We start from the raw sequence: 137270 nt of genomic DNA, 5'->3' as shown, positions 1-137270 counted from the left end.
TCTGTCCCCCCACCCCGTCGCTTTGCGCCACTCTCTCGCTCTGCCTCCTGTACGTGCATTCGCTGGGCTATTTTTATCCCGCGGGTCGCAGATACAGTAGGTTCCACAGCTGAGAGGAATTACTCTAATCCCCAGGAAAGAATGCAAAAATAAACTTAGGGACAGATGCCATGCAAGGCTGTGCCGGGGAGAGCTCTGGCTTCTCGTCTGCTTAACTCCGTGCGGCCTGTTCTCCTTTCCGGGGCAGCCCAGGAGAGCGACACACCAACAACACACACGCACACAGCCGAGCTCCAGCAGCGCGCACACAGACACAGTGAGTCACTGGGCACAGACACGCGTGGCCTCGCTTGACGGACTCTTTCTAAAATCGCTTGCCTTTGTCTTCAGTGCTAACACAGACCAAGAAAGGGCAAATCGCAAAACAAAATGACCGGCACACAACGTCTGATTGTGCTTTTAAAAGCAAAAAGTGAAGCAATATTTTTAATTTAAACATTTTAACGTTGATACCCTGACTTTCTTTTGAGGACATTTATCTTCTTGGCGGGACTGTGGCTGTCAGGATGCTTAGAGAACCCATGCACAACATTATTTCAGACAGGGATATCGTGCAAGATATCTAGCAGACATCACAAATAAAATAATACGCTAATTTTAGCAACTTCACATTCTTTTCTGAGAATGGCAGATGGCACAATTCCAGAAACAACTTTCTAGATTGGAAATGAACAATTTGAAATGGCCTATTACTATCATGATTCCCCCATAATAATACAATGCAAATCAGAACACTGAAATAACAAGCCTACAACAACCTTCACTGAGTATCATGATCAGATGAACCATAAAAATGCTTCTCAGTGCATCTCTCCTGGTCCTGACGGGACACTGGGTCATTTAGCTAGTGATTCACTTCAGTGCAAAGCTACTTAATTCAATCTGTTATTGACACCACAGATGTCCGCAGACATCAGTGAGGTTCAGGTCCCTGTAAAACACACCAGTGAAACCAGTCGTAGCTGATTTCAAGTCCAACAGAAAGATCGGGGCTCTGGAAAGCAGGAAGGGGCCCCCTTACCTCAACCTGCAGCCCATTGGGAATCTGACGTGAGAGTCCCGGGGCTCGGGGCAGCCTGTTATCGACAGGACAGAGCCAGTTCACTTCAGTTTATCTGTCATGTGTGCAAGTGCAATGTGTGCTCCAATACGAAGACATTAAAGGAGTCACCAAAAACATACACACAGAACGGCAGCAGCAACGACAACAAGTTACATAACATACAGCTTAACAAAAGTTAGACAAGCAGTGTGAGAAAAAAACATCAGTGTGAGATAGGGGTGGAGTTCAGTAATCGAAAGTTAGAGGGAAAAAATGGTCTCTGAATCTGGACATTCGTGCCTTTATGCTCCTATAACGCTGACCAGAGGGAAGGGGGGAGAAAAGTGAGAAACTAGGATGATTGTGTTCCTTAGTCATACTTCCAGCCTTCCTGAGACAGCGAGTTGTAAAAAAGCCCACGATAGAGGTGAGCTGCAGAGAGCCAACGGCACGGTGTGGGTCCATAGACGTGCCTTCAAATTCTGTAGAGCACAGGGAGTGGTTGATCAGGAGGGGGCAGTAGAGTCCAACAGAGGCAGGGGAGCAAAGGCCAAGACCAAAACCTCAACCCATAGTCTTCCGACAGCAGACAAAACCCAGGACTTGGCAGCAGCTCTTCTTCTGCGTGGACACAGGAGCTGGCCGGAAAGATGGGAAGATGGGGAAATACTTTGCAATAAAACGGCAAGGGTTGAGGATCTGAAGTGATCTGGGCCAACATCGCAAGCAGGTTCCCATTAGTTAAGCAACATAAACAGGGGGAAAAAGAAGACGGCAAAAGATTGAGCATTTGAGCTGAGTTCATATGAATTTCTCCGTTCTGCTACGCCCCTGCCGCATAAGTGTGGAGTGAGAGGACTGTGCTTGACGACTGCAGTGAGGATTGTTAATGGATGATGGGCCGGGGTGCTGGCCTGCTGTATGGGTACACATCCGAGTCCCTGCCCTGTAGCTATGGCCCTGCTCAACCTTTATGAGGGGCGCCTGTTTTCTAGACGAGGATGCTGTGGCTGCCCCTTGGGCAGTAGTTTTATTATAGCACAGGCTGTAGTGCGGTCACGCCGTGCGTACACTGGACAGAGCACTGGGCCTGTATATTCGAATTCACGAGGAGTAGAGGGGGTCCAGGTGTACCTCCGTGACCTGGGCCGACGTCGCTCCCCTGACGTCAATCACCGTATTGGTGCAGAATCCCGCCCCGCTGCAGGGTTAATCCGCCAGTGTGCCAGAGGAGGCCGCGACTGGAGCGGTCCGCCCGTTGACACTCACGGCCGCGGCGATTCCCCCTCGCGCACCTGACACGGGCCGCCCTGCTGGGATTTTAATTAGACCCCCTCCCTGCCCTGAGACAGCCTCCCGCTGTCGAGTGGAATCTGCCGCCCTCTGGGGCTCCTGATGAATCACTCCGAGACACGCCCCAGCCCAGCCCTCTGACAGCCACTTAGCCACATTTAAAGCAGCTGCGCTCTAACCGTTAAATAATTATCATAATAATTGCTTACACTTCTATAGCGCTTTTCTGGACACTCTACTCAAAGCGCTTTACAGGTAATGGGGCTCCCCTCCACCACCACCAATGTGCAGCATCCACCTGGATGAAAGAAAGAAGAGATAAAAACAGAGGTGTTTCCTGTACCGACTGCACCCCAAGCTCAACTTGACAACATTATGACAGCTTTCCCTTGTCACCACCCAGAACAGCTGCCAGTGCTGATATCAGAGATCGTAAGCTTTCTGTATTGGCCCTTTTCAACTGGAACAGAAGAAAGGCTTCATTCTCTTACCTCTCACTAGAGGTCAGTATTGCTCATAGAGTTTGTGCATGACTGCTCCCAGAGCTCACCCTGCTCATACACAGCTCCGGGAGCTCTTGAGCAAATAAGGTAAGAGTACTCCATTGCACTGACTTACAGCCATAAACCTAGATAGCATGTCAGGGCTGCACTTCAATATTCTCTTTTTAAATTCTTTTAATTTCATGTGAAGCTTATAAAACATAGTCACAGTGTGTCTGGAAATTTATTACAAGCCGACAAGTTCCACAAGCTCTGTGACTCAGTTTTTCTTATCCCATCGGCCACTTCACGAATAAACAAAGCTGACAATATATACTGTAGATTATCTCTGCTAACATCCCTCTGCTCGTTTTCAAAGCAGCATAGTTTTTCTCTTGGAGTTATATGGCCAACACCCCAGTTTTCCAACAGAGAAAACTCGGTGTGTACGTTGTCTGGTTTTATTTTTCTAAAATGACTGTGTTTACTACGGTATGTTTTAAAACTGGTGCGGCGCTTCGACTTGGGTTCAGCCGTTGAGATATTTAGATTTGGTGTTTTACCTGAAATCTCCCCGAGGTCTTGACACAATGGCTTGGCCACAAGTAAACCTGGTGGCACAAAAATATCTCACGGGAAAATCAAATGAAAAAAAATCTCAATCTAAAAAGAGAATTAAAGTTCGTTGTTGTTGTTGTTGTTGTGAAAAGAAACGTGGCCGAGTGTCGTCTCCGACCCCCCTGCCAGGAGAAGCTTGTACAAGCCGCGCACGCCGAAGTCTCGCCCCTGCTGGCAGGAGAGGCCAGCCGCCTGGCGAGGCTGGGTCAGCGGTCAGCCTGGGCAGAACAAGGACAACAGCGCGTGCGCAGTTTTGTCACATCTCTCGGGAAGAACCACAACGACACCAGAGGACTTTCCTTCACTCCCCCTCAGAAAGAAAAAAATGGGCCCCCACTAATTTTATGAGCGTGGAGCGTTGCAAAATACCGCCGGGGGTTGTGCCTAAATCCCCGGGCAGTCAGGGCACAAAGGAAAAGGGCAAAACTGCTCTGGGGGGGGGAGAGAAACTGAAGACGTGATGCTGAGTGCTTTTATTTGTTTTGGTTTTTCGGTGTTTTGCTGCAGCTTTTTCGTTTGGAGCAGCCCTGAGTAAACCAGGCCCGCGCGGCGCCTCGCCTCTCTGCCGACATTGGTGGGAGTGCAGCAGCGCCGGCCGCCAGGCCACGACTCGGCCTCCTGGACGCCCTGTTCCCTGTTCTGAGAAGCGGTTTTCTCTCGCGCTCGCAGGGGTTAGCTGGAGTGGTTGTCGTGACGACAGAGTGGAAATAACCGTTGCCGTGGAAACCGCTCCCCTTCTGGCCCGCTCCGCCACTCTCCCCAGCCCCAGCCCCAGCCCCAGAGCTCACGTAAGGCAGGAAGGCACCGTGCAGGGGCCACAAAGACACACTGGACCTGCTGCACTGTCAGCTCTCATCTCTTATGGATATTACCCTTGTGTGATGCTATAGGTGGCTGAAGGCATGGAAATACTCATTTTCTGCTCATTTCCCTCGGCCCTGACATTAATCATTCAGTGAACCCTTCTCCGCGCAGACATGCATTTTTTATTTTTGATTTGTTTGAATGATCGCCGCTGCACGAGAGTAATGGGACTCTCTTCCCGCACCTTCTGCAAAAGATCTGGGCTGCAATGCTACAGAGTGACAGGGGAAAAAAAGAACTGAGCAAACAGTGAGACGGTAACCCACCGTGTAGCACCACGCACACCTGTGTTTCTGCAGACGGGCCGAGCCCTCACGCTCCGCTTCTTGCGGAGAAGCTCATGTAAAAGCCCGAACGCCTTTGGTGCACGCGCCACCAACAGCTCTGCAGTGCCGTAGCGCTGTAGCACTGTTCCTCATCCCCGCCAGCTGAGCTCCAGGACAGAGGCCGCTGGGGCAGAGGGGCAGGAGACAGCCAGAGGGGCAGGAGACTGACCTCGAGGGCTCTGATGGCTTGCGTGCTGCTGGCAGTAAGAGCGACAGGTCCCCCCAGCCCAGAGGTCTGAACACAAGCCATCGTGAATCCTCAAGCTCCAGGCCCTCCCCAGTCCTGTGGTCTCTCCCCTGGGCCTGCTGCCCTGCTCTACTGGTATGCGTGCTCCCTTTGCGCCCGCTGGATTCACTGTGAGTGCAGACTTTCAGAGCTGAGTCCTGCTCTCGGGTTGTGCCCGGTGCACGATTGCACTACGACCTGAGCCCGGGCCCAGTGCACAGCTGCTGCTCAGGTCAGCACGGTCACAAGGGCTCATCCCATCCTGCCACACTTGGGTTTCTCTGACATCATCCAGAAGTTCCTCTCCCCGCCCAGCAGAGGTCGCTCTCACTGCGCTCTCCTGCCTCTCAGGCTGAACGCAGCGCGAACGACTGCTCAGGGGTCCCTCCGCAGCCCTTCCGTATGTCCTGCTACCCTCTGTCGTGCTGCCTGGGAGGCTTGGGTAGACCCGGAGCTGTGAAAATGCTACAAGGCAAGAAGCTGCTGTGTCTGAAGCTAGGTCACGAAAAAGGAGCTTTATTTTAAGATTTTTTTTGATTCCCTCCTTGATTTAACTTTGACGACTCTTCAGCAAAACTGAAGCAACTTACTTGCTGCCCTGTGGAGCCCCCTTCAGTCAGTACCAGGTCACCCCAAACCTCAGAACAGCGGTGTCCTGAACTCTTGCACCACAGGCTTCTCGAGGATCATACCTTCCTGCTCTGCCTTCTTTATTTTAGCAGCTTTTGTTTTCAGTGTCGAGTATGTGAACAATTAGGCAAGCCTGAAGAAACGAATCATGTTCACTTCACAAATCAAATGGAGACCTGTCAAGACCGCACAATCCTGTTGGAAAGTGTAATGAATTGTACCGCTATCTCCTCCCTCTGCGCTCGTACAGGACAGCAAAGTCAGCAGAAATTCTAGGCGAACATTTGGGAAGTTTCCAAACCAAGTGGAAGTGAAGCCATTGGGTTGACATGGTGAATGCATTCTGACGTTTACATCAAGTCTGCAATCTCCTACATTCGGGACTAATTAGACTAATTGAATTGAGATTCAGTTACGGGGCCTGCGTGACCGTTACTCACCACTGTTGTGGATTCCCACAATCAGCCGACCAAACTAAGAAAGGAAAGCCTTAGCCCAGCATTGACTGCTTAGGCAGGCGTACTACCCAGCTCAACCTGACGAGCTCCTCCAAAATCTCAGGAGCAAAGATGAATTTTAAAGGATTCTGCACCACTTTAGCGAACATAGCCAAAGCACGTGCCACTTTCCGCTGTTTACACAGCTCAGGCAGTGTGGTCAGGGACAGTAACAGTAGGGTGGAAAACGAAGGATTGGCGTTCTTGTCTAAAGTTTAAGCCCTTTAACTTCAGTCTAATCTGCCTTCTTTCCTGCCTTACTGATGACTTTATATAAAAGCACTTAAAAGAGCCCTTGAGCTTCTCAGAGGTCAAGTGGTTCTGAGGAGAAATGGACGAGAGCAGCAGGCCAGTCCCCTGCCCCACCTGTTTGGAGTGACTCCTGTGCAGCTGTTCCACTGTCTTCCGGAAGAGGTCACCGGGTTCATGTGAGCACAGTGTCTACCTGCGAGGAGGCTGTTTGTGTTGCTGTGTCATTGAAAGTACCATGATGAATGGATACAATTTAGAAGCAATGAAGCCAAACTTGGGACCTGCAGCTCTTCACTTCTGCTCTCTGTCTCTTCACCCTCCTGGGGAAAACAGCACCGAATTAAAAAAATGGTGCTCACTATGTGATAAGGGTCTCTGAAATTCACCTTCATAATGCACTTGTATTTCATGAATACTAAAGTACTACCACACACATCTGATAGGTACAGCTCAGCCCCTGCATGAATTTGATCACGTCCTGATGGACAGCCCCTCTGCTCCCCAGGCAGCGCAGAATTCCTCTGCCCAAAATTCAGCAACCTCCAGGTTCCAGGGGCTGATGTGTGTCATGGAAATATTAATTTTCAAGGAAGCCACAAGAGAGAGTTCTCACCCGAGTAAGGTCTTTATTTCAATATTGCAATATTAGGAGCCCTGTTGCCACTCTGCAAAGTGCATCAGAGACTCCCAATATTGCAATATTGAAATAAAGACCTTACTCAGGTGAGAACTCTCTCTTGTGGCTTCTTTGATAGTTATATAAGAGCCTGGAGAACCTGGGCCAGCTGGGCAGAGCCCATGCCTGGACCCTGAAAAGGCACTACTGTCTCAAACACTGTAGCGGTTCAGGCGCATCACTAGTCAAAGCTGAAGGAATGAGCATGTCAAACAGAAGAAGAAAAACCTGCTCAAGGAGGAAGCTCGTCAGTAACTCAGGATTAATTTCATGGTACGAAGCCTTTGTGCAAGAGCTGTAAATTTCGATAACTACACCAGTACAGGCTGGGAAAGGAGCCATGGGGACAGGTCTGGACTGGGAGCCTGGGCGCCCACTGGCATGGCCCTAGGATTGGGAAGGTTCAAGGTTAGATAACAGCAGCCCTGGAGGACGGGCAGTGTGCTCTCAACAGGATGGTGGTCAAAGGTCGCTGTGGGTGCTGCAGGCACCAGTAGAGAGGCAGAGGAAGTGAGGCAAGAGGTCTTTATCTCAAAAGGGATCAACTAATAACCAAATCAGTTAGATTGGCCAAATGACCAACCCCTTGTTTGTCCCTTACAGATATGATCTTATGTAACATTATCATGTAAATATTTATAATGGGTATGGCTTGCTTTGTAAATGAAGTTCTCACTTCAGAGACCGGGGCAGAACCCAGCTAATTCTGCTGACTTCTATCCCATGGATGACAGACAGCCTGTTTTGTGCATATTTATTGGTGATCACTCTATACCAATGACAGAGAAACAACCTATCACACTTTTTTATTAGCTGTACTTCTTTTGGGCTCTACTGTCACGAGACCTCTGGGAAAGAGGGCCAGACTATCAGCAATGAAGGCAAGCATGAAAGAAAGCAAAAGACGGAGAGCTTCAGGGAGATGTCCCGCAGGGGTGAATTCTGTTCTTCTGCTGTCCTTTGGCAACAGTCATTAATTTCAGTTGTAACACGGGTGGTCTCAATGTGGCAATATCCCCGGTTCTGTATAGATAAAGATCGTCCACAACTGCTGTGCTGATGAATCAGCCACAGTCCTGAAAAGAAGGTTTTTAAGCCCCGCTGGAGTTATGTTAATAGGTTTTTGAAGAAATTGTAGCATAACAAAGGAATGTATGTGTATAAAAAGTACTGTCTTTGCAGACAGGCAACATAGGCCTTCTGTATGTTTCCCGTCTTCAGGGCTTAGTTGCAAATACTCAGTGACTTCCCTGCCAGACAGAAGTTCAGCACTGAGAGTAGCTGGTGATCTGTCCCTTGGGACTGGCCTGTGAGTGGAGCACAAAGAGAAGCAAATGTTGCCCTGTCAAGCCGTAAAAGGGCGTCCCTTTCGGAAGAGGCACCCCTGAGAGATGTGCTCTTCTGCTCTGAGCTGACAGGCGCTCCATGTTGTATCTGCACATTACCACAGCACAGGACACGCTAGCTTTCAGCTGTGTCGGCCTTTGATCCCAGGACAAGTTCCACTCCTCCCAAACATCATAAAATAATCCCGCAAACACAAACACCTGTCTCCACGGCAACAAAGCTCCTTCCTTTGTGACTGGCCAATCAGGCAAGGCCGTGCACGGACGGCTCAATTTCTTCTTCAGCCATGCATGCGGTCTCTGTCTGCTTTCACTCCACACTACTGCCTGTCCACTTTGCACCACAGCCCTGGCTCCTTCACCACATCAGAACAATGGTACTTGCTCTTTATTTGCTCCTTATTTGCACTTAATATTGTTGATGGGCAAAAGGAGATTTAACCTGGGCTACACTTGCCTTCAAAAGAAAAGGTTTTGCTTCCTTTCCTTTCTGTGCAAGAAATCACTTCACAGGGACAAAATCTGTGCTGTGAGAAGCCTGCAATGAATGAAGGGCACACGTTCAAAATCGTTTTCATGCGTTTGCAGTGTGTTCACTTATTATCTCTTACACAAATGAGCTTCTCGGGCAGATAAACTGATCAGGTGCACGTTGCCGCGTGTCTCCTGGTGTGTGACTTGGTGTGTCTCGGTTCCTGATCTTCAGCATGGTGTCTAGCAAGGAGCCCTTGATCTTTGTAGCGGTTTAAGTGCAAAGGCCAGTGTCTGACTCTACTTTCCAAAATCCTTTCCTTTGTGAGGTTTGACTTTGCTCTGCCGAACCGTTTCCCAGCCGAACGCCTGGGATTGTGAAATTGCATCACGCGCAAAGGAAACTGAGAAAACCTCCCTTGAAGACCCACGCGTGAAGAGAAGAGCTGCATTCCATCTTCAATTTATCTGCGATTTTCCACGATTGTCCCAAATAGAGCGTGCCTGGAGTGCAATGCAGGAACCTGTTCCTGAAAGCGAAAACAGCACAGCATAACAAACCCACTCTAGGATTGGACTGTGTTTCTCTCTGCCTCTTTGTCGACTTCCTGCTGGAGAAGATAGCGAGCCGGGGCACGCCCCACACAGAGTGCCGCAGCAGCAGTGCGAGTCCTGGAATAAATCCAGACTCTGTGTGCAGGGCTTCTAGGGGGTGCTTGTCCCTTTTAGCGTAGTCCTCGTCTGTGATTGGACCTCACACTTGACTGCCATACAGGGCAATGGGTTAAATTACACTTTCAAATATTCTCAACCAAATTTTAAAGCCTGCAGAACCCTGCATACCTTTTCCTTCAGTGTCTTCACCACCAGGTCCAAACTCCCAGATAAACTGATTGTCAGTCCAAAGCACATGTGCTCCAATGTGCTGCTGTTCATTGTGAAGTGGCACCTGTTTCCCTGAGATCTGGCCTTCTTCTGGAAAACCATGATTCAGGGCCTGTCCCGATAGACTGTCAGTGTCCAGATCTGACAGTACTGGTCCAGCAGTGCCAGGCTCTGCTGCAGCCCCTGTTCTGGGTCCAAATAGGCTGTCAGTGCCCAGGTCTGACAGTACTGCTCCAGCAGTGCCACGCTCCTGTTCTGGGTGTGTCTCTGTGTTGAATGCTTATCCTTTATTATGATTAACCAGATTAATTCACCACAAATCCCCTTTGATCGTTTGTTTTTACCTGCTCTTGGCTCCCCCAAGAGTTAGACAAACACTTCAGACTTTACCTGTTGTTTCCAGACTCTCTGTAGTGCAAATAGATGTGAACAGCAAACTGAATTTTCAAGATGTGTAAATAGCAAAAGACCCCACCCCCCCCACCCCGGCTAGTAACAATACCTATTGTGTTTAATCAGAATCCAGACACAGACTACAATTGGGCATCTGCAGATCTTTACTTGCTTTCGATGTTTGAGTTATTGAGTTTTGCACGTTGGACACCTGGAGTGATTTCTGCATTTGTGGAAACTAGGCATCAGATTAGGAAGCTCCTTCCACAGTGGTTGTCCCCTCTGGTAAGAGGTTCAAGGACCTGCCTGGCTGACGGAACAATTTTGTGTCACCCTCTCATCCCCCTCCTCCCGTGCACCCTGCAGCCCGAGCTGGAGGTAGCTGTGCGCCCACACACTGCAGACTTCCTTCCCTCACCCTCCATTGTCGCCACAGCCGCAGAGCAGAGACCAGCCCACGCAACAGGAAGAGGCCTGCCACCAGGCCCCAGGTCCTTACCATGCTCCTGGGGCGCAACAAGTACACCTTCAAGAGGAGACCATGGGGAGGGGCTGGAGGACCCACTGGGGCTCTAGCTTTCCCTGTTCTCAGTCGCTCAAGCCATTGCTTCCAATTAGTGCGCAGTGGATAATTGCACACGATACCTAAGCATGCAAAAGATTGCAGAGATCAAGGCCTAGGGATAGAAGACTCCAGCTGCCTTAACTGTGTGCACAGAAAGAAATGTGCTGTGCTGTGTACTGCCTGCACTTGCCAGATCTGTCAGAGTCTCTGCAGCTCTGCTCAGGCGTGTCACAGGGCTAGCCTTGTGCAGTGAGATTAACAACCAAAACAGTATCCCACACCAATTCACCAAGCGCGCATGCAAGGCCAAATTAGGCCAATGCCTATTACTGATCAATATACAATAGAAAGCAATAAAATATTGGTTACACCTGAGAAACAGTGACCAGAATACTTACCACCACAAGGCCCTGCTGAACCAAGAACTGAGCCCAGAGAAGAGCCCAGAACAACAACAGTTAAAACAACATGGATCAAAATCAACCAAATCACAGTGTAAACCAAGCAACACTACCTCACCAGCAGGGACACACATACACAAACCTGAGTGATACACGACCCTAAAAAGACAATACACGCTAGCTGGGGATCTGAGCAGGTAAGAGACAGCAAAGAGAAACAAACCCTGACAAAGTACAGGCTCGGTGACCATGGTACAGTACAAAACAGTAAATGATAAATAATGACAGTACAACTAAGCACTATAAAATACAATGGGTAGTACAGAATAATAAGCACACAGGACAATACATATGTGGAAGCCAAGCAAAAACTGCGGAGTTCTGAGGTGCAATGAATTCTGAATTATGATGTGCACTGCCATCAGGTAGAAGCTGTTCTTAAAGCCTAGTGGTCTGTGTTTTAATGGTGCAATACTGCTTGCCAGAAAGTTTGTGGCCGGGATGCTGAATCATGAAATGGGCTTTATAGCTACAGCCGATGGTGTAGATCTCACCAGTTGATGCTAAGTCAGATCTTATCATTTTCTGTGCCATTGCCACCACCCTGTGTAAAGTGACTTAGTGAATACAGTGAATAGTGCATATAAATTTGAAAGGCAGAGAGAAGATCACTCTCCATTTCTTCAAAGTATGTGCCAGTAGAACTTGTTCTGATCAGTCTTGCAGAGATACCAGATTCTAGGGAAGTGATTCAATCCTAGATTTAGAGAGCTTGCTGTCCTATTTATTTAAGGAAATTCTGATTTCCTTTATGGTGGAATCCCTGGATGAAAAACGTTCTCTTATTGTTGACAATACATCGTTAGAATATGGAGAGAGCTTTCTATTGACTTTTGGGCATACATATTGTAGGATTGGAGATTTAGTGCTGAGTTGTATTCTTTTATTTAGGATGCACGTTTTATCTGTCATTTTGGCCTATCAGGGCTTTGAATAGAACCTTTGTTCCTCATTAGAAGTGTTACTGGACAGTTCTGTCTTGCCACGTGCAGATCTGTAGTGCCACGTGCAGATCTATAGTTCTGTTTGGCCAGCATGGTCTTCCAGAAGTAAATCCTCTAGCCCGAACTCACTGGATGTTGTCAAACAGACACAGTTTGGGGAAACCTGAGTTCCTGAAAGGAGAATTTGGTTTATATTGGTCAGTCACAGTAATCAAAAGCACAAGACAACTGCCTGCCTGCGAGCTAATGTTAGCCATCTGTCAGTCAAAGCCCAGCATGGTTCATGAACTTCTGTTTATTTGAGCTGAGAGCTTTTGGTTCAGTAATGTTATATAATTGCTACTGAGCTCTAGAGCGAGGAGGGCAATTTCACTTCTGCAGTGATAAGGTCCCTAACAAAACACATTGGAGAGCAACTATGTGAAACATGATGCTGAATCCCACTTAGGACTGTCACCCATCCCCTCTAATTATACGTTCTGGGGTGGGGGTGTGGGGGGGTCCACTCTGGTGGCTGTCTTTGTCTCTGTAGAAAATAGCATGAAAATGCAAGTAAATGGTGACCTTTTACAATGGGAGATAATGACTGTGTCTCACTCCAGGTACAGACAATGAGACCAGCAGTGTGAAACCTGCTGATAAATATAGAACAGCATCATTAGCGTTATTGAGCTAGCAGTGGCAGGGCCAATGAGAAGCGGCTGTATTTTTTTCAGAGTTTCAGCCATAGTCTTAAAGGCACAGCATCCCGAAGGAATCACCAGCTCATCCCTCGGGGGAAGCGGTACTGGGGAGTGCGCAATGGCCTGGGAATGAGAAAGCACGGTATGTTTGAGGAAAGGGATGATTTGTCCCACCAATACAGTGTCCCAATGGATAACCCATGACAAAGTCTGTGGAGCCTTTGAACTGAGAGAACAACCGTGCTGCCTTGAAATTCACACACAAGTAAAATCAGATTTTAAGTTATTTAATTTACCTTTTAATATTAAATGCACTTTTTAAAATTGCAATGCAGGGAATGAGTTTATATTGCATGTTTCTTACTGCTTAATAACTGCTGCTATCACCTCTGAGGTGCATATGGAAACCTTTTAATACTGCACTGCCAGCATGACTGTGGCAGACACTGCATGGAGGGCCTTCTGATCATTCTGTGTTAATAATAAGTGAATAGATTGATTAAGTAATTTGATGCCCACAGGCAGAGTGGTGGCACTGTGGCTAAGGATCTGCGCCTGTGGTTGGAAGATTGCTGGCTCAAATCCTGTGGCTGGCAGAGGACTCCTACTCTGTGGAGCCCCTGAGCAAGGCCCTTCACCCCAACTGCTCCAGCTGACCCTGTGCTCTGACCCCCAGCTCCTCTCTCCCTGTCTATGTGTCTCATGGAGAGTAAGCTGGGGTATGTGAGAAGACAAATTCCTAATGCAAGAAATTGGACATGGCTAATAAAGTGATCTCATATGTGCTGCACATTGCAAGCAAAGGTACCTTATTTCAGAAAGGAACTGTTGCAGACCGCACTGAGCTTTTCTTTTGGTCAAGGCTGGAGTTGGACAGGGATGGCAGCAGTCGTGCTCAGGTAGCAGAGCAGTGTTTCACTACACTCAATCTGGCTGAGGATAGGGTGGGAAATTGATCTGTGCACCTGCCTGCCAGAGTGCTCTTTGAATATCATTTAAGCGGCAGAGGGGCTGGCTGATTTAAAACAGCTGGAGTAACTGGGGCTGTGTGGAGTAGGCTTCATTGAGGAATCATAGCTGTGTGTCAACACCAAGGGCTGAGTGTCTCTTCACCAGCCTTGTTTGACTCTCTGGTGAAGAGCCCACTCTACCTGCTATTAAAAAGTCATCCAGTAGTGGTCTAGTGCTGTATAAACTGTTACATGCTGTTCTATTGTAGGTATGCTGTTTGACAATAATGCAGATCGGGCTCTGTACCTCCCCTGTCGGGCAACAGGATAACAGAGTGGCAGAGAGAGGAAGGAACATGTAGAAAAATGTCCTGATATCCTTGCCCTGCTGGCACCTGTGTCTCTGCAGTGCTCCTGCCTGCTCTTCACCCTGTGGAGAGCTCAGAAATGCCCTTCCAGTACTGTGCTGGCCCCTGATGGGGGAGCAGGAGCGCGCCTCAGCAGACGAGAGGCAGAGGGAGACAAGGAGGTGAAAATGGAATACTTTAGCTTGAGAGACAAAGATGAGAATGGAATTGTGGCTGTGAGGCAGAGATCCCAATGGGTTTAAATTTCTTAGCAGCTGAAAAAGAAGCAAGGTTTTTTCTGTTTTGGTCATTTTGATGCATGGGACAGAGAGAGAAAGGAGAAGGGGGGGATGGGTCGATCTGTCAGTGAAGGGCTGTAGAGGCAGTGGCGAAAATGAATGCTTAGAAGATGGAATTGGAGTATCTTAGTGCTCTAGAATAAGGCATTCATGCACATACACAGCAGGGCAAATGCCAAAAAAGCAATATAACAAGCGTTCTGACTCCACACAAGAGTCTGTACCTGAAGTGTATTTAGAAAAACAGCTGGGTAAATGTCACAGGAGGATATGATCTCACTGTTCATCATATCATTTTAAAATCAGAGCACTCCTTTTGGATTTTTATCCTTTATGGATCTACTCCCAGAGCTTTATCTTCATTCCAAGTAGCTCCTCATTTTTGATGCTGTTAAAAACAACCAGACTGCTCTAAGCCCTCTTCTAAAACAGTGATATTATGAATCGAAGCATTGCAGTGAGCACTACCACAGAAGAATGCTACGTCATTCACTTGCTCCACAAGAGGCACATATGTCAGAGAGCTCTTGTTGCATTAAAATGACTGATTCCCTCACAGAAGGCCCTAAGAAAAAAACAGCCTCTCTGTCAGTAAAGAGGAAGACACTGCAATGCAAAATGACATGAAGACGAGAGGTGAAAATGGGAATTGAGCTGCGTGCCTTGTTTTAGGCTGGTGAAGACGCTCATGCTAAATCCATCCTTCCATTTCCCAGTGACCATTTTAACGGTGTCCAGTGCTCACCTAGAAGGCACGGGGAACAAGGTGGACCCATATGCTCAATCACTGCATGGAAACTTGTGTTCTTGGGAGCCAGGATGAGCACAGGGAAGACCTGATTAGCGGATGGCGAAAAAAATGGAAAGCATTTCCCTATAACATGTGGTAGCAACATTTGTCAGGGGACTAATACAAGAGGGTTTTCCTCCTTGACATAAAGATTAAATCCTGCAAGTCAAGATTGATTAATAATGCTTTTGGCAGGATAACTTTAGCCAGGAGTGGCTTCGGCCTTGTGCTTATTAGCATCTCCTGTGATAAACTCTGGAGGGGAGCCATCGGTCGCAGATGGGTTTGAATGTCAATGCGCAGCGCCTGTGGAGGCCAGATGACTCCTTCTTTAGCTCTTCTCCCAGTGCAGCCAGAAGATGGGGTAAGACCAGCACGCCGAGGTGGGAAGATTTACAGACCGGATCTATCCCCAGCCTCGGACAATAACGGGACAGCTGTTCGTCCACACAGCACTGGGCAGGGAAAATCACACCCTCATGTTCGGGAGGACGATCCACAGCCCCAGGGGCTCCTAATTAAATCTACCTCAGCTTGAAAGGCTCTCCTCCCAGGTCCGTGCTAATCCCCGTCTATCCACTCGGCAAAAAGACCAGCAGTGCCAGCCTTCCTTCGTCAGCTCCATGCCAGTAATTAATGCAAACGATGGGGATTCAGGAAAGGATTTGTCATTGAGCTCTATCATCATTATTTGGCTATTGATTCTCCCTGTTTTTTATGTCTTTAATTAAGCATTAGTTTCAGTTAAGATCTCCTCGTGCCACAGTTTCACTGGTGCTAATTTGACAGAACAACCCCACAGGAAAAAAAAGACTTCAAAGATAAAGACTGCAGATCAAAAGGAAAGAAACTGTTTATTCCACGCTGTGGTATATTGGAGCAATTTTTCAAAAGTTTCGCTGTGTCTGGACTGAGCATTTGTATGTGGAATGTGAATCTTATTTCCATTCAAAACACTTGATTTCTAGTTAACCTTTCACAGACATGCATTCTTACACACACACAGACAGACCGACAGGGACACATTCACTCTGCTCTCCGTGTCTGACTTCGATGAGGTCTTGTCTCCGTGACAACACATTGTACTGGTAGCCCCCATGCCTTTCCTGTGGTGAAAGAGGAGCTGGAAGGAGGCAGAGGAACATGCTTCTGGCACAGGGAGGCCGCGTGGAACATCTCGACGGCCCTGCTGAGCTGGCGCTCCCAGAAGTCTGTGCCTACCTCTGCCAAGCCAAGCCAGCAGCATGGCACAGTAGGGTCCCTGACTGACTAGCGTGGAACCCTCGAGTGTTGAAGTTCAGAACCAGGGCCCCGCAGTAAATAGTGTGTGTATAAGGGCACGGTTTCGACTTTGCCCTTTTTCTCCCAAGGGCTGTTTTATTCACCTGATGTCCTCCCACCTCCTCCTCCCCCTGTCAGAGGTGACATGTCTGGGCAGACTCACCCGCCCGATGTTTTGAAGGAAGCCTCGTTCTTTAAAAGCCTGGAAAATCTATTAAGGGCTCGGCAGTGGGGGGATTATCCCAGACACAAACACGGTGCACTGGACAGGATCTGCTCGGCCTGGTGCTTGTCTGACTCACAGCCTCCCATTGAGGGCTGTGCTGTCAGCAGGAGCAGGGCTGGGAGTCCCCACCGCCCACCCCCTCACTCTGCCTGCAGCAAGGAAAGACAGAGCTCGTGTGCCCTGAAGTTCTCAAACACCAGGCACTGCAGGCACTCACACCTGGGGACATGTTATTCCTGAACTGCTCTACAGGCTCTGCTGATTCTCCTTTGCAGAAAGGCAGCACTGCCATTACTTGACAATGACAACAGAGACGGGCTTCTGTACTTGGCACACTTCAAGCATCTACAGCTTCTAATGAAGCCATTTATTGAGTGGGCCATATGAAATGGCAAATAGGCCTGTGATGAGCAAGACATCCATTTACCTTCCAGCTTCCATCACGGCAATCCGGAGTCATCAAGATCTTCTAGAGAACCTGGCACACGGATTGTAGTCAAGATGTTCAATGATTCACAGAAGAGTGAATTAAAGAATGTTTTCTAATTTGTCAGTGATATACTGCTTGTAAAGTCATACTGTATGCTATCAGTTGAGCAATGTAGCTCTGATCTTGGTATCGATGTATAATCTTTGTGTGGTGCCTTGGTTAGTATTGCTGCCTTACAGCGCTGGGGCCCCATGGGTTCAATTCCTGGGGTGCTACCTGCATGGAGTTTGCACAAGATAAGATAAGATCACTTTATTGGCCCTATACAATTTCTTGTATTAGGAATTCGTCTTTTTGCATACCCCAGCTTGCTCTCCACGAGACACACAGACAGGGAGAGAAGCTGGGGGTCAGAGCGCAGGGTCTGCCATTTACATAATAATGTAATGTTTCTTTATTAGCCCTATACAATTTCTTGCATTAGGAATGTGTCTTTTCGCATACCCCAGCTTTTTTCCATGGAGACACAGACAGGGAGAGAAGCTTGGGGTCAGAGCGCAGGGTCTGCCATTGTACGGCACCCCTGGAGCAGTTGGGGTTAAGGGCCTTGCTCAGGGGCCCAACGGAGTAGGATTCCTCTGCCGGCCGCGGGATTTGACCCGGCAACCTTCCGGTCACAGGCGCAGATCCTTAGCCACAGAGCCACCGCTACGCCCCTGGACATGGTGCCCCTGGACCAGCTGGGGTGAAGGGCCTTGCTCAGGGGCCCCACGGAGTAGGATTCCTCTGCCGGCCGTGGGATTTGAACTGGCAACCTTCCATCCGCAGGCGCAGAGCCTTATTCTCCCCTTGTTCACTTGGGTTGCCTCGGGCTGCTCCCATTTTCCTCCCACAGCCCAAACGCAAACTGGGAGATTAGTGGGCTTTCGTAAAATTGGCCCTGGTGTGAGTGTGTACCCGTCTGTGTCTGTGCGTGCCCTGCGATGGACTGACATCCTGTCCAGGGTGCATCCTGCCTTGTGCTTGCCAGGGGAGTATTCATCTCCCCGGTGATCCTGTATTGGATATAGCAGATTAGAAAACGGATGGATGGATAATCTTTTCCTTTGTCAAGTACTCAAGTAAACCCCTGGCAGTATCAGTTACATCAGGAGAACCTGCAGGGTGGGCAATTAGTCTATGAACAAAAGTACTGTCGTTTACTGCCTGTTTTACTATATTTGTGCTGTACTGAAAAATGACAATATACAGCGAAGATATGTAAAGTTAATATTGATGACTTTATGGCGATATTAGTGTTAATATTTTTTCATCCACTAGGTGACACTGTCTAAAGGGCCTAGCAGTGTGAGGTCCTGACTGATGTGCATGGAGGCATGTGACTGGGTAAAATTCAGACAAAAAAGAATTGAGAAGTTACAGGAAAAGGAACAGCCGTCTGTCTTCAAGATGTCCATCCGGAAATGTCCCATAGTCCTGTGCATCATTTGGAAAACGAACAACCAACCAGCACTTGATTCAAGTTTAATAGGAACCTGTGTGAGATAGAAATATCAACTGCAAGAATTATTGCGGCACTGCGACAAGATGAAATGGCATCTTGCAATACACCAAACGAGCATCTCTAACTGGACTGCACTTCTAACTGGAACACTGCAAGCACGTCATTTCAGTTGCAAATCATTATTTTCCCTGTTGCTTATTTCAACCAGTTCACTGCCCCACAGTTCAGTGAGGATCCCATTGCTGTGCTCAGAGGCAGTGGCTAATCCTGCTGGGGCAGACTGATGAAAAAGCACAACGAGTTACCTCTCTGATGAAGCGACAGATCCCTCTCTATCTAACAGACCTCTGCCCACAGAGGTGGACGGGCCATAGCTGGAAAGTACTGGGTATTTGCGTGCGCAATAAAATATTATGCACATTCACTGATTTTCACATATCGTACACACACGTGTACGAAGTGTCATGCCCAGGTCCCACAGGTGGAAACACCTCTAGTGATCAGTTTTCCAGGGCTTCTAGGGCCCTGGAAAAAAGAGGGCCCTTGAACTCTTACTGGTGTGGAGGAAATGAGCCAGAGAGCTGTACCATCAACCCAAGGAAGACTCTGGCTGCCAAGCTAAAAATCTCCTCCCGTTCTACAGCACCGATCAAGACCCCTCACCCGACCTGGGGGGAGGGGGGGGGGCAACGCGCAGAGCCACACGAGTGTGTACGCGAGCGCGTGAGCGAGGTGGCGCATTTCTTATTACCACTCCTTCGGCCCTGTGGGATTAGCGTTTCCATGGATACGTGGAGGTGCTGATGTCATCGCTCCTCAGTCTCAGGTTGGGCAGAGCCAGTGCTCTGTTGCTTCCCCCACTCTTCTCCACAGGCGCAAAGACGTTCACAGAGGTGGTGTTGTGTGGAGATGATTACTGCATGCCTGTCTGGTTCCGTTGTCTTTCTCCATTGATTTACGAAATTGTAAATTATAGACATAAGAAAGATTAAAATATAAATTGCTGAAGGTTGGATTTCCCCTTCATTTTTTCTTCTAATTAGTAATTAAATCCCCATTATGAACCCTCTGGAACTAAGGTAATCATATTTAAAGCATATTTGCTTGAAAAGAACTGCAGAACCAAACTGTTTGGCATCATTTCTACTGTATATTATACATATAGAGCCTGCCAAAACAGACCAGTAATTCTGAAGTGTTTATGTGCGCTATTTTTATAATGCCTTATATAATTATTTGTATTAGAAGGTGAATGCATTCGTCTTATTGTTATAAAAATGAATTGTGTATTTCTACATAAATAAATACTGAGAACAATTGTTCTGAAAGACTTCTACGTTTATGTTAATTAACATACTGTGGTGTTTTGAATTTAAATGTCATTCTTTCCTTTTCTGTCTCTATATAGTGTCTCTATATAGTATGCAGTATATAAGGTATCTATGAAGTTACTTCAAACATTCCATTTATTTTACAGTTTTAGACTAGTAGTAGTGGTATTGCCTTCTAACACATGTGCTCACCGAATGTAAAATGCATTCACAGTCCCTGTTTCCAGATGCTACTGCAGAGCACGATTTATGTGCCATGTGAATATTCACTATGACAAATTGTCTTTCATGTATCAGGTTACAGAACTGTCAGATGTGTCAGTTTGCCTCCAGAAAGGCCTGAAAACATTATTCTCACGAAGATCATGTGGCGCATGTGTTCTTATAGCAATGCATAAATTGGTTTCTCCTCAAGACAACATCTGCAAATACAGGTTTATGTATGGAGCATGAGTCAATACAGACTATATGCACTTCTGCCTGGATAAAGTAAACAATTGGCCCACCCACAAATCATAGTAAAAAGTTATTAATAATGGATTTCCACAATGTACAGCAGTAAAAAGTTGACTGGAAAAAATTATCTTAATCTTAAGTGTAGAGTTCCGATTAACAGAAATATTGAATGAACAAGAGATAGAATTAACCAATACAGAAAAGGAAAAAGAAATTAAGAAGGAAAACACGCAATGTAATATCCTTTAAAAAATCTTAAAAGACATTTTAGAATCTGATTAAATGAAATAGTACTTTGTCTATATATATGTATCTTTTGTAATTAATTGCTTCCACCTACAGTATTCATGTGCAGTTTCATGAGAAGTAGAGTACTCATCTGGTCCCATAGTCCTCAGGAGGCTTGGAGAGGTTGGCATTTTCAAATAGCTCTTCAATTAAACAATATTGATGCATAAATTATATGTTACACATTTTCTAAATTGACATTGCTGCTTAATTACTGTGCACTGCGAATGAATAACACTTCTTTTCCACTGATCAAGCCAGGGAACAGTTGAGCAGCATTAATGACTTAATCTTCAAGAGTCGATTCAAATTACAGTGATACATTGTCAATTAACAGAAGACAAACACTGAAAAATGTGGGTACCTACTTAAAAAAAGACATAATATACACAAAACAACCTGAGCTGCAATCTTTTGTATTCCGTAACGCACAAATACTGTCATGTTGGGCAAAATGTCCAGAAGCCTCACGTTACCTACTGCACAGTCAGGCTCTGGAACCGAGGTACCTCAGCATAAATAATGTACTGTATCTACTGCGAAAAACCACTGATTAAAAAAAGGCTGCTATATATACATTTTAATAGATAGTTTTAGCTACATTGTATGAGTCTTCATCGTCTATGTTAGCTGTAGCAACACTACAATGTTAAATGGTGCTCTAGGTTCCTAAAAAGAGCCTCTCCGCAGTGCCTGATACATGTATAATCACACTCTAAATTGCAGCTCCCCAGCCTGCGTGTAATTAAAAACCTGCGTCTCGGACTGCCTTTCTGTTCTTTTAAGCTTAACACAGGAGGTCTGCGCAACAGTTTAATGAGCAGTTTTCAGCTCCTTTCCGACGCTTCTCCAGTCTCTGCGCTGGCCGGCCCTGCTTTCCCACTGTGTCGGCCGGGGCTGTTTCTTCTCCGAGGAGCCCAGCCCCTCTCCAGGCACGGCCAGCGGCTCGTTTTCGCCTCTCACTCACCGCAGCCCCTAATCTCTGCCCCCCCCCCCTCCACGCCTCTCCAGCTCGGACGTGCTTCTCGCTGTTTAACTTTCCACCGCCCGAGCGGGACCTTTCAATAAGCCGTCAATGGCTTTATACAAACACACCGAGCGAGGAGGAATAATGACCCAGAGCGCGGGCAGCCCTCAAAACAAACAGCGCGAGATGTGACAGGATGTTGACTCTGCAGTGCTGGGAGACAGGCCAGCCCTCAGAGCCCTCAGAGCCTGCACTCCCCCGGACACCCAGCTTCAGCTAAGGAATGGTGCAGCAGCTCCCTGAACACAGCCCAGACACCCCGCTCCTTATTGACAGCCCCCTGTTGCTCGACTTACAGTGACTGGAAAGGGGAGGAGGTGTGCTAATTTGAACACACATTTACACTTGCTCAATGTATCTTCCTAGCACATGAATCTCTCGCTCGTCTTAAAATGTAATATTATGACACAATTTTCTTTTCTTTTTTTTTTGTTTGATAACCCCAGCCCAGTTTGGATTCTCTGATTCTGTAAAGTGCAGCTCTTCCGCCTACAGCCAGCAGCCATATCACCCTGCAACTCACAACTGGCAGCCCATGGAGGCTCAGCAGGTGTGAGCCTGGCCAGCACCTGGATGGGAGACTCCTGGGAAACACTAAGGTTGCTGCTGGAAGAGGTGTTAGTGGAGCCAGCAGGGGGCGCTCACCCTGTGGTCTGTGTGGGTCCTAATGCCCCAGTATAGTGACGGGGACACTATACTGTAAACAGGCGCCGTCCTTCGGATGAGACGTAAAACTGAGGTCCTGACTCTCTGTGGTCATTAAAATTCCCAGGGCGTCTCTCGAAAAGATTAGGGGTGTTACCCTGGCATCCTGGCCAAATTCTCCCTTGGCCTTTCCCAATCATGGCCTCTTAATAATCCTCATCTCTGAACTGGCTTCATCCCCACTGATAGCTGATGTGTGGTGAGTGTTCTGGTGCACTCTGGCTGCTGTCGCATCATCCAGGTGGGGGAGGGGAGTCCCCACTAACTGTAAAGAGCTTTGAGTGGAGTGTCCAGAAAAGTGCTATATAACTGTAAGCAATTATTATTACAGCCTGTGTAATGTCAAAAGCAGGGCATGATGAGATAGCCAGCTCTGTCCTCCTGCTGTGTAGGAGAGCTGTCAGGAGTGACCGCTGGCTGAGTGACGCCTGTCCTGCTGACAGTACCCTTTCGGGGAACACTGGGCTCCAAACAGCGAAACCAAGTGGTGTGGAGTTTGAGCCGCGCCCTGAGCGAGCGACTGTTTCCTAGTCCCAGAACAAGGAGCAGGCAGACAGGCTGTGTATTAATCAGCCTGAAAACAGCTCATTTAAGGGCTAAGAGCTGCAGGAGTTGAACAATGTAGCTTGTGGCTGTATTGAAATCACAAAATCTCTTCCATTTAACCCAAAGTTCAATGAGCGCCAGACTTCAGACATCTAAATAGCATTACATCTTATCTCATTCTTTTATAACCTTTTAGATTGGAAAAGGCAGTTTTGTGTGAGAATACAATAATCAGAATATATTATTTCTGTTTCTATACTGTCAGTATGTGTGTGTGTTGCTCTTTCAGCTCCCTACATGGATTTGGACATAACATTTTTGTGTTGGAAATTTAGATAGAATTATGCTTGCACTGGTGCAATTTCCTTTTGAGCTGAAATCTAATTATTCTGCACCTTGGAGTAATTATCTGTTCATGACACATACTTAATAAACTCCTCAGGGGTAGACTCAGCAGGAGCGGCTGTGCCGGTTTAACAGAGGGTTGTGTGTAAGGTGTTGTAAACCACTGAAAGGATCTCTGCACAGCTCCAATGTCATTAATAGCATTGCAATGAGGCGAGCATTAAAAGTCATGCTAGGCTGAAAAATTACTATGGGTTTATCTAAGGCAGTTTGTTTTGTATTTCATGCTGTCATTCCTCTGTTGTGTTATTTATCTGTATGTAATATGTACTGTATGTGCAGTAATTGCAAGTGTCATAGCTATGTAATTGCAGGCTGTAGCGACTCCTGAGACTTGCAAACACATTGATTCTATGTATCGTATAAGTTGTTTTGTTGTGGGCTTAAATTGATTAATTTGTTGTGCTTTTTTTTTCTTTCTCTTCACTCCTGTTTTGTGTATTGTGTGTGAGCTACTGTACAGCGCTTCGATCTTCCTGAAAAGCTCTCATAAGTAAATGTTATTTTTGCTGGTTACACTAGCTTCGCTTAGGGTTTTCGTCATACTTTCTGCAAGTTCAGGTGCAGCGTCGTCGTGTTCGCTGATCGTCTGTGCACAATTCCCCCGTTTGCGTTAGGCTCAGCTCTACCGCCTGCGGCTCGCGTAAGGGCACAAGGAGATGGTGTCCTCTGTCAGAGCCGGAGTCAGGCTCCTGCAGTGCCTGATGGGACAGCCAGCGTGGTCACACGCTCCTTCTCCTGAACGGAGGAGCTGTTGTACACAGAGCAGATGTCCACTCAATGCAAGGTGAGACTCCTGTTTAATCGAGCCGTAGTTAACTATAATTATGTCTGAATGTCAAAGTGTGTGGAAAAAGTCAGAAATCTGTAGAGGGCTGTGGCTTTGTGCAGAGCCCAGGGCTACATGGGGGAGACTGTGCACAGGTGGGATGAGTACATGGGCAAAGGCTGGAGAGTGGCAGAAAAGCAACAAGCGCAACACAAAGAGAAGGTGTCTGTCCAAGGTCAAACGACAAGCTCAGACTTCAGAGGTCCAGCTGGATTCTGGGAAAAGTGTACGAGTCAGTGGTCTAAGTTATCCCTCTGTCTGTCTCGAAGAGGAGGTGATAGATGACACGGGTGCCTATAAGAAAGGTGAAGGCTCCCATCTCACGCCATATTGAGCCGCTCAGCGTAATGTAGCCTGGAGCCTGGAATTCAGACGTCTTGCTCACCTCTTCCAGAGAGACTCATGGGTGCCTTTCATGTGGCAGAGAGCAGGCCTCTGTGTGGGTGCGTTGTCTGCCAGCTCACCCTCTACAGCAGTAATTACAGGCCCTGACTTCTCAGAGCTGCACTCTGAATCATTCGCAGGAGGACTACTGTCTGTGCTATTTCAATGAGCCGGATATGGATCTAATTATTGGCTGTATTCATAATGTTTCTGCCTTTGCAAAAGGAGACACATGCGTTTCCCCAGACAATGGGCATGCACACAAAGACATACAAAATGAGATCTGGGCTCTATATGCAGAATGTCAATTGCATGCTGAGAAAACAAAGTTTGTTTTTTTTCAAAACAAGCACTTGACTTATCTCAAGATGTTTTTTTTTTCTGTCTGTTGAGGTTGCTGCTTGAGAAAGAGAAAAGGCAAGCACACTTTTCATGAAGAATCTGGGTGACAAAGACGTTGCTGACCTGCATCAGACAGACAGTTTGGGTTTGATTTATCAGAAGCAGAAGCAGCCGGAGCGATAAACCGAGGTGTGCAGCTGCAGAGGAAACACACCCTGGACAGCCTCCCTCATCAGGAGGAGGGGTGTACAGATCAGATGAAGAAAGGCCAAAGAGCTTGGATCTGAAGAAGAACTATTGCACACTCCCAACAGACTTCACCACACACAGCACCTTTTCAAAGCCTTTGGCTGTCACTGTATCAGTTAGGAATTGTCCTCCAGGTGCCATGTACAATATGGATCTGCACGTGAACCCATGTTTATAGTATCAGAACATAAGAAATGTGTGGAAACAGGATGGGCTATCTTGCTCTTTTGTCAAGTGAATCTAGAATTTGGTCTAGCTCTCCCATTCAGATCTAGAAGTTCCATAAGTTCATAACGATAAGTTGTGACCCTGGGTCCTTGTATTATTGAGCCTGAATCAGTCCTCAAGACTGAACCGGACTCTGCCCCTTAGGATTCTGTACGCTGGCACCAAGTCCTCACAGTCTCCTGTCACTCAACACCCTCAACCTGTCAGTACACTGCGACTGTCTCCTGAGACCAGGAATCATTCCTGTTACTCTCCCTTGAACACTACTAAAGGCTATAATATCCTTTATGTGGTACGGTGACCAGAACTGAACACAGTACTCTAGATGAGGCCTTCAAAACATGCATCGCAGTGCTTAAGCATAACTATCCTGAATATACTGTGATTTCCACACTTTTTGCGATGTACCCAGCCTTTCTGTTAGCTTTTTCATTTCTTCCCCATTTTGTCTTGTCTACATGAACAACCCGCCCTCTTTCCCGTGTAAGGTCCTGGGGAATCTCACGAGCTCCCATGTGATATGTAACACTGACATATATGTGTTTTTGCTACCAGTGTTCCTCCTACAGTATCCATGATTTTGTCTCTGTCTTTTCATTATTCCCTTGCCGCTGTCGGTCAGATACGGTCGCAGGTGACAGTCTAATGTGTACTTTGTCTTTGAAGTGGTTTCTCTTGTGCGCCCCCTGGTGGGTCGCTGGGCACAAAATGAATATGTTCACCTGAATGTGTCCGTGAGTCACAAGGTGTAACCTTAGCGGTGCTGACCCTGTAAAAGTAATAGCAGCTGTCAGTAGGGGAAATATTGTTTGACATCGGGTATGTCTTTTCTTTTCGTCAGGAAATATGATACAGGACACATTGAGAATAGCATCCCTCCTGGCATGTTAAGAGCCTGTCAATCTGTTAGAGTGATACCAACATGTGTGACATAAATTTGGTCACAATATTACATAAAGAACATATTGCTCGCCTGTAATCAGGCGAGAGAAGAGATTCCTGGGCTAAAAGGAAAGTTCATTGCTGAAAGCTTTAAAGAGCTGACTCTTTAGAGCAGAGCTGATCCAAGCATTCGTACGCCACAGCTGTGTTTGCCCAGGGATATTAGGACATTGTGACATACCCCACACTTGAATCTCCCCCGACACACACACTGGGGGTTGGGCAGCATGTCGATGTGCCCATCACTCAGCAGAAAGACGTTTATCTCTTGGGTGCGTGCAATTTCCCTGACCGTCCTGTCTCGGCCCCTGTGCCCTGCCCTCTGCAGCTCACCAAGAGACCAACAAAGACAACAGAGGACAATTCGGACACGCACATAACTGCCTTTCTCATTTTCTAGTGCATCGCTAACCCAGCCTGCCCAGAGCAGCTTGCTTGACGTCCTCACCCTGATCCCCAGCCGCTCCTTTCTGACAGGCCTGTCCTAATGCTAAACATCGCCAATGCAACTGGACCACAGGTGCAGCTCAGAGACGAACCTCCCGGCTTTTCAACTGCCGCCGGTACCCTTTCGTCACACCGCGGTGCAGGTGACTCTGCCTGAGGGAACGTCAGGGCAGTCTGAGGCAGTAGCTGGGCGGACAGCTGGAAGGAGGTGTCCAGGGTGGGCGTGGCCGGGCTCAGGACCAGCGCCGTCTATCAACAGAGGAGTGACCTTAGCTGTCTCATTGAGACGTTCTCCAGGCGAGCCTGGGCAGCTCTGTCAGCGTGGCAGACTGCAGGGATCCCTGCAGCCAGGCCATGTGTCCCCGTGATTAAGACTTTCTATTAATGGGCAGCATCGCCAGAGAGAGGCTCAGCAGGCGAGCTGCTCACCCCTGCCCTTGAGAGCCCCCCTTCCTCCTTGTCTACCGTCACCAGAACCTGCGGTTTTGCAGCAGAGGCACTAAAAGAAATCACACAGGTACAGCGACTGGATCGCTCAGGCTTTTGTTAATTGTGAAAGGCAGGGGTCCGTGATAGAAACATTTGTGTCAGGGAAGCTCAGCACAAAATGCCTTTCTGTGCATGATCTGGCCAGTCGATGAACGTGTTTGCAATGTTTTTGGCAGCTGCTAGTGGAATGGGCTACAATGTGAGGTGTAAGATACTTCTGTGTAGTAAGCTGTAAGACACTTGTGGTGCGTGCATGATTTCAACTGCAGAGGAAAGCTTTTTGGCTGAGGGAATCAGGGGTGATATTCGTGCAGGTGTCTATGAACAGTAAGAACAGGGCAAACCAGTGAGCAGCGAGCAGTCAGCGCTGGGACAGCCCTGCAGGAGATCAGCAAAGACACTTGTTTCAGTCCAAGGCTTTAAAAATATACCCTGTCTCTCTGCTCCGCACATCAGTTTGACAGGCTGCTTTTCCTCGGCGCTTCCTCTTTTCCACTTCATTTCCTCATTCAGTGCAGTAACAGTCCAGGCGTTTTCGAAAATGACTATGTCATTTCCTGCAGCATCTATTTTGATCAGGCAGGGAGAGGGCAGAGTGTGGGCTATCGGCCAGGGGCACCCCTGCCGCAGAGACACAAAGGGAGGGGGCAAGAGAGGGAGAGACGAAGCGAAGGAAGAGTGGAGAGAATGGAAAGAGAGAGAGGCAGAGAGGGAGTAAATCTGAGAACCGCAGAAGGGGAGAGAGCAGGGGAGGAGTGTGGCAGAGTGGGGGAACAGAGACCCCTGACCCCTGTGGAAACTGGCAGGAGTGTTTGGGAGTGAGACACAGACTTAGGCTGGTGTCAATTCTTGCCCTGCACTTGGTCTGATCATCGGGTCAAAGTAACCGGGCAGGGTCAGTGGGTCCGTATGACCCTTGTTCCACAGGTCGCCCACTGGAGGAAGATGGGTCAGCTCCCAGCATGGAGAGACAGCAAGCACAGCACGCCGGCGCCTCAGCCACAGCCAGCCAGGGGGGGCTGCTGTCCTGCGATCAGGCAGCGCTGGAGGCACACCCCGGGGGCCTCACCTGTGACCTCTGACATTTCACAGCATTCTATTCTGAGAACAAACGGCCACGAGCGCTGGAACGGTTGGAACCTGCCGCCGCCCTCAGCTGCGCGCCCACGCCGACCAGCCGTAAAAATAGCTCGCACTGCAGAGGGCTTTGAAGGCGCACCGAGGCAGTGTAAACAGGGGAGAATGAGTCTTTCCTGCACGGTGATTTAATCATGACAAAAGAGCCCTATGTGAGCGCCAGCCAAGAGCTTCCATTCTGCTCGCATGCCCCCAGTTTGCGATGTAATTGTGGTTTGTGAGTGACAGCGCGCTAGCTGGATTTCAAAGATAAGGAGACCAGCAACCCCACGCACCACGCACCTCGGATATACAGTACGCCCGAGGTCTTCTTCTGAAATACTGGCGTTTTCTCTGAGAGGAGATTCGCCATGGCAGTCGGCATTTCAGTCGGAAACGATATACTGTATATATAGTCTCTTTGTGTTTTTTGGTCGAAGAAAAAAGTGGGAAATTGCTTGTTTGTTTGTTTGTTTTTTCATTTTTATGGGTAATGAACCAGTTGAACCAAAAGATAGAATGTCGACACATCTTTGCGTTTGTTTCTCATTTTAACACAAATCGTCAGGCAGCCTAACCTTCGCGTAACTACTTTGCACGATCGTTGTGTTTCAAATATGATTTCACGCTCAACTTTCCTTGCAGTGGCTTAACTGTTCATTTGAATCCAACGAGTCTGAAATCCAACCCCGAGTGAAATTCTGTCCTCTTCGGCTGTTTCAAGGGCAGGTTTGCCGCTTAGGGCATTGTTTAATCTCCGTTTTTTTAAGGGCGTAGTAACGTTGTATTTGTCGGCTTGAGTGGCGTGGCTGCGCACGCTTTTATACGCAATAACGGAGTCGCTTCAGCTGTTTCCAAATTGCGGGAAATCCCCGTTCTCTAACTGCCCCGCCTCACCCCATTTCGTCCTTCAGGAAGGAAGGAAGTATGAAGGTGATAATCACAGGACACGATAGCACACAACAGCTAAGGTGCGAACAATATTGCACAACTGGGAGAACGTGGACACCTCGTGGCCTCTCTCCGCCTCGGAACGCGCCGTACTGCTGCGTGACGTCAGTCCGGACTGAGCTGCGCCGGGACTCCAGCCTGCGAGCCGCCGCACAGGGCTAGTCCGGGCCTGGAGCGGGACAGCCCGTGCAACTGCCCAACAACTGGGCCAAGCAGGTGTGTGAGGTGAGGAGGGTGGGGCGGGGGGCTGGCGCTGAACAGTGGCACATCCTGATGGGGGGGGGGGGTCATTTTTGTCTTCGTTTCTTCTTTATCCAGCTGCTTCTCAAGAGATCGGAGGAGCAACGCGTGACTGGAGCCGTTTTCCACAGTGACGGCGGCGGCGGCGACACCGCTCTGGGAGCGCGGAGTGAGAGAGCTGCTGCAGAAGCGCACAGGATGCAGAGAGAGCTCGTAGGGGGGCGGGGGTGAGAAAAAGACAAGAGCGCAGGCGGTTAGGGAGGGGAGGGCCGGCCGTAAGAACAGTGCTGTGTGACATAGCAGCGCTGATGAGAGAGGGAGAGAGAGAGGCGCGGGGAGGGGGGAGAGAGAGAGTGTGTGAGCGAGGTCTGTGCACGGGCATCTAGCCTTGCAGAGAGAGCGACGACGGAAAGGGGGAAGAGAACGAGGAATCCGGAGAGGAATATTCAGGAGGGAGGAGGCGTAAAGGGAACCTAGAAACGCCTCTATTAAGTGGTGCCTGAGGGGAGATATTACCGCCGCCAACAGGACCGGGTCTGCCGATTCTGTGTCAGCCGCCGGCACTCCTGCTACTACTTGTTTTCATCCTCCTCCTCCTCCTCCTCCTCAATGAAGTCCGCTCCGTAAGCAGGACGTCTCCCCGTTACCTGGCCGCCCTGTGCCCGGCGGTGCGCCCAGGCGGCGCGAGCTCCCTGACGGGGGGCTGTGGCTGCGGCGCGCGGCAGACCGGCGGGCGGCAGCGGCTCCTCATCCCCGGCGCGGGCGGAGGTAAGGCGCGCGTGGACCGGCTGTTCCCTCAGCATCTCCACCCCCCCCCCACAGACACACACACAGGCACGGCGAGCCGGGTTCCCCGATTCCCGGAGGGCTGTCGTGCGCCGTGCGCGGCTCCTTCTCTCAGGTCCTGCCTCTGTTTCTCTCGCTCTTATCGCCGGTGTGTCGGAGAAAACACTCGCAGTTCGACGCGCGGGGAAGAAGATGGGGTCACGCTTTCGTTCAGGTGTCACACAGCATTGTTAGGACTGTCTGTGAATCGTCTGCTCAGATGTTTTTGAGGATGTTGCACACAGGGGTTATCATTTAATAACACGCTCCTAACTCTTAAGGTGAAGGGTATCGTTCAGGATGAGGGGTTTGTTGCTGACAGTCCGTGGAAGAGGTCGGTTGTTATCACGACTATGTCACCCTGTCAATATTGTATTGATACATTCCTTTGCAAAACGGTTATATAGAGAACGTTTGGAAAACCTTTTAATCCGGCATGTTACCGAAAATGGCATTTTCTCTGCTTGCGCGCGCACACACCCATCAAGAGCCCCAAACTCTGCTGTCTCCCCTCAAAGGCGCGCGCGGCTCAGCTGAATTAACTTTAATGTTTGGTCCCCTCCTTGCAAACAAAGCTAATTGAGTGTACGCTGTATGGGTGTACGGTTATGATGGCAATAAACGGGACGGTGGAGTGGCATTCATTTAGAGTCAATGGGCGATGATCCGGCTTGTTCTAAAATAAACACAGATGCTCATCTGTCTTTGCGGGCTGCTCGGATTTATGTTGCACACAAAATAACAAATTAGAGACTTGTTTTTTGAGAAGCCCCTTTGGTCTGACTGGGACGGGCACATCTGGATCCTGTACTTAAGCGCACTGGTCTGTCCCGCGGTCTGTTGACCCAGAAGTCAGCTGCAGTCCTACAAGGCGTCGTCCCTCAAACCCAAGCTACGGGAGAAGCTGGTGAGCACCCCGTCGCGCACGGAGCGCTTCGTGGGAAAGAAACGCGCCGCGATCCGGTAAATCTTTGTGTGAAATTCTGACTGTACGAAAACATGGTCGAATGTGATTCTCAAAAGCCGCTCGGCTTGTGCCTTTGCGCTCGGAATAGGGCAGCTGCCGGAGATAGTGCAGGTCACGCTCCCGGAGATAACCGGAGTTAAAAGCGGTTTTTAGCACTACTCCTCTAGACAGCGCAAAAACAGACTTTAAAAAAAGAACCTGACCGGTTGAGGAACAGTCGGTCTCCCCTCCTCAAACAGAGGCAGCGCTGAGCCCTCTGGGCAAGCTGGCCACTCTGTAGCGCCTCTCTCACTCTGAACCGTATCGCTGCTTTCCCAGAGCTCATCGCAGTTCATTACGGTCCCCACAAAGCTGTGTGTGATTGATCCGAGCTAAGAGACACAACGATGATTGCAAAATCGTTTTCTCGCAGGGATTGTCTTGTGTGTTGAGCGCATTTGTTTTCTTTTTGCATTTCCTATTGTAGGGAAGGTGCCTTGTGTGAGGCAGATTGCCAACTGCGGTATCGCAGAGCAATGAAACTTCTTCATGAACAGCATGCCCAGTGTTTAGCTGAGTGGACGCAGCTCGGGTCTGCTGGTCAGGGTGCAGGCAGAGTGTTTAGCAGAAACAGCCCCCCGGCCAGTGGACAAGGAGAACGCCGCACGCTGGGCTCTGGCAGTAGTGTGGGCAGGGGGAAAAAGAGGAAGGGCATCGCAGCCGGGAGATCTGGTTCTGGAAACAGGACACTGTGGGGATGAAACAGGTGCTGTCTTGAGATCAGCACTGTGGACAGGAGGGAGGTCACACAGACACCCTGGAACTGGTGCTTTGGAGGTCTGACCACAGGGTGTGTATCTCCTCTTTACCCACGAGCCCGGCTGGGCGTTCAGACTGGCCATTCGCACTCCACAGATCTGCACATCCATGTGTCGGAATGATCTTCAGGCAACAGTTGCTCCTTGTGTATGTTAGGCAGAATCCCAGTTTCCCCAGTTTTTCTCTCTCTCTGGTTTTGGTGCGGTTCTCAACTTTTGTTGAGTTTACCGTAGGACGTTACAAGCAGCGATCTCAAGAGTGGCAGCTATCTTAAGAGTTTTTAGAGTCAGCGTCCTGTTCAAATGTGTCATGTTAAGGTAGCTTCTTTTTCCATTGATTGTGAGCGAGGTGTTTCCTGACCATAAAGCAACAGGAGAGTTCCTTTTATGCGCATCTCAAAAGTTAGTCCAAAAAAAGACCCAAAGTGCTTATTCCAGCAGAAAAGCATATAGAGAAAATAATTTTTGTTTTGTGTGTGACACACCAGCCCTAGACTAGAGCGGGTCATTATTTATCTGATACAAAATAATAAAATATGAAATAAATGTGGAAGGTCAGAATGCTGGCGAAAACCTGCTTTGTATATTGAGAAATAATCAAATCCCTCATTACTGGTGAAATAATAGGATGATAACTGGATTTAAACAAATGCTGTTAAAATATAAATATTATGGACTATGTATACACACAACATAACACTATATATTTATTTTCCATTGGGGTGATAATAATCTGTAGAAAACATAATTAGAAATGCAATGTTTTCTACAATCAGTGTTTGGACTGAGTGAAATAACACTCTGGCATGCGAGAATCATATTATAATATAATATATAATTTTATTCTGTCCTTCTTAACCTCAGGGGTCAACCCTGGATGTCAGTTCTTGTGATGGACCTACAGTACATACGTCTGTGCCAGAAACCTTCATATAATTCACGAGAATGTATTGAATACTCCCTCATCATCTGAAAAATGCATTTAGAGAAATAAGCAAAACAGCAAAAGAGTCAATCACTTAAGAATTCACATTGGTTTGAAAAATGGGCATTCCGTATTTTTTCACAAACGGGACGCGGTCCATCTATCTATCGGACTGGTTTCCAGTAGCTAATTGATCTGAGGTTCTCCTTCAGACCTTTTTAAAAAGAAGCCAGGGTATGGTTTTGTAGCTTGATCCACACTCCCACATCCCCTTGTGTAAAGAAGTGCCTCCCGTTCTCAGTTTTAATGCACTTAACTGGAGTTCCCTCTTGTGTCTCATTTGTCATTTTGAATGACGGAGCCCGGACTCGTCATTGTCTTCTTTGTTCAGGACTCTGAATTGCTGAAGATGTAATCTCACATCCCCTGATTTTCTCTCTTGAGAAACATGAATAGGAGAGTGATATGTAAATTCACCTCGATTCTTACTGAAGGTTTAAAAATAGCACCCAGCGCACTTCAGTCCCACACGACTGATCTGATTAAGATATTTTATCTTACTTGTAACACACTGTCACAGCTGATTTTGAAGTGCTGTGAGATGGTGCTCATCGTGAAAGGATGCTCTGTATAGAAACACATGCATTGATTCACTGAAAGATAATATCCCCCCATTCCAGACCCATACCTGCCTATTCGTCTGCTACAGTCTGGAACATAAGATTTCCCACATAACTGCATAGAGTGAAGAACACCTGAACCAGCCCAAAGACTCCCTGCACTGTACTGTACATGGGTCCCTTCCTGATCCCCACCCAGAGGATCACTTGAAAGAAGGCTAGCACCAGGTTGGGCCTGCATTTCAGTATCTCTTTACATCAAAGAGCCTTTACAAAAAAGACTGGCAAATTGTGTACACATTTTTCCTACCTGCAGCTGAACTGCAGCTAAACGTTTCCAAAGGTGTGGTGGTATTTTTGGAAGGCTTTTGATACAATTCTGCGTAAAAGAATAATTATTCAATTCAAGGCTGTAGGCATGCAAGGTAATTGTGTATTTGGCCAGAGAACTGCTCAATGGATAGAGAAACAGCTTAGAGGCGAGGTGTGAGTGCTCAAGGGAGTTCCACAGGGGTCTGTGTGGGGACCACTGCTCTTCTTGATTCATACCTATAGACTGCTGGCAAACTAGTCGAGCTCACAGATGGTACCTAAATATGAGGATTAGCAAATATCGAGGGGGAAGCAAAGGAAAAGATTTAGACAGAATTCAAGACTGGGCAAACACTGGCAGATGGCTTTTAATGCGGACAAGTGCAGAGGCTTAACAGAAACTATAAATGTAAGATGGGAAACGCCGAGCCTGAAAATGATGACACTTCGGTGTTTATGTGGACACATCGTTAACATCTTCTACACACAGTGGGAAAGAAATAGGGTCAGGATATACTGTATAGTTAAAAGTGTAAATGCTGTATTAAAACTGTACCATGTAGTAGTAATACATTGTTTAACATATTATATACAATAAATTTAACATAAGTGTTATTAACAATTTCAGAGCTTAAAGGAACGTCCTTCATTGACAGGCTAAAGGAACTGAAGCTTTTTAGTCTTGAACAGACAAGACAATGAGGAACCTGATTCAACTATTCAGAATTGACCGAGTGAACCTAATGCACTTCTTCAGAATCTTAGGGTTCAATTCTGGACTAGAGGCCGCACCCTGAAATGAAGGGGGCTTTTAAAAGTACAAGAGGCACTTCTTTCCCAGACCAGTACCTGTCCGTTCTTCTGCTAAATTCCGGACAGAACTACTCAGACCCACGGAGACGCATGGGGTCTGGAGCGCGTTGTCAAAGCTGATACACTGGCTTCTTCAATATAACCTCCTTTAGCAGAGTTTCATTTGTGTGGTCACCTCACTGCACTGCTGGACTTCACTGTGTTTTCCCCAGAGCATGTGTGTGCGTCATGGTCGCGTATTTTATAGAGTGAATTCCTAGCTGTCGTGGCTGGGTATACCAGTACTGTAACTCATTGCAGCTGCATACAGCCCATAGTTGTGCATGAAATAAAGTCTGGTTAATCAAATTAAACGAGCTCTGGCGCTGGCCATTGCACTCTTTTAATCTCCAAGCCCATTTAAAGCAATTTTCTTTCACGTCAGGAACTGAAGATGAAGAAGTGGAAAATGAACTCGGCTTGACACCAGTTGTTGATCATCGTCCGCAGATTTTGCCTAGTCGCTGTGCTGAGATTTTAAACAAAAAGGAGTTGCCATGACATCGGACATCTATAAATACCTTCAGTATTTTCGACCACGTGTCCCCAGGGGAGCTGAAACCGTACTGCTGGTCACAGCTCTGTTTTCTCAGCTGAACTGCGTCACCCTGCCATGGCGGTAAACAAAGCGTGTTAAAACAGAAAGAAGAAAAACATCTCTATTTCTCTTCGAGGTCTTCTCATTACGTTTTCACTTCGGCTCAGCCCCCTGCTGCACCAGTGCAGATGGGTGTTTCACAGCGCCACAGTCCCAGGAGGGCTCACGAGTGCTGCGTCTCTCTGTGTGCCGTGGCTGTAGTGACAACAGTCCAGAGCTCACCAGATAGCAACACTGCACAAGACACCCCTGCCTGTCCACTACTGCTGAGCGATTTAATACTGAGGTTATTTCCCATGTCTGCCATGGGGCTTGAAAGTTAAGGTCCATTTAGGCAAGTAAAGACTGTTGTGTCTGACTCCTCACTGCTGCCTGTTGTAAACACGTGATGTGGTACTGGGAAACTCCACGCTGACTACATCAGTGGACAGCTCTCTTTATTGCTCTTAATAATGTTAACCCAGTTTCCCAAACTGTAGTAAATTGAAGGCGTGTTACGTGTGACTACATGGGCCTTCCAGGTTCAAACGTGTTGATTGGATTTGCAGTGGCCTCACAGGAGCGCTGATGTCCACACTCATTGAGAAGGAGGAGTTTCCGTAAGGAGCAAGCTACATCATTGAGAGAACTGCAGGATATCTCTGTGACTATAGGGCCTGTGAGGCGTGGTGAGCCAGGGTGACAGGGAGTGAGACAGGGAATCAGGAGTTAGTAGACGGGGAGTGAGACAGGGAATCAGGAGAGAGGAGACAGGGAGTGACTCAGGGAATCAGGAGTGAGGAGACAGAGACTAGGAGTGAGGAGACAGGGAGTGACACAGGGAATCAGGAGTGAGGAGACAGAGACCAGGAGTGAGGAGACAGAGAGTGACACAGGGAATCAGGAGTGAGGAGACAGAGACCAGGAGTGAGGGGACAGAGAGTGACACAGGGAATCAGGAGTGAGGAGACAGAGACCAGGAGTGAGGGGACAGAGAGTGACACAGGGAATCAGGAGTGAGGAGACAGAGACCAGGAGTGAGGAGACAGAGAGTGACACAGGGAATCAGGAGTGAGGAGACAGAGACCAGGAGTGAGGGGACAGAGAGTGACACAGGGAATCAGGAGTGAGGAGACAGAGACCAGGAGTGAGGGGACAGAGAGTGACACAGAGAATGAGGAGTGTTAGTGAAATCAGAGAGGCTTGTGTAGTGAGTGTGTTTGTGGCCTCAGATTGCTGTGTGTAATTTCCATCAGTTTATGGTGAGTTGGTTCACTGTGTGAACATGTATGTCATTTGGAAAAAGAGGTGCCAAATGACTGTGTACAGTATTCTATGTTTGTGTCACTTTACCAAGGGTTACATAGGTGAGAGCGCATCCTTCAGACACAGTGAAACTGAGCATCGGGAGTGGGGAGGAGGGGATTTTCGGGGGTCTCACACTGCATTGTTCCCATTGAGTCAGTCAGGTAGGAGTGTGTAATGAGTTTGTTAATGAGCAAGGGCACAGCTGGGTGACTAATGTGGCTGTAGGCTTGAAGCTTTTGTCACATACTGCATAGGTCTTCTGAAATTAATCCGAATGGTATCTAGTTTTCCACTGCTCATAGCTCAGGAGCGAAATGACTGTGGAGTGTGAGCTCTGTGTGAGTAGTGAGGTTTGGCCGAACAGCAGGAGGAAGGGGGTTCCTGCTGTCCCTCGAGGGGTTCAGAGCTCTGCGGGCGACAGCCGCGATCCCTCTCCGGCAGGGTGTCAGCCTGGGGCGACGATTCTCCCCCTCTGGGGTGGAAGATTGATTCAAACTCGCCGTGCAGGGCTGAAGCTCTTGGTTTCTTGAGAAACCAAGGCGCATATCCATTCTCCAGCCTGCAGATCATCAGGCAGCCCAGCCTGGAGACAGTTTGACACCGAAAAGCAGTTTAAACGTAGTGTTTCAATTCCCAAACTTGTCATTCTTTAGGACAGATGTCTAATTTCATTCCTACAAAAAATGTCAGGGATTCACCCAAACATATAGCATTAATTATTCATTAAAATGGTTATTTTGCTTTAGCAATAGCTCCTCTACGATCTGATTTCTGTTTTCTTATTCACCAAATAATTACAGAAGCTTACATATTTTGTGGCACAGATGTGCTGCATAAGTAATAACAGTGCTTGAGTTGTAGCTGATTTCGTTGCGTTTCATGTCCTGTGTGGCCTACACACCTCGCACGAGTTCCTGCGAATCCTGGCCTGACGAGGGATCGAGTTTCAGAGTCATTTCTCAAGACGCGGGAGTCTTGGCGTTCTGACTTTTCTGTCACTGCGAGCAGCGAAGCGAGAGGCAGTCACAGGCGCTTCAGCCCTCGCCAGCGCGCTGCCGGGTTCACCAGTTTCCCTGAGCCCCCTGCGAGGGAGAATGGCTCAGATGTGGTTTTTCCATGACGCTGAGGACTAGAGCTAGCTCCAGCCCCCGCCGCGGGGCCTCGCCTGAGATCGCTGCGGGCGCTACCCTGCCAGGCTCCCGCGGTGGTCTTCCCCGGCCTGTGATGGATAGCGTCTGTGCTCGCGTCTGTCCGCGCGGCTCCGCGCTCCAGTCCGGCAGCACGCGGCCCTCAGCGCAAGAGAGCAGGGGCCCTGCGGATCATCAGCCAAGGAAGGAGGAGATGTGGCGTCCTCATAGCGCTCTCGTTTGTTATTGTATTGTTTTTTTTTTTCCTTTTCCTGGGAGCAAACCATCATTCGTATGATAAGATATACTGCAAGTGTGCCATGTTACAGTCTTCTTGATGAACGGGACCAGTCCCCATTCTGGGTGAAGGAAGGGGGGTCACAGCCACAGCAATTCAGTGCCTGATGCTAAGGCACTTCAGGAAGAAAAGCCTGGCGTCAGCATCCAGCAGATTTGGATGGAAAGGGATTGCTCGCCGGGGCAGGTGTGTGCGCTTCAGGAAGGAGTTCCCTGACGCTCTCCCTGACGCCAGCGCTCCATCAGGCAGAGACAAGAGGCTTTCCCCCCAGAGACAGCTGTACCATTGCCTCTCTGGTTGAATCTGGGTCGTGGGAACACAGGAGACACCCCTCCCCTGCTGAACCCCGACCACTCGGCAGCGCGCAAGATCTCGGGCACCCTGCCTCATCGGCGTCTCGTTGAACCCAGGCTCGGGCCCCGGCTTCCGTCACACACTTCCTGTCGGGCTTCCTCGTCGCATTCTCCCGCACACCCCTGTTGACTCTCCGCGGGGCTGCTCAGCCCTGTGTGCCCTGGGCTGGCCCAGAAGGAGCGCCTCATCTTGCCCTGTGGGAGTACCTGGATCCCTGGGGCTCCTGCACACTCTGGGACTCTGCACGCCATCAGACCTGGGGTAAAGGGCACAGTACACATTCCCGGCCCTGCAGGCTTACCGGTTCAGCTGTTTTTCTAAATCCCATCTGACCCCTGAGCTTCTTAATTGCATCCGTTACTAGCTTCATGAGGTGGAATTACCACTGTTTCCAGGTCCTCTACGCTTTGCGGGAATGAGCGATGACTTCAGGCTTAATTTAGAGTTCCAGACTGTTGAAAACAATGGAAATACAGTAAGTTCTTTTTTTCAATGCAAACAGAGTGGCAAAATGACTGCTGGTCCGTATTTTCTGTCCTGTGTTGTGCAACTCGAGAGCCCCGATGCCCAGTAGGCCACGTTAAGGTCCAGTCTCTTGTCTGTGGGTGTCAAAGATGACGACACTAAGGGGGACACTGGACACCGTGGGTTTGTGGGTTGACTTTGTAACCCCAACAGGAGATCGGTGAGGGCAGCTGGCCTCCCCTGGGCTGTTCAGATGGGTCAGGCATACGACAAAGCGATATCACAGGTTGCACAGCTCCTATTTTTAAAGTACAGTGTTACAATACTGGGTGCCAGAATTCTCTGCTGTTGAGCATGAGTCAGGCTGAAAGACGATTTTCATCCTACATATCTACTGAGTCTCATTCCCAAGGGCTGACTAAACGATGAGCCGCAGACTCAGGTGAGGCTAGGGGTCTTTAATAACACAGCTGTGATTAGTGCGATCAGTGGAGCAGGGGAAGGCCTCTAATTGATTAGACCCCTGGGGCAGGCTCGTCATGCCTTCAGAAATACTGTCTGAGCAGTCCCGGCTGTTGCTAATTTTAAATCTGTGAATCAAGTGCGTGTAAAAGGCAGGGCGGTACCTTGCAGGCCTAAGTAGGCAAAAATCTGAGTTCTTATCTGGCAAACGACTGCAGCATCAGAGATAAAAAAAAGTCTGCTATGTAAAAAAAAATGGCACAAATATATCTATTTGTTTTAATGAGCTTCTGCTTCCTTGGTGTAATTTTTCTTTTTGGCCCAGTCCTGGGAGTGATATGAAGCTGAGCAAAAGTGTGTTGTCTCCTCAATGACACATTTCTGCCTGTGTGCCTGGTGAGGGTCTACCAGGACCAGGTGAGTCAGGTGGAAGTGTGGCGTGACTCTGGACTGGGCTGGACACAGTAATCTATCTGATTGCTGACCTTCCCTCTGCACTGCCTGATGCGACTGGAGAAGCACTGTGGATCCTTTCTGTGGCTGGCCTGTGCTGCAGATGACTGGAAAGTCAAAGAGCCTTGCAGAGCTTTCTGGACCCTGTATTCTCGTTGTGTGTCTGACCAGTCAGCCAAGAACTTCTTACTGGTATTGCTCTCCAAGTAATGGCGAACACTTCAGGTCTACAGACAACGCAGAGACAATGCAGGCGTGGAAATGAGAGAAACAAATAAGAGTAATGTTTTCTGCAACCTAATTTTGTAAAACTAACCTTGAGGTGCACAGCTTTGAGCGTAGTTTTGTGAGTGAGAAACTTTTTTCGAGAGGCGCATTAGTGCGATGTAATGAAATCAGGAACTACAGTAACAGAACAAGGCTCCCGCTCGTTATTAATCCAATCACAGGCTCCCTGTAGAGTCAGGGACACACAAGGCAGAGCAGCACTTACTGCTGGAAATTGAGGACATTTGTTCAGCACAGGGGTAATGAATTCTGCCATGCTTTCATCCGACATTGAGGAAAACAGACAGACTAATTTGGCATGAAATTGCTGAGAAAAAAGCATTCAAGCAGCTGATCATCGAGGAGCATTTGTGACAGTGTTGGGCCGAGTGGAGGATGGAGTGTTCGAGAGGAGGCAGGAAGTGAGAGATGGGGTATTAATGGATACAGCAGTAGGAGAAGAGGGAGTTTAATGCTGGAGGGAGGGAGACGTGAATTAGCTATTTATTGCTCTGTCAAGAAAAGAAGGAATGTGAATAAAGTGCTCTACTGCTAAATATAGAGAGAAGGATGGGGAGGTGGGGTTTTATCTGCGGAGGGCCAGAACAGGATAGAAAACTTTTAGCACCAGGGAGGGGGAGAGAGGCTTGAGAGAGCCCGCCTGTGGCCAGAGGGAGCAGCAGCTGAGAAACGGTCAGGGAATGACGTGGAGGCAGGGAGAGGGGAGGACCTCAGAATCGGAAGAGAAGGAGAGACGGGACCGCAGCTCGGCCGGGGGGCCAGGGTCAGAGCCAGGGGGAGCCGACGGAGGTGGAGAACGGCGGCTGTTCCCGCGGCGAAACCGAGCAGGGAAGGGCAGCCGAGAAAGCCCCCCTCCCCGGCTCTCCCGGCCGCTGGCTTTAAAAGGGAAGGGGCTGTCAATGAAACGAGGCTCTTGACAGCATCATGGTGGAGGCATTTAGGCAGAGAGGCTTTTTTCTGTTGCTGGAGCTAGCAGAGAGAAACAAGACGCAGGCAAGAGTTCATCCGTCGTCGGGGTTTTTTTTTTCATTTCACAGTCTCTTAATTGGACGCCGGTATGTTCATAGAGACTGTTAAACCCTCTCTTTCCGTCTTCCAACACATTTTCTGAAGCTCCGCGTCCGATTTCATAAGGGAGAGCGTCGAGTCCTGCGCCGACCCCCGCGCGTCCTGCTGTTTGTCACAGGGCTGACGAAAGTGCCGGGCTTTTGCCTTTAAAATGAAAATAAATGCCTGAAACTCACCGTCAGACGGTGTTACCTGGTGCTTTAGAAATACCAAATGTATTCAAGATAATCACCAGAGAGCGATTTTCGGTCCATTTCGGCTGCAGGAGGCCTGTGGTGTGGCAGGGAGGCACTGGAATCCTTTTGCACCCCTTCAGTGCCTCTGAGTGACTACAGCTGGCAGACCCCGGCTCTCAAGCCACCAGTCAAGATGAGTCCAGGCACTGCTCACGCTAGCCTGGAGAACCTCAGGAACCCACTTTGGGCTGGGATTCCCCCAGTGCCAGGTGTTTCCGGGCTTGGGTCGAGCCCGAGTCAGTTAAGGTGTTGCTCGCTCACTGGACCCCGATGACTCCCCATCGCTCACCCCTCCTGCGGACTCACTCTCAGGGGTGTGCCCACCCGAGATGCACCTGAGCAGTTTCCCTTAAGCTCTTTCGGTTAATTGATATGATTCAATTCAGGGGAGACAACGTTTTTAAACAGCTCAAATCCGTGCAGGGGTGTGTCTGTCATCACAGATGGTGCACATTACACAAACCACCACAAATACACATATTTTCCAAACAAGCTATCCCACTTTTTCTCATTTCAGATTTGGGGGATAAGAACATGATTGGTTTTACATTTTCTGCAGGCGTTACTCAATCCTTCTTATTATACTTTATACTGGCCTTTTAGAAGTGCACTCCAACTTTGCTAAAGAGGATATGTGTGTGTGTGATGAAACAGTTCCCGACAAAGTCTCCAGAAATCATGGCCTTGTTTAGCCAGAGCATAGCAGGGCTATCAATCTGTCCTCTCTAAATGGCATCCTGATCAATAGCTGTCTCTCTCTGGCAGCCTGCACTCTATTAGAACTTCCATAAATAAGCTACAGTGGGTGGAAAGGCCAGTGACAGTCTGAGAAAAGGTCCAGTCCCAGCAAAGCAGATCATCTCCGAGACTGGGGCAGCCCTGTTCTGAGCAGGACAGCAGAACAGGGAGCTCCTGTGCATGTCTGGACCTTAGGAGGTGCATCTGAGCCCTGTGCAGTCTGCTGAGATCTTGAAAGACAATTATATCTGAGAGGACCATCTTGATTTATCACACATTATCTCGTCATCGTAACATTCACTTATCTTTGCCAAGGATGCTATGTGCTGTCATACATTCAGTCGGGCATCATCAAGGCAAATTTGCAGATAAACGCAGTTTGGTTATGCATTCGTAGGGTATATTCTGACAGCTGTCCCAGAGAGAGGCAGAAAACCTTCTACAAAACAAATTGGCCGAGCTTGTGCAGCACCTGGTCAGTTGTCATTCTTTGTAACCAGAAAAAAAGGCTTCTCTTTGTGAATCTGGAAACCTGGTCTGAGCAGCTGAATTATGACTGAACTGGCATTACAAATGGAACATGATGTCTTCGGCTTGTTTCAGTGCCCCTGTTCTTCACTGCAGCATCATATCAGCCACTGATTTCAGCTGGAGTCTTTCAAGCAATTACAAGGAGCTGAACAGTTTAATTAGAAATTCCTGCCTCTGAATCCCCAGAGAGCCTCCTTCAGGAGAACACCCCAGAGGGGCGAGCAGCTGTTCATCGGGGCCCAGGGAACGCGCTCTGACGGAGCAGTGGGGGTGCAGGGCTCAGGCAGACTCTGTCCCGGGACTCTGCACAGATTCAGGAAGGTCCAGGTATTCCCGGTTCAAGAAAGCATTCTCACTTTTTGATTTGGGGTTGCTGTTGCTGAAGTGCTTTCTTATCATTACTATTTTTATACAGTTATTTTAAAAGCTTTAGCCTCAATTGCGACCATGTGTGGCCTGACGGACGTGGCCCATTAGGCACCCTGAGTGTACTGTGTTCATGACTCATGATTCTGAGTGAACAGTGTTTTTGATTCTGAGAATACAGTGTTCACGGCTCTGAGTTCACAGTGCCCGTCACTCTGCATGACCAGTTTTCATGACTCTAAGTTAACGGTGCTTATGACTCTGAGAGTACAGTGTTCATAATTCTGAGAGCAGAGTGTTCATGACTCTGAGAGCACAGTGTTTGTGACTGTGAGAGTACAGTGTTTGTGACTCTGAGAGCACACTGTGACTCTGAGAGCACACTGTGACTCTGAGAGCACAGTGTTCATGACTCAGAGCAGTGTTTGTGACTGTGAGAGTACAGTGTTTGTGACTCTGAGAGCACACTGTGACTCTGAGAGCACAGTGTTCATGACTCAGAGCAGTGTTTGTGACTGTGAGAGTACAGTGTTTGTGACTCTGAGAGCACACTGTGACTCTGAGAGCACAGTGTTCATGACTCAGAGCAGTGTTTGTGACTGTGAGAGTACAGTGTTTGTGACTCTGAGAGCACACTGTGACTCTGAGAGCACAGTGTTCATGACTCAGAGCAGTGTTTGTGACTGTGAGAGCACAGTGTTTGTGACACTGAGAGTGCAGTGTTTGTGTCTTTGAGAGCACAGTGTTCATGACAGTGAGAGTACAGTGTTCGTGACTGTGAGAGCATTGTGCTCGTGACTCTGAGAGCACAGTGCTCGTGACTCTGAGAGCACAGTGCTCGTGACTCCGAGAGCACAGTGCTCTGAGTATACTGTATCTATTAGCCTGGTTGATGATATTCCATCATTTGCATTGGCAAGAAAAGGAATCCATTTCTTTTTTCAAATTTTGTTTTTCCATAGCAAAATGCTGTATGTGTCAAGGGTGGTGGGTTTGGGCAATGTGAAAAACATGCTGCAAATTTGCATTCCAAGTACCATTAGCAGGTTAGCAGCTGAATTGAAATTAGGCGAATTCTTTTGTACAGCTTCTTTCTTTAAGCAATTCCTCTGGATTCAGGATCATACACACGAGTCTCAGCCCAAAGAATGTGCTCACACACTTTCCTATGCAGGGAAATGACCCCCTTCATGTTGAGGTATGTGTATTAAGGTACAGGCTGTAGGAGGAATTGGACAATTTCTCATGCTGTGGACCGCAGAACTGGTGCGTCCTGTCGTTCTCATGAGTCCTTTATAATCCAGCTCCTTTCCAGGCTGATGACTGTGTTGTTTCAAGTATCTACTTAGCATATTGCAAAGAAAAGAAATACTTCAGTCTTGACTTCTGTCACAAAGATACAAAATACCTGTGGGCGTTATCCATTTCTTTAACTAATGAGGAACTAAACTGATTCTGTTTTCTAATCATCTATTTATTCCTCGGAATAAAATGTTTTCACAAGATACTTTTTATGGAAAGCAGGGTTGTTTGTTTTTCTTCAGAAAGAAAATGTGATCAGAGAGGTACCTGGATGTCCTTTAGAATCAAAAAGAAGTCTTTGGAAGGAAATACAGTAAATGAGTTAGGAACCTGTTACAAAGGCCACCGTCTTGGGCAAAGGGGTGACAGTTCTGTAAGACAGCAAGATGGTCTGTGCTTCTTTGGCCTTGGTGAAGCAGAGGGGAGGGAAATGATTTATTGTTAAAGCTCATTGCAAACAAGTGTGATTCACTGCCCCGAATCCCAGTTTCATGCAGACACGCGGGCTCAGAGTGCAGACCAGACCCCCCCCCTCAGCGCCCCCCCTCCAAAGCTCCGCCCCTTCGGACAGCAGACTGCGGTGATGTCAGGTTGCTAGGCAACCGCTTGAGCAAACAGAATCCCTTGCTACAGAGCGGGGACACCCTGGCCTGACCTACTGCTCGTGTCTCCCGAGCTGACAGCACCTCTCACCCCTGCTCACCTCTGTCAGCAGCCGCCTCCGAGATACTGCGCAGTGCAGGGCTCCGCAGAAAAGCACTCGGCACCTCGCCATGATGCCCCGTGCCTCCTCTGGCATTGTGAAGTCCCATCTTGCATGCTCTCATTATTTCTGTCTTTTGCCCTGTCATGGTATTCCCTTTCCTCTCGGTTAGCTTGGTTAGATGATTTACTATCAGGGAAGAAGGAAAGCAGATCAAAGCCAGGGGATAAGACGGCTGTGTAGTCTTCTCTTGACCTCGCATTTTAGATGTGTGAACGGTCTGTGTGAGGGTCTCTCCGGAGCCTGTCCCTGTAGTGTGGCATGTACACTGATGCGAAAGGCGCGCTGGTCTCCGAGGGAGAAGGACCACGACTGTTGCAGGACCAGCCTCCTCTCCGTGTCTCCCGGGACAAAGCCATTCAGCCCCCTGTAACATGTTTGGCCTTTTGTAGCGAAGCTGTTTTTCAAGATTTCAGAAATCAACATGTTTACCAGAGTGGTTGGAAGCTGTGTAAAAGCGCCCCTAAACGCAGTGGTGTAAATGACAGAGGGCTGGAGGAGCAGGCAAAGAGAGGGGAACAGGGACCAGTGGAAGGAATGCTGATTTTTAAATAGGTCGGTCTGGGTCTGATATAGGATGGCCTGGTTCTGGCATCCCTGTTCTGAGGGCATGGGCAGCAGTGGGCAGTGCTGGGCCTGGAGGGCAGGCGCAGGTGTGGGTTTTCTGGAGCTCTTCGCTGCACCAGCACCTGGAGCTCAGCGATGGGTGGTTACAGTGGCCCCATTAAGCCAGTAAGGAGCTGATGGAGCTCGTTAAGAGCTGAGCTGGCGTGGAGTTGTTTCTCTCTTCACTGCAGGGGGGGGGGGGTCCGAGTGGCTCTGGTGCAGAGGGAGGTGCAGGTACCCCTGGGGTGATTCTGATTGAGCCACTGCAGCCGGACCCCTGGGGAGACTCCGACGGAGACCGGAGCGTGCCGGCTCTGCTGGATGGAGATGAGAGACTGCAGGAGAAGGCAGCTTGGCGGGGAATCGTCAAGGCGTCTGGGATCAGGGTGTGATCTGGCGGCCTGAGATTAGAGAGCGGGACAGAAGTGGAGTGCTGTGTTAGGGAGGGTGGGAGCGAGCCCACAGCAGCAAATGAGAGAGTGCAGGGGGGACGTGGTGGCCCAGTGGTTTCAAGAGGGAGCCCCGCGCAGGAGCACGGCGGCCATGTGGTTTTTATCAGAGCCTCTCCAGGAAAGGGCGTGCCAGGAGGCGGTGTTCGGCCACCGGGAGAGTGGTTTATCACTCGCGTCTGTGACGGCACGGGCCGAGCTGCTGAACCGACACCACCGGGACGGGCCGAACGCGTTGTTTGGCCGCCTACAAAAAAGAAAAAACACACACGCACACACTGCTTTGATTACATTGTGACACAACAGCCTCCTCCTGCCAAGCACCTTGAAATAAACTAAAAAGGGAGCGTGAATTGTTTATCATCACATCCTCTCTGTTAGTGACACCCTTGGTAAATTTCAGCCCTTTCCAAGAATGTGCCAAAATGATACAGACGTATAGCATGTTGTCTCTGCTGCGGCCATCTGCTGCCTCCCACTGCCTGCCTCCCCTTCAGGATTACCAGGATATCCCAGCAGAGTGGGAATGTTTGGGAGTGAAGTGCACACCGTCCTCCTTGGCTGCCCACCTGAATGTTTTGGGTTTTCCTTCGTTTCTGCTCTTTTAGTTCTGGTTTTGTTCTGGTCTTCTTGGCAGTGTGACTCTAAAGGTCCCCTGTCAGTAGCTGCAGTCTCGGGCGAGCCGAGATCAAACCGTCTGTTTTTTTTCACGACTGCTTTTATTTCACATTTTAGCCTGACTGGACTGACTGAGCCGGTAGAGGCCATGGTTCTGGGTCAAACCCCTGAGTCGGACTCTCTACGGTGGCTTTCGTCTTTTAAGTCACAGAGTGTGAGGAGTGGAAAGTTTCTGAGCTGCTTCATCAAGCCACACTTGGACAGAAATCCATTTAAACGAGTCTGTGACTTTGACCCTGAGATTCCCAGAATGCCGAATCCGTGGGGCCAAGCTAGAGGTTTGTCTGGCTATTCCAAGCAAGGCCATTTTTAAAGGACTGAGCAAGGCTTTTGCACGAAAGTATAGCTTAAAGCTGTTACCTGCAAAAGCAAACAGAAATTCTTTAGTGTCATAAACCAAAGTTTCTGAGCACAGTTGGATTTTTTTTGTTAAAATAAGCAATTTGTAAGTATCTGAGTTTTTACTAATGTTTTGGTAGAAACATCGTACGATTTCAACTTCTGACAGCCTGCGACAGCCTGACTCGAATCACAATTCAACAATTCAGAAAACCGAGTTGAAATCGGCTCTGTTCTCCAGGGATTGGGTGCCACGTACAGCCGGACTTCGGTAGAGAGGGATCCTTTGCGAGGTACTTCAGATGGCGAAGGTTAGAAGTGGAGTCAGGAGGCGAAGACGTGGAGGTGCATGCTAGTCGTGGGGCTCCTACAGCTAACCTCTATGTGTGTCCATTGATATCGGTTTTTGCTGCTAAACATTGCTCCCCAGGAAGTGATAGAGCCAAGAGCAGCTCCCCTGGGAGAGTAGAGTAGGATCAGATCAGCCAGCTTCTTCAAAGAAGTCAGGCCATGGACTTCAACCACATGGTTGGGTAACTTACTCCATACTCCCACCAGCCTCTGCGTAAAGAAGTGGCTCCTGATACCGGTTTTCAGTGCATTTCCACAACGTTTCCACTTGTACCCTCTGGTTTGTGTTCCATTGATCGTTCTGAAGAAAACCTCTGTGTTGACTTTGTCGGTCTCTTTAAGGATTTGGAATATTGGAATATGTAGCCGGTGTCCTCATAATCTCCTCTGTACAAAAGCGAAGAGATTCCCGCTCCTCTCCGGACTGGAGCTGCTCGAGGCCGCGGTGCAACGTGTCAGTGGATCGCCTGGTGCTTCAGTCCTGTGTGCGCTCACTGTGAAAAGGCACCGTGTCAGGAACTGACGGGCGAAACACCTGAATTGTGACTTTGAGAGTCAGCCACGCATGTTTTTTATCTTTGTTTTTTTTTTTACATTTCAAAGACACTTTCTGCACAGATGAATTATTCAGTGACGTGCTCGCGCTCACTATTGTGAAACGCGCAGGCGGTGCCAGAAGAAGAAATAACAGCCAGAGTGTTAAATGGTGCATCTTCTTTCTCAGAGAAACAAAGACACCTGCACTTTCTCTTAGTGTTGTGAAACAGACATGGCCAAACTTGTTTTTAACTCCAACCCAGCACTTGAAGGGACACAGAAGTGAACACACCGTCACATTGTCATTTGTGTCTGTCCTCGAAGTGAACCAATGAATTTTCAGTGAGTTGTGATAACTAGATAAGTGAGTTTTGATTGCTAGATAAGTTAAATACACAAATACACGCAGAATGAGTTCTTCCTGTTGTAGCAGCACACTGACCCTTAATGTGTCTGGTACCAAGAGACTGGGACAGAGCCCCTGAATGCATCTGGATAACAGCGCAAGAAAGAGACAGGATGGGATATCCACAGACTGTGGCCTGGAGGGCAGGCCTGGGTCAGCAGGGACTAACAAACAGGGCACTCCAGGTGAGAGCAGAGCACTGCAGGGGCTTGAAGAGCAGGGAAGAGACTCTTGAGTTAATACAGACTGGTAAACAAACCCATTACTGATCAGCTACCTCACTGGTCACATCTCAACAGAGGTCTCGGCTAGGAGACAGGGCGCTGTGACCTCCAGTGTTCCTGGGTGACAGCTTCAGTACATGGTGGTAACAACAAGGCCCTTCAGAGCACAACTGGTCATTGATCAAAGGGAACAAGGTGTTATGTCCAGATCAAGCTGCTGGCAAACTTCAACACTTTGCCTGGGGTTTACAAAAGCCGTTAGCTTTTGCCGAGAGAGGATGCTGGTTTAGTATGTATTTGTGTTTTATTATGTCTTGACGCTTGTAAACACTTTATTTTCTCATGAAAGGGAGAGACGAACTGAAATTTAAAAACAGATTGCACCTCGGTCTTAACATCATGGACGAGCTTACCAATAAATACCAACCTACGGTACCGATTTATAATCCAAAAGACAATATGTGCTTGTTTGAGTGATGCCTTTATCCAAAGTAACTTGCATTTTCAGCCACTTACACAGCTGTGGGTTTTTCCTGGAGCTCTTTGGGTGAAGTAGCTCGCTCAAGGGTATGTCAGCTTGCCTCACCTCGGACCTGAGCACAGATGGGGTCCCTTATAGAACCGGACTGTCCATATCCTGTCCCGACAACCAAAGGGCTCTCTCTCAACGTGACTGTTTCAGCAAAGGGCCTGCACACCTGACGGCACCTTTGTCTGTGTGTTTCTGTGACAGGGCCGGGCCCCACTGCCCTGAGGATAGCCGTGTCTGGAGATACTGCAGCGCCCTCTACCTGCCACCACTCTTTGATGAGAGGAGACTGAGGTTCCCAGCAGGCCCTGCTTCCAGCCTGTCATCCACCAGTTCCCCTCCTCCCTCTCCTCCTCCTCCTCCCAGACCCTTCCCTGCTCCCCAAGCCCCTCCGGCCCGTGGGCGCCGCGGAGACAGGATGCTGAGGGCCCCGCCCGGCACAGCCAGGCTCGCTCCTCCGCGGGGATAACCGCCCTCCTCTCCTTAGCCGCCGAGATGGGCGACCGGAGCTGGGTGTGCCTGAGCCCAGCCGAGTTCGCCCAGCTCCAGCAGTACACCGAGTGTAAGTAGAGCTCTGCTGGACCTGCACCCAGGGCAACGCTTGCCGAACCCCAGCTGTGAAATTCCTCTACCTATAAAGCAGATGACATGGTGCAGAATGAACCCTTAACTGCTGGTCTCTTCCAAAAGATGTCTTTTCACTTTACAAATCCGGGTTCACTTTACTTTGTATCAATTAGTAGTCCTTATAAAAGCCTAAATGCAATAGACATCTGCATTCTTTGTCCCAGCCTGAAGATCTCTAGTAGATTGAAACATAGACGTTCTTGCGAAAGCGCACTAAAAAAAAACAAAACAATTTTGGAGCCTTAAATAACTGTGCAGCTAATAAAAACAGTCCTCCTTTCTGATGTGTACTGGGATGATGCAGGAATGCTGATTTATCACAGCACTAGCTGTCCTGAGAACGAAACAGCTGTTCCTTACAGGATTATTAAACCTCGTGGGCTATTGGCAATGTTTTTTCACCACTCAGTGCCATATACTCTCAGCTACGTATTGCCAAACAACTGACAAAATTGCTAGCAACATACTGTACTTTCATTCCAGTAGTTCAGCCAATCAAAAGCATAGTAGATATGTGATTTGAATGAATATGGCCAAGAGGACTGTTTAAACCACTCTTTAAGAGGAATGAGCCAGAGAGCTGCTGCAAGGGTGAAGATGGGGTGGAAAGAGGGATGTGAAAATGAAACAATCAGGTGAGTCAGCAAGAAACGTGATTTTGATAGGCAGGGAGGAGGAAGAAGGAGAGATGAGGGTTTGACCTCCTCCTGAACTTTTGTTTAAAACTCAGTAAACCACTTTAAAGGCTGAATTGTTAATTACTTATGCAGAACATTTCCACACATGAGTAAGTGAGGACTTTCAGTCAATAAATTGTTGCATCTGAAATCTGAAATAGGATTTCATAGTTGGAATAAAATCTTTTTTTAATTCACTACGATTTTATACTTTTCACCTTGCTAGGAGAGGGTGTGGGACACGCTGGTGATTCCCTGAAGCCTATGGCACATTTCGCTTCTGAGAAGCCATGGTTAATTATTAAAAACAGAATTAGGCAGATCCTTCTAATTACTTGCTAATGCACTCTTCAGGCTGACAGTCAAATAAATGTCCCAGAAAACTGCCTGGAGATCTCCGCTGCCTATCTGAACTGTGGGGCTGGAAGCAGGCACAGGAAGGGGCAGGGCTACACTTAGGCCACACCCAGGGACCTCTGCCCTCCCAGGACAAATAGCCTTACCGCAGCCTCCCATGATCCTCTCTGTGTTCTGTTCAGTCACGTCGCTGTCCTATCTTTGAGCAAGACTCTGGATATTATTGTTTGTTATCCTCACACATGGACACTAGCAGGGCACTGGCAGTCAGACACTGCTGATGACACTAAGATGACTCATGAATTAGGTCTCCATCATTCAAGTGTAATTTAGATTGTAACTATCTTGGAAGGTCAAGTCATTTTCTCTCCTGGAGTTGGTCTGGCTGCTAAATCCAGCGAGTCAGATGCCCCTGTGACTCCTGGCTTGTAGCTGCACTGCCTTCTTGTCCTAAATCTCAGCAGGTTCCTGTAAGGGACCATGACTCGCTGCCTCAGATTGATGGTGTGCTGAGATTACTGTGAGAGATTGCCTGCTTTTATTCGTCAGGCTCCATAAATCTCTTCCTTTTTGAAACTAAGAGATTTTCTTCATGTTTCCATTATAACCAAAAGTGGGATCCCATCAATATTATTTCGCTCATGGCTCTTAACTGCCCAAGGTTCAGTGATTTTTATTTTAGGATTTTTTAAGATGCAAAATGAATGCATGGAAGGTATCTCCTTGGTGGGGCCATAAATATCAAGCACTGCTTTCTGACCCCCTTTTCACAGGTGGGAGTGCTTAACAGAGTAAGTTTCAATTCTTTTTTCAGCTTCAAAGCCATCAGGCTTCCCTGGCCAAAATATCTGAGAACTGGTCTGGGTTTGGCCCTGCCCTCTGGGCTAGACATCCAGCTTGTCTCTCTGTTCTGTTCCCCAGGAGACACTGGATCTTATCCTTGGCTCTGACTTTCAGGTTGTCTGAATCCCCCTCCCCTCTGCTCTCATTCAGTGCAGAGTTATGCAACAGGGCTCAGCGCACTGAGCAAGGTACAGGCATGACATCACGCCCCCCTGACATCTAGACAGTGTGAAGCTGTCCGTGTAAAAACTCCCTGCGGGGGCTGAGCAGAGCTGTGCTTGTCACATCAGTACTGGATCTGGGTCTCAGGCTGAAGAAGGTCTATGAGTCACTGAGCCTACTGCAGAGGAGAAGGAAGTGCTCCATGCTCAGAGAAGGATACTGTTGCAGAAGAGGACCTGGTGTTGTGGCACCCTGGAAATTGTCTCTCTGTGGACAGCGGATCTGTGAGGCTCCGGGTCATCAGCAACCATAATGAAATGCTGGCCGGGGCGGAGACAGTGGGTATCATGCAGAACTCTCCCACGCTCCATCAGTGTGGTGAAGCTATCTGCTGTCCGAGGAGCGTGCTGTGAGATGTGAGATGTGAAGGCCCAGCTGCCCTTGTCACAGCTAAAACTGTGATTCTGGGAAATAATGGTCCCACACTAGTTACAGAGGCCTCTGGGAACTGCATGTAGATAAAAAGCATGAAAGCACTGCTCTGCCAAGTTAAGCTGCCCATGTGAGGACACCTCTCCCTGTGTCCCAATGCAGAGGGGTGCATAACAAAGACAAAACTGACTGCTGACTGCAACCTTGCATTCAAACTAGACCATATATGAGCTCCAGAGCTAGTGCTAGCTAACGCTAATAAGTTGCATTTGACAGTGTTTTTTAAGTGCCAGATAAATCACACTGGCACTGTGTTTTGAACACGAAGGACCTGCACATGTAGCTGGGAAACCCCACACGGAGGAGCCCCACGAGGCAGCAGAGTCCCAGGAGGAGGGCCCAGCTCGGAGATGGGGGAAGACAGTGCCACAGCCTGTGGCAGAGATGCAAAATGAAGTGGGAGAAAGAGTCTCAGGCCGGCACACTGCAGAGCACCTCCACGGGGAGGCTGGGGGCGCGGGGTTCCCCAAAACGCAGCAGGATGCGAGGACACGCAGACGCCAGACTGGGGCGGCGCAAATTCCGAGCTCCGGATGGAGCAGAGGCAGTAGACTGTGAGAATCAGTCTCTTACAGAATCCACCTGTTTGTGTTTTTTTTTTCACAGATTCCACGAAGAAGTTGAAAGATGTTTTGGAGGAGTTCCACGACGATGGTGTTCTGTCCAAATACAACCCAGAGCAGGTACTCTTGTGGCTGCTTGGATCATGGCCATCGTGCTGGGAGCGCCGCTCTCTGATCCTGCACTCCGACAGCATCTATACCCTCACTCACTCTGTCATGACACTTAGAACAGAAAATCACTTTTTGTGCAAAGATAGCTAGCATGGAACTTGCAATCATCTTACAAATAGTACCATATTGGTAGTAGGTGTCCTATGCGCTGTCCAGTGAGCAAGATGCATGCCGTCGTTAGTGAGCGCAGCTGCCACCTGAGATCACAGATATAAATTATGACATCACATCTTGCCACAGCTCTGGGCTCGGAGCAGTAGTACATCATGTGAAGAATTACTGTCACTCCCTATCTCAGACTGAGAGTCTGTTACGTGTTACAGATTACTGTGAGATACAATATACTCCCTGCTTCTCTTAGTCAGACTTTATAAATCTCTGGGTTTTGGAATGTGATCAGAACCCCCATAAATATTATCTTACCCATGCCTCACAGCTACACAAGGGTGAGTGATTTTTCTTTTCAGCGTTATGAAATGTGTGCATTGAAAGTAACTCTCCTATTAAGCCATAAATATCAAATGTCCCCTTTGTGTGGGTGGGGGAACACGCTTAAAGGAACAGAGAAATGATTAGATCTCTTTGTTAGCAGGAAGGGCACGACAGCCGACAAACCTGCGAGTTTGCGACACATCATACACGCGCTGTCGTCAAAGTCTCAGACTGCACCAGTGTTTCAAGGGAACGGGCTCGCACCTTGGCCGTTATGTGCAGTCGGTGTGTCTGTGGGGGGCTCTGGTCATATCTGTGTGTCGGCCTTACAAAGATCTACCCCATGAGCGAACGCAGGAACGCAAGAGTGAAAGAAACCGGAAATAGAAGGGAGCTGCAGTTTAAACATGGAAAACCTCTTTATAAGGGACTAGTTTCCCCTCCTGCCTACAGGAGAAGGAGGACGAGCAGAGCACCCTCTGTGTGGGTACTGCAGCATTTGTCTGACCTGGCTGTCACTCGACATACAGTAATTGGGCCCGCATTAAGATGCCTGTCCACTGTCCTCTGAGGCCTGCACCCCTGCACTCTGCAGGGTGCCTCCAACTGCTGCACTCAGTTTGGATACTATAACCCATCCCGAATTCCCTCTGCTGGGGAAGCACCCGCAAAGCAGTAAGATTCTGGAGTGCAGGAGATGAAGAAGACATTTCGGATGGAGCTCAGATCAGAGGTGGCTCGCCCAGGCTGCAGTGGAACACTTTCACCTGAGACCGATGTGACGAGGTCACTTACGGGCTCAGAGCACGGGCACAACGCCACTCCCTACAGCCCACAGCAGATAAACCACTATCCAGGCTTCAGAGGCGGGTGATGTCACTTCAGTAACCCGCTCAGCGCACTGAGCCCCGTGACACTTAGTCAGCTAAGTGTAAAAAACAAACATTATCTCCTGGCCCTAGGAACAGTCCTTGTAGGCCATCAGTGAATTCATCTCCATAAGTGCATCAGCCACAAGGCATAAGGCTTAAAAGAGGAGTTTTACTCCATACAGCAATTGCTTGCTGTAACTGTTTCTCTGCAGTCAGATCATGCAGTGACTCTGTAAAGATGCGTGAGAATGCACTGTAATTACACAGCAAGCACAGTGTCAGCAGGGAGCCTGTGGGGTCTCACAGAAGCTGTGAAGACTTGAGGGGAAACTGAGGTTCGCTCCCCAGCCGCTGTCTGCAGCTGCAGCTTAACGTCCTCTCTCCCTCTCCCTCTCCCTCTCCCTCTCCACCCTCAATGCTTGGCAGAAGCAAGATGTTCTCAACCAAGTAAGCTTCTCCTCTAGATGTGTGAGACTGCATGCCCTCTGCTTGTGTGTCTGCAGACTGCATGCCCCGGTTTGGGAAAACAAAAAGAAAGCAGGAAAATGGAAAAAAAATAAAGCAATTGATGCCGACCGCCTTGTCCTCAGACTCTCTGTCTCTGGTCACTGAGTGTCTGCTGGGTCTCGTGTGCTCTCTGTGTGTCTGTGCGTTGTTGCCCAGCAGGAGGGATCAGTGAAAACTTCACTCACCATGGTTTGTCCCCTACCTGCCACACCTGTTATGCAGGACCCTGGCATTCTGCCCTGTCTCCCGGTTTTTGCCAAGCAGGTTGCCCTGGGGTGGCATTGCCACTGCAGCACGTTGTGTTCCAAAGGGGTGAAATAGTGTCCTTTATGTGCAAACATGTGCAGGGTTTCCTATGATGCTCTGGGATGTGCTGGACATTGCCAGGGTCAGACCTCTTGACTTTACTCTTGACTTGACTTTACCAGTTTGTCTCTGTTCAGCAGGCCTGCCCTGGCAGTCCTAACAATGCGTCCGCACAGCATTCTGGGAAACAGGAACAACCCACTCATCCTCTGAAATGTGACCATGCTTTGTGGATGTTTAAATAGCACTTTTCCTTAAGATGCCAGAACCGCTCTTGGCCTAGTCACTCAAAGGTCCACCTTGAGCTGAGCTGTGTTCTGCCTGTTTGTTGGAATACGTGTTGTGGTGGGTTCAACAGGCAGCCTGTATCGTTTAAAGAGAAAGGGGGCTTTATATTGGTCCAGTCTTACGGGAAATTGTACCATGCACACAGCTGCCAGCATGCAGACAAGTTTACTCCCCAGACGTAAAAGAAGCTCTGTGTTGGGAACTCGGTGCACTGCAGAGCAAAAGACATCTCAGTTCTTCACCGGCTGCCCACACAAAGGCTGGGCCAGGCTTGTTCTAACCTCTGTGAACAAATTTATAACACATTTCACAGTTGCACTATCTGACAAACTGTCTCCTTATCTGTCTTTCTGTGCGGTTGGTGTAGACCACAAGTGGCTCTTGATGTCTTCCGTGTGTATGTACTTTATCTATGCACATATGTATTTTGGTAGTGTATGTGGGTGTGTGTCTGTGTGCTTTTATTTACAGTCTCGGACAAAATGTTGCACAACTTCCTATATTTTAATGCAGAATGCTTTAAATTACAGTGGTATCATTGCTAATTAAATCACCTGCATAAAAATGAATTCTCCTGTATTGTACAGCTTTTTTCAGCACACGATGGTGAAAAATATCTGGATTTGAAAATCAAAAAGCAACAACAAATGGAGAAGTCGATACGCTCCACACATTTGCTCACAGTTTTTTTAAACTGAGATATTAATAGTTTTAAATTAAGACTGGAGTTTAAGGCTATGATAATTTATCCACAAAGTGTTGAAATAGGATTGCATTTCTGGCATTCTGAATGAAATAATTCAGGTATGTTACAGAAAAGATTTTATAGCAGTCGAAACCAGGTGTTTCCATTTAGGTACATGTGTAGCCAGTTCTCTATGTGGTAATAATATCAAGGCTAAAGCGCTCTGCATTGAAAGGTCAGAGGGGTATTCCAGCAACTGTCCACAGTTTTAATTTGGCAGCAACTGAAAGTTGCTATTTGACTTTTCTTTTTGTTCTTCTGGCTTTTGCTCATTTTGACATATTAAACGTGATCGGTTCAGAGACCTGAAAAGAAACAAGTGTTTTTGAACCCTGTACGAGTTCAGATCTTCTGGATGAAGCTCTGCGCTGTGCTGATCCAATTGAGCTGCAGCCTGCCATCAGTCACAGACAAAGGCCAGGTGCAGCAAAGCTCATACCCGTCCGTCTGGTTTTAGCTGAATGAAGGCGATCTCAGTAGTCATTCCTGTGACCCTGCTGTGCAAGCAGGAGGGTGTGTGTCCCTGTGGTGTCGTAAACAACACCTCCAGGTTCTACAGCGCAGGCTTCTCCAGTGCAACAATACAGGCAGCATTCCCACCTCCTGCTGAGCCATGCAGATCTTTTGTACAGGGAACTGCACCAGTATCTAACGGCCTCGGCAACCGAGTTCTGTGCTATGAGATCGGCAGTCCTAGTTCTCCACCCTCCGCCTCTGTCTTAGTGTGGCTGCAGCTCAGCCCCTCCCTGGCACCAGACCAGCGCACTGTGCACTCCGCTGAGCAGACCTGAGCCCCTCACTCCTCTGCCTGTCTGCCTGTCTCCTCTTCTCCTCCAGCCCATTGACTATGAGGGGTTCCAGCTCTTCATGAAGACATACCTGGAGAATGACATTCCCCAGGAGCTGTGCCAGCACCTCTTTACCTCCTTCAAGCGCAAGACTGCAGAGAACTCTCCCGAGCCGCCGAGGACTGGGGGCGGCTTACTGGGTAAGAACACCCCTGTCCCCTCTGCTGACCTCACACTGCCTCACTGCTGCCCCCTGCTGGCAGAGCTCTTTCACAAAACCAGCTAAAAACACACAGCAGTTAGAAGAGGACATTGAAACAACTGTTACAGCAACAAGCATCGCTCAATACAGGGGTTAACCTGAGTGTCTGAGCACATGTGTGTCCATAGCTGGCTCTTCAGTAAAAAGGATCCACACTTGCACTGATACAATAATGTAAGAACATAAGAGCAGTGCAAACAAGAGGAGGCCACTTGGACCATTTAACCGGTTTGTTTGGTAGTAGCTAATCGATCTAAGCATCCCATCCAGCTATTTCTTCAATAAACCAGGGTATCTACTCCCACCACCCTGTGTGTGAAAAGGCGCCGCTGTGTCCTCTGGCTCACAGAACGAAAGAACGCACCTGGTCACTCTTCTCTGTGCTGATCCCAGAGCTGTAATGTGTGTTATGGTGTGGTGACCAAAATTCTGCTCTAAGTGAGGTCTTATTAGTTCATTGTCCATTTGCACCAGAACACTGCTTGAAGTTCTAGTAATCAGTCTGGGATGTTTGGGATGAGGTCCGCATGAACACCAATGTCTTTTTCATGAGTTGCTTCCCCAAGCACAGTGTTTCCCATGTTGTATTTATGGTTTTATATTTCTACATGCGTCCCCTGCACTTGCGTTTCCTTTGCCGTTTCTACAGTGTTTGCTAATCCTCCTTTTTCGGTATCACTTGCAAATTTGACCTTACTAATTATACCAGAATCCAGACTGCTAGTGAAGAAGAGCAGGGGTCCTAGTACAGATCCCAGAGGTACTCCACTAATTACAGCACCCCAGTTTGCATATGCAGCCCTTATCTTTGCCCTCATTTCTGTACATTAAGCAGCTGTCAATCTAAATACAGATATTTTCCAGAATGCCTGTAACCTTCAATTTGAGAATTATTTTTTTATGTGAAACTTTATCAAAAGTCTCGAAATGTCTTATTAAATTGTCTCTTGTGCTGTCGGTATCCCTTACTGCTGTTACTTGTTCAAAGAACTCTAACAAGTTAGTTAGGAAAACCAACCTTTTCTAAATCCATACTGCTGATCACCTATATCATCGTTAGGATGATCCTGTAGTTTAATTGTCTCAGTTTCTAATTATCGTTTCCTATCCAGTCCTACACAGCTCAAATTTGATGTATTGGTCTAGACTGATGTGTCTCTTTGTTGTCTGAGTGGATGGGCACAGCATTAGAGATTCTTCATCCTTGGGGTGCTGCCCAGTCTTGAGTGACTGCTGTTAGAGTTCTGCAATGATTCACATCTTCTGTTTCCTCACGTGCAGCTGTAGAAAACCCTTTGGCCCTTTTGCTACCCGTAACTTTCCTGTACAGGAACTGTATTCTCCTCAGGCTGGGGCATGGTCTCATTCACTGGAGATCACCTGGCTGAAATATAAATTTAACACCTCAACCATTTCTCTTTCATCACCAATGTGATTCCTGTTATTATCCTCGAGACACTTTACTGCATCCTGATCTAGTCTACTGCTGTGTACGGTAACTACAGTTCTTACAGTAACAGTTACTACTGCTGTAAGAACACACCAGAACATGTTGTGTTGCTTTTCTTCTCTCTTCAGCATGGAATAAACCTTTACTTGTTCCTTCGTAAGAACAGTTCTGTTCATTAGTACATGACCCAATGGCGTCAGGTGATCTTCAGTATGGTCTGTGTCTACATCTAGTGTTCGATATGTGAATTGCAACTAAATTAAAAGCTCCAGGTGTACTGTAAGTTATAATTTGATCTAACTTAAGAGATTTGAGACATCAACTTGCCTTTGATTTCTAGATACAGACTTTAAATATTTATGCTTTTTAAGGGCCTGATAAAACTGTCAAAAAACCCTGGCTGGTCTAAATTTCCACATCATACTGCACCAGCATCATACTGCATCCAAACCCAAGGATGCTGTACAATGACAAAGAAGTACAATAAGAAGTAACGGAAAAAAATGTAACAAGAACATATGAACATTTATGCAGTTAGAATGTAGGGCAATCAGACATAGGCCCAGGTGGAAAGGTGAGTTTGGATTTGAAGAGAGTCAAAGAATCTGTCTCTCATAGAGTCTGTGGAAGGGCAGTCCATAAACAGTTACAGCTTCTCAAACCATGAGAGGCAGATGTGTTTCTGTCCTCCGTTGGGAATAGAAGATGTTCAAATTCTGGCAGGAATGGGAATTTTGGGATAAGAATGACTATTTTAGGACAGAATACTTTTCTAGTCCCTGAGGCCATGGTTACTGAGCCTGTTCTTTCTGGGTTGCCAAGTCTGCCTGTGTTGCTCAGTGTCTATGGCCGGGCTGTGGTCACTGAGCCTGTCCTCTCTGGATAGTCAGGTCTGCCTGTGTCCACTGTCTTTGGCCGGGCTGTGGTCACTGAGCCTGTCCTCTCTGGATAGTCAGGTCTGCCTGTGTCCAGTGTCTGTGGCCGGGCTGTGGTCACTGAGCCTGTCCTCTCTGGATAGTCAGATCTGCCTGTGTCCAGTGTCTGTGGCCAGGCTGTGGTCACTGAGCCTGTCCTCTCTGGATAGTCAGATCTGCCTGTGTCCAGTGTCTGTGGTCAGGCTGTGGTCACTGAGCTTGTGTTTCGTCAGGGTCTGTTTCTCCTTGTTGTCTCTCACTACTCCCCAAGTACTATTTACCTTCAGAGGGCTGAGTTGCAGTTCCTGTCTCTGGCCACAAGGCTGCAGTGTTTACATTAATCTTCACTTAATGCAGTTGTGTGAGTGCGGCATGTAATTATCACGCATCAAGGCACACCAAGAAACCAAAACAGAGAAGAAATGTCTGTAGGGAAGGTGAGACCAATGCAAGATAAAGCTCAATCCACATAAAAGAGAAAGGAACAAATGGCTGTTCTTATGCTCTTCTCAGTAATATAGCATCCAAAGACTCTTTCACTCACCGGGTTGTGGGGTTGTGGATCAGGCTACCCAGTCGTGATATTGGCTTCTTCCAAAAACTGCTGGCTGAGATCTTCAGGTCAGTGAGCTACTAACTACCAGACGCCGAGACGGGCCAAACGGTCAGCTCTCGACTGTTCGTCTCGTGTTCTTCTGTGAGCTCTGTCCACTCACCCCTCAGAGTGACACTGACAGTCTGTCTCGATGGCCCCCTTCCCCCTGCCCCTCTGTCTGCTTCTGCACGACCCTCCTCGCCCCCCGCCCCTTCTCTCTCTCTTCCTGCAGAGCCCCGGTCCATCGATGCCGGCATCTCCATTCAGACCGAGGTTGCTTGCGCCCCCATAACAGGTACCCGCTGTGCCAGGGACTGGTGGCCCAGTGGCGCTGCTCGGCGCTGTGGTCTGTGCTGAAATCCGTGTGTGTTCAGTGTCTGGCCTGTGCTGTGGGATGTGAAGCAGCTCTTCCCCCCAGAGGTCATCAGAGCCGTGAATGTGCTATCCGTCACAGTGCTGCTGAGTGGTAGTGTTGTGGGCTTGCGCCCGTGAATGTGCAGCACACATGTCCTGCACAGGGTCTCCACCCCGATCCGGGAGAGCCCTTGTGTCTTCTGCATCCCACTCCAGCGAAGCTCTTAATCAGTCAGGCTGATTGATCTAATTAATTAGACTTCTTTCTTGATTAAGACCTTTTTAACATTTCTGCACTCAGGAACTTTGGTTCCACAATTATGCAATAGCATGAATGTCGTTGTAAAGAACTGCCTGCAGGACTCCGGCCCTTCTTTTCTCAACTTGCTTATGAAGTGGTTACTGCCTTAACCTGTTCAAAAGGTTCCTGCTTGTTGACCCGTTCGTGATCAGCAGATCAGCAATACGTACAGTATATCCCACAAGCCTCATTTGCTTAACTGCCTGGCTCCTTCTGGCTTAGAGCCCTTGAAAAAGATGACCTCTAGTATGGATCAGTTAGTCTAACCAATTAAGAGCACTGAAAACCAGAAGCCTTGGGTCATCCAGGATAGCAACCACTCCCACATGTAGACACAGTGTTGCAGGCTTTGTCTCCCGTCTCTGTGCTCGTTGGTGATGTCGTTTGCGGCGTGCCGCATCCCCGTCGCCAGTGGTCTCGGAAACCGCAGAGACGGGAGTTGTCCTGCCAGTGGCACTGCACTGACACTCCAGCTCTCCCTCCCCGCGCCGTCTCCCGTTCTGGCCCTCCTGCGGTGCTGGCCTGTGGCGGCCTGCCCCCCCCGCCTGTCTGTGTCCGTGTGGGCAGTGTGTCTGTCTCTCCGGCTCTTCTCTCGCTGCCCGCTGACTCTTCGTTTCTCCCTCTGTCGCCCGCTCCCCGCAGGTATGAACGGGAAGAGCATCCTCAGCGCCATAGGACGCCACACGCCCGACCAGGGCACGGTAATGGCATCTGCTTCCGGGGCGACGACCTCCCCCTCCTCTTCCCGCTCCTCGTCCCAGCGCTCGGGGGCAGGCGGCAGTACCCCCGGTGGCCAGCAGAGGTCGCCCTGCTCCCAGCAGAAGCCAGTGGGGGGGGGCCTGGGGGCCGCTCTCAGTGCTCTGGCCCCCGCCAAGACCCCCTCGGCTCCCCTCCTCGCGCCGCAGTCCCCAGGTCAGGTGTCGCCCCCGAATCGATCATGCATGCACAGCCCTGCAAACCACGGGGGTGGGGGGGCTATTGTTATTTCTGCAGAGGGCTTTGATGGAGACTGCTCTCACATTTCCTGCACTCTGCTGTGTCTAGGAGTGTGCACTGCGTTTTAAGAGGCTGAGGGATTTACCACATATAAGAAGCCAATTACTCTGCAAAGGAAGGAATGGAAGTAAAGGTGTATTCCACGCTGCAAAGAGAAAAAAAAAGAGCCGAAACGTTGTGTTTCCTTTCTTCTCTTTTCAGCATGGAATAAACCTTTACCCGTTCCTTTGCAGCCTACGCATGCTGCCGCAACTACCTGCTGGGACAGTTATTCTGCACATTAGGCATTATCATATCAACAATTTCGTTTCGCTGTCTATAACCTCTCCTATTAACTGAGAGACTTTATAAATCGAATCGTCATGTACCTCCTCCAGTGTAAAGCTCACAGCGCAGTCACCTCTCCACGCTGAGCCTGCATGGTGTGTCTCGGTGCAGGAGGGGCAGCTGGACAGCCTAGCTCCTCTGTGCCACTCAGGCACGCTCACCGAGTCCTCGGTGTGGGATCCTTGAGAACTTCCGCGCGCGGCCGAGCACCGCCAGCGCCCGCGCTCTGGGAATGTCGCCCCCCCCCCCCAGCGCTGAACCAGGCCTTTCGTTCTGCTCCCGCCAGCAGAGCGCAGCAGCGCGGAGAAGCGCGTGTCCGTGCGGAGGACCCAGGCCCCGCAGAAGGCGGCCCCCCAGGTGGTCTTCCTGAAGGACATCGTGTGCTACCTGTCCCTGCTGGAGCGGGGCACCCCCCAGGACAAACTGGAGTGTGAGTTTTGGGGGGGGGGTGGAGGGAGAGATTGCGGGAGAGGGGCAGGCTGACTGTGTCCAGTGTCCGTCTCCGAATTTTGTGGAATATTCGCTCCCAGAATGCCTGGAGCATCTCTACACTCAGACCCTGCCTCGGGAAAACCTTGAATACCATACGGGATCCCACACATTCAAATCATGGCACTAAATCCAACATCTGACCCCATGAACTGCTGTAATACAGTAATATAATACATTTTTAATGTTTTCATGACCATTGAGGGTATAAGCTCATTGCTGTTACAGTAAGTGAGAAGCCTCATCGGGTTATTAAAGGAGTCCTGCTCAGTTGGAGGCAGGAGGAGGGCCTGTCCTGTCCTGTCTGAGTTGTCTGGTCACTGTGGGCCGCTCACAGACAGAGCTGCGATGGTACTGGTACTGTGGAATCGGGATCCGATAGGTGTCCCTGCTGATGACTTCATTGCCTGGGCTTGGAAGGCCTGAGAGCCTGTGGGGGAAAGTCCATGGAAATCTGCACGCCGAGCACTCACATGGTTCATTAGCCTGAGAGGATTTGCTAATTAACCAACATGGGATGGTAAAGAACAAACAGTCATGATCAAGGTCTGGGCAGCAATGATGGCTTCTCCAGTACAGCTGTCTCTGACTTTCGCTAATTTCCCTGCTTTTCTATTTTAAAAAGACACTGCCTGTAATGTTCTGGTTTGACTAGGAAATCAATTATTTTCCTCATTTGATATTTGCCTGCTGCTCACACCCCCAGTATTAAAGGAGAGATCAGGTATACTGACGGGTGAGAGCTTGTCACCTGCTGCAGCACATTCACTAGAAAGCTTTACGGGTGAGCTCCCTCCCTCGGACCCTGAGCACGGCACGCAGTGGATGTGCACGGGCTGGGAGAGCCGGCGAGCTCGACAAGGCACAGGACAGTCCGATCTCTGACTCCAGTCTCTCTGGGCAGAGTCCTGTGGAGTGGCCATCAGTGTTGTCTTGCCCGAAGGGCAGAGGAAGTTGTTCATTGATCTGTCTGACCGTCTTCCCCCCGTGTCCCTGCAGTCATGTTCCGGCTCTACGACACCGACGGGAACGGCCTCTTGGACAGCTCGGTGAGTCCAACAGTACCCATCGGTGATCCACGACCGCGTTCTGGAGGTCCGACTGGGCTGCGACGGCTCGGGGGTTCCCTCTCAGATCTGGGGTCGATGGGCATCCAGACTGGTAGCATTTTTTTTTTCTAATCAAGAGTTCGATCTTTAGATTTGCAGCGGGAATCCGCTGTTTCCGCTGTAAATGGACTTGGGAACTTCACAAAGAAACCCACCGCCTTTCCAATCGTCATTTTGAAATGCATTTCTGATGTGGTTTCGGGGTTTCGTGCTTGTCTGTTTACTGTGTTTCACTAGACCTTATATTTCTCTTCAGATTATTTTCTGTCTGTCGCAGTAGGTTTGCTTGCAGGTTTACTGCGCTTGTTCCTGTGGGATCTGCTGGCTTTTGGAGGACAGATTGGGTGACTAATGCATGGGGTCTATGCCTGTGCCTGTGTCCCCCAGGAGCTGGATCGAATCATCACTCAGATGGTCCACGTGGCGGAGTATCTGGAGTGGGACTCCACCGAGCTGCGGCCGGTAAGGTCCCGTACGGTTTGGCCCGCGCCCAGGCCCGCCGGGCCAATTGAGTCGGGTCAGCTGCTGGACAGCTGAGAGCCGGGTCTTTGCTGAAAAGAGTGACGGCTCTGTGCATAAGGGCGAGAGTTCAACCGCGAGGCCTTAGGGCAGGCCGCGGTGTCTGGGCAACTCAGTCAGGGCCCCTGCGAGTCTCCACTCTGCTGGGGTGCAGGGAGGAGAGTGTTCAGAGCCTCACCCGCACCGCTCCTGAGTGCTACAGCAGTGCTAGACCAGCTCCTCAGGAGAGAGACCGTTGCATTTATCAGTGCTGGGTTTGCATTGCTTATTTTCAAACTGTGCTTTTCTCAATGCTTCATGTAAACTGCAATTCAACGGGACACCTCCACTAAGACAGAAGAGTTCTGGGGGGGGGGTGGGACAAGAGGCTTGTTGGACCTCTGAACTCAGAACTGGCAGGTTACGGGTTCGAGTCCCTGTCTGCTGGACCTTAAAGGGCTTTGCCCCAGGAGCTCTGGTCCCTTGTGAGTGGGGACCCCCCGACCCATCCAGACAGGGGGTCCCCCGCGGTGAGCCCCTGCGCTCTGGCCTGCCCCTCACCCCTGCTCTGGGCTCTCTCTGTCTCTGCCCCAGATCCTGAAGGAGATGATGGAGGAGATCGACTACGACCGAGACGGCACTGTGACCCTGGAGGAGTGGATCCGCGGGGGCATGACGACCATCCCCTTACTGGTGCTGCTGGGCATGGAGATGGTACGCAAGCCGGCATCCCAGAGAGCAGCTGCCGCTCAGGCCTGCTCACAGCCCTGGCATACGAGAAACTCCGAGCATGGTGCCACGGGTGCCAGGGCTGGTCATTATGACAAAAAAGAGAACCTCCTTTGGGCATTGATGGCACCTTGGGACCACCAACATCTCTACACATACATTCAAATCGAGCGTAAGACCTTTACAAAGGAGAGGAGGCCAGTTGGCCCATCTCATCTCTCTGGCAGTAAACTGCAAAATGAATCCAAGGAGGTTATCAAGACGTTTCTTGAAGGAAGCCAGGGCATCATCCTCAATAACATGTCCCACAGCTCTTTGTGTAAAGAAGTGTCTCCTGTTCTCCATTTGTGGCCCTCCATGTGTCCTCTCTCTCTCCCCAGAACGTGCGCGAGGACGGGCAGCACGTCTGGAGACTGAAGCACTTCAACAAGCCGGCCTACTGCAACTACTGCCTCAACATGCTGCTGGGCGTGCGCAAGCAGGGCCTGTGCTGCTCCTGTGAGTCGCTCTGCGCCTGCTCCCGAGTCAGGAGCGGAAACGCACTGTCTGTCTGTCTGTCTGTCTGTCTGTCTGTCTGTCTGTCTGTCTGTCTGTCTGTCACTCCTGTAGAGCGTACAGAGACCCCTCCTCCACGCCTCACCCCTTGACGTGACTGAACCAGTGTCTCCCCCCCTCCCCGCTGTGTGTTTCAGTCTGCAAGTACACTGTCCACGAGAGGTGTGTGTCTAAAGACATCGCCGCCTGCATCAGCACCTACACCAAGTCCCGCAGGCACACCAATGTGAGTACCAGCCCTCCGCGCCCGCCTGGCCCGGGCAGCAGTAGGCCAGGGCCCCTGGGGGATCTGGCCATCGCTGCGGGCTTGCTGAAGAGGCTGTGTGATCTGGGAGTGGCGCCTGCGCCACCTCGCTCTGACCGTGCTGTTCTCTGCCCTCCCTGGCTTGGCAGGTGATGCAGCACGTGTGGGTGGAGGGCAACTCGCCCACCAAGTGCGACCGCTGCCACAAGAGCATCAAGTGCTACCAGGGCCTGACCGGCCTGCACTGCGTGTGGTGCCAGATCACAGTGAGTACTCCGCTGGTGCACATCAGTAATAATCAGAATCAGAATCATAACTCCTTACACTTCTATAGTGCTTTTCTGGACACCTCACTCAAAGCACTTTACAGGTAATGGGGATCCCCTCCACCCCCACCAGTGTGCACCCCCACCTGGGTGATGATGATTTGTCCTGGACCCCGGGGTAACACACCTACTCTTTTCATGAAACACGCTGGGATTTTTAATGACCACAGAGAGTCAGGACCTCAGTTTTACATCTCATCTGAAGGACGGTGCCTTTTTACAGTATAGTGTCCCCATTACTATACTGGGATATTAGGACTCACGCAGGGTGAGCGCCCCCTACTGGACCATTGACACCTTTTCTAGCAGCAACCTCAGCTTTTCCAGGAGGTCTCCCATCCAGGTACTGACCAGGCTCAACCCTGCTGAGCTTCAGTGGGCTGCCAGCTGTGAGCTGCAGGGTGATATAGCTGCTGGCACCATTTGACTATTAGCCATCGTCCTTCATATGAGATCTCGATCCCGCGGCTCTGTTTATGCAAGAGCAGGGCATAATCCCGGAGGTCCTGGCTAAACTTCACTCTGAGCTCCGTAGCTCCCCTGGGATCCACCCGGTGCAGCATTTTCTCTCTCCTGCCCCTGACCTCCGGTGCGGCAGGGCTGCCGGTGCAGAAGAGCAGCCATGTGTCACCCAGGTGGGGCAGCTCTTCAGTGGCACATTGGCGCCGTGAGATCCATTAGGAATTTTTCTTTTAAAAACAATGTGATACTGTAATCCCAACTTCCACATGCTTACAGTGCATATCCCTTGGAGGTAAACCTGTTTGTGGGGGTTGTGCACATCACGTTCAGCAGAGCAGCTGAGCATCAGGTTAAGTGTCGCACAGATGAGAAAAGAAGTATATTCTTACTGTCTGTAATTAAGTTCACAGCCTTGCGTCTGTGCTTGTATGCACACTCTGTACTGAGCCATTGACTGTAGATGCTCTAAGCACCATCCACACAACTGGTCTGTTTTCTATGATCAGACGTTTTCGAGGTCAAAAGCCTGTAAGTTCCAGCTATTATATGGACAGAGATTACAGGCAGTTAAAGATCAGGTGATCAGGTGATCAACTGGATTTAAATGTCCAGTGTAACTGCAGTTCAGGGGTGACCTAGGCAGTCCAGCAGGTATTAGAGTTCAGGCCACCCTTTAAACAGCACTTTATACAGCCTTGGAGCAGTTTCACTCAGACCGGTCAAGCAGCTTAGGCGTGATCTGAAAAGACAATAGCACCTCTGTAGCTGCAGGTTCGAAGACCAAGGGGGCCACTCTCTGGGCTTCATTGAAACAGGTCATTGACCGAATTGATCAAAGCTCGCCTGCTCTCCAGGTCTTCAAAAGTCGATGATGGAAGGGTGACATGCTGGGCTGTGCTCCCCAGGACCAGGACCGGCTACCCCTGCTGTAGCTGATTTTTATTTAATGATACAGACCCAGCAGGAAACAGAATTGATAGAGAAACATTCTTCCTGAAATTCAGAAATCTAATCCCAGAGTTCCCACACCTGCCAAAACCACAACAGGTCCCAATCCTACTGGGAGAGGGAGGAGGGAACTCAGTTGATCTGGCAGCCCAGTATCTGATCTCCTGTCACAGCCTGAGGAACAGTGAGTCTGTCTCCCAATAATGCTCCTGCCACCTACAGTATATGTCAATATTTTATAATATGTCTTTGTTGTAAATGTCTGTAACATGTCTGTAGATTTTATTTTACTTCTATTTTTTGTTTTGTTCCATGTTAATTTTATTATTTTTATTTGCGTTGGCAGCACTGATTGTACCCATCGGTCATGCTAATAAAGCACCTTGAATTGAATTGAATTGAATAGTGCCCTCTGAAGGAATGTGCTGTAATTCTGAAAGTCTCCACCAGGGGGAGCCCTGTCATCGTCAGTGCTCACAGCTCACCTCCAGTCAGGCCAGGGTATTGCATTGTATCAAAGAAACACAAAACAGAAGCCTTCTTTACTTGTCAAGTCCAGTCTGTTGCTGTGTTATTTGTGCTGATTATTAGTTTGCATTTGGCAATCAAGAAAGCACATCTCCTGACCTCAGGCCGCCATGAAAAGAATGCAGTGGTTGTCTTTGAAGATGGTAGAGCACAGTGAAGTGGAGCTCTCAGCCTCCCTTGTTCTCTGCCCCTCCTCACAGCTCCACAATAAGTGTGCGTCCCATGTGAAGCCAGAGTGTGACGGGGGGCAGCTGAAGGACCACACCCTGCTCCCCTCCTGCATCTGTCCTGTGGTGCTGGTAAGAGTGCTCACCCCTCACCCCAGCTTGCCTTTCTAGAAGCAGGATCTCCCTGATCCAGCCCTGCAGTAGCCCGATAACCCTCTCCTCCTCCTCTCGCGCTCTCCCCCAGGAACGGCAGTCCAATGCAAAGCGCAGCGAGTGCGAGTCTCCCTCCAGCACCAGCCCAGATGACAACACCCAGAGCTTCAAGTTCACCGGAGACGGCCAGGGGCTGCAGGTAACAAGGGCGGGGCAGGCCTGGCCCAGCGAGCCTCCATGTCTCCCTGCTTCTGTGTGTCTGTCTACCTGTGTGGCAGTGTGAGGGGTCAGTGTGTCAGTGTGTCTGTGTGTCAGTGTGTCTGTGTCAGGGGTCTGTGTCATTCTGTCTGTGTGTCTGTGTGAGGGGTCTGTGTCAGGGGTCTGTGTGAGGGGTCTGTGTCAGGGGTCTGTCTCAGTGTGTCTGTGTCAGGGGTCTGTGTCAGTGTGTCTGTGTGTCTGTGTGAGGGGTCTGTGTCAGGGGTCTGTGTCAGTCTGTCTGTGTGTCTGTGTGAGGGGTCTGTGTCAGTCTGTCTGTGTGAGGGGTCTGTGTCAGGGGTCTGTGTCAGTCTGTCTGTGTGTCTGTGTGAGGGGTCTGTGTGAGGGGTCTGTGTCAGGGGTCTGTCTCAGTGTCTCTGTGTCAGGGGTCTGTGTCAGTGTGTCTGTGTGTCTGTGTGAGGGGTCTGTGTCAGGGGTCTGTGTCAGTCTGTCTGTGTGTCTGTGTGAGGGGTCTGTGTCAGTCTGTCTGTGTGAGGGGTCTGTGTCAGGGGTCTGTGTCAGTCTGTCTGTGTGAGGGGTCTGTGTCAGGGGTCTGTGTCAGTCTGTCTGTGTGAGGGGTCTGTGTCAGGGGTCTGTGTCAGTGTGTCTGTGTGAGGGGTCTGTGTCGGGGGTCTGTGTCAGTCTGTCTGTGTGAGGGGTCTGTGTCAGGGGTCTGTGTCAGTCTGTCTGTGTGAGGGGTCTGTGTCAGTCTGTCTGTGTGAGGGGTCTGTGTCAGGGGTCTGTGTCAGTGTGTCTGTGTGAGGGGTCTGTGTCGGGGGTCTGTGTCAGTCTGTCTGTGTCAGGGGTCTGTGTGAGGGGTCTGTGTCAGTGTGTCTGTGTGAGGGGTCTGTGTCAGGGGTCTGTGTCAGTGTGTCTGTGTGAGGGGTCTGTGTCAGGGGTCTGTGTCAGTGTGTCTGTGTGAGGGGTCTGTGTGAGGGGTCTGTGTGAGGGGTCTGTGTCAGGGGTCTGTGTCAGTGTGTCTGTGTGAGGGGTCTGTGTCAGGGGTCTGTGTCAGTGTGTCTGTGTCAGTGTGTCTGTGTGAGGGGTCTGTGTCAGTGTGTCTGTGTGAGGGGTCTGTGTCAGGGGTCTGTGTCAGTGTGTCTGTGTGAGGGGTCTGTGTACAGGCTATGTGCTGGTTTTCCTAGGTGTGCTTGAAAGAGTGCGTGATGTGTCCAGGTAACACTTTCTTCCTGTCCAGATCACCCCTCTGCCGGGAACACACCCCCTCCTGGTCCTCGTGAACCCCAAGAGTGGCGGGCGGCAGGGCGAGAGGTGAGGCTCCTTCTCTTCCTGTCTCTCAGTGAAACTCGAACCCGGGGACTCTACTACAGGGAAGCGCATTCAAACCCGAGAACCAGAGGCGCTTCTTGATGCAAAGGGTTGTGGGAATGCCACGTACTGTACCACACCAGGCCTACATCAGTTTCTGACACACAGGCTCCTGCTGTCTTTTTAGTTAATAATCTTGAAGTCCCTTAATCTCACATCATATTCCTCATGTTCATCAGATCAGGTGGAAGATGTAAAAAGAAAAAGTAAGCTCATATTTGACTGTCCCATCGGGCCCAAGCTCTTCCTGGTGTCTGTAGAGTCAAGCGGACTGGAGAGCACAGGTTTCCCTCACTGGATGGGGAAGCAGTCCACACAATACTGGTCCCCCTGGTCCCAACTGGTATACTCAAGTTACAAGAGCAGTGTCTGCATCAAGGACTCAAACCTGCAACTCTACATTCGTGAATCCAGAGACCCACCCACTGAGCCACACGTCCCCCTAATTACAGAAACACAGATGTATTTATTAGAGCTTTTCAAGAAACTCAAATAGCAGTACAAAAGCAAGTAATACACATCTACTGGGCTTCTACAAAATGAAAGCCAGCTGTCTGATTGGACGAAGAGTGTAGAAACAGTTTAAATAGAGGCCTGGAGTGGAAATGCCCCCTGGTTGTCCTGCTGGTCCGGTCAGCGTAAGTGATGGGTGTGTGTGTGTGTGTCGGCAGGGTGCTCAGGAAGTTCCAGTACCTGCTGAACCCCAGGCAGGTGTACAGTCTGGACCGGGGAGGACCCATGGCCGGGTGAGTCTTCCCACGCTCCTCTGCCCTGTACTGCCCTGGGACATGGCATTCAAATCCACCTTCCTGTCATCCGGGGACATACAAGCGCAGTAGAAACAGCTCCAGCCGCTTGCAATGCTGCGAATGTTAAAGAACTGTTACTGGAAAACAAACGATCATCTCCCATCATTGGGGGATTATTACAAAGTGCAGAATATGGGTAATGAAAGACATGCCACATTTCTGTCTGTCTGTGTTGGATAGGCACACCTCTTTGACAGTGCCTTAATAAATAATAATAAAATGATGTTGAAAATGTAATGATCGTTTCGGTTTTCAAAAATGAAAGAGTTAAAGACCGTTTGTTTCCAGAGTAAGATTTGTTTTATCAGGTTTTGACTGATTCATGGATTAGGTGATGTACTGTCGGTAAATTGTTTGAGAGAGCAGAGCTCGTGCGCAGTGGGGCGCGAATGACAGGGCCCAGTCCTGAGAATGATCAGTGCTGGCTGTCCGCAGTCAGCCCCGCTTGCTGGCCATCTGCTGGCGGGTCAATTTGTGCAATTTCAGCTCTAGCTTTCAAAGGCAACAGCAGTTTTACAGCGCAGCTCCCCTTCACTGATATGCAAAACACTGAGCCTGTGAATCACTAAGGAATTCAAATGCATTTTAAGCTGTTGTGCAGAGCAGAGCTGGGCATACACCCTTCTCGCACTGCAGGGGAACCAGCTGAAGGGCAGGAAGTGGAGCATTTAGTTTGTAAAACGAGAGGAAGACGCTGAGCCTCCATATAATCCCGAACAACAGGCCTTTGGCATTCTGCTCTTATGGGGGCACGAGAGGTGAGTGCCCCCCTGCCCCCTGCAGTCACGACAGGAACAGGACTCACCGTCAAGCGCGTTGAGCATGATCCCTGCCTCCGAGAGAGAGAGAGGTACTTCAGAGAGCCAGGGCAGTGCCGAGACCCTCTCCATGGCCATATAAGGAGAAGCCTGCCCGTCTGCCTCTCTCCCTCCACCCCCTCCTCCTCTTTCTCTCTGGCTTTACCTTTATTGAGAGCCGAGAGGAAAAGCTTACAATTGGGCGGACAGCAGCAAAGCGCCCGTTCCCTTTGATATGACTGAATATGGAAAAACACACAGAGCTTCAATCGCTCCCTTGCCTGAGCAAGGCAGCAAACCAGGCCTGTTGTTTTACATGTTCCCAGCTGAGCCTGACAGGTCGTCACATCTGTGCTGTCTGCTCTGTACAGCCACAAAGCTCCGGCGCCTCTGTGCCAAAGGCTGCGTACTGTTTTGTGCTTCCTGTGCTGTACCTGCTCTGCAGCTAGAGAGAAGCCGATTCCCCTGTGTAAACACTGACAGAGCCCTCCCTGCATGTGCTCTGCCTATCCAACACGTGACCAGAGGGAAGGTAGTCCATGTTGATGTCTCCTGTGAGCACTGAGAGACATCCTCACTGTTGCCCCTGTCTTCTCTCTGGGTCTGAAGAAATTCCTCAGCTGGATTGATGGAGCTCTTCAGATCCTTGTCCAGCAGGGGGCAGCGTATGCTGCTGCAATACCACAGCCACATGGTCAGCGCAGCCCGTGTGGGGTGACCCACAGGGGCAGATTAAAGGCAGCTCCACTGCCAGATTAAAGCCCCTTTGAAGATCACAGGGCCTGCAGCCCCTCGCAGGACACGGAGCAGCGTTCCTGGAAGTGCTGCAGTAGACAAGTGACATTTAGGCCTCCAATCAAAGCAAAAAGCAAAAATACAAAAAAGATCATCTCTCCATCCATCGGCCTGCCTCTTTATTGCACAACCTTCACACATCAGAGCAGACAGAGGCCAACAGGTAGAGGTGTGTCTGTTTGCTCAGGCCCAGCGATCGCACCGCCCTCTGTGCATCAGCAACAGGCCAGCGGATTCTGGTTCACACTTTCTCCCTCTCCCTCTGTCTTTCACAGACTGAACTTCTTCCACGATGTCCCTGATTTCCGGGTGCTGGCGTGCGGAGGAGACGGGACAGTGGGCTGGATCTTGGACTGCATCGGTGGGCATCCATAAGAAGTGCAGCCTTATTAAGAGAAGAGGGAGCAATAATGCGGAATAATTGCAATTGCTTCCTTCTTCCCGATGACACATTTCAAGACTGCTAATACTTCACATAGACTGTTGATTTTGATTTTTGTCTTATTTACTCTGAAGGGTGGGTCATTAAAATAGACAGAAATTGGCCTTTATCGCCATGAGCCTCGGACTTGTCCACACACTCCTGTTATCCTGCGCTGATTTACGGCTGAGCAATTTGCTGACCAGGAGTGGCAGATGGTGGAAGTGCTGAGACACAGGAGAGATGCATTGTACTTGCATGCGATGGAAGCTGGCACATGGATATGACGCATCATTTTCTGAAATAAAATTGCTTTTCTGAGCTTTAGATGTTGGCCAATACAGTAAAACAAGGTCTGGGGAAAACAGGACCATGTAAACATAAGGTAGCCTCTGCTTTCTTCTGCTTTTGGAAACTGGCCTTTAAGAGACACGATGGATGAAGTATATTCAGCTCCTGGTTGCTGGCTGCTTATTGACCCGATGGGTCACTATTGACTCTGTTCTTCAACTGTTCTTAACCTCTCCTCCTCCTCCTCCTCTGTGTGCAGACAAGGCCAACTACACCAGGCATCCTCCTGTGGCAGTACTGCCCCTGGGTACGGGCAACGACCTGGCACGCTGCCTGCGCTGGGGCGGAGGTGAGAGGTCAGGGGTTGGGGGTCAGGGGTCGGGGGTCGGGGTGGGACAGGGCTCGTCAGCATGCCTAGGCCGAGCAGTTCTGTGTGTGCAAGCCCAGGCATTGATGCCAGTGAGGAGGTGGAGTTTGATATCGAATGTGGGGGTGATAGTGTGTGTGCACAGAGGTCTGGAGTGGTGTCCGGGGATGTGGCTTGACTGCATTGTGTCCTGTATGTAAGTGCGATAATGCGATACAAGGGCCGTCTGTGCGCGGGGGGGTGGGGTGTTACTGGCTTGAGGTGTCTCTGTCCGCTGGGAAGAGGCACAAACAGACACCACTGTGAATCAGAGAATCAGTGTCTCGCCATCTCTCCAGGCTACGAGGGAGGGAACCTGATGAAGTTCCTGCGGGACATTGAGCACAGCACGGAGGTGGTCCTGGACCGCTGGAGCATCGACGTCATCCCCAACAACAAGGAGGAGAAGGGCGACCCCGTCCCCTACAGCATTGTCAACAACTACTTCTCCATCGGCGTGGTAAGAGCCCGTCCACACGCGCCTCGCCAGTCCCCCTCCCGGGACAGGGCCACCCTGTCCAGGCCATCCGGGAAGCTCTTTATCGGACAGCTGATACTCCCCCAAAACCCAGCCGCTTAGGGAACGAACCTTGGATTGATTTCAGGTCTATTTCTGTCTGCCTCTCACATGTCTGGCAGTTTGACAAAAACACAGTCAAATAAAGATAAGGAGCATAAATTATTTTTGTGTTTCATCTGAATGTTTCAGAGCAAGGCGTCCATTTCGTTAGAAAGCAGGACTCTGAGCGCGAGATGACTGTCGTGTGGTGATTCCTCCGTCCCGAGCAGAGTCCCGCTCTGCAGCAGATTTTCGGGCTTTAAAAACCAGTCTTGCACAAAAAAAAGATTATTACAGTGTATTTTAAACATTTTAAAAACATATACTTCGTCATAATTTCTGCAGCAGAAGCTGTGTTTGATTTACGGGCGGCTGACTTGCTGATAACACTCTGAAATCTCTCCCTGTAATTCAGACAGACACCTGCCCTGCTTGCTCAGGCTGGAGTAAAACAATTTGCAGATTCATGATGCAAATTCAAGGCCAGCTATTACAGACTGGCAATTTAATTATTGCAATTCTCCTTTAACTGAAAAACATCTGAATAGCCACTTTGTGGTTGCCTGGCAACCCTTTATCTTCCCTTGTAATGCAATAACTATAATGGACACACACATTTAACTGGAGGAGGGCAGGGGGAGGTCAAGTACAAGTTTCTCAATGGGAGTTTTTGCTGGATTTTGAAGTTAACTCTTCAATCCCCAGAGAAAGAGCTAAATACTATTTTTGAAACAGTTTGGAGCGCAGCTACATTGACTACGCCATGAACAAGCAGTTCCGGCAACATCTGAAACCCAGATGGATATGTTCAGCATGAGCTAGGCACAGCACAGTCTCACTTCTCCTGGATGATCATTTTTAACAATAGACAAACCAGGGTATATCACTAGGACAAAACAACAATAAATAATGATCATAAGAGGCTTCACAATCCGAAATTCTGTTTTTGAATAGAATTAAGTGCATCAACTCCATCCTTCCATTAGTAGGAATCTATTTATCCATAGACAATCCCGTGACAATTCAGAGCTTGTCCTGAAAGAACAGGACACCCTGGATAAGACTGTTGTCTGTTGTAGGAATTCCAAATCCCTTCATGGGCTATTCTCTCAATACGAAAGACAGAAAATAAAGGAAGCTTCCCAGTTCAAAAGGCGAGCTCCAGTATTCTAGTCTACATTTCCTAAATCTCCCCTCTGCAGATAATAATGTTCCCAAATGAACAGAAAAGGCAAGGGTATGTCAGTACATCTCCATATAGAAAATACAGACCAGCACACCATTGCAACAGGCAAGGTAAGAACCTGAAGACCCAATCAGCCCTTTCTGTAGTGCAGTCACACATGTTTTAATATGTGATAATAGATTCTACATGTGAACCTCCTAGTGACCAAATATTCATCTGTACTGTATGTGTATAAATGAGAAATAACGATTCTTGCAGAGAGCAGAGTCATGGGGAAAATGATGTAGGTCCTTATTAGTGGGGTCATTAGAATCCATGATTGCATGTCAGTTTTTAAAGTGCATGTCAATACCGATCGACCTTTCCTCACCGCTGTCATCCCTCTGTTTTCATTCGGCACTGGTTAATGTTGACCTGTCAATGTAAATAATCGCATCAGATACAGAAAAAGGAAATGAACAAAAAAGAACTGTAAATGTAATGAAGACACCTGACATTGAAAAAGCAACCACATCAAATAAACAAGCAGTTATTCCAGCTCCAGAAAGTGAAACCAATCCAGTGTTTCATTAAAGTGCATTAGACGTAACAGTGTCCAAATAATGAATCATTTTATTTCTTTTTTGGACAGATCATTTGTCACGGTTGCTACCACTTGTTTAAAGTGTTTAGCTAAAGACTATGAAGAACGAGAGCCTCTTGTTCTGCTGTTCTGTTCAGTGAAACCTGTGTAGATCAGTGAAACGTTGTGTTTCCTTTCTTCTTTTTTTCAGCATGGAATAAACCTATTACTTGTTCCTTTGCATACTGTAGCACTGCATGTTAAAGGGTTAATACAAAACAAACCTTTATGAACCTGTATACTTACAAGGTCACAAAGATGAAGTTCAAAGTCATTAGTCTTATAAGAAAGTGTAGTCCCAGCTGCATTCTTGTAACGCAGTCATAGGATTCTGCTGTAACCACAGATAATGAATATGTCAGCTGCTCTCTAGATACGCAGTAACTGATTACACTCTGGGCAGCTAACAGATCTGCTTTCACGTGTTCACTGAGCTTTTTTTCCTCTCTGTGTTTTGCACACGTTTTCAAAAAGGGTAATTACAGGCTGTGTCTGCGCTGGAAAGTGTGAATTACAATCCCTACACTGTTTGAGGAAAGCTATAATACGGTTGCTTTTTTGAGGAGTGACACAGCAGGATCTCTTCTGAAATGTTAAGCTCATGAGCTGTTTAACAGTTTTTCACAAGTCTGATGACCATCCAACAGCATGGTCACAAGCATCCAACACAGAATCACTGGTGAAATAACATTCACTTCTTTAATAAGCACCAAGTCAATTCCTTTTTTTTTGCTTGGGAGAAAATGTAGTTAGCCCTCCTTTTCACCATTTTTTTAGCTCAGTGTTAGGTAATCCTGCTGGCCAGGTGATGGCAGAAGATTACTAATTGCTTGACTTTTTGCTCCAGGCTAAGCAGCTTAATGGGGGCAGTGTAGCGTAGGGGGTAAGTTTCTGGACTCAAGACGGACAGGTTGTGGGTTCATCTGCTGCTGACAATGCTGTTGTATCTTGATCAAAGTGCTTTATACAGCTGTATAAAAGGGGCTTGCATTTCTGGGGGTAGACTCTGGCGTCCTGTCCGGGGGGCTAGTCACATAATCTCTGTTCGCTCAACTTCATGGACACCAGGATGAGCTCTGGCCCTGATGAGCCTCTGTGTAGTGGAGATGACCTACCCTGCCTACCTGAGCCACGCAACAGGCCTGGCATGAGGGACAGCTGGGGCTTGGTGGGAGAGCTCCTGGCTGTCAGTCGCTCTCCGCATGCCTGAAGAGGAACATTCGGAAATCCTAGCATCAGCTCAGCTGGGGATGATGACAGGGTGTTGTGGACCTCATGACCTTTGACCTGCCATGTGGCAGCATTCTAGAACTCCACGTAGGCCCAAGAGGAGAGCAGGCGCGGGGATACTCTGAAGGTGTGCGTTTACAGCTCGGAAAACTGTTTCCTCAATGTGCTGGAGACCCTTCCTTCCTTCTACTGTGCTGTAACTGACACTCATAATCCTCAAACAGAGTGTCAGCTAAAACGAGCAGAGAGTGCTGTACCATTGCTGAGATCTAATGTTATTTTCTCTCAAGCTTTTTTTTTTTTGGTCTATACTCTATCAATTTTAAATCAGCTTCTTTAATGTCTGTGAAACTAGTAATGAACAAGGTTCATCCCCTTATTTAATCTCCGAGTGAATTTACATCCTGGGACCTTGAATTTCCCTTTCATTCTGCCAGTGGCGGGGATGTAAGGAGAAAACTGTTCTGCACCATTCCTTCACTAATTATCAGCGACGGGATTATAACAAGGATCCCATTTTCACACGCCTTTTAAATGATCTTTCTTCAAGCCTCAGTACTTTCTTGGTCATTTTTTTCAGCCACTAATGAAAAACAATGTATTTTTTGCGAGCGATTGCATACGACGTGGTAAAAATAAGACAGCGTTTGCCGTTTTTAAGTGGGAGGGGGGGAGGAAGTATTTTTAGAGTTCAGAAAAAGACAAAAAAAAGGCAGGAAGGATTATCAATAAAGTGGCACTAACTTGTTGGAATGCGAAACACTGCGGGGACGTTACATAACGCTGCCTCCCACACAAACATCCCTGGTGGCCACTCTCTGGCAGGTTGGATGTGGCTCCCACTGCCTGTTTTTAAAGAGCTTCGTTCTCATGCCTTCAGCTCAGAAGCACATTACAGGGAAGGACAGAAAGACAATCGCAAAACAAAACAAAGATGTGTCTGTAGGAGCTCCACTGGGGGGTATTGTTTTCATGGCTCACAGGCCGGAGTGTGTCAGGTGCTCGGCGCGCCCGAGGGCGGCCAGAGAACAGAGGTGCCCTGGGCCTGCCTGTCCCGTGGGCAAAACCCACAAACGGGTTTGTCTGCTGATGCTTCTAACCGGAGCAACTCCAGTAAAGCAGCCACCAGCGCGGCTGGGGATTTTAGTGGAACAAGACTCAGGGACACAACTGCAGCCTCGCACCTGGGATTCTGACCCACCAGCGTCCCATTCGCAGTCCAGAACCCTGGTCAGCACTGCCGCCCAATTGGTGGCTCAAGCACAGCTCCCTCACACGTGAGCAGCTTTCGCTGGCCCTGTCTGCTTGAGTCACACCTGAGCAGTCGGCTCCGATCTCGAGGGCTCTGTTTGGGGAAAGTAAAAGGTGACTGAAATTGCAGTAATCCCTATATTTCTGTCCGTCCCTCCCTCCTCGCCTTCATCCGCTGGAGGGAACAGAGCTTTGCTGAGATGTGGATCATGCGCTGGCTTGTGTTATTTTCTCACCTGCCATGAAAGCCATATTGCAATATTGTCTGTAGAAACAAAACTACTGATTATCGTGAGGTCCCTGAGGTCATAGTAACATGAAACCTGTCCTTCAGTCACCAAATTTCCAAAGCATCCCAAGTTATCGGTGTCCCTGCATGCTGAACATTTGTTTTGATGGTAACTGATATTTAGTACGGGACATCGATCAAGTCTGCACGTAATCAAATAACTGCAATCCCTAGGAATCACTCAGCTAATTGCCTGAAAGGAGAGCCTGTCTCTCTGTATGCAGTTGTTAGATTAGTAGCCTAAAAATGACTGCAGGAACATTAAAAAATCAGCCACTTAAGTCAGATGCACTATGGTTTTCTCAGATATGGGTCCAGATGTGCAACAGAACCTGTCTGAGGATGATGTATCCTCATAGTGTTTATCCCCAAATAAGGAGGTTCCCCTAAAAGCCCTAAAGGCCAAGTAGGATGCCACCTGTGTGAACTGTTAAAAGGATTACATCAGCCCATGCATTACCAGCAAAATCACCCCAGACTATTGGCTAGAGATGAAGTGATTGCTTTGTGCAGTCATTAGGCTTCTTTATGTACTGTATCAGCATTACTCCCCAGAGCAGGAATCATCAATGCTGTGCATTACCAGAGGCTTTCTCATATTCATTACTTATTAATTGTGCACAGAATTCCAAGAGCAGCTTGGATTTGAACCTTGTATTTGTGTTACAGCGCTGGCTCAGGGGATAGCATGCAGTGCTTCAGCTATGGCACTTCCAGCGCTGAAGGGGAGGGGGGGGTGCGTTATTGCTGGCACGGGCTGAAGGTCAGGGGAAGTATCAGTGACAGGAAGTGTCATGCTGCCAGCTCGGACTAGCTTACCTTGGTAATGAACGACCGTGCTGAGTGACACCTGGCCCATCTTAAAGATAGGCTCTGAGAAAAAACAGATCCCCCCCCCCCAACCCAAACCCTTGCCCTAGCTCCCCCTATCCAAGCCTGCTAAATGCACACCCTGTGACCAGCCATGACCTCACTCCCTGGGACAGAGGGAGCTCCAGAGCCATGCTGGGCAAGTACTGTCAAGTGCACTGTCAGTCTGCATTGGAGATCCTCGTGCAGCAGCTAATCTTTCTCAATGACTCTGCACCCTGTGCTCTATTTTTTCTATTTTAAAATTGCCAAAGATTAGCGTGTTGTTTGTCTGGTTGCGGGCTTTAGAAGGAGCTCCAAAACCACAGGGCCTAGAGGCCCAGAACAGTGTTAAAATAGACCGTTCAGTCAATAATTGAATGATGAGGTCATCGCGGATCAAGGGGAGAGAAAGCCAGACGACAAAGGAGAATCAGCTGGGCAGTGCATAGGTGTTTAAACAGTGGCTGTGATCACACGTGTCATCCAGAGAGACTGGGCCGAGCGGGGCTGTGACTCAGTAAAGCGTTTCTCGTACCGCTGCTCCTCCAAGCTTTGTGGTTTCTGCCCGTAATCTCCTCGTTTCTGGGTGAGTGTGGACACCAGAGCCGTGTGGTCACAGCGGTGACACAGCAGCACGCTTTGATGTTAAAACAATTGAGCGGCACCAAATGGCCACCCAGCAGAATGGATGTTTTTTTTTTTCTTTCCTGGGAGTCGCCCAGGCAGCTGGCTGCAGGTGACATTTTCAGGCAACTTTTTCCACGTCCACAGTTCAAATAACAAGATCAAAAGTGGCCTTGATCTGAGAAACAGCGAGGGCTTTTTGCAAATGTCACATGTGGTCTCATGTTCTTAAGGTTGCAGATGAGATGAGGCCATTCTGCTAATCAGGTCCACTCAGTAGTATAACACTTGAGGCCATCCTCTTCACTCTACTGCTGTATCATGAGCAGATTTAATAGAACATAAGGAGGGTTACAGGCAAGGGCCCATCCAGCCTGTTTGATAGTGCAAAGTTATTTGATCCCACAATCTCATCCAGTCAATTTCTTGTAAGGCTTCAACACCGTGGCCAGGTAGTTTGGGTACCCTTTGGGTAGAGAAGTGCCTCTCATTGCAGTTTGGAAATGCACTAAAGTAGTAGTGTACTACTTGTCCCCTCTACATGTTCCCCCTGCAAGCTGCCCAGTTTCACCAGCAGAGACAGGAGCAGGCCTGCCCTCAGTCAGGATCCACCACATCGCGGTTCAGATCTCGCCCAGAGACGCAGCCCACAAAGCCCCACAGAGCAAGCCGGGGCAGGCCCGAAAGAAAATAAGCCTTCATCCAAAAAAGAAGTCTGTGGTCAGTCCTGCTCTATTACTGAGAGAGCAGCCCGTTACTTATACAGCCATGTGCGCTTAAAGTGAACATCTGTCGCTGTCGGCACCAGACCCTCTCACTTCAGTTACAGTTGATGTTGTTTCCCACACGAGAGGCGGAGAGCACACAGATGTATCAGTTCGGCTGTTGATCTATTTTAGGACGTGTTGGCTGATGGTAGATAATGTGGGAATCACGCGGATGGGAGGAGGGCGGGACGACCCGCCGCTGAATCAGGGCCCGACTGCCAGAGTAACTGATTTTTCAACACAGGCGCAGCACCTGCAGGTCCTCCAGGAAGCGGGCTGCAGGTGGCACAATCTGCCGGCCCATCTCCTGCCCCCCGGGCAGCGGGGCGCGCGTGGGGCTGCCAGGGCACAGCCACATCCCCAACGCCGCGCGCTGTTGCTCAGTACGAGCGGGAGCAGGGCCCCGCTGTTTCTCGCCTGGCTTTTTTTTATTTTGTTGCACAGCGGTGAGGTTTTTTCCTCGAGCTTTCTCCTCTGCCTCCCTGCCCGTCCTGTTTCGTCTCTGTTCTGTCCTCTTGTAGCAGCAGGCAGGGCCCTGACGCCCCCACACCTCCCCGGCCCTCCTCCTCTCCCTCCTTCCCAGCCAGGGAGTGTGGAAGGCCTGGCTGGTTCCTTCAGTCTGGGGAACGGTCACAATAATAAGAAGAGACATTGTCCCTTCGGGCTTCAATCCCCGTGTGTCCTCCTGCTCAGCAGTGTTGGCAAGCATTGGACCTGAAAAGCATCTGTGTGTAAAAGACTGGGCAGTTGCTTGCTCGTGGCCCAGGCCAGTATGCACCTCTCTCTGAGCCCGTTATCTGATCCGATCATCTGAGACCGTTACGGTGACCTCATCCCCTTCATTAGCTGAGGTTGTTTTTTTAAAGCTTTGTTTTAAGCCTTCATTAACTACAACCTCTGCGCTTTTGTCATGTGAGAATCCTTTCCCTGGAGCCACAGTGAAATCCATGATGACGTCATAGCCAATATTTTTATAGGCCTCGAAGCTGTGTGGCTCATACTAATGGGTTGCCTGACAATGGCATTGGAATATGATACTGTGTTAGGTAGCATTTCATTTGAATAAAAGTCCTTCGAAGTCTATAAATTAAAAATTGCCCTATATAGCTATTGTTCCTTTGTTCCCTTCATTTTTTAGTGTTTACATGGCTGTTGTCCCACAGCTTGGATGACCTGTTTAATTTTGCTTCCTGTGAATGAATGGACCAAGACACTGACTACCCAGTGTTTGGCCCTAATTCTCCACCTGGCTGCTCTAGAGCCCTGCTCTTCACAGCAGCTAACCTCCCAGCAGGTCAATGTGAGACTTCGTCCTTAGTCTTAGTCCTGTCCACTGAGAGGCCTCTCTGTCTCTGTGTCTCCCGCAGGACGCCTCCATCGCACACCGCTTCCACCTGATGAGGGAGAAGCACCCGGAGAAGTTCAACAGCAGGTACGACCCCAGCCCTCCCTGGCAGGGTGAGCACGCAGCACCATCGGCAGCTGGGCTGGTTTTCATGGATATCGGTGTTCTATCTGTCTCTCTGACAGGGAAAAACTGGCGCTGTCCAGTCAGTGTCCCATGATCTGACTCTGTCACTGTTGGCTTTAGGGTTAGAGTTGTAGATGATATGTACAAGCGCTGTCCAGTCAGTGTACCATGATCCGACTCTGTTACTGTGGGCTTTAGGGTAAAATTTGTTGATGATGTATGACCAGTGCTGTCTGGTCTGTGTATCACGATCTGGCTCTGTTGCTTTCGTCCAGCAAAGGCAGGTAATCACAGCTTCATTCTGTTTTATTTTTCTATAGCACATTACATTTGTTACCTTATTTCTTACACTTTGGGCAAGAAAGAATGAAAATGGATAAAAGGGCTAGCAACTCTGAAAAATTTAATTTGTTTGCCTTTCCCTTGGTGAATATGAAGCAGATCTCTAGGGGATAAAACTATTCAGTGCTCATGAACTACCCTTGGGAGAGTGTTTAAAGTACTTATGGTACTTACAAGTGGTGAAATTACTTAGACTACCATTCTCTACCCTGGGTGATCCGCTAGAGCTGGGATCCATGACCTCACAGATCAATTAGTCGCATCGCAGATCACAGATCAATCCCGTGTGCGATCCCATGGCTAGGTGCTTGGACTACGGCTAACTTGAAACACCAGTCTGATGTCATTCTTCGGGGAAAGTGCCTTGGAGCTGCTGCATTATCGAAAGGACTGATGCAACCAGATGCAACTCCAGCAATCGGAGAAGCTGCTGTTTATTGAATTGCTTTTCACTTCATTTACATCACATGATCCTGTAGCTACACTATAGCTAGCAGAAGGTCTCATAATATGTCATCTCTGTCGACCATTATTTCTAGGCTCTTGGTTGACCAAAGAGAAAAGGAGAGTTTAACATCACTGGCTTCTGGGTAAAGTTGTGCATCTCTCAGTCTAAGTTTAGATGTCCTCTCAAAGTAGAATTTCACCTTGCTACAAAGCTTTTAAACGGCAAGCCAGCCAGGAGTTTAAATTAATGAACTTTCACTGCATCTTGTTTCTTTTTTCTTTGCTGATGCAAATAATACTATAAAGGTCATTTCTCATGGCAAAACTTTTTCACATCTGACTGGATGACTTGTGTTGTGTCTTCATCAAAATGGGCCCCATAGAGGCCTGTGGATTTACATGGTGGTGATTTGTTGTGACTCTCAAAATGTTGTAAAATCTCACCAACGCTGCTGTAACCCTGGTGGAACTGTGGGTTCGGTCTGTACAGGTCTGAATAGCTGCTGTGTTGATAAAACACACCCAGTGAAATCTGCCTTCTCACAGCTAACACAAAGGAGCTCATTGTCTTCTGTTTACAACTCCTGCTTTTATATTTACATCGAGATTTTTCTTTTTCTGTGCTCAGCATCAGATGGTGATAGAGAGCTCATGATGAATAAAACATTCTCATTAAGTACCAGTATTATGTAATTGGCTTCCTGTCATATTATCAAGGGTACATTTCCAGAAATGACGCAAGCAGCTTAAAGATCATTCATCGCAGAAGAAGCCTCACAATGGATCGAATCTTTTATTAGAATGAAACAATCGTTAATTGTTCAATACAGTGGAATTTGATAGGAAAATGTTTTGTTTAGCTTTGCAAGCTATTAATCATCAGTGACTTCAGACATTTGCCAAAGCAGTGTTTGTCTTCAAAAGCTCAGAATGCAAGAAATGTTACAAATCAAAGCCTTTTGTCCTATCATGCCTATTTAGTTGTTAGAAGTGTAATGATTTAATGTAGAGAGTAGAGCAGTTTATTGCTGCATGTACATTGGAAGTCTTAATCATGCTGATCTCTCGGGACATGCACAGTACAACAGACAACACTACACAATGTAGACAACAGGAACAATAAACATATTGTGGAAAAATAAATAAATATGTCGTCATGCGACGGAGAGAAAAAAAAGGGTAGACTATGCAAAAAGTGCAGAGTGCAGATGTGTATGTGTAATGGTGAACGTACCTGTCGTTCAGCACGTCTGAGGCCTGCTCTGGGTGGTGCATGCTGAGACGCTCTCTGAAGTGTTACCTGTGAGTGCAGGGAGCTGGAGGGAAAGCGGGGAATAGTCAGGCATGAGCCTGTGTAACGTGCTGAGTCAGAATCAGGTGTATTGGCCTCCAGGCTCAGTGAGACACCCAGGCTGATGGCTCCATAGACGCAGGCACAGATGGATCTGGGACAAAATTCGGAATAAGGGGGAAGGTGTTAGCTGGGGCAGTGTTCCACGGAGAACAGAGTGGGAGTCACTCGGTGCGCCCAGGGATTAGGAACATTAATAGAGTGAACCAGCTCTAGAACAGTGCAGGGCTACAGCTCTCCAGCGACTCCAGTGACTGTTCCCTGTTTGGAAGAAGGAAGCTGAAGGAGTGATGCTCCGGTCTGTGCTGCTTCTGACAGTGAGATCCACATTTTACTAGACTTCTTACAATTACAGTTAACTGTATGAAACTGGGAAATATTTGCTTGCATAGACACTACTTTCTAGAATGGTTTTACTTACCAGATTATCATGCTTTTTTCTTAGTGGTTTTGGGATGGCATGGCTTTCCCAGTCTTAATGTGACTCTTAATGGTGTTTCTGTAGTCCCTGTTAAACAGATGCAGATGCTAGAGAGCTGGGAATGATGGGATTGCGCAGCATGCCCTGCGTGACACCGTGTATCTTTGTGCATGTCGGGCCCTTTAGATGATAAATCTATAAGCAGCACTTGACATCAATGTCTAGCCACCCAGTACAGAGCCACACACTTCCGTCTGCGTCAAGGTTAAGGGAGGTAGAGGAGAATCTTACCAACAAAACTGACCATTAGTAGCTTTAAATAAACAAAAAAGACTAAAATAACTCACTCAATCTTGCTCCACCAAGAAAGAAGATTACCCCTCTCTACTGATTTTCTTGTCGTGTCTGTAGGATAAAGTACAGTAGTTCTTTTAATGTCCTAGCTCCAATCCCCTGCTTTTAACTGGGTAATGTACTTTTTTTCCTCCACATGCGGCCACGATGTCTGTAATGTGATGGGTGGAGATCCTCACAAATCACTTCATCTGAAAAAATGAAAAGGATTCTGGTCATTCTAATTCAGTGACTGCTAGTCATCCAAGGATTGTCAAATTGTAGCACTGTGGGATTAACGGCCTGGGAAACAGAGTGGGTATAACACTTAGGTGTTAAAATCCTTACAAATTCCCCTCCTCCCAGTTCCCCAGCCTCCTGTATTAGCCTGATAGGACAGAGGAGGCAGTTTGATGTGGGTCTTTTGATCCTGATCAGGCTATTGTGTGTCTGAGCCTGTCTTCCCACCTCCCTTATTCACACACCAGAACAATGAGCATGTGTGAGTGCTGACACCTCTGAGGAGAACAGCTAATAACTCAGTTCTGTGAAAATACCAGCAGCCAGACAAGTCCAGCCAGCAGCCCCATTGCTAATAGCGGCAATCTGTAAGACAATGCAGAAGGCATTCTCTGAATTTCAGCCCCTATTCTCTGTGCTGCCTTTGAGAGCCCCCAAGGGGATCGCAGCCATGTGTGTGTCACAGACCTGTTGCGAAGTGAACTTGTGCTTTGTTGTGCAGTGCTGCAGCAGCTGTGATGAGATCAAGAGGGCCCAGCCTGTATTGACACTAAAAAGCTGGGCACTTTAGAGCTAGGCAGTGGCCTTTTGAGTTTGTTTAGAACTGGCGCACAAACACACACCATTTACAAGAATGTTTTTGCACTGTATCAAACCCAGTGGGTTTTTGTTTCATTATATAAATGTGTATCAAGGCGGCACAGTGATGCAGTGGCCAGCATTGTGCCTTGCAGCGCTGGAGCCCTGGGTTCGAATCCTGCGTAGAGTTTTTATGTTCTCCCTGTGTTCGCCTTGGTTTCTTTGGGGCGCTCTGAATTCCCCCTACGGTCCGAAAACAGAACGGTGGGTTAATTGGCTTCTGGAAATATTGGCCCTGGTGTGTGTATCTGTGTTTGTGTGTCTGTGTGTGTGCTCTGTGATTGACTGGCGTCCCATCCAGAGTGTATCCTGCCTTGTTCCCATTGCTTGCCAGGTTAGGCTCTGGCTCCCTCGCACCCTGTATTGGATTAAGTGGTTGGAAAATGTAAATATATTTTATTGCAACTCGAAAGAGATCCCCCCTGCAATATGTATTTATCCTACTGGAATATAGTATTCATGTTTCTTTCTTTTTCGTGATTAACATGAGGGAATTAATAAGGAAGGGAGTTTCCTTATTTTTTGGAAAGAAAGAACTCAAACAAAAACACACAATTAAATTGGGATTTAACAATTACTACACTATTTAGCTTATTGTCATCCATTTCAACTTCTAAATACAATTAAAAAAATGCATGGTAAGGTACTATGTAGATTAGACAAGAGCGTCTATCTGGAATGGTAAAGATCGATTTGACTTGAGCCTGTGTGGAGCTCTGTTTCATAACCCATTAGGTTACTGCCCTCCAGTGCAAGAAGCTGCATGCTAGGAAATGAGCTTGATCGAATCTAGGCAACTGTTAAAGTACAATACCTACCTGACAAATAGCTAAATAACTCCGCAAGCATTTGCATCTTGAGTGATTTGTTTAGTGCTTGCATCCTCCGGGCGCTGTTATAAGCCTGTCAAAACAAATTTCTCAGATGAAGCATACCACAAGCTTATCAACAGCAGCATCTCACCCTGCTGCAATGACACGTCACAGCAAAACACGTCTCCCATTGAGATACTGGCGATTGCCTGGAACTAATCCCCTGGTTTTCTAGTCTTATTGCGGTGCAGCGAATGTTCTGAACATTTTAATATGGAATCTCCCTGTTACAGAGCACATCAAAGACACTCATCGGAGACATGGAAAAATACAAGATGGCCAGCTATATTTTTGCATTGCTCACTCCAGGTCTGCCACTCAGGACACATCACAATGCATTAGTGAGACTGTTCCTCTGTGTGGAGCTTGTAACCTAGCTGCAACTAGACAGTGGTTGAAAGGGCTCGATTCCGGAATCATGTTCCAAAGACAGGAGAGGTAGGAATGCGCCATCTTCATCCCAATGCAGGATGGCCTGCATCTCTGCAGTCTGCGAAAGTCAGGCCTGATCCGCGCAGCGGAGCCGCCCTGCCTGCTGTTGACAGTGTGCCCATAGACAGGCAGTGCCATAGCTGTGTAACAGTGCTGGAACACTGAGCACTGCATTCCCTGTGACTAACTGAAAGGGTTTGGAAACCGAAAGCTGATCAAATGCGGGGAAGAACTGTAATACCCTTTGCAGACATTCCAGCCTAAACATCTCTGCAAATTCTCCTTTGCTGGCTGGCTCCCAATGTTCCCAGCATGGCTGCAGTGTTGAGCTCTTTGACCTGCTCTGGGATAGTTATCAACCAGACTATCAGTGGTTGAGATTACATTAATAATGAATAATTCCTTGCCTTTAGAAAGTACCTTTCATCCCAAAGGATGAAAGTGTTAAGAATTAGCATCTTAACCACGGTTTTGCCTACCTGATACGATCTCCTCCTTCAGTCCGTGTCAAGCTACGGACACTGGCTGGGTGTGGTCAGCGGAGTGGGGTCAGCACAGACCTCTCCTCCCTCACACATGCCTCTGCTTGGAGCCAGGTATCTCGGGGAGAATCAGCAGGACAATTAAAACACACCCCGGACTCCAAACACAGAGCTGCTCCACAGTTGTTAAACTAGCCTAATGGGCAGATTGTTATCTATAAAGGCAGCTGGGAAAAACAAAGGCTAGAGTCATGTCCTGGGGCAGCTAAGCAGAACAGCGCCCAGTAGGGTGCAGTTCCTGAGCCCACTGATGCTGCACGTTCTTCAGTTTCCCCCCTGCACTCCAGCGAGCAGCTTCCTGAACACAGACAGGTCAGCTCCCAGAGCTCCCAGCGCTGACACCATGGCTACAGGGTGGAGCTCGATGGCCTGCTCTGGGATAGCTCTCCGCCAGGCTGTCAGTGGCTGACACGACATTGATTATTATTCATTCCTCTCCTTTCAATAGTACCTTTCTTCCCAAAGGACCCTAAAAGCTCTTCACATCCTGGAGGGAACCCACTTCACCCAGCACTGAAGTGTAGCCCCCACCAGCATCTCAGGTGGACAAGTAAGACACTGCTTCACCAGTTGACTTCAGGGGGATCTTCAGGTAGTTCTGTATCATTAAGAATAAGACAGGCTAGTGGGACTTAGCTTCCTGGCTTCTCTGACTCGCGTTGTAAAGGTTTTCCAGCGTTTTCCAGCATACTTTTAATTTCCTCGGTTTGTTTTCTGCTGAAGAAGAGAATGAATATTCTGACTCTCAGATCCTCAGATTGCTTTTCACGTGCTGTGTCAACTGACATTCAAATTAACATTTCAGAACTGAGCACTTTAAGTTGCTTAGTGATAGATGCCTCTTTGGGTCCTCGCTCTGTGCCGTTCTCAATAGGCGATTGAGAGCAGTCGCGCCTGCTGGCTCAGTTCCTTTCTCTGTGGTCAAAGAAGGACTTTATTTCTCTCACTGGAGCTGCCTTGGCTCACACAGTCCAAAGGGGACTTTTGTAATCAATCCCCAGCTTTGCCATTAAGCATGCTTTCTTTTTTTAGTACATGCTGAGCAATATTTGCACCACACTCCTTCTATGCAGACTGAATCTCTCTGTCTAGATCCCTGGCTTTTGCTCAAAGTTTTGCAAAGTCTCCCCAATCAATTTAGCTCCTTGAAATATGTGGCCAAATCTTTCTTTAGGTTGCTGAGCCCCGAGTTTCGAAGCATTTCATGTGATGGTCCTGGACTTTCTATTGGATAAGACTGTTAGTGTGGATAGGGCTGGAGTCCAGTGTGCCACACTGGAGCTGTAAGGGAACAAGAGACACTGCAGCTCTTGTTCTCTGATCTGCTTGGTGCCTCGATCTCTTCCACCTGGATACAACTGGACAAACAAAAACAGAGCAGCTCAGTTGCTGTGCCTCTTGCTGCAGCAGTGTGACTTTCCGCTGCCTGATAATCAGAAAAAAAAAGTCAGTCTCCTGCGCAGAGGTATCAAAACCTGAAGGTTCAGCGTGTTCTTTTCAGCTTGTTCGTCATGTCCAAATAAACATGCACCAAAAATGTGATTCAACTCTTTGCTTTCATTATGCATTTTATTAATCAGGAATGCAATCACCATGGGTTACCAAGCTCCCATTTAAACATATTCAGCCTTCGCTGATGCAGTGTAGCACTGCCATCTTTCACACTGCCACAGGTGCAAGGCATAATCTGAAAACAGTGTTCTTGTAAGAACACACATTTTCAGGGGACAGGTGTCCTTTTGACTTATTGAACCCATTTGGTAGTTAGGAGCCAGTGAAGGATGTCCTCTTTGTTTGAAAGACGCCAGGAAACTGGCTTCAACAGCATTGTTGGATAGCTAGTCTCAGACTCCCTTGAATACTTGTGCAACAAAGTGCCTACTGTGCTCAGTTGTGCACAGTTGCCACTTGTGAACCCTGGTGTGAGTTTCAGGATCGATGCTGAAATCCGCTGGGTTGACTTTGTCGGTGTCTTTGAGGATTCTCGAATACTTGGATCAAGTTTCAGGACTAAACACATTTTGGTTCTGTTAGCTTGTCATTCCTTTAAACCCACAGCAGCAAAATGTTTTTTTGTATAGGGGTGACTGAAATGGTACACAATATTTTAAACGGGGTCTTTGTAGTGCGCAATGCGCTTTCTTGTCCACATTCTAGGCATTTAACTTGCTTTTGTCTGGAGGATATAAAGGATGTGTCAAAGTGAATGCCTACATGTCTCTCACAAGCAGCTCAAGCTCAGTGTTTCCCATCTTACATCTGTAGTTTGTTTCTCCTCAGCCTGCAGCACGTTGTCGATTTCTGCCTTAGTGAGCACCTGAGTGAAATATGCATTTAGTGCATCAGCCTTTTTCAGCTTTCATCATATAACATTTTCCCATTATCTCTGAGACACTACTTACTTCATCCATTACTTCTCTTTTGATGTTGTGCTACTGAGAAAAACTCATTATTTATTTTAGACTCTGTTTCAGTATCCCTTTCTATGTGTCTCACAGTCTTCTTTATTCCCCATGCTTGACACTTATTACATTTCTTTTCTTTAACTGGATGCTCTTCTGTTTCGAATGCTGGTATGTTTTCAGAATTGGTTTATTAGACCTTGGGGACTCTGCTTTTCTAGCCTTTGATTTCAGTCTTGGGAGAAGTGTGTTCTATGCTTCAGGTGAACTTTCTTCAGACTCTTTCCTTCCGTCCTGTGCCGATTCCAGACCTGACTTGTCCCACATTCTACTTCTCCTGAGCTCTGTCTTGTTCCTGCAGTCTGCCTTTTTTTAAAAACTGTACTGCTTTGTCTCGGACTCACCTGCACGGTTTCAAAGCGCGGCAAGTCATGACCACCATAATCCCAAATGGGGTAAAGGGGGGCGCTCTCTCACCTCGGGTCTCCTCTCTCTATCCTGATGAGTTGAGAAGACGGGGTCGATACACTCACCGCCTCTTGTGGGTGCTCTGACAGACTGAGCGTGGAGGCTGTCTTTAGCCATGTCTGTTTCAGCCTTGAACACCAACGTTCCTATTGGTTTTTTCCAGGCTGTGTGAGGAAAGCTGAAGTCACCCATGATGACGTGTTGCTTTGCACAAATATTTCCAAACTCATTCTAAAAAATGTAATCTTAACTAATGTCTGGATTTGGTGGTCTGTAGCACACTAGCATACCAACAGCTATGTCTTTTGAATGTTTTTATCAGAAGTCTGACCCATAAAGGTCTGGGGACGTGATTCACCCACTGTCTCCGTACCTGACTGCTGTTTTCACTGCACAGTGATTCGACTCACACTGTCTCTTTGGAAACCTGTGTGTCCGCTACTGTTGTGTTTGTCGCCATCGCTCTCTCAGAGCCACGTTTCAGCCATGAGGTTGCTTCTGTCTCTTGTATTCTGTTCCCTAAAACTCTTTACGCTCATGAGCTGAATGGGAACAATAGAAGCTGGGGAGAGAGACAGTCCAATATTGTGGAATATCGAGCGACAGTCAGCCCCCAACCCCCTTATTATGCTCACCCCGATAACTGGGTCACTGACCCACTTTCAGGTTCACCATCATCATGAAGGTGCTCTGCACCTGTCTGAAGAGGCTGAGTGTGGTGGGAACGGTGCAGCATCGGGGAGGGCTGGGGTGCTCCAGAGTGTCTGTATGTGTCTGAAGTGCTTGTAATGTGATAGCATGAGCAGAGAGCTGGGGAGCAGCTGAGCCTCATTCACCTCCCTCCCATCCCCCTGCGCTGTTGGCCGAGCAAGGCTGGGGGAGGGGGCTTCTGTCCCAGGACACAGCCAGGAGTCTGCAGAGGGGCCATCGGCAACAGGACAACCTTAGGAAGTTTAGCCATGTAAATTGGCAGGGATATGTTGTCCTTTTATTGCAGATTCCTAGAGTCTGCAGGGGAATCATGATATCTTCAAACAAACTCAGCTCAGTGTTTCCACAATCTTAGCTATTTCCCTAATATTCCCGGAGGGCTTTTACAGCAGAGGGTTACCTGTTGCCTCACCTCCTCTACTATCAAACTCATTGGCTGATGCTTGTATCCAAAGATGTTTCCATTGTCTACCCACTCAAACATCCAGCCATTTTACTGAAGCAGTCTTGCCCAAGTTTACAGCAGTTCCTCACCTGGGATTTAAGTTCACAACCCTCCACACATGAGAGGCCAGAGACGAGCCCTCCACCCACTGCTGTCTGTGACTGTGCTGCCTCTCCCCCTGTCCCACGCACATACCTGAGAGCTGTCTGTGTTTGTAGGATGAAGAACAAGCTGTGGTACTTCGAGTTCGGCACGACGGAGACCATCTCTGCCACCTGCAAGAAGCTGAACGAGAGCCTGGAGGTGGAGGTGAGGCCAGCTGGGTTCCCCTGCCTCTCTGCCTCTGTGTCTCTCTGAGTCGCCTGTTCGCCTGTCCCTGTGCCTTCTTCCACCAGTCACTGGCAGTAGCAGGCTACTCGGACACTATGTCTTTGACACAGGCTTTAAGACACAGCGCCTGGTACCCACACAGTGCCACTAGACATCCAGCCCTGTTTGTCAGACAGCCCTGGATCTGCAAAAACAAATGTTTTCTTTCTTGTTTGTTCTTCCTCTGTTTTACAGAGCTGAACTATCCCTGGTAGGCAGCATTTCTAAAGTAATTCACTCAATAGCATTCCAGCTGAATGAAGAAATAAACCAGCAACCTAACACAAGAAGTAAAATAAGTTAATCTAATTATTCTACTCTCTCATTCTACACTCAAATGTTATTTAACCTGCCAAAGCCCAGGAAAGGGCATCTGACACATTTCTGCAGATCTAAACAGCATCTGGGTGGGGACAGACCACACACTAGTGCAGTGGATCTCAGTCTGGTCCTGGGGACTTTGTGTTTGATCCAGTCCAGGTCTTTACCACAGACGACATGATTTCAGCTTTCCTCTCTTAAAAGGTTGAACGGTATCTGTGATGGCTTCCAGCCCTGTACCAAAGTGTGAATTTCAGAACGGCCCTCATTCCTGTCTGTGAGCTGCAATGTGATCAATTGGACATAAACAGAAGGAAAAGCACTCACTGTGAGAGCATTGACACATTATCATCCCCATCCCTGTCTGTTCATCATAAACTGGCCACCAGATAAGTGTTTTAGTATTAAATAAGGGAGCAAATTTGTTATCAGCAAGTTGAGGAGAGACTACATAAGCTGTTGAAAATACTGTGGTCAGGGTGGTGCTTATAAGAGAGTTAAGCTCAGATTTTTGAAATTTCCACATTGTCTTTTATTCTATTTTAACCTTCTCTTGACCCTCTCTTTTTCCTTTCTCCTCCCTCTTTTTTCCGGTCAATTTCCTTCCCTCGTTCTCTCCCCTGGCCTCTCTTTCTCCACTCTCTCGTTGCCCTCGTCCCCTGCTCTCTGTCCGCAGTGTGACGGCATTATCCTGGACCTCAGCAGCACGTCTCTGGAGGGCATCGCTGTCCTCAACATTCCCAGCATGCACGGCGGCTCCAACTTGTGGGGCGAAACCAAAAAGAGGCGGAACTACAACCGCATGAGCAAGAAGGTGCCAGAGAGGGCGCCAGTGAGCACTGTCACAGATGCCAAGGAGCTCAAATTCTGCGTGCAGGGTGAGTATGTGCATGCGTTCCTGTAGCTGATGTGTGAAGTGTAAATGGGGAGCCATCCTGGCTTGTGGAAAGGCCTACAGCTTCACAAAGTTTAAAAGAACTGCATCCGGAAAAAGAAGGCTTAAGAATGGATTTCCTTGAATCTCAATGTGGGAGAGTGGTTAGGGGCTCCAAACTGGGCTCCGCAGTGCTGTAGGTTCAAATCCCAGGTCACTTCACACTGTATCTGTGCGTGTCAGCAAGGTTGTTCGCTGAGACTACTACGGTAAATGGTCTCCAGGAAAATATGTTTGAAATTGATTGTCAGGCAAAATAAAGGAAAAAAGTAAAGGGTCTAAAAAAATGAGAAGCAAGTAAGTGAGAGATGATGCAGGGTATGTGGATCATGTTATCTGACCACATCAAGGCTAATGACTCATTAGGATTCTTCAAAACAGCCCGAGCCCCTAGCTGTGATGGGATCGATTAGCAGCTTGCAGGAGTGGCGATGGTGACGTCAACTCAGGCTCGATCCCGATGTCAGCCGGCAGTTCTGCTTTATTTGTGAGGGCTGGTCCGACAGCTCGGCAGTAAGAGTGGCTGGGAGTGGGAGCTTTACCTGAGTCGGTATCTCCCCAGCTGCTGCCTACTGACGGGACCCCCCGGGAGTAAATGCCCAAGGCACGTGCCACTAACATTCCCTTATAAACGGCTCCACTTTACCAGGAAGGCTATCAAGGTCAATCACAAATAGCTGGGCCATGTCTGAGCTGAAGCCTTCTGTGAATTCTGGATTGCAGAGAATGGTAGGATGGTGCTGGGGGGTAGGTTTACGGATGTGAGAGGGTAAATCTGGGGACAGTAGGGCTTGAACCAGTTCCCACAGGACAGGACAGCCAATGTCACCCCAGCACACACACACACTCTTTTCTGGCTGACAGATCCTCTCTCCCGGGCTCCTGCCTGAACAGAATAGAGCAGAGAGTGATAGGAGGGTTTTTAGGAGACGGCCCGTCCGAACCCCAAGTTCCCCTCACTCCTGCTCCTCCCCCTCACCGGAGACCGCCGCGCGGCCCTGTTTCCGTTAACTGCTCCTGTCTCCTCTCGCTCTTTCTCTCTCTCCTCCTTCTCCTGTTTCTGTCCCTTACCTTGACACCTTTCTCTGCACAGCCCCCACCTCCTCCCACCCCCATGTCCCTCTCTCCTTTCTCTTCAAACTGCAGGCGTAAACTCAGCTGAGTTTGTTTCCATGGAGACTCCAGGGTCCTACTGAACTAGGGAGGGAGGGAGAGAGAGAGAGACGGACCGCTGCCAGTTCTGACTCATATCGCTAATCTTTCCCTCCCCTCAGGCGTTGCTGCAGAACTGACCTGCAATAGGCCAGGGGGCCTAGATGCCCGTTTCTGTGCACGTGTTTCCAGTGTAATCCAGACATCAATCAGTCGGACAAGCATACAGTCGATGTTTTATAGAGACGTCTTGCCACAGTGGCAAAAAGAGTCGTGTTGCCACAGAACACTCCTTCAGTGCAGAGGGGTATGAATGACTGAAGAGCAGAGTGGCGAGCACCCCTAGGGGACTGTAATGAGAGTCAACCCCCTCCACACTCCACACGGCTGTACCTGTTCACCTCCCTGCACTACTCACTACACTGCTTGGTCAACTACACCACCCAGTCCACTCAGGGCTGTGGAATCTCTCTGGTTCCCATCCACTCAGGGCTGTGGAATCTCTCTGGTTCCCATCCACTCAGGGCTGTCCCTCCCTCTGGTACCCATCCACTCAGGGCTGTGGCCTCGGGTCTCTTGTCTCTAGTCTCTTCTCCCGGTTCTTCCCTGGTCCATTAAACTAGGTAAGAGCCAGGTCACTGTTCCTCTGCAGAGTAAGATTTTTGCAATGATGTCACTTGGAACGAGCAGGCTGACTCAGCGCTGATTCAGCACAGCCAACTGTTTCAGTAGTAGCAGATCCAAAAAACACAAGTGGCCACTTTACTGGTGATCAGCTAAGCTCGGATTGTCATCTTTCATCTTCAAGACCTCTGCTGTTGCCCCTCTTCCTCCATGGCATTCTTTGGGCGTGCTGCTTGCATGTTTGGCATTTATTTTCATATTTAAATTAGCAGCAAATCTGCCAAAACTCTCTACCAGAAATATTCAGAGATCATATTCCACTGTCAGGGTTAACAATGGCACCTAGATGCTGGATTCAAATTTTGATCATTATCATATGATAATGTGTAACATTATATGTAACAGGTTGTGGGTTCGAGTCCCTGCTACAGACAGTGCTGTTGGCTCTTGTTCAGTGGACTTTACCCCAGCTGCTCCAGTCCTCCCAGCTGTTTGAATGGGGACCAGCACCGCTGGGGAAGACTCTGTGATGGACTGGTGTCCAGGCCATGAGTGGAGTCATGTGCTTACAGATCACTTCACACCTAGAAGACAGGATGAGCTCTGGCCCAATGAGCTGTTGCCGGTGACTCTAATGCAATTACTTACCTACCTATAGTCTATGTATAAGGAGGTTCTTACTGTCTGAATATTCTGCGTTGGCATAACTAACACCGTGTCAAATATAGAGTAACAGTAACACATTCTGAACCCTGTGAAAAAGAAACAAAGCCTTCCAAATGGTGCCGTTATGTGCTTGTGCTTGTGTGTAGAACGTGATAAGTGAAAAACACACACACCACGTGGTTCTGTGCTCCATCCGGCCTGTGTGTGTGTGTGCGAGGGGATCTGAAGAGCTGAGGGAGCTCTGTGAGGCCCGCTCCAGTCTAACGCTGCCTCTCTCCCAGGGGAAGAGGCGTTTATTTCATTAGCTCTTCTCTGTAATCCCTTTCGGAAACCCAGATTGCTGGGAAGGGCATCTCTGATTTCACTGTTGGGTGGGGAGGGGGGGGAGAAAGAGAGAGACAGAGAGAAGGGTTAAGATCATGCAGTCCACACAGAAAACTGTGCAAACCTTAGGCAAAGCACAGTCATTTCTTCAAAAAACAGGATCCTGATCATTTATTAAAAACAAATGCCTTTATTTTCCTGGAATCCTTAAAAAAAACAAAACCTGGGGCTTGCTCTTTAAAGAGCATGGCTGTGAGCATGAGTTGTTTTTATCTGTCATGGTTACCATGATCGTGCACATCTCCTGCTGCAGTTATTAAGATCAAACACTTTGTTCCAGTTGCTATTGTTAGACAGACCAAACGCAGAGCTCTACGTCCTACATTTGCTCACTGATTGTAAGTGGGCTGAAATAGATAGCTGTGTAAAAAACATTTATAACGAAAACTACTTGTCTGGACCTTTTAAAAGCAGTGTTCTTTCAGTCACTTTCACGGTCGTTCATCAGAATGGGCTCTAGAGCACTATCAGATATCAGATGTCATGTAGAGGAAGTCATGGCAGGATTCTGTCAAGGTCTGATCTGTTCGAGCATCATTTGGCAGTGTAAGAATGTGCATTCTGTTACCTAATGCAGGTTTTCTACCCCAAAAAAACCCATAAGGAGCCAAAGTGCGAGTTTGGTTTTGCCAGGGAATCTACGTCAAAAATCAAAGCAGCCGAAAACGAAGATCTCTAGCTCTAGAGATCATTGCAGGATGTCGGCACTACAGCTCCTCCCAGCCCTCCCTGGCCTTCTCCTTCCTCTCCCGCATCTTCTAAGAAAGTAGCAGAGCAGCAGAGCTGCCCGCTTGGCCAGCGCCCAAACTATCTGCCTTTCTGTGAAAAGCCTTGGTAATAATTAAACTGCCCTCTGACAATAGATTTGCGTCACATAAAGACACTGTGGTTCTATTTCAGGCTGGGGGCCTTGTGAGCGTGGGGCTGTGGATTATGTGAGAGATCACATCTTTATTGTTTAATCCCTGCAGAAACCTAACTGGGACAAATGCAGTGGCAAAATGCGCCCCACAAAAGGAAGAGAGGTGCACAGTAAGACCGTATATGAAAAGCATACACCGCCGATATGCTTTCTCTGAAATGCAATCCTCTGCCCACAGAAAGCTTTATCAATTCAACCCTATCCACACCTCACAGTTCTCCCCTTGTTTTGATCAAATTGATTTAGACATCAATCCGCCCTGTTCCTGTGTCAACCTACAGTGTTGCCGCTGTAGGGACAGGCCTCATGTTAGTGAGTATCAGGGGTGACGCGGAGCCTGTCAGGCGTGACGGTGCGGACAGTGTTGTATAAGCACTCTCGAAGCAGGACTAGTGCCAGGGTGGTGGTGTGTCGGCCTCCTGTCTCTCTGGCACAGGACGAAAGTGAAGGAGACTGAGCTCAGAAAGGCGTCTACTTTTTCGCAGTGTTTTGGATTTTTAAAAACATGCAAGAAATGGAAAAAGAAGCTGTAATGTATGAAGGTTTTCTGGTACAATTCTTGCTACAATTACTCCTACAAAATTTACTGTGTTTTCACTGAGCTTTATTTCCCTAAACTATGACAACGCTATGATGAGCCGTAGTAATGAAGGTTTTGGGTTCTGCGACACTGAGCTTCCACATTTGCCCTAGCAGATTGTGATATTGCCATTCCTCCGGGCAGTGAGGAGCTGTGAGCGCAGGAAGATTGCTGCCTCCTATAGACAGGGCAGAATGACTCTGCACCATGAAGACTTACAAGGCTAATCTCTCATGAGGGGGCATGTTACAGGTTAATCTTTCATGACTGGGACAGGGTCTCTTCTCGTTGGTGCTCCAGAGATAGGAGAAGTAGGATGAGTCTCCAGTGAGCTCTCAAAATCCGCGAGCTGCTTGACAGCCCCCCCCCCCCTGAAGGGGGCACTCTACCCTTGGGCTTCCTCCCATCTTAGCCTTCCTTAACTCCTCCCGCTCAGCCCCTCCAGGCTCCTGTGCTTCCTCATTAATACCTCTGCACAACTGCTTTAGCACAACTAAAGCTCCATTCGGAATTGTGTCCGAGAGGAGGCTTAAAGTGAAAGTTACTGACTTAAAAGACACTTGCCTTTACATAGAAATAGGCACACCAGGTAAGCATCAGGTTGTACAGTCCACAGGTGTGCTACAGAGAAATCTCCTCACGCTCGCTAGTGCCCAGTGTACCCTGTGCTCTGTCGGCAGTGCCCAGCGGACAAGTGTGCCCACTCCACTTCCCAGTACAATCTCCTGCTACAGACCCTCGCCCTCCCTGACCAGGCAAATAAACCCTTACGAACAGGACCACCGCAGAGCAGGTCTCGGCCTCGTTTTCTGGTTTCAGCAGGTTTACTGCCTGAAGCACAGTGGGATAAAGCAGCCATTGCGAAGCTCTGTGATCAGTGCCAGAAAGTGTCCTGGTAGGATTATGTAAGAAACGGTTTAGAGTCTATTAATAGTCCTGCTTAAGTGAGACAAACTGCGCGGCACAGCGAACTGATTGAGAACCGGGGAGTGTTTCCAAAAGTGAGAGCTGTCTTAGTCATGGCAGCCATCAGAGTATCAGCAGCACTGGAAGAGAAAAGACAAACTACAGCTATTTATATGACAGCGCTGGGGGAGAAAGGGGGGTCTCTCAAAGAAGTGAGGCTGAGACGCAGTCTTGAGTCTTGAGACGAGCGCTCTAGGGTTTAGTGTAGATGTGCTCATCTGCAGTGATGTGTCCGTTTCATCAATCATGTTATTTTTATCCACCTTTTGCTAATACCTGTGTATTTCTTGTGCATCAGCTCGTTCCTTTGTTCCCCTTCACGGGTTTTAAAACACTTGGGCTTGGTGGCCCATCGCTGCTGATCTCAGCCTCTGGATCTCAGCCTCTGATGCGCGTGAAGCCAGCCCAAGACCACTCCCAGGAGCTTTTCACTGGCTCCCCTGTGGCTTCAGCTTGGCTTGATTCTAAAGAAGTCACCTTGAGGTGCCTGTCAGCCTGTCTGCTTGTACACTGTAGGATAGGGGTGCGGATTAGTGCTGCACACATTGCCGTCAGGAACTGTGGGAGCACCTCACTGATCTGCAGACAGCCCTCATTACCCGCCTGCATACATCATCCTAGTGGGGCTTCGTTCCAGTCACAAATGCCAACAGGGAAGTTTTCAGCCCAAGACCCGAAGAAATGAAAACGGACTCGGATGAGCGCGTGCACAGCTTCACAGTCAGCTCTATGTGGGATGATTGTGTGTATATGTTTACTAGCAGGGTATATACCCAGTGTGCACTGGCCCTAAAGCAACCACGTTGAGCTCCGCGATTCCAGAATGTTTTCCAATCTGCCTTTCGGATTGAACAGCGCTGACAGAATGTGTGAAGAGGCACTAGTCCTAATGGGCTGTTTACAGCGAGACACCCATTTTGACTTCTGATGGACTGGGATGTGGTGTGTGCCAGAAGCCTGACACCCACAAACAGACAGCCCGACTCCCTGTTATAGTCTCCCCTTTCTTTCAGGAACAGATCGCAAGCAGTATTGTCAAAAAATGAGACAAAACGTCTAAAATTGAACCGGTCTTGCCCCATGCACTTTGCTAGTGGAATGTTGAAATGCCATTTTATCAGGAATTCAATGTGATAATTAGCTATGTTTTATGATTAATTATCACAGGAAAAAACACTTTTAATCAACAAGGCAAGCTGAGCTGTGGAGGCGTGCAGCTGCTGTAGCACAGTGTGGATTACTGCAGAACTTGCTAGCTAGCTTGCAGGCAGGGCTGGCTGATTGAACATGCATATTTTAATGTGCTCTATTAGACAGAATATGGGTCATACATTCAAATAAATAGCTTTGTTGTGCAAAAAGTGACAGCACATTTTAATAGCTGGGAAGTGATGGATTTTAATCTCCTGCAACTTGAAAACACTTCAAAAATATACCTATTTATGGAGATGGTAATGTTGCTGACTATGCAGTCAGCTTTAGTTTTCGCTGCCATGAACTGATTGTGTCTGTGAATGTGTAAGTAAGAGATTGTACTGGAATGCATTTGGAGGGATAATGGTGTTATGTATCTAATGAGCTCTCCAAACCTTCTCTGTCAGGGTATAGTTAGAGACGTAGCACTGAAACAGCTCTTATGAAGGGAGTTAATGATTTGATGATGGCGTCTGACTCTGGGCCAATTAATTTTCTTCTACTTCTGGATATAAGTGCAGCTTTTGATATTGTCAGTATCAACTTACTATTCGATCACTTGGAAAAATACCTAGGGATATCTATTTTGGTTGGTTTGGCTCCTATATGGCTGCCAGGAGTTGATTTTGAGTTTCTTGGCTGTTTTCAATCAGATATTGTCCCACTTTCTCAGGGGGTTCCACAGGGATCTATACTGGGACCTTCACTATTTAATATGTAGATGTTGCCTCTTGGTCAGATTTTTCACCATCAAGGACTTGGGTGTCACTACTGTGATGATGACATCTAAAGATGTATTTGCTTCTACAGTTTCTGCACTTCACAGGTGTCTGGCTGATATCCAGATATGGAAGCAACAGAACTTTCTAAAGATAAACTGTGACTGAGGTTAGGCTCACAGGCTTCCAGTGTCAGCAGCACTGATGACTTCAGTGCTGCTGTTGATGGAGGTGAAGTCAAAACCTTGATTGGAAGTTTTAAACCTCTTTAGACCATGTGTCGTCTTTTGAGGTTTGTGTTGAGAACATCACATGGATAGCTTTCTCCTACCTCTGTAGCACGGCTCAGATAAGACCCTGGCACTGTCTGGCTATTGCTGAAAAACTGCTACATGTCTTTATTTCATGAACATTAGACACTTTAACATCTTCCTTCCTGTGGTATCACCTGTACATTTCTAAATAGGTTCTTCAGTATGTCCAGAGTTCTGTGGCCCTCATGCTGACTGATATTAATCTGCACCAGCACCAAACTCCCATCCTCTGTAAATTGTACAGGCTGCCTGTGAGTGGACTTTACAGTTGTCCTGCTCACATAGGAGACATAGTAACTGTCTAGCATCTGACTATTTTAAGGGCTTATTACATGAGTATAGCCCAGTGCTTAATCTGAGATGTGCTGACTCGGGTTCTTAGTCTGCTGTAGACCAGACTGCACACACTGGGAGACAGAGCCTTGCTGTGTGCAGGACCGTGTCTGTGGAGCTCACTGCCCAAATCCAATAGACACTCTGCGACTGTGAACACTTTCGAAACTCACTGAAAGACCTCTCTTTTTCAATAAAGCCTTTAATGTGGAACTTAGTCTTTCTTATGACTTCACTAAGTCTATTTTCCTATTGTACAGTCCTTTGGGTTTCTTGAAAAGCGCTCACCGACGATATTGTATCATCGTTATTACTGGCCAAAGCCTGTTTGGGTAGACAGTTTTCCAGTGCCCTGTGTGCCTCTTTCTCCCTCTTTCTCTTTCTTCTTACCTGTTACCTTAGCAGCTATCCCTTAGCTTCAAACCTTTCTCTGCTGACATCCCTGCCCCTCCTCTCTCTCTGTCTAAGTGCTCCAACCCCTCCTCTCCTCTCTCTCCCTCCAGCAGTTGCTGTCCCTCCTCTCCTCCTCTCCTGCTCCTCTCCCCTGCCCTCCCGTCTCAGTGTTTCCATGCCGTCTCTCACGGGTCCTCCCTGCTCTTCCCAGCACCCCTCTGTACCTCTCTCACACTTCTCTGTATCGCTCTGTCGCCGTTTCTCCCCTTCGTTCTGCGCTCACACTGTTCCTGCACTTCTCCTTGCAAAAGTGAAAACCGCTCCCGTCGGTAGAGACGTCACCGAAATGTGATTTGGGTTTTCCTTTGCAGACCTGAGTGACCAGCTGCTGGAGGTGGTGGGTCTGGAGGGCGCAATCGAGATGGGCCAGATCTACACGGGGCTGAAGAGCGCGGGCCGGCGGCTAGCCCAGTGCGCCAGCGTCACGATAAGGTCAGCAGCGCGGTCGCCACCCCAGCCGACACCCCTCACGCTGGCCGGGGAGCAGCTCTTCTGGAAGTGCACTGGGACACAAGTTAGCACTCTGTGTTCAGGGAAAGACCTCACTCAGTGCAACTCCAGTCAGCTGGAAGACATTTTAAAAAACATTTCTTTCTATATCCTATTCACTACACACAATCAGAGGTGTATGTGTGCACCCCCTGGCCAACGTATGACGAACCCCAGTCAAATACTGTGACGGGCCTCTGTGAACAGGCTGTGGCCTGTGTTCCCATGGGTTTTATAATTAAGCCCAATACTCCGTGGGGAAATATTTGCAACCCTAGGATGGCCTTTAGATGACATTGTGAAAAGGCCGTTTTGTGTGTGATGAAGCTGCTAGCTTCCCTGGTCCCACCAGTGTTCAGCAGGGGAGAGATGTTCTCTGGAAGTCAGTGGGAGACTGTGTTGACCACAGTGGCGTCCAGTGAGTGGACACAAGTCTCTTCATTTCCTCTAAACGTCAGGGTGTGTTTGGGGAGAAGCCTCAGAGCTGGACCCCGCCCACTGTTCCGCCGCAGATGTTGGTGCTGTAATCTGGGTCATGTTTTTCACTGGGGTTTTGTGCTCGACCTGTTCGTTACACAAAAGTCTGACTTCCTCTGTGCTGTTTGGCCTCGTTAGATGCACTGGTTGGATGCTGTACTCCAAAAAGTCTGTGTGTGTGTGTGTGCGTGGTTTGATTTTAAAGTTATAATATCTTGAATTTTTGTTGCTAAATTAAATTGCAAAATTTCAAAAAGTTCCCTGTTTGAAGAAACCAGTTTTTCTTTCTGTGATTTGAAGTTGTTATTTTTATAAAACCGGATAGAACAAACCATTTCAAACCCTGTTCCCTATCAGCCGTGCCCCCCCCAGCGAGGAACTAAACTAATATCAGATGGCTACAACAGAAGAACATTAAGGGGCTGATTAATTGCCCCCACCTTGCTGTTCCTGGGCATCATGGGTCTGAGCCATAGAGAGATGCAGATAAATCAGATCCCAACACTTCAGGAGCAAGTGGTGCCAGGAGAGGGAGTGCAGACATTCCCAGCACAGCACCAGCTTTATTTTAGCTGCAGTGAGACCAGCCAGACATCATTTCATATCCTCCGAGAGCTGAGGAGCTGAGGAGTGTAACTTGTTTTGTTCTGGGGTTCTGGGAAACATGTGCCATCTGCACTGGCCTTACAGACACAGGTACCCAGACGACAGAGTGCTGGATTTGTCATCTTAAACGTTTTGGCAGATTAATAATATGCGAACTCAAACAGAGACAGGAAAACATACATGTTCAGTAATAAAAAGGACTAAGGAATACCCACCTAACAAACACAGGCCCGCATACGGGACATGCAGGATGTATGTACTGCAGGACAGTGCTCAGAACAGAAGGTATCAGTGTTACAAGTGATACAGCTGCCACTGTCTTTATTAACTGTATACAAAACACTGGGGGGAAAATTGCTGCACCTGTGCATTTTTTGCAATTTTATGTAGCCAATGTGAAATACTTAAAAAAAAGCATACAGTAAATTTTCATCTTGAAATGGGGAAAAGAGACCAGCAATAATTAAGTTGACAGCAACGTCTCGGTTTTGATATATGGGTCTTCATAATAATCTGTATTTCAAATGGTGTCTTTCGTGAGCTATGAGTTCAGTAAAAGAGTGGCATGGTTCTGAGCTCCTGGACCTTCTGTTCCCTGACAGGACGTCCCGACTGATGCCCATGCAGATCGACGGAGAGCCCTGGATGCAGCCCCCCTGCACGGTGAGCGATGACTGAGCCCCCCCTTCTCTCTACACATGATACGTGTTCATGTAACACCTAGAAAACTCTCTCCTGTTCTGCCCCCAAGCTCTGGAACTCTCTCCCAAAGGATACCAGAGAGTCACCTTCTCTAAACTCCTTCAGATCCAGACTCCAAACCCTCTTCTTCAGAAGAGCCTTTACTTAACTGGTTCCATTCTTCACCCCTCTGCTCTTCTTAGTACCACCATCCATGTCTCCTCTGTGTATTGGAATTGTGTTTTATCTTGTGTATTCTTCTTATTTATTGTTGTTGTCGTCCTGTAAAGCGCTTTGAGAAGCCACCTTTAAAGGCGCTATATAAAATAGAGTTTATTATTATTATAAAACAGTTCTATCGGTCTGTGGCAGAAAGAAAATGATTATTTCCGCCTTTGAAAGAAATCTCTGTCTTGTGCAAGTGCCTCATTTCAGCACTGTGGAGCCACAGAGCTGTGAGCAGTGGAGCAGCGTCCACGAACAGAGGGACCGAAACAGATTTGATCGCTCCATTAGATACAGCCCTGGCTGCTGCATCCCAGCCAGGAGCCATTTCTAAGTCCCTGCTTTCCTCCTCAGATCAAGATCACGCACAAGAACCAGGTGCCGATGTTGCTGGGACCACCCCAGAAAACCCCCTTCTTCTTCTTCAAGAGGAGGAACAGGAGCCGGGACTAGTGGGGAGAAGAGGACATCGCTCGGCCGCCCCCCCCCCCAAGTCACTGGGGAGGTCAAGGTGGAGGCTGGAGGAGGGGAGGGGGTGGTTGGGGAAAGAAGGAAATTGCTGCAGCAGAGGCGGAACCATTTTGGGGGACAGACGAGCACCCCCCCCCCCATCCCAACCTCCAGAGTATCAAAGCTGCCCCATTGCCAGACACACGATGGAGACTGCTCTCACCAGCCACCCCTGATCCCCACACACATGAAGGAGACGACACCGGTGGATTCCCGGTGGATTCCCGGTGTCCCAGGCCCTCAGGCCCCCCCGGTCTGCTACACCTCTGATGAAACCCGCCCCCTCACCTCCCAGCCAAACCCCATCAGCTGGGTGACGCCACGTGCGTGCTCTCTCCCCGTCCTCTGTGCCAAACGGAAACCCGCGAAGGCACCTCGAGCGTGCGTCCTCCAGTCCGGCTGGGGTAAATGTGTCCGGATTGGACTCGCAACTGATTTTGCCCAGGTCTGATCCGCTGTCGGAGTGGAACCCGGAGATCCCACTGGGCACAGCATCAGGGTGGGGGGGAGTTGGAGCGCCAGAGGTGTTGGGGCAGAGCATCAGGAGGAGAGACAGGGGAGAGAAAGAGCGAGTGAGGGAGAGATCTGCCCTCGCCGATGCCATTGTGGCGCAGGGAGGGGTGTGAGTGGAGGGCTGGTCTGACCAGTCTAACGAGACAGGGTAACAAGCTTGCCTTTTTGAAGAAACAATAAATAATGAATCAGTAGATGCTTTGTATTTATTCCCGTCCCTCTCCAGAGCCCTTGTAAACTCCAGAACCAAAACACAGCAGGAAGAAAAACAAACATCAATTATTTAATGTGGGGGGGTGGGAGGAGAGGGGGGGACAGACAGCCGCATGCAAGTAGGTTTCATTAAAATATTTGTTTATATAATCAGTTGCCTGTCTGATGTTAACCCATTGTGGGTCACGCTGAGAATAGTCTAAAGTAACACCTGTTACTTACTCCTGCTCTCAGATTCCCCTCTCCTGAGGTCTAGCAAACATCTGGAAGGTTAGTGGCTCACATGCTCTGGGTAGAGCACTGTTAATCCCAGTGTACTGACATCTCAAAGTGTCAGAGAATTACCATTTTCCATCATTTGATTTCCTAGTCCAGCTTTTAAAACAGTTATCCAAAGCCCTAGCTACACTCACAGTCCATCAGTGGACTGGAAAATCTCATTCCCACTTTAAAGTTCTTTTGCTGGAGGAAGACTGAGTGCATATGAAACCGGACAGGCACTGGCCTGTAGTTCTGTCTCCCAAGGATTAACCTGCTTTTTTCTCATGTTCTACTTACACAGAGGATGTTAGCAGGTCTTCCACCCCCACCCCCTCCCCCCAGGTGAAGAGAAACTTAAAACAGCCACAGGATTTAATGAAAGTCTTTCCCTTGAGCTGAACCTCTCTGCAGCGGAGCACAGTGGGAGAACATCCCGCTGCAGATCATTGCCCGAGCTAGACGAAGAGGAGATCGGGGCAGGAAACAGCGAGCCTTGGTGGGCTTGTCAGGATCAGCTGAGGAGACAGGGAGCTGAAGGTGGTGTTATTGTACAACATATCTGACTAAACCTCCGGGCTTGGTCATGCGTAACAACTTGGCTCTTTCGGAAACAGGAATCTGTCCTAAGAAATGACCTCAAAATAGGCAGGACCTCAGTCCAACGTCTTTCAGAAGAAGGCCCCTACTGTGGGCGATTACTACAACAGGATCTCAGCTTGGACTGTGTGATCCAGAGCTCGTCTGGTCCCGCTTCTTGTTCAGCTGAGCAGAACGATGACGAATGAAGCGTGCATGTTTTATGCAATTGTTGATGCAGCCGGGACATTCTTCTACTTTCACTACCACACAGAAGACCTACCACACTTTGGAATCAACGGGTATTCACTAACTGTACTGAAGGCACTATCAAGCCTTTCAGAGAAGCCGTGCAACCTCAGATACCATGTGGCTCCAGTGTAGCTCGATCACGCTGGATAAGACAATGTCGCAAGGAGTATTTGTCACTGTGGCGAATGCAGTCACCAGGGGCAGGCACAGGCAGCTGGAAGGTCACACAGGAGTCTAAAAAATTACCCACTGTGCAGCTTTTGACCTGCCGAGAGCCACCAGTGAGGAGATATGATATCAGTTTGAAATAATGATCAGTGTTAAAAAAAAGTGCTCAAGATGATCTATGTATGCTGTACAAATGTATACGCCTTGTGTTTGTGAGTACATGTAGCATTAGGTACAATTAGAAGGTACCATGGTCTGAGGAAGCATGGATAGTTCTAGCCTTAGAAAGGAGGGAGCAGAGCTTGCTGAGGTTCTGCAAACCCCTCCTGTTTCCACTGCCAGCCCCTGCCCTCTCTTCCTCTCTCTGCCCTGGCACTCACCCCCTCCCCTGGGAACCGGTCAGCTCGCTGGGCACCTCAGCTCGACGTCGTGCTGCCCCTCAGCGCCGCCCCCAGCCCCGCGCCCCCGGGAACTCGCTCCTGATTCCTTTGAACCGCACTGAACGGAGATGACACACAACCTGGGCCGGAGCCGTGGCTCAAGGAGTAGAGTGCATGTTTACAAAGCCTTGAATTTACTGCTAATTAACAAGATAACGATAATCAGCATCGTCTAGTCATACCACAGCATGCCTGCCCTGCACGGGCCGTGATGAATCTGCAGACCACCCTAGTCACTGCATCCCAAGTGCGGCATGAATACCACTCCTGTTTTAAACGAGTAGATCCCCCCCGGATGGGTATACAATTATGCAACTTATAACTCCTGCATTGTGATTTATTTATTGATGGATTTATTTATTGCTCTTTCACCCTTTTTATGTTAGATTGTAGCTTGGCATTTGAGGACCTGCAATTTGACTCCCAGCAGCATGCGGATCAGTGCACGTTCAGCCCACTGTAGACAGCAGCACTGGAAACAGAGCCCGGTTCTGTGCAGGACTCTTGTGAGACGGGGGGGCTGACGCAGCACAGGGAAAGGGCTCCACGCCCCTTTGAGCCCCCTCACCATGTGGGACCGCTCAGCCATCGTGTGCCTGTGCGTTCCCCCGGCTCCTGCCAGCGTCCCTGCTCGCGCTGTGGTCGTCACCGTCGTTGTTGTGAATTATCAATAGCCTTAAGACTCCAGCCCTGCCTGGAGACAACAGAACACGTGCAATACAATCCACTGAATGTTCAACCAAAAAACAACACGAGAGCAGGTGCACAAGCCAGCCCTCGGAGTCACGTCGGGCCGCACTGTCAGGGCTGTGGCACTGCCCAGAGGTCCTGCCCCTTTTCTTTCGCAATAAGGCCCAGCTGCCCCGCCCCAGCCACCCCCACCCCGCTGCCTGAGCAGTTCCGGTATCTGCTCTGGTGTCGGAGCTGGGGAGGCAGGGTCCTGGTGTTCATGTGGAGTCCTGTCTGCGTCACACAGTTCCTCCTGTGCAAACCCTGACACCTGCACCGCGCATCCACAGGGCAGAGGCGGCTACAGGACGTTGACCGCAGTCCTGCCACTCCGTAGCCTTCAATGACTTGTCATGAGTCCCCTGTCCGCTGCAGGCGTTCTGTAGCCCATCGCCGTTTTCCCGGTTCAGCCCGATGAGGACGTTCTTGACCTCTGCACTAAGAGCTCCTGCAGTGGTGCTAAACTGTGCTGCTTCTGGATTGCCCATGCTCTGACAGAGAGGGGGTGGGAGTGTGGAACAAGCTACTCAGTCATGCTGTTAAACCTGATACCCTGGCTTCCTTTAAGAAACAGCTGGAGGGGATCCTCAGATCAATTATTCACTAACTACCAAACAGGCTAGGTGGGCTAGATGGCCTGCTTTCAATTGTACCCACTCTGGTTTCTAGATAGCGACACTAAGGGACCCTTAGAGAGCAAAAACAAACTAGCTGGTCCCAAACACTGACTTTTGCTTTGTTCAGTGCTTGAAATCCAGCCCTTGATACTTTCTTCTAGTTTTGAGCATTTTAAGCCAGGAACACTTCCTGCTCAATTATGCATACTACCGTGCATGACCTCCCTTTGCTGTTTATCACAGGTCTGGCGAACCCCAAAGGCATTCGCTCTCAATTTGCGTTGTTTGTACACTGCTACGATGGGTAACTTGCTCCTAACAGCTCCTGTAAGTGCTCCAGACGTGCAGAAGCAGTGCGGTTTACTATCCCACAGTGGTGCAGAAGAATTTCAAGCAAGGGGCGAATGAGACTTTGAAGCAAATTCAGTGATAGGAGGAGTAGCTGGGTCCATATCATTCCTGAATGTAGAATGTAATATTGTACATGTGTGTTAAAACAGCCTCCACCGTTCAGGTAGTGTGGTTTATAGCTGTTTGCCTGTGTTGCAGTCAGGGACAGGGACAGAGGGCAGTTTTCCTCATTGAGTTTTAACAATGCATAGGATCTGCTTAACTCTGTACACCTCTCCTTATGTTAGCTGTTGGCATCCACTTCGTTTTAGAACAAAATAAAAAGACGGATGAACATCACCTCAGGCTCATGTGCTTCTTGTCCTGGTTTGTGTGTTAGTGCCCTGTGGGTTTGTCCACTGGCTTTATTTCTGAAGGTATTGGTGCATACGAGTGTTCCTTCCCTTTCGCTCTGATGACCAGTTAGTAACTCTAAAAACAGTTCACTTGTAAGCCTGAACCACACAGGCAACTGGTGGATCTATTCCTGCAATTGTATGAATCTCTTTCTCATTCCAAACCATTGACTCCAGTGTTGTGGGCTTTCACGAAAAAGATTAACACCCGTGGTAATAAGCCAGGTTTTCTGCCGAGCTTGTTTCAATCTGCGATCAATACAGGTCAATGGTGGGGAGGAGCACAAGCGCTGGCTTGTTCTTTGTAGCTCCACAGACAGAGAATGTGTCTGTGTAATACACACACACACACTCGGAAAGAAAAGAAACATTACCCTCATCACACCGGTCTTTAGACGCCCCAGACAGCGGCGAATAAAGCTGACATCCACTTGGCCCCCCTCCTGCAAGAAAAGCTCCAACACACCCACACACGTGCCCTGCCCTGCCCCCCACCCTGTCTTCTCACACAAAGGAACTGACTCACGGTGTCGCAGAAGAGCGACGGAACTCTGTTTGTCCCAGTGTCTGGAATATCTTCCCCTGCTGTAGGTTCCAGGAGAATCCAAGGGATTTATCCTGCGCTCATAATGACTTATTCATGGATTAATTCATATTTAAAAAGGCAGATGTTGAAAGTCTCCCACTCAGTCTGCCTTCCACCTCACTGCGTATAAAAGCCTTTATTATTTTCATTTACTTTTCAAAGTAAATTAACGCTTACTTTGTAAATTCGTGAATTAATTTTACAAACTATATATTTGTGTGGCAATATATATTGCTTTGCCAGAACAGTCTACAGTTTTCATTAGCTGCTCCTGGGGCACATGCATAAAATAATTCACACTTTAAAGGGTGTGCAAATAGATGTGCTGACTTCTTGACGTGTGTTGCTTCTTGGGAAAACAAAAGCACGTTGTGCACTGAAAAGGCCCTGCTTCTCCCCCCACTCATGTGCAGCCCCACTTGGGTGACACACAGCAGCCCCACTGCTCTGTGGGTCAGCAGGAATTGTGAGAGATGATCTGACCAGCTGAATCAAGGGGAAACATTATGGAGGCCATACAAGCCCAGAGTGGAATTTAGCCAGGACACTGAGGTTAGGACCCCTAGCCTTGCAAACAGTAAGAGTACGAGCCCTAAGATTTTCAATAACCGTGTAGTCAGGACTTTGGTTTAACTTCTCATCTAAAATGGGAAACCTCCTACGGCACAGTGCCTCCAGTAGTGATTCTGGGGTTTTGGTTTGGAAATTGTGTACCAGAGGGCCGCCTACTGCTCCACTAACACAAACTACAGCAGCAACCTGGTTTTCCCTAGAGCTCTCCCACCTCAGTACTGCCCGGGCCCAGTCTAGTCAAGCTCCTGAGATCTGAAGGTGGTAAGGCCTGCTGTGGGACAGGCAACATCTCAGATGTCTGCAGAACATCTGCAAGACTTCAAGGAAAGGCAGTTTTCTCCTGCTCTTAGTCCAGCAGAACATCTGTGGGATCAGCTTGCCACTGTCATCACCTACAGCACACAGCAGCCCATTAACACCCACCAGCTGTTTGCCTCTGCTCAGGAGGAGTGACCAGTTGCCCCCACCTGCTGTCTGCCCAGGACCAGGGTTGTGTTAGTGCTCAGGGGGAAGTTAGCTTATACTAACTTTCATTTCCAAATGAGCTTTTTTTCGTTCTTATTTGATCAGCATTTTTGTTCATATCTCCTTAAAATACGTGATCATGTCCATAAGACTTGAGTATTGCATTTTTCTTTGTGCCTAGGGTCATTGTATTCTGTACGGAACATATATGCAAGTGTGTGTAAATGTACATTTTTTCTGTCTCTAGAAAACTACAGAACTAGTAAAAGGACTTAAAAACAGTGCAGTGTGGTCTGTAATGAGCAAGTAGTCAGGAGCTCTGTTTAAAGTCCTATCCTGAGGATGACACCTCTTACAGAAGGGGACTCCCAGTCCTCATACTGGGGAATCTGAAATATTGGTCCAGGGGGGAGATCGCCCCCTACTGGTCCAGAAACACCATTTACAACAGCAACCTGTTTTTTTCTTAGAGGTCTCCCATCCCCTGCACTGACCAGGTCCAGCCTTGCTTGGCCAAGGGCAGGGTCTAAGGTGATGTGTAATAACGAAGGTGTAAAAGTAAAAAAAACACTATATTTAAAACCGCCTTTCTGTTGGCCGGCCATTCCGCCCATCTGAAACGCTTGCTAATTTTCCCATCTTTCTTCTGTCTTTCTGCCGCAGGGGCACACTGGCTGTGCAAATGTCTGCCAGGGCTGCAGGCAGCGCAGCCAGATTGACAGCCACTCCTTGGAGAAGGCAGGAGTTGGAAGAGAAGGGCTCGGTGGCGGAGGCCTCAGCCGCTGTGTTGATATAATGAGGCAGGAATGATCCTTCAAGGCGCTATTAATAGCCAGCAAGCCAGATCGCGCCTGTCATTAGGAATGCACCTATTGCCTTGCGCACTGCAGGCACTTTCTGAGACAGGTCTGGCAACATTCAGACAGGGGCAATAGGCATTCTGGCTGCAGGAAAATAAGCAATTACGCAGAAATTAGGGGAGAGCTGAGCGTGACCAGGTGAGACACACGGGGTGGGAACGAGGGGACGTGAGGGCAGCGAGAGTGGGAGGGTCGGTGAAGAGAGACAGTCTTCCACGAATCTGAACAAGCCAAAGGAACAGCACAGGCTACACGTTCCCTGAGCTGTGCCAATAACCCCAGGCACTTCCCAACATGCTGGGACTTATTTAAGCAATGTTGCATGTTATCATTCAAAAGCCTTTTGCTGGTGGCCGGGATATTTTTAGAAAACTTACCTAGCAGGGAATATTCAAACGGCTTTGCACAGCCTGCGAAAGCTGCCTCCCACTTTTTCTAAATGTCACACTGACCCAGTCCCCACATCCCACAAGGCACTGCACCGCAGACCTGTGACTGTCGCCGCGGCGCAGGGCAAGCTCAAGGACACTCTCGCTCTCTGGCACAGACACACACACGGTGCTGGAGTCTAAGGGCCCCTGGGTTACGAGCTCATCGGCGTCGCATTTCTGGGGCTGAAAGGAAAAGCAGCACATCTAACCCCACCCCCACCAGCCTAAGTCAGGACGGATGGCCAAATAAACACAGACTGTTCAAAATCATTTTTGTACCATGAAAGTTTTTCAGTATTTCTGGAGGAAATCGATTGCAGAATGACCAGGGAAGCAGTGTGCCACAGAGGAGCTGTCATTTCCATTTGCTGTTGCCTTCGTTTGAGGCGGCAGCCAGAACGCAGTCCGCCTGGCGCGGGGGAGTCTGAAACGGTAGCGTTGCGCACGTCGGAGACTGCTGGATCTCCCGTTCTTTAAGTAACCCCTGGGGTCCAGCGATCAGAACTCTTTCGGACGTGGCCGGTTCACGCAGCGCCCACTTTCCTCAAGCCCCTATCCCCCAGAGCCCAGAAAGGAGCCTTTGGAGGTCTGGGGTCGGAGGGCACGGAGCTGGGACCGCGCCCAGTTGCACCCCCTCCAGTGCTGGGTGGGGGAGACTCAGCAGGTGAGGACCCCCTCCGCCCATCCAAACAAGATCTGTTTGTGAAAACTATTTGCTAGTTTTATTCCACTGGTGGTGGCACAGCACTGCGGGCGAGCTGCTCGGCTTTAAACTGACAGAACGTGGGTGTGGGTCCCCGCTGCTGACACTGCTGTAGTTATTGATCAAGGCACTCCCTCCTGGCTGCTCCAGTCCCCCCAGCTGTGTGAATGGAGATGGTGGACACCGTGAGGACTGGTGTCCCACCCAGGGGAAGAGTCACGTGCTCTCTAGTCCGCTTAACACCAGAGAATCCAGTGTGAGGTTGTGTGGATTCTCTGGATTTGTGAGTCTTTTGTGAGCCCGTGTAGTTCATTACTTACCGTTCCGCCAGTTGTAAAAGTGTTCTAAAAACACTCAGAGCGATCTCTCTAAGGAAATCTGCCGAATGCTAGTCTAGGGAAACGAGCCCCTGAAAAGTACCAGTGGTTAAGAGCTTTGCCTCGTCACTTTGGGAATGCTGTTCATGAAACACACACACACTTGAAACACACAGGCCAATGTTCCTGAAAGAAATCTCCTCTTGGTGTGATAAGCGTGATCATCAGCACTGTGAAGTTCAAATCATTCATCTTTATGGTGCATTTGCACTTTCACAGCTTTCTGAACCCTCCCAGCTCAGGAACTTAAAGAGCTAGAGATTACAGGGCTAATTAGTATTTTTTTAAACAGTTTACCTGTAAGTCAGGTTCAATTCAAAGTAGTCAGCATGTTAATTGATGCTAATCTGTTACCGAGAGACGCGATGAATGGAGAGTTTCGAGCTTTCTTGGTTCTTTGACCTCATCAAACGTTTCTTGTGGTTTGTTGTGCTTGCGCTTTGAGTACGTGGCTGGCCCTTTAAGGACCGCAGTGGCGACGCTTGAAAAACATATTTTCGTGAATGAAACCTAGTCATTCATAAAGTAGGCCAGTCCCACGCTACGATTGGACAGCGGGGTGCCTTGTGAATTATTCAGTAGTTTTCGCGAGCTCATTGGTTCCCTCGCCGAGATCGACATTCCCTTTTGACCAATGAGCTCGGACAGCGACGTGCACGAGCCCCAGGGAAAACCTAGCGCGTCCATTGAGAAAAGCTCATTCAAGTTTTGTCAGTCGGAGAGTGTGCATTGCTTAAGCGGTGGGCAGATATCTTTGCGGTTTTGTGTGGGATTTTTAAAGCATTGTTTCAGTACTTTAGAGGGGACAATACGACACCGTAAGGTGAGTTTAATAATATGCAAATAATATTTCACAACACCGGAGCTCTTTACAGCCTGCGGTGCAGAAGCGTGGTTTTGCCGAAGTTCAGCCGAGTTACTCGCAACTGCAAATAGTGCTTGGAAGAAAAGCGAACGCCATTTTCTCCAAGTGAACATTTACTTTGGCAACCATTTTCTGCTGCTTTGCACGAAGTTGCGCGATGCTTTTTTAGCATGTTTTACAACCATTTATTGCCGTTTTGGGCTTTTATCTGTATCGGTGTTCTTTGATTAGTATCTTATCTTTTGCTTTAGACGGACTGCATGATACGGGCGAGCTTTGGGTGTCGGATTTTATGAATGGATGGAGGCTGTTTTTTTTTCTTCTGAGTGTGAATGGGGTCTCGCTCGCGGATCGAGTTTCACTTCATTGAGAAAAACAAGAGGCCGTGGAGGGGGTATTCTTTGTTAAAGCGCTTTTTTTTTTGACAGGTTTACTTATTTCGCATTTACGCGAGCTTTAATTTTTAGCCTGGAGATTTTTATCATTCTCTCGGAGAGGATTGGTGCTTTTATTTTCTTCAACATTTGTGTGGGTTGGAACAGCCTCGAAAGTTCTCTTTTTAAATGATCATTTCCAATGTTTTGGACTGACCTGCATAAAAGATGTTGCTTATTGTTGAATACGTTTTAAAGAGATATTAGACATTGTGCTTAATAAGGGGAATGCCGGATATAAGGCTAGAATCAAATAAGTGTTTCTAAAATTAACTGCGCTTGAGGTAGCGTTCAGGATTTTGGAAGTGTTGCGAGTTGTTGAGCTATTGGTTTTGTGAACTCCTCGTGTATACTCGGACGAGTAGCTATAGTCCCCTGGGAAAAATGTAACTGTATTCAGCGCGCTAGGCAGTAACCTTAAGCACGAGACAGACTCTGGAAAGATCCACTCTAGATGTTTAACCTGTCTCCTGAGTTTACGGTCCGCTTTCCGAATCGTCCAGTTGGTTTCGGAGTTCTTAAATAGCAGGTCTGACGTGCTGATCTGAATTGCATTACACAGCGCCTACACTGTTCTGTGGGACTCATAACTTCAATGCTGGGGTGCACCAATGTTGTATTCTCGGGTGTTGTAGGATCTGCTTATTCTTGCATGATGATGATGCCCTAAAACCGAGGTAACATGAGCGGGAACGATCCGAGGAGCTTGTGCTCCCAACTGTTTCAAAAGAAATCACTACAAGTATCTCCGCTCTGAAGCGCTGCGCTCGGTCGCGTTCACGAAGCCGCGATCTCCTGTACTGCAGTGCACGCGCGCTTCCAGAAAAAAAAAAGCGCTTTGAAGAAGGAACGACAGAGATGTAACTTGTTTTACAAAGGCTCGTCATTTTAAGCGTTCATTTACTCTAACCCGTCTTTGCGCTGAATGATACCTCTTCACAGAGGTCATTTAAAATTAAACAGCAGGTAGTTGGGGGGGGTCAGTCAGTCCGGGTGTTTGTGAACTAAACACCTGAATAGAAACTTCTTTATTTACACTTTTCTTTAACGTCTTTATTTACACTTTTCTTTAACGCAATGACTGTTTAGTGTGGTTGTGGAATTATTGAGCGTTTAACTTCTGTCGTCTCAGCTCGCAGTAAACGACGTTACAAGTGCTGACTTAAAAACCAGTCGTTCGCCTCTTCACGGCGACGGACGGGCTGTTCGGCTGGACACGTCCGTCTCTCATCACGGCGGTGCCGTGCAGCTCGCGGAGGGGCCGTGCTCCCGCGCCGCTGTGGTTCACGCGCAGCGCTGCGGTAAAGACCCCGAGGCGAGGCGGCCCGGTCACATTCACATCGGGGAAAACAAACCGCGCTCCCGCTCCACCACGGGCTGATCGCTACGGGTCTCCACACCCCCCGAGCGGTTTGGCGTGACGCGCCGCGCGAAGGGGGTGCTCTGGAGCCGGACACCTGGCCGTGAACTCGGTCCCGGTCGCGCGTGTTCCGCGACGGCTGTAAAGGGACATTCTCCTGTATCTAGAGAACGCCACACGACCCCCCACCTCAGCCAACATTAGTTTGAACAAAGGGAATAACACACACACACACACGCACGCACTCGGGTGTCACCCTCATGAGCCGCTCTGTGGTGGCAGCACGATGGGAGTGAGGGGCCTGCTGTCCTGTGCGTAGCGACAAACACCGCTCCGTGTTGCCCTTGGTGCGCCCGTCCCGTCGCTGTCGCGCTCGGGGCATGTTGAAGGTCCAAACACGCGTGATGGAAGCCTTCATTTCCCCCGTCCTTGAAGCAGAGCGTGAAGAGCTCTCGGGCCGGCGGCCGCTGCTCGCGTCGCGTCTCTGCGGTCCGTCAGAGCGCTCGTTTCGGCCTGGCTGGCGCCCAGGGACACGCAGGGCTGCGCTGCAAGCCGTGCCGTGCCGGGACTGTGTCTTGACCTGCAGCTTCTGTTCCCCCCTCAGGAGGAAAAAGAAAGACGAGAAGCTCTCTCCAGGTCGCTGTACGCGAGCAGCCCCAAGCCGGGAACCCCAGCAGCCTGTCGCAGCAGAACCATGGATGGATTCTACGATCAGCAAGTTCCCTTTATGGTCCCTGGCAGTGTAAGTCTTTTGCTGGCAGGGACACTGTGGTCCGATTCACTTTAGGGCCAACGATGCACTTTGGTTTGCATGCTAAGGGGTATTTTGCTTTAGTATAGAAGCGAACATTAGGTGTGCTCAGGAGCGCCCCCCTCAGGGCAACTTGTGTCACTCTCATTTGTGCTTGATTTCGGCGGGGCTCTTCGTCGTGTGGAGTGCAGGCGCGCTTTTGCGAGACGTTGGCTAATGTTGTGTCCATCCCTGCAGTCACAGGTGGAGGGGCCTCGTGGGAGACCCGTCAACGAGAGGAAGAGGAAGTTTCTGGACACGGAACTGGCTCACGACTCGGAAGGTAATTCTAGCGCCTGTCCTCTGTGCCCGTGGAGCGGCACACCGCCCCCTGCTGGGCGTGCCCTCTCCCTGGAGCTGTCCCCGGCTCGTTGGCCTCGTCCGCCCAGTCCTTCACCTCGCTCGGCCCTGCCCCCCGCTGCCCTCTGACCTCCCCCGGCACTGAGGTGTCGCTCGCTGTCCCCCCAGGAGGTTAATCTCCCAGCGCTGTTCCCAACCCCTCGCTCCGCGCGGTGCTCTTCCCAGCCCAGCCCAGCCCATGACGGCTTGCGGGTCTCACCGTGCATTGGGGGGTGGGGTGTTTGGGACCCCTCCAGTACGGGATGGTAATCATTCTTCCAACTTCTGTCTGCAGAACTCTTCCAGGACCTGAGTCAGCTGCAGGAAATCTGGATAGCTGAAGGTGAGTGCAGTCTGTACCCCACATCTCCCCACTGGATCTCGGGGAGTCACTGGAAGTTTGCGCTTTAGACTGGGGTCACAGGGAGCAGACAGGAGGTCCTACTTTTGGACAGATCAGAATTGGCTCCTTTAGCGTTCCCAGTGAAACTCAAGTTGGGAAACCATTTATCGTTTACCTGATAGGAAAACAATGTAGGGAGAGTCTTTCAAGTGTTGCAAGGCTATCTTATTTTGTCTTTTTAATCATTTAGTGTTTACTCTGTACACAAGAGCAATCTAGGAGAATTGAATAAGAGCTCTCGAAGAAAGATCAGTCTTTTCTCCTACATGGAAATAGTGTCTATCAGTGAGGATAGCATAGTCTGTTGTATCTAATGTTAATGCATGATAGAAAAGATTAAACTATAGCAGCAGTGTTGCAGTAAAGATAATTAACTGGGGTCAAACGAAGCATATTTTATAGGTTTCCAAGTTTAATATTTCAGTTGAGGTATATTTACTCAAATGTCAGGATAAAGTTTTACTCCAACATGAGTTTCGCACTATTTTTACTTTCTCTAAATAGATGCAAGTGAATCATGAATATTTAAATGGTACAACTGCCTCTGACAAACATACAAGGGTTATTTATTCATGTTTTGAAAGTCAAAGGCCTTTGAATTCCATGCAAAGGTCATGAAGAGTATAAACTCTTAACATGGGCCACTGCAAACCCATTCTTAAAAGGTTTGTGGATTGTAGAGAAGATTGTCTGCCTGTGGTTAATTGTACCTAATGTACCTGTAATTGCATCTAATACCTTCAGTTCAGATCAAGTTCTGTGTATGGTGGTTTGGACAAGTTCTTTGATAAAGGAAAAGAAATTTGGCTTGCCACCTTTAGAAAAGAATTTGGCTTGCCATCTTTAATGGGAGGGCAGGCAGTGGTGGATGAGATATTCTTCTTAGTCATGTTAATGTTCAAGGACTCTTGCATGACTTGTAGGCGGACCTTTCTAATATTCCTGAGAATCCAAACCCAGCCAGGTTTTCATGTGTGGGTCCACTTAGAACTGGGGTGGAGGGGCTGGGGCACAGAGGAGGGGAGACTGGAGTCTGTTGGAGTCCAGCAGAGTCGAGGTTTAATTATTCACACTGCTCTCTTGCTCTGTCTCTCCGTGCAGCTCAGGTTCCTGATGATGAGCAGTTTGTCCCAGATTTCCAGTCTGATAACTGTGAGTATACCCTGGCCTTGTTTGTTTATCCAGTGACTGTGGGGGTGGTGGGGTGGGGGAGCCTTCCAGATCTCCATAATCGATTGCTTTCCCGGTATCCCCCAGGGAGCGTCATTTAGAAACTGCATTTTCATTTCTCGCAGCCAATTGAGCTGTGCGCCGAATAGCGGTCTTTCGGAAAACGGCTGTCGATCTTGTCCGTGAAGCTTGAAAGAAGTTATGATGCCGCCCAGAAGCAGGAGAACAAGTAGCTTTCTGCAGAAGAGAAGGAAGCATGACTCGTTCAGGAGGGCTCCTTGTTGATAGTCTCGAAACGGTGTCGGTGTTGCTCCTGCCGAAACTGCCCCTGCGCTGTGGGATACGGAGTGGGTCCTTGGGAAGCGTCCTGAAGACCCCAAGGCCTGGTTCATCATGGCTTTTTCCCGTCCCGTGCACTCCAGACCCCCCCAGACAGTCACGTGTGCATTGCGCAATTCCAGGAACATCCGAGCAGCGCTCTATATTTAAATGATGGAAGTGTTAGCTGAGCTCCGTTTTCTGCGTTCATCCATTTTAGGATGGGGGTCATCTGAGAGGCAGGGGGAAAGTGAAAATGATCTCCCAGAAAGGGCATGGCGTTGGCATAACCTGAGACCCCGAACAATAGCCTTCTCCCCTGTCGCCAAGATGGGTCCCTGAGCTCTGCATAAACATTCAGAGATCCTCTCTCATCCCGGGTCTAAACCCTTCCAAGAGACTCCTTTAACCATTCCAGCCTTCCAGTTTATTTTCTTGCAATCTCCTCTCGGATTTCTAAAAGGACTTCTAAGACTCTCGTGAGGAATTGTGAGAACGTCATGGCCTACCTGCAGTACAATCTGTTTGGTTTTCACCCTGCGTCAGGCATTAGCCTGTCCCACTGCCTGTGTGCAAGAGGGTTGTGTTGCTTCTGTAGTCCCCAAGGCTGCAGTACTGCTGCATCCAGTCTGTCCAGAGGCTCAGATCAGACGGAAGTCTTCTCGGAAGAACAGCTGTGATGTTTTGCTTGTAAAATGTCTTGGATCTCTTGCTCTTCGAGTGTCATGTTTTTGACAAAAGACCAGACGTTTATTAGCCTTTTGTGGCCGCGGTCTTTGATCTGCGGAGTGCGCCGGCCAGATGAGGGGAGAGTTGTTTTCAGTGGGATGGGGGTGTGGGTGATTTTTCTGTTCTGGGGGCGGGGGTCTCCTTTGCTGTAAGTCCACACTGCCCCTTTCTCTAACTCCCAGCTAATCCACACAGCAGCTCGGAAGGTATTTTCCCATTTTCTAGTCCATTCTTGTTGCCTCTCCCCACTTGCCCACAGCATTCTTCCAGGCCCTCAGCCTTAACCAACTCTTTATTTGCACCATGTGCTGCTGCATCCACATGATTTGCTGTGCCTTATCTCTGTTCTGCTGCATGAAGGAGGCTTCCACTGCAATAGGCTAGGACTTCTGACCAGAGGGCTGCAAATGGCAATTCAAGGACATGTCCTTGATAGCTGGAGATTCCCTGAAATTAGCCCAAAAGCTGCAATAAGAGGCATGGGTTCAAGGGGCTTCATGGATAGAACAACGTTGAACGAAATGGGAAGGAGAGGTTCAGAATGGCACTGATAGTGTATCACAGGAGCCCCCACTCAGTATATGACTGTGGCTTTTATGGGCCCATCACTGCTTGGGACACGGCTGACAGGTCCTGAACGGAGCAGGTATCTTCCCAGTCGTGTGCTGGCCTCCTTACGGGCTACTGGATCAAAAGCTTGGTGTGATGGGACCTGCCTGTGCACCGCCTGCCAAAGGAAAAGAATCCATCATCTTGTCTGGAATCCAGCCCGATGGGCTGTTTGTGCTTTTCCACTAGACTTGTGTGCCTTTAAACTGCAGCCAATTCAAACATGGAAGGCTGTTCATTGGAGCTTGTTTTATTATTTTTATTAGTTTTTTTTTTGTCTGGGTGTCGAGACGGGGCGCGACACCCAGACAAAAGGACAGCAGTGCTGTCTTTCCCTGCGTACATCGTGCCATCTTCATCCAGTAACTTCCCTACAGTCCTTTTAAGTCACTAACAATGAGTAGACCTATGTTTTTTCTATCCCAGTGATTGAGAGCTCTTGCACCAAGTCAAAGTGCTTGTGTTGCTGTAAGCGTCAGCAGAAACCTGTTGGAGCAGGAATGTCCATGGTGCTCCGGCTCAGGCTGGGTGTGTGTGTGTGTCTGGTGTGCAGCTCACTAGCGTGTGGCTCTGTGGTTTGGCGGGCGGCCAGTCTCCCTCACAGGCCTCCATTCACAAGACCAGCCTCGCTGCCACAGGCAAGGAGAGCTGTTTACTGCACAGTCACGTGGGACCAGCGCTTCCTGTTTCCCCAGAGCCAGCCAAGAAGCTTCTAATTTTCCACATCCCACTCGTCTTTAAACCCAGCCCTGCTATTTTAAAATGAGCACGCTGGGATACGGCCCTGAGCACAAAATGGAGCACACCAAAACAGTGGTGTCCTATAGGTTGGCCTGAAGGCCTGATGCACATGGAGAAACCTATTTATGCTGCAAGTGCTTTGAGGAACCTGAGATATTCTATTTTATTCTGAGGTGCCAATTGTAATGCAGAGAAGGTCCGTTTAGGGACAGGCATTTGGACCACTTTCAGTTCATCCTAGGAATGGTCCATCTCGGGTTTTCCTTTCGGATATCTGTTATGGAGTGCTTGAAAGCATATGGATGATCTGAAACCGGACTGCATAGTATCTGAGCTCATTGCTCCAACAATAGGAGACAGTCAAGCCCATCCCCAACCACTGCACTGTTCAGGCTGAGTGATCTATTAAGCTCTTGTTATAGTCCGCCTTGGATAGTGTTTCAGTGCGTATCATGTGCCTAGGGAAATTGGAGTTAAATGTAAAACTAATGGCAAGAAGCAGCAGCTAATGGTTACAATGCACCAAGAAACATCTTTCAGTCATTAGATTACAGCAGATCTTATTCATGGCGCTATTGACTGGCCAGTAATGAAACGAAGAATGGCGCGTTATATTGCTTATGGATATATGATATGATACTGACTGGCCAACCATGAAGTTGCCTTCTGGTTCTTATCCACTTGTAGTAGTGCTGCAAATGTGCAGGAGGAGGGCTATGGAAGGGAATGTCACCTGAATGGGGAGAAGTCTGTTGCCCCATCCTTAACTTAGTGTCCATCTTGCATGCTGGAAGAGGAGAGGCAACAGTCCAGCTCCTGGATACGAGGTGGAGGGGCAGTACTGGTGTAAATCAGATGTCTCCAGGTGGCTGGATTAAGATGCTAGAACAGGTTAAGCAGTTGTGTGCTTATAACTGCTTTTTAACTTTTTAATATGCAAAAAAAACCTGCTATTTTCCTAATGTGATCTCATGAAGGTAGCTTGATTTCTGGGTCACCTGTTTTTAATGGGAGGAATTCTTGGTTCCTTGGCAGTGGTGTTCCACGGTCCCCCACCTAACAAGATCAAGCGAGAGTTGCAGAGTCCTTCCAAGGAGCTGTCATCCTGCAGGCAGGAACAGAACCTCAGCATGCCCTATGGAGAGAAGTGCCTTTACAGCTACAGGTAAGTCTTGGCCCGCCTCTGGACAATCATGCTCCTTTTAGTATGGCCGTGGCTTGGCCAATGGCCTGCAAAATGCACGCTCTGGATTTCCCTGACAATTCGTTTCTCTCTCACCAGTGCCTATGACAGAAAGCCCCCCGTTGGGTTCAAGCCATTAACGCCTCCCTCCACGCCTGTTTCACCCTGCGGCTCTGCTCACACTCCGGTATCTCGCAGTGTGGCGCTCCACGAGCAGGCCTCGCCTCCAGTCCCCGCCCAGGCGCAGGGAGCCCGGCCCCTCCACGGACAGACCCCGCCCCCGGGCTCCACGCACAGTCAGAGGCCACACCCACTCCACAGCCAGACTCCTCCCTTTGCAGTTCCCCGCCCACCTGTTGCCTGCCCTGAAGGAGCCTACAGCACTGAGCACAGGTGAGTGCCCCCACCCTGACGAAGGGGGCTCCAGCCTCCTTGAGTGAGGCAACAATCTGCAGTCGGCGTCACTTAGAGCGATGCTGCGCTGTTTCTGTCTTGTCATGATTGCCATACTGCCGCGACGGGGTATAATTAGCCTTTGTCCCCCATTATCAGTTAATGAGGCAATTAGACAGTGGTGTTCAAAGCATCTCGTGAAACTGTGAACCTGGTCAGGACAGGGGAAAAAACAATTCTCAGCAGGATACTGCCAAATCGGTCACTGAAGCTAAATTTAGTTTTGAACACGAGCCCAGAAGCGCTAGCTGATTAGGGAAGGAATCTTTTAAGCGCGGAGCGCGTCTTATTCCCCGAGTGCAAGCGAGGGTCACGTCGAGCTGTCGCGGGTTTGCAGAATAATTGGCGTCGTCTTATGAGCAGTGTTGATTTTCAATGGGATTTCAAACTGTGGTGAAGAGCTCCAGGTTCGAGATGAGAGGAGTCGGGGCTGTGGCCCCTGTTTGGCGTTGCCGGGGTCGTTGTGCTCGAACTGGCGCTGCGGTGGCTGTTATTAACGGGACACCGTGGGAACGGCTGGCCTGGCACTCTCCCCTTGCCCAGGATTCCTCCCTGTCACCAGGAACCGCTGGCATGTCGGGGAAGGGGGGGGCGGGGGGGACTGGCCGCTGAGGATCCCGACAAGAGGGGCATCTGCCAAGCCCCTCGGCGGGCGAAGATCCCACCTGCTATGCCGCCTGGTGACGGCTCACCTGCCGAGAGCCTCTCGGACAGAGCAGGCTCGTCACGGCCTGTGAGCTCAGCCGGGTCTTCTGAACCTTAAGTGCGACTCCAGCGACGAGCCTTCTGGGAGTCTTTTGCTCTGCCAGCTGTCTGGCTCCTGCTTTCACTGGGTCGCCTCCACATGAGCATGTGTGATTATTACTCACTTCAGGCCTTTCTGCTGTGGACAGCTGTGACGTGAATGTCAGACCATGTCCAGGTCTGCCAGTGTTTCTGATCTGTCGCTGGGCAATCTGTTTGAGCTGGGTGTGACATTTTTCCTTGTGGAGTTGGACCATCTCCGTTCCCGAGCCGGGAGCAGTGCCCAGAGGGGCTCCCGCACGCTGCTCTAACCTCCCTGTCCTCTGTGTCCTCTCCCAGGTTTCACCGGCAGCTCTCCGAGCCCTGCCTGCCCCGGGGCTGCCCCCCCTACCCATCCCCGGCCCCCAGCACCGCCCCCCGAGACGGCCGGCCCCCCTACCACCGCCAGATGTCGGAGCCGCTTGTCCCAGCGCCCCCGCAGGGCTTCAAACAGGAACTGCAGGATCCCCGATATGCCGAGCAGGGGGCCGTCGCCATGGGGCCCCCCCAGCCTGCCTTCCACCCCCTGGCCATCAAGCAGGAGCCCCGAGACTACTGCTTTGACTCAGGTGAGCCCACTTTTCGCCCCCCCCCCCCCCCCCCCAGCCAGCGCCGCTCTCGGAAGCGGCCTCAATCCCGCTGTCCCACCAACCCCCTGTCCGGACAGCCGGTCTGTGGCCCTCCAGTCCACGCGCAGGAGGGATGTCCGAGACGGGCGGAGGTATTCGGGGAATGTTGGGATCCGAGCGGTCCGTGGGGCCTGCCAGCGGTCTGGCTGGGAGAGAGCTGTGGAATGTGCCCGGCCGTGTTTGCTCTCTTCCCTTGCACCCACCTGAAAGTTCTCACTGTCCCGCGAGAGGTCCCAGCCGAGAGACGCTCGCATTCCAGCTCGGAGCCCTCAGTCCTGCTCTCTCCCGCATTCGTCTCCCTTCCCCTGGTTTCGGCAGCTCCCAGCCCGACTGCAGGGGCCGGAATACCTCGATTAAACCCAGTCGCTCGGGTTTAACATGGAGGCAGGAGGGCGAGTCCATCCTTTTCCTCCAGTTCAAGGCTCCGCCATCGACTGACTTACCATGCAGTGTTTAAAAAGCACAGTACAGATTGGCAGAAAATAGAAACTGGGATAAATGAGTAATGCAAAGCTGAACTATAAACCTAATCTGGTAAATTTAGAATAATGTATTCTGGTAGGTGTCATTTTCTGCGGATAAACTGTAGCTGCTTCTGAGCCATCCCCCGGTTTCTGATGTCTGATGCACTGCCTCCCCACATTGCTGGAGGAGTTGATAAGCTGGTGGGCAGCACAGTCCTGCATCCCTGCCTCTCAGGGTCAGGGAGACAGCTGTGGCTCCTTCCCCTCTCCGTCTCTCTCGTAGTCCGCGCGGCCTTCTGACTTGAGAGCCCAGTGATGCAATTCCAAATCCCCTAATCATCTTACTGCCTATAAATACCCCTGGCAGGCAGCGTAGAGCTGGAGGAGGAGGTTGCGTGTGCACGTTTGAAGGCAGACAGCAGGGATTCAGCCAGGGAAGGGCCGCTGTGATGGTGCAACAGCGAGGCAGAGGCCATCGGCGTTCAGGGCAGAGACAGTGAGGCCATGGAGGGTGGGCACGCGTGGGCGTCCACCTCTAATTATGCCGTGGGGCCTAGTGGTACCTCAGAAGTAGGTAGATGTGAGGACTTGGTGAGGAAGTGCTGTGAAGAAGGGGTAAAGAAACCTGAATCCGTTTCATACGCTGTTGACTTGAGGCTCGAATTCTGATGGAGGCAGTCTTTGTTTTAGTCAAAGTACCAAATCATTGAGGGCAGAGCAAACAGCTATCAAAGAGAATGCAGTTGTCCTCATTTAATCTTCCAGCTTGGCAGTAATGTCCCCGTCAGACCAGTCTATGGCGTGCGCAGAAAGGGACTCCTTGCCCCTCTCTGACAGCCTTTTGCCCTGTTTACCGGATTGGCTTTGGAAACGGCTCTGATGGATCAGGGAAGCACTCAGTTGAGTGCGTGTGCTTTGATCCTGCCAGATGTGGAGCTGGGGCCCAGCTGTCGCACCAGAACGGGTTATATAAGCGGGGTGGCGCCTCACAGCTCCAGCGAGCGCCGCGGCAGCTCTGGGGTCTGATGCGGGCTTGGGACAGAGAGGCCTAATTAGAGGCAGGCTGGCAGGGAGGGAAGAGGGAGATGTTAGAATAGCACATTTCAAATTTAAATATGGAAATAAGCATCTGAATAAAGAGTGGTAGCCCAGTATGTGGGAAGGGGCAGAGCTGCTCCCAATAGAGGCTATACCCCAGAACAGCGAGGCTGGTAGCAGTATGGGCTAGGGTAGGGGTCTCCAGCCCCAGTCCAGAATGTTGTATGTCATCAATTTCTGAAGACTTTCACAAGAGTTTCACTGTGATCGATTAAGCAAGCAATTTGTGACACTGAGTAATTTAGCAATTGTTCTGGGACCGAAATATAAGGCCACATCAAGCCCTTCGAGGACGGGGCCCTCCTAATGAGGATGTTTGTGTTATTCGGCAGTACCTTACAGGTATTGGCAATGCTTAGCAGAGGGTTACCAGTGAGACGGATGGGGTGGGGCTCTCCATGACCAGGCTTGGAGATCCCTGGGTTAGGAGGACTGGGGCTGATAGCCTTGAGTAAGAACAAGGCTCCACAGGGGAACTCATCCAGAGGAAGCGCAGGAAAGCTAAACAGGTCGGACCAAACCTGGCTGGATCTTGTTTGTCCCTCTTGAGTTTAAAGAGAATTGTTGGGACTGTGGGGGAGGGGACTTGGTGACCCTTGTGGAGAGACTCAGCGGAGAATTGTAATCGTGTACTGCCCTACCTGCCCCTCTGACGAAGCTCCCATCTCTTCTTGTTGCAGAAGTGCCTAACTGCCACTCCTCGTTCGGGAGGGGAGCCAGCTTCTACCCCAACAGCAATGACGGTAAGTCACCCAGCCCATCCTCTGCTCCCGCGCGCCGGTCAGAGTCCCTCTCCGCTGGGAGCGGTGTGAATGAAGGCGGTGGCGCAGTGGTCCTGATGAGCAGCTATTTTTAAAACTGCAGATCGAGACAGTTGTGGGTCGGCGGAGATCTCTCATGTGGGCGTGCTTCGCAGTAATCCTTTAAACGTGCTGTGTATAAACTCGGGAACCTTCTCGGCCTTGGATGTGGTGTTCAGGCATGTCTCTCGGTGTTTGTGGTTTCATTGCGTGGAAGGAAAGTGAGCTCAGAGGCGTGATCAGGAGGTTGAAGAGATGAGTAGCGATGACGTGAAGCTGTGTGCTGGGGTTTCATGTCTTGGTTTAGGGCTGGGCCATCCACTCCCGGACAGTGCCTGTTGAGAGTCTCTGGGAGAAGCTGCTAAACTGCAGTAGTTAGATAGTTTAGCTCATTAAGAGTTGAGTTGGGATGAAAACACTCCAGGATCTAGGGTTCTGAAATTCACTCTAGGTCCTGTAAGAGACGCCATATCTCTTGGTTTTCATGATTTGAATTAATGATTGAATCGATCATCATAATTGGTCTGTTTTAAGGCCATTGACGATTAAACATTACCCATAAAACTCTCAAGGTCTAGTAAGTGAATATCTGTTGTAGGGAATGACTTGGAGTAGCTATTCTGGGGAGGATCCGGAGACTGAGACAGGATTGACTCTACAATGTGCTGCGTCACACATTTTACTTTGTTTTTAGATGTACTCTAAATAAGCAGTGGATGAGAGCGCTGAAACTGTCCACAATCCCCTGCTCTCCCATTCACACCTTGTCCTCCTCTCTGCAGGCTTCGCCTTCGACAGAGAGCCCCACATGTACTATGATGACACCTGTGTGGTGCCCGAGAGGCTGGAGGGTGAGTATCTGTGCAGGGACAGGGTGTCTCCACTTATCTAGCTCTGAGCATTTGTCAGTATGTTCCCCATTAGTCTTTAGATGAAAAATGAGCTGCAGTGATCAAGGCTCTGGACTTGTGGGTTCAAGTCCCGGGTGGCACACTGCTGTACTATCATACCCTTGAGCTAGATCATTTTAGATTGCTCCAGTAAATACTTCAGCTGCATAAATGGGTAAAAATGCTTTTTTTGTGGCAAAAACGTTGGCCACACAAAACAATACCTTCTTTACAATACATTACCGTAATCTTAGCCACTTCGTGTCTTTGCCACTGTATTACAATACCAACGCAAGAGTGAATAAGTGTGAGCGAGGAAGTATCCCAGCAGGCCGTGCTGTGCTGACACCCCCTGTTCTTCCAGGGAAAGTGAAGCAGGAACCGGTGGTGTATCGCGAGGGGCCGCCCTACCAGCGCCGGGGCTCCCTGCAGCTCTGGCAGTTCCTGGTCACTCTGCTGGACGACCCGGCCAACGGCCACTTCATCGCCTGGACTGGCCGCGGCATGGAGTTCAAGCTCATCGAGCCGGAGGAGGTGAGAATGCCCGTCGTGTCCGGTGGTGCCGTGGGCCCGGAGCGGTGTTGAGCCCGCTGGCCGCCGTGTGTAGCCCTCTCCTTGACCCGCGCTCTCTGTGGCAGGTGGCGCGGCGCTGGGGCATCCAGAAGAACAGGCCTGCCATGAACTACGACAAGCTGAGCCGGTCGCTGCGCTACTACTATGAGAAGGGCATCATGCAGAAGGTGAGGACTTCCTCCTGGCCCCCTGCCTCCCTCTCCCTGTCCCTGTTCTTTCCTTCTGTCTCCCGCCGTTGCCCCTCGGCCAGTGGGCAAGGGATTGGTTTCTAAAAGCAGCTACGGCCGAGAAATTGCGGGTTTTGTGGAGTAGAAATGTATCCAAACCCATGGCGTTCAACGTCATCGGGTTGTATTTTCTGTCACTTCGTTACTAGATGTGTCCGGTAATCTTGGTGCGAGTTGTAACCCGTTTTTCCTCTCGCTCTCAGGTCGCGGGAGAGCGGTATGTGTACAAGTTTGTGTGCGACCCCGAGGCGCTCTTCACTATGGCCTTCCCCGACAACCAGCGGCCCAGCCTGAAGTCCGATCCGGACAGCTTGACGGGGCCCGAGGACGACACCCTGCCCCTCACGCACTATGACGACGGCGCCCCCTACCTGGTGGACGGCGCAGAGCAGTGTGTGACTGGCCTCCCATTTCACGATGGCTATGTGTACTGACTTGCCCCCTCAGCTCCGACTGCAGTGCAGGACCAGGGGACTGTTTACCTTGACCCCTTGCCTCTCTCCTGTCTGCTTCCAGATTCATATCAAAAGGAGGAGGAGGAGGAGCCTGCGCCCTTGCTCTCCTCCATGATTGGGCTCTGGAGGTGAGGGGGTGTGGATAGACTCTGGACTCAGCTGGCTCCACCCCCTCCAGCAAAGGGGGAGGGGCCACTATTGCCATGGAATCTGGGCGGGGCCAGGGGAGAGGCGACAGTGCCGGAGAGCCGATGGCTCTTTCTGCACAGACTGTGTGAAACTGTAGCATTTCCGTACTGACAATCTGCTTTTTCTAAGAAACCCATTGGGGTAAAAAAAAAAGGGTTTTCAAAACCACAATACAGTTCTATAGGTTTTTTGGTCCCTCTTTTTTATCTGTAATTTTAGGGGAAAAGTTTTAAAAAGAAAAGGGCTTCTATTTGCAAAAAAAAGCGTTCTGCAAGTTTTTTTGTTTTCAAAGAAAACAAGTACAAAAGTGACTTTTTATGAGAATCCCTAACAGTTAGGCCTGCGCTGTCGCAATGTAGTTTTTCCGTTTTGAATCTGATCAAGCCTGGTGGTTCCTTAAAACTCTCTGGTCTTTGACTTGTTTCCCCTTGTCTGACGGGTCTCTAACAGAGGGTAACACTTCCCAGATGGAGCCTCTGTTGCCTTTGTGTTGGGACGAGATTACCTTGCGTACTGTTTCAGCATGATGGAAGACGTCACTCTGCAAAGCCAGTATCATGACGCTTTTCTTAATTTTATTACATATGTAAAGCTTGTCCGCCAGCAAGAGCTTGTAGTGATTTCTTTTCGCTAAACCTGCCAGCTTGTACAGTGATGGACTTGTGCTGTTGCCAACAATCAATATGCCAGTGACAGCCAGGTGAGGCCTGAGCCCTTAAAAGCAGGTACCCCCGCCCCCCCACGTTAAAACGAGATGGGGACAGCAGTTGACCTTGAGGAGCTCCATAACTCAACTCGTCCCCCACACACAGGCCTTCTGCACAGCACCTTGGTAACAGGAAGTGATGCAGCAAATGGTCACATGACCACTCCCAGGAGGCTGGTGACAACTGATGTTTTTTTTTTGTTGTTGTTGTTGATTTGTGTGTGACAGTTCAAAAGGGATGCACATGACAGTATTTTTTTTTTCCTGAAGCTTGGAAAGTTTATAAATACATATTCATTAAAAGGAATTAAAAGTTTTGTAGGGGTCTTTTTGTATTTAGAGCTTAAAGTTTCTTTGGCACTGTTCTCCTATGAGATTTTGGCTAACTGACTGGAATGGACAGCATTACCAGCCTGCCTGGGGTGGGGAGGGCAGATTTACCCTACTTTTCAGGGACTGGTATGTAAAAGCACTCCCCCTCCCACCACCCCAGCTTCATTTCAGTGTCTCTGTTCCTCTGTGTGCAGAAGACCCTGCCTTTCTCTGCATGGTGTATTAGACAGGCTACTGCCCACTGACATATCGCTTTACATGCGACAAAGAAATTGTGTAAAGTTCTCTGCATTTATATTGTTTCATGGAGTTGTTTTTGAAAAAAAATACATATATTTTTGCAAAGGCTGCATCTGTTTGTTTTGGATTTATTGTATAAGCTGTATAGTTCTGCCTTTTACAAATCTGTATATCTCTAACTACGATCCCTGTGACGCAGTGATGTTTGAATGAGTTACAAAGACCTTGCCCTTTCTTTGGGGGGTGTAGGGTGAGGACTGAGGTGTTGTGAGCCCCCATCCTCTCTCGAAGTTAGGGCTTGTCTGAGCTTGTACAGGCTTCACCTACCCTCACAATGTGTCCCTCACACTGCTGAGTTAATCTGTACTGAGTACAATAAAGAATCCTTTCTGCTTCACTCGGGCTGTGCTCGTTTTGTTTCCTTTATATCTCCTGAGAGGCCTCTGTGTTCATCATAACCTGGCACATGGCCGCACCGCTGCCTGAAGAAGAGTTTCCTAGAGCACTTGTATACCATCTGATAGTTGTGTGCTTGGGATCTGAGGTCTGTGATCACGGTATCGGAGGTGAACTGAATTGTGCTCATCCATCCCTGCAGCTGCACGGGAGTTTGTAACACATTTTCAGGGCCCTCAAGAGAGCGGATTGTTTGATATCCATTGAAGAATTTGCTGACTAAAAGCCTGGCTAGATGTGGGGTTTTGATTTCAAGTAAACGATGCCTACAGCCCAGTCTATTGATCCTTTAAGAGTCTGTATTGATGGATTTAGTCCTTCTGAGGTTCCACTTGCAGCAATAGCCAAGCACCAGAGGAACGAGGGAGGGAACATGATTCATTTCAAAAGTGCATCTGTTGTTATTGACAGACAGGGTTATTGGCAATATACCGCTATATCAGATTACAGAGCAAAAGGTTTTAAAAACGCAACCAACATTGTTCTAATACTTTTTCTAATGCTTCTCTGTATATTTATCCAGTCTGTAGAAAGCTTCAAGGTCTTGGTTTGTACCAAAGGTCTCTACATGTACGCAAACAGGAAGCTGTTACACAGTCTGACAGGAACCTGAGCTCAAAGAAATATTACTAATGGAAAAAAGAGAAACATCCTGTCTACAAGGCACTATGTAACCTGATTGTTAAATTAAGAGCTGAAATTGATTTCATATCAGAAATGACTGAGCACTGTTAATTACTTTTAAAACATCCTGAAGCCTGCAGTGTAATTTCTTAGCAATAACTCTCGTGTTTAATTATTATATATCGATGTTATATTTACTATTTGATTTTTGTTTTGAAAATGAATAGCAATATCTAGATTCGCTCTAGAAATAATCTTTAATTGCAGCCCTTTGAATCCAGCAGGCACTGCTTATAATGCTAGTGTAAAAGGTTCTATGGTATACCAATTTTAAAATCAAATGTTCTGAATTATAAAAAGATAAACTGGCAGACAAGGCATCTCTTGCTATTCCACAAGGAAGAGGCACGTTCTATCCACACCTGAATACTCAGTTTGAGGGATTTTATTAAATCAGATCCAGGCTTCCTGTGAACAGCACTTTATTAATAATAAATAATATTATATCATTAAAGACTCTCTTAAATCCTAGGCTATATTCTGTAGGATTGGACTTTGATCACTAGCTTGTATTCAGGTGGTACTGGGCAGTGGAGTCCTGTTCACTGCAGAAGAATCATTTCAGATGAACTTTCACCAGCTGTAATCCGGATTCCAATGCTCATGGCATTCATTTGCAAATCCTGTTTAACGTTTCTCATTACAGCAGATTGAAACTCCATCACACGCACACTTCTCGCAGTGACTTAATGGACCTCTCGATGGATGCGTCTTCGTGTACAGGCATCCGATTATGTCTCATGTGACCCAAACGTATCGGCTCTTGCTAGATTAGGCCACAACAAAATCATAATGTTTTTTTTTCTTCTATTTGCTTTTGCATTGCCATCTTAATCGAACGGCTTCTCCGTAAGTGCTCCGAACGTGGCCTGCTCTCGCTCCCTTCCCCCACCAGTGCTGCGTCTCCACCGCTGACGCTTCAGCGCTAATCTCCTTGACTGTCCTGATCCACTTACGGAGATCAGCGTGATCAGATTGTGGTGATCAGATGTCAGGGCCAGAGGACAGGTGTGCTGAACTCTCCTGCTCTGCTGCTTTGTGAACTTTTTACCGTTTGACCACAGAGCCACGGACTCCCAGGTAACCGCACAGGCCTGTCCACCCACTGGCCAGCTCAGAGAAGATCAGAGCTCCGATGGAAGCAAGTCAGCGGAGGAAATGTTTCGGAAGTCAAAGTCACACCATCGTTCACTTATGTCACTGGGAGTGACAGCCAACGTGCCCATCTGAACAGCGAGTTGCATTAGTCAACCAAGGTATTGCACACTGAAATATTCCCCTTCTATTTCTGCAAGTGGTTAATTAACTTCCTGTTTAAGCTTCTCTTTTTTTAAAGCGTGTAGTGCACTATGTCTTTCTTGCCCTCCTGATTTGCTTTCTGACACATTGATCAACACCTCCTGTCGCTACAGCCCTTGGACGGTGCTTGTCCTCGTATTAGAGCATACATGGACATGCAAATAAGCATTTCATTGCAATTGAGCATATGCCAACTAAACTGAACTGATCTGTGGGCGTGTCTGCTGTTGAGCCACCTGGCATTTTGCAGGCAGAAGGCGCTACTGGGCCTCATGAAAGACGTAGCAGTAACCAGAGGAGCTGAAGCCGATGACAAGACAAACCCTCCGGAATCTAGCAAACCTGACAGGTACATAACAGTAATGTTTCCTAACACGTGTACAGCAGCTTTCATCCCAAAGGCTCCCAAAGCACTTTGCACACAGTGAGGACCCCATTTCATCTGTCTTTTAAGTGCAGCCCCCAGCTGGGGTGACCAGCATCCCCACCGCCCAGCAGATCGGGTGGGGAAGTGAAGATATGCTTCACTGACTGACTGGAAGGCAAGAGGTAATGGTACTGAGTTCTGAACGCACTATTGCTTTGTGCACATACAGAGTAATATAAGATGCCAGGTTTTTATGGGGGGGGGGTAAACTCTTTTATGATTACCACAAACCCTTAAACAACAGATAAAAGTCAAGTTTATTGCATAGAGGACCTCAGGGCAGTGTTTGAAACACTAGGGGTGCCAACTCTGGTGTCCAGGACACCCTGCCCTCTGCCCTCCTGGAGCTTCTCACGTCATGGCCTGGTCTGCTGTGTGGTGGGGCTGCTGGGACAGACTACTGCGGTGCGTCCTCTTCTACACATTCGTGACATTCACGTCATGAATCATGATGAGAAACTGCCTCTCGGATTTGCTAGATAATTTTCCATGAATGCTGTTACCTTCCAGGAGCTCCCAGACTCCTCTTTTTCCAACGAGACCTTGCTAGCGTCCTCCTGGAGCCGCTGTTTCCTGGCGTGAGCGACGCCCTGTTTCAGGAGACCTGTTCGTGTCTGGTGTTCCAGCTCTCTCCCACCCACACTCGCCACAGCACACACCTGTCACACCGTGTCAGCGGCGACACCAAGCACCGCCAAACACATCATCCCTGCAGCCAACAAGGAAGATGCTGCAGCCTGTTTGGAGGAGCAAAAATAGATCAATCAGTTTTAAAATATTAAATACACAAATCCCCAAAGAGATCTGCAAACATCTTTCTAGATGAGTAATCCCAACAGGGGAAGAAAATTATGATTGTACACAAGCAAGACGACAGTATTCTGAGCGCAGCCTTCTTTAGGGGATTTTTTGAAGACCCCAGAGTCATGACTTCACTGCGCGCACAGCTGAATCGCACACAGGAAGCGGCAGATCTTATCAGCCTGAAGCAGTTGATCGATGATGAGAGAGGAACACCACGGCGAGAACACTTCCTGTGTGCTCTGGAATCTGTCTTCACCCCTCCAGGCCAGGCCCAGATGCTGACTCTGCTCCTCCGTGCCCTCTGTCCCTCTCTCCTGCGCAGAAGCTCGGGTCCCCCGACGTCTTAGGGTTACAGGGACGATCTCTGGGCTGCGGTATCCCATTGTGTTAGAACACCTCATTCTTCAGTTTATTGTAACTCCTGCGTACGGGAAATCGGTCTTGGTGATCCTACTAGATTTCCAGGCTCTGAAGGGCAACTGTTGCTGTACTCTGCTCATCTTCCCAGCTGCAGCCCAAAGGCTGAAACCTTTAAAGTTTGAAATTTAGTCAAATATTTTGCATTTTAACACCGCTGATGTGCTCCAGCACACATCCATAGCTTTCTTAGCGTCGTACCAAAGACAGCAAGCGCCTTAGAATCTTTTCTGTTTCATACTCCACTGAGTCCCCCTGCCACTGCAGGTCAGGGGATTAATTAAAAAAAAACATCCTTTTTCACACCAGAGGATCTCCAATGGTTTCACACATAGCGGGGAACCCAGTTCATCTCCCACTGAAGTGCTACACTCACTTGGGGGTCACACCAGCCGCCCCACAGGGGAGACAATGAGAAACTCCTGCACCAGGTGAATTAAGGGGGTTGTTTAGAGAGGCCCAATTGTGCAAGACAGGAAACTGGGGTTAACACCCTACTCTTTCAAACAGTCATTTAGTGGAAAGCTGTCCGTCTGCTGACTGCATGACCTGTAAAAGCCTGTTCAAAACTCAGCTTCCAAAGCTGTCTGACAAAGGGAGAGAGAACGTACAGTGCAGAAGTTTCAACTCACTGAGGCACACAAGTGACACAGGCCCCTGAATGACACCACACTGCAGTTTTGTGCAAGAGGAACAGGATCGCAAAGCTCCAGGACTTACCCAGCTCGTCCGATTCCCTTACCGAACAACTTGTTGTAGCTCCGTGCTTCAGCATGTTTTAGTGGTGGCTTGTCTCCTGCTCCTGCGAGCGCACAGCGGCTCCTGACCTGCAACGATCCGTCACACCAGTCCCCTTCATCTCCGGGGCAACAGGGGCGGACGGAGCCACTCCCCCTCGCCAGCACACGTCCACACGCAGCGAGAGGGCTGGAGCAGGGCCAGCCGTCACTGTTTGGTCACGCAACTTATTTAGGGAAGTCGTCATTAAAGAAATGACACCTTCGGCGCTCCAGAATGACCCCGCCTGCCCGCTGGCCGCCACCAGACCTCGGCGGCCCCTCGCACACGGGCCTCTGAAGGCCAGGCCAAGGCTCCTTGGGGTGGAGCTCCGGCCGGCCGCGTCTGGGTCCTGCCAGAAACCACTCCAAAGGCCTGGCGGCGGCTGCCGGGCCTGCCCGCCGAGGAGTCGCCCAGCTCACGCGCTGGGGCTGCTGCTGCAGCAGAGCTCTGCGACCTGGCAGAGCTGCAGAATCCTCAGACGGGGTGAGAATAAGACAATCTGATGATTATAATCCTTACACTCCTATAGCGCTTTTCTGGACACTCCACTCAGAGCGCTTTACAGGTCATGGGGCTCCCCTCCACCCCCACCAGTGTGCAGCCCCACCTGGGTGATGCACCAGTGCTCTCCCCACACACCAGCTCTCAGTGGGGAGGAGAGCAGAGTGATGGAGCCAGTTCAGAGAGGGGGATTATTAGGAGGCCATGATTGGGAAAGGCAGGTAGAATTTGGCCAGGATGCCAGGGTAACACCCCAAATCTTTTCGAGAGACGCCCTGGGATTTTTAATGACCACAGAGAGTCAGGACCTCAGTTTTACGTCTCATCTGAAGGACGGCGCCTTTTAACAGTCTAGTGTCCCCGTCACTATACTGGGGCATTAGGACCCACACAGACCGCAGGGTGAGCACCCCCCAATGGTCCCACTCACACCTCTTCCAGCAGCAGCCTTAGTGTTTCCCAGGAGGTCTCCTATCCAGGTACTGGCCAGGCTCACACCTGCTGAGCTGCAGTGGGCTGCCAGTCGTGAGTTGCAGGGTGACATGGCTGCTGGCTGCGCTGACTTCAGCACACAGGACTCCGAAGTACAGTACGCACAGGAGGGCGGGCTCGTTTGAGGCCTCCATCGAGGAGGAGGAAAGGTAGCGTGGGCTCCAGGCTCGAGCTGAGTCAGCGGAAGAGAGAGAAAGCTGGGGTGGGCCAGTAGCAGCACACTGCTGCTGGGAGACGATGGCAGTGTCCATGGGTCCAGCTCCCCTTGTAATCCAGTAGTGACCTGCACCTCCCCTGCTGCTTAATGCTGACCTGATCTGCGTTCTGCTGTCACACTGCCCTCAATCTCCTCCCTTACACAACCAGCCCACTTCCCACAGCCTGCTGCCCCACCTGCAGGTGAGAACAGCTTCAGCCCCTGGGCTCGGACCAAAGTCCGGGACGAATCCTCATGGAAACAAAGGAAAAATCAGGATATCAATCATATTGGCTTGGCCATTAATAGATTTTGTGTCCAAATGAAATATGATCTAATAGAGTATTATACTGGCATGAGGTAATGTCAGAAAAGTGTCACACTTCCACAAAACCCACATAAATGTGGGCGGTGATGTCACTGCAGGGCTTGAGCTCTGCGGTGAGCACTAGGGCTCCTGGGAAAGCAGCTGGCACGTGACAAGAGCACAGCAATCGAAGCGGTAGGGAATGAGATCCCGGCCTCCTGACGCATCCCAGGCGAGCTTCCCGTTCCAGCAGGGCAAGAGGGGCGGGAACGCCGACAACAGCAGAAATCGAGGAGCAAAATCCGGGCTGTCCAGAACCGACAGTCAGTGACTGCTGGAATGACAGCGAGGGACACAACATGGCCGCACTGAGGGGGCAGACAGGAAAACCAGCGTAGGGAAGCAGCGAGAAGAGACAGGTGGCTGCAGAGGAGATCCAGGACCAAAGGGGAGAAGCAGACAAGTGCCTGATTAGAATTACAAGCAAACAAACGTGTTCTAATCATACGCTATGACTGCCCTGCCAAACACACAGCACCCAAGCGGTGAAGCCATCTGCAAGCCTGTTTGTCGAGGAAACAGCGCCCTCTGG

General features: G+C 49.0%; 2 protein-coding genes across 9 annotated transcripts; both read left to right on the top strand.

Moving 5' to 3' along the window:
- The first annotated feature begins 29291 nt into the window (after positions 1 to 29291).
- Positions 29292 to 109483, top strand: LOC102696659 (diacylglycerol kinase beta). 7 transcript variants are annotated; one of them, XM_069196296.1, is made up of 29 exons: positions 29294 to 29492; positions 29595 to 30284; positions 42906 to 43046; positions 49474 to 49831; positions 53034 to 53110; positions 54892 to 54912; positions 57149 to 57299; positions 60553 to 60615; positions 61618 to 61887; positions 62588 to 62728; positions 63787 to 63836; positions 64284 to 64358; positions 64989 to 65108; positions 65504 to 65621; positions 65816 to 65904; positions 66072 to 66188; positions 68387 to 68485; positions 68598 to 68705; positions 69960 to 70033; positions 70762 to 70836; positions 72767 to 72852; positions 73463 to 73552; positions 73909 to 74069; positions 82357 to 82421; positions 92324 to 92414; positions 93472 to 93673; positions 102348 to 102468; positions 104211 to 104271; positions 104869 to 109483. In XM_069196296.1, exons 4-29 carry the CDS (start codon positions 49765 to 49767, stop codon positions 104965 to 104967), a joined length of 2691 nt encoding a protein of 896 aa, XP_069052397.1. In that variant the 5' UTR covers positions 29294 to 29492; positions 29595 to 30284; positions 42906 to 43046; positions 49474 to 49764; the 3' UTR covers positions 104968 to 109483. The 7 variants fall into 7 exon arrangements, with proteins under 7 accessions (XP_069052401.1, XP_069052397.1, XP_069052395.1 ...); XM_069196294.1 differs by lacking the exon at positions 42906 to 43046; XM_069196295.1 differs by lacking the exon at positions 42906 to 43046 and having other exon boundaries at positions 29294 to 29501.
- Positions 109484 to 114153: 4670 nt separating this feature from the next.
- On the top strand, positions 114154 to 130712 carry etv5a (ETS variant transcription factor 5a). Of its 2 annotated transcripts, none has more exons than XM_006636267.3 (13): positions 114154 to 114357; positions 116798 to 116935; positions 117182 to 117266; positions 117618 to 117665; positions 118827 to 118877; positions 122328 to 122457; positions 122575 to 122868; positions 124012 to 124280; positions 126583 to 126645; positions 127485 to 127553; positions 127957 to 128126; positions 128231 to 128332; positions 128596 to 130712. In XM_006636267.3, the coding sequence occupies exons 1-13, from the start codon at positions 114169 to 114171 to the stop codon at positions 128824 to 128826; spliced, it is 1839 nt and encodes a 612-aa protein (XP_006636330.2). In that variant the 5' UTR covers positions 114154 to 114168; the 3' UTR covers positions 128827 to 130712. The 2 variants fall into 2 exon arrangements, with proteins under 2 accessions (XP_006636330.2, XP_015214101.2); XM_015358615.2 differs by lacking the exon at positions 114154 to 114357 and adding an exon at positions 115868 to 116134.
- The last annotated feature ends 6558 nt before the right edge of the window (positions 130713 to 137270 follow it).

The sequence above is a fragment of the Lepisosteus oculatus genome, chromosome 12 (genome assembly GCF_040954835.1).
Source record: "Lepisosteus oculatus isolate fLepOcu1 chromosome 12, fLepOcu1.hap2, whole genome shotgun sequence".
In the NCBI taxonomy this organism is placed as follows: domain Eukaryota; kingdom Metazoa; phylum Chordata; class Actinopteri; order Semionotiformes; family Lepisosteidae; genus Lepisosteus; species Lepisosteus oculatus.
The sequence above is the reverse complement of the archived record's forward strand: the minus strand, read 5'-3'. Positions and strand labels throughout refer to the sequence as shown.

Coding starts and splice junctions, on each gene's coding strand:
- LOC102696659 (XM_069196294.1), top strand. CDS start 49,765: ATGGGCGACCGGAGCTGGGTGTGCCTGAGCCCAGCCGAGTTCGCCCAG. Junction 62,729..63,786: donor CCCCCAGGACAAACTGGAGT/GTGAGTTTTGGG, acceptor GTGTCCCTGCAG/TCATGTTCCGGCTCTACGAC. Junction 65,905..66,071: donor AGTCCCGCAGGCACACCAAT/GTGAGTACCAGC, acceptor CTGGCTTGGCAG/GTGATGCAGCACGTGTGGGT.
- etv5a (XM_006636267.3), top strand. CDS start 114,169: ATGAGCTCGGACAGCGACGTGCACGAGCCCCAGGGAAAACCTAGCGCG. Junction 122,869..124,011: donor GCCTACAGCACTGAGCACAG/GTGAGTGCCCCC, acceptor GTCCTCTCCCAG/GTTTCACCGGCAGCTCTCCG. Junction 126,646..127,484: donor CTACCCCAACAGCAATGACG/GTAAGTCACCCA, acceptor TCCTCTCTGCAG/GCTTCGCCTTCGACAGAGAG.